The following is a 144,179-nucleotide window of genomic DNA, read 5'->3' as shown; positions in this document are numbered from 1 at the left end:
ACACTTCAGAAATAGGTATGGCGGTGGTGACGCCGGAGTAGTACCGCAAAAGGTGCTACCTTCAAACGCACTTTCTATATGTCATTATTAGAAAAACAATTACAAATTAACACAGCACCGTCAAAGCGAGTTATTTATTACTTCGGGACCCTTGCACGTATAGAAAATGAAAAGGTATCCACATAGCTTGAAAGTTGACACAATGAACTTTAATTACATGTAAGGTTGAGCCTTTTTAGGGGTTAACTTCACAAAGACCATCAAAAAGTTTTCGACCGCTTTGCGGAAATGTGCCTAACAGAAGGAAACTCCGCCTAATAACGGCCCGATTTTCAAGCAATATTTTACTTCAAATCAATAGTAAAGCAACTTTGAAAGTCTAATTTGTAAACGACGGAACGATTCGGCATTCAGTTAAACCACTCGAATAAATCTTTATTTCGAAGTGATTTTACGGGAAAGTGATTTAGTTAAAGTGCATAAATGGGTGAAACGGTACTGATTAAATAAGATTCGTACTGAATGGTAACTTGTTTGTGGATCTGGTAATTCTGATTTCAATGATTTTTAATTTACGTACCTTATAAAAGCAGGATCATATAAGGCAACCACTGGCTACTTTATTAATATAATTTGCAATCGCTCAAATATTCATGTCATTGTAAATATTTATTATGGTGCATTAAAAATTTCGTCGTTTATCTGTGTCAATTTATATGAAATTCTCGAAAGTACGTAGTATTATACTTTAATATTGAACTTAACAGTCTGAATTTACAATTTAAAAAAAATCCGCTTTTTCAATTTCTACGCACTTCGACTTGAAAACTCATCGTTACAATTCTTGCATACCTGCAATTCTGTAAATGATGTAGCGCTATATACTTAATAACCTTCTTGTCCCCTGAATCTTATTTCAATAGATAGTAGTGAAGAGGACTCTCACATTAGTCGTGTATAAGAGTTTATTTTAATCCTCAAAAGAAGCAACAAATTGTAATAGCTTGAAGTAAATTAAAATCCGCATAACTGCACGCAACACGTATCCCGCGACAAACAGCGGATCCCGCGGTTTCACACAGTGTTTGCTCATATTTGATATGCTCACGAAAGAAACTTTAGAGTTATTAACATAAAAGTCATTCATGCAGTGACGCTACATACAGAATGAAAGTCTAGGAATTTGTTTATCCCGCGCGGTCGGCCACTGGGCTTGCGAGTTAATTGCATTTTACTCCGGACCACCACCGCGCATACGCGAACAGGTAAAAACAATTAAGACTTATTATAAAAGATAGTAAGACAACCGACATCAGTGAAAAATAGCAAATAACTGTACTCATTTAAAGTAAATTAAATCCGCAGAACTGCACGCTGCACGCGTCCCCCGTGTACAAGCCGCGGATTCAGTGGTTTCACACAGTCTTTGCTCATATTTGATATGCGACTTCATAACACTTTCACTTTCAACTTATTATAAAAGATAATAGGGAAGACAACCGACATCAGTCAAAAATAGCAAAAAACCTGTAATAGCTCGAAGTAAATTAAAATCCGCAGTACTGCACGCTGCACGCGTCCCCCGTGTACAAGCCGCGGATTCCGCGGTTTCACACAGTCTTTGCTCATATTTGATATGCGACTTCATATCACTTTCAACACTTTCACTTTCAACTTATTATAAAAGATAATAGGGAAGACAACCGACATTAGTCAAAAATAGCAAAAAACCTGTAATATAGCTCGAAGTAAATTAAAATCCGCAGAACTGCACGCTGCACGCATTCCCCGACTAATAGCGGATTCCGCGGTTTCAGACAGTGTTTGCTCATATTTGATGTGCTCACGAAAGACTTTAGTTATTAACATAAAAGTCATTCATGCAGTGACGCTACATACAGAATGAAAGTCTAGGAATTTGTTTATCCTGCGCGGTCGGCCACTGGGCTTGCGAGTTAATTGCATTTCACTCCGGACCACCACCGCGCATACGCGAACAGGTAAAAAAGGCAAAAGTCGAATTTCACTTGGTTACTGTTTTATCATGGACTTTTTCGCCACTTTTTTCTGTTGAAAAATCAGCGCTTTTCAAAATATAGTTTTGTTTTCCCCTATCTACCTACATATATTTCAGGAAATGAAATGCAATGCAAAAGAGAATGCAGTCTCCTTATTAGTAGTCTCTTCCTAACAAAAGCACTGTAGTCTGACGTGCAAAGGGCCATGGATGGGTTGTTAGTTGGTACCACTTAAGACTAACTTTCTAATAACTAGTGATACATACTGCTGCAGAACTATTTAGACCAGCTTTTTCTTTTCAGAACTTGACTGTCATGCTACCGCGTGCATAGATTTAACGCCTTTGACGCTCTCATCATTATATGTTATCCTTCAATGTATCGTTATTTTCTTCTCTATGAATCGCTTATTTTGCATACGTTTCATATTAAACAATGGATATTATACAAACATAAATATTCCTAAAATTTACAATAATTTTGTACAGTCCTAATAAGTTCTCAAAATATTATAAACAAATATCAAGACAACAAATATAAGAACACCATCACCATCATCATCATCATCATCAACCCATTCCTGTCCCGGGTCACCGGTCTCCTCTCAGAGTGAGAATGATTTTTTTAAGATTTTACAGGTATGCTGGTTTCCTCAACTATGTTTCCCTTCAGCGTTGAAACAAGTGATAATTAATTTATAATACGCACACAATTTTGAATAATCAATAGTGCCTGGAATTTGAACCTCGGGTCTCTCGAGGGCCCTGCTTAAAATATATGTAATATAGGCCACATGACGAAAATAAACCCTACCAAACTTTTTGTTGTGAAGACAGAAGATCCATCATTTGCCTGAGTGTAGTTATCAATCATATAATCATTCAATCGACGTACAGTGTTTTCAAGCGTAAATTATTTTCGCTATATCGGAACTAACTAAAAACATTTTGAGAATAAGATCTTCAATATATTAAAACCATTTTAAATTATAATAATCTTGATATACCTATCTATTAGCTCGAAAAACTCGATGAACGGTGTTATTTTAACGTATTATGTATATTTACCTTTTTCGCAATCAAACTACGTATTATACATATTATCCATTATCCGTATTATACATATCCGTATTATACATATTATACAAAATATTGAACTACAGTACTTCAAATGCTTGGAATTTATGCCAAGAAATAAATTATTTATGAGTACACTTGCTATGGTTAAACCAATTTGGTACGAAACATACTAAACTTCGGTAAGCTTTCATATACTTATAAGTAACAAAATTTCGGTCCCGTGCCATAAAATCAGCTGAGTTATATTAAATTACTGACCTGAACATCTTTTCGTTATGGCGAAGGAAATGTTACGATGTTGTTGGAAAATTCTTCTTCTATGGTTCTATGGTGGACTATTTTCTACTTTGGTTCATTAAAAATATTAGTTCATAGTGCTAAATACGCTACTAATTAAATTTTGCTGTCTCTACTGACTGTTTAATATTGTTTTGCGTCCGCTATGTATGTATGTTCGTCGACTTCATGTCCGCGATCTTCTCAGAAACTACTGATCCAAGGTGGGTGAAGTTTTGGTTATTATTAAATAAGATAGAAATGGAAAACAAGCATGCATTTCACCTGATGGTAAGTGGCTACTGCCGTCTATGGACATCTGTAATCAATCCCCAGATAGGATTAGATATTCCTACCTGAGGCCGGGCACAGTTGCGCCGCTACCCTGAGGATTAAGCTGGAACGTCTCGGAAAAATCTGTCTCCCTTATCACACCCTTCAAACCGGAACACAGCAGCGCTTAACACTACTGTTACTGTAAAGAAATAGGTGTGGCGGTGGTGTCGCCGGAGTCGAACCACAAAGGGTTCTACCACCTTAACGAGGACCATACAAATACTGACAAACTAGAAATTAATAGCCAGGAAGAATAGCAAAAGCCGTAACTGCATCACTGTTCAGAATCGCAATTAGTCTTAAAATAACGGACAACACAAACTCCTAACCCAGGCATAATCAAAACCAACAAAGCGTTGCAATTCACCACATGAACAGTTCACACGGAATTTCGACGCATATACTGAACCGGACTAATGTTGACCGACTTTATGCATGAATATGAAATGCGTGGACGCCATTATGTGTATGAGTCCAATTTCGACACATGTCTTACTAGAGCACATAACACCAATACTCCTATACTAGAGACGAGGTCGTTGAAATGAAATGTTTGTAGCGTCTAACAAACTTTCTTTTGCGTGTAGTGGTCGGAATCAATGATCTGTTGTCAGCATCATGAGATTTTTTCAATTAGTAAGTAGTAAGAATTTAATTAAATTTAATAATATGACAATCTTAAAAATTTAGACAATCTTAAACTACAATTGTTACAACCCAAATTTTTTATGTTACTTGAGACTATAGATTAGTAAAGATACTTCGCCGCCTCAAATTGAATGAAGCCACAAACGGCTTATTTGTAAGTTCTTTTTTTGAATTTTTGACAAATAAAAACGTTTTTACAGAAAATTTACGAATAAATAACTAATACTGCGTAATTTACATAATAAATAAATAATTATTTTCAATACTTTAGGGACATTTCAGCATGGAGACGTGGCAAAACTTTTTTACGCAACTATTTCAATTCTCAAAACTGCTTACATTTTCTTGTTAGGAGTGAGTAATCTTTACTAATCTATGCTTGAGACTATGACTATACCTACATAGTCGGCCAATCTCACCTTTGAGTTGGTTACTAGGAATCTGGTAGGATAATTAGTAAGGTTCAAAGGAAGGCCTGTGCTGTGATCAATGGCCGTCTTCTTGTTTCTGACAATGAGACAAAGCACCTGCATATGAATGCATGCACGCAATTATGTGTGAATGGGTCCAATTTAGTGATTTCCATGAGTACGTCAGTCGAGGGTGTGTTTGCCCCGAGATAATGACGGCTCCATCCTGGCCGAATCAATAGACGATACAAGACTATTCAGAACAGATATCGCTAAACTAATCAAGCCTGTTCACAGATAACAAAACAATACGGGTATTTTGACATTTAACAAAGGCAAACCCATTGTTTATTTGTAATACAAATTTTGTATATACGTATCTTGTAGCTAAAGCATATATTTTAATATCACTTCATTACGGCCCCATTTGACACGGGTTTCCGCTCAAAATGAAAAGGATTAAGGTACAGTAAGCTGGGGATGATCAGATTGGTAGACTTCACACGAATTCGATAACTTTATGAAGATTACTCAGGTATATATGTATATTACATTGTGATATATTTTAATTAGGGCATCTAATGTACCTAGTCAGGCCGGCCGTTAGCTGGGCGACACGCAGACAAAGCTAACGGCATCATCTGTAAAAGTTTCAAAGATTAAGTTATGATTTTGATGTGAAACATCTATAGCCGCACGTAAAACCGATTTCTGGCGTGGCGACGCATGCCGTGGCGCATATCGCGTCGCCACGCTATACGATGGTATATAGGTATATACAGTCTATATGCAGTAGTGTGTACGGTGTGGCGACGCGTCGCCATGTCAATCGAATTCAATAAATAGTCATCGTTATCTGGAAAAAAATCGTAATATTTTATTTTATCATTATGACATATTTAGTTCCTATCACAATATGTTCTTTTCTGCATATTACTTTTACAAAATAATGTCGATGTTTCACATCTGCCAGGCGTCCCGTGACGGCTCACATTTTTTGTTTTAAAAGATCCAATTTCTTAATATTTTCCAGGAAAGGAAAGTATATGATACGTTCGAGATATACGAGTTCGCCAACGTACGAGATATACGGGTACATAAGTGTATGCGTAACTTGAAAAACATTACCCTCTGCGCTCGCATCGAAAATCTGTTGTGATTGATAGTAAATTAAACACTCGCCACCTATCAGTACGACACTCATCTTTAACACCCAACAATTGAGCGGAATGGGAAAGCTTAATTCATTTCTCATGTTGAGCTGAGCTAAATTACTGATTTCAATCCGCTTGTCAGTCAGTCGATTGTTTGCGCCACGGGAAAATGAATTGACTTCCAACAGCGCTTACACGTGACACTAACGTCGATTTGTGGTGACACGCTTCCGTGACATCGCTGTAGGACGTTCGGAATGCACTGACGTTCTGATTAACGTACACGTCAAAGCTATGAAAAGGATTATTAAATCGTCAATTTTTTAAAGTGTGAAGTAGATTGAAGGTAATGGATTCTCGTGTTGAGTTGAATCACTGATTTCAATCTGCTTGTCAGCCAACTGATTGTTTGCGCTACGGGAAAATGAATTGACTTCGAAAAGCGCCTATACGTGACACTAACGTCGATCGGTGACACGTTTCCGTGACATCGCTGTAGGACATTCGGAATGTACTGACATTCTGATCAATGTATATGTCAAAGCTGTGGAAATTATTTTTAAACGGCCTTTTTTATAAGAGTGAAATTACAAGCGAGTATGCAGTTCATCGTGGCAGTGATAGCCTAGTGGTTAAGAAACGCGGCCGCTCGATCGAGGGGTCCGAGGTTCAAATCCCAGGCACGCACCTCTGATTTTCAAATTTATGTGCGTATTAGAAATTAATTATCATTTGCTTAAACGGTGAAGGAAAACATCGTGAGGAAACCTGCATACCTGAGAGATAAAAATCTTAAAGGTATGTGAAGTCTACCAATACGCACTTGGCCAGCGCAGTGGACTATGGCCTAATCCTTCTCATTCTGAGAGGAGACCCGTGCCCAGCAGTGGGACAGTAATGGGTTGATGATGATGATGATGATGATGATGATGATGATGGATGCAGTTCATCTGATATTATGGTCGCTGCTGTCTGTGGTAGATTCTCTGTTTTATACGGTATTGTTTACAGGTGTAAATAACTTCATGTAGAACAAAGTTTCTACCTAAAGCTTATCACAAATGCAATGCCACTCTTGAAAAGTAAGATGATCACCTAATACGTAAGTCAGCCGGAATCTATACATGGCAAACGCTCTCAATCGACTAAATAAACAAATTAACATCTAAATTCGCTAAGGCTTTGGCAAAAGGCACGATAAATGAAACACATTTCAAGGTCTTACGTTATAGCAAAGTTTCGTTGGTATTGACAATAGGTATGGTACAGGGAACCGTGGCTCAGTTCAATAAAGTAGATTCAGATAAGTATTACTTGTGCTAGGCATGCATTCTCTTTTTCACGATATCAGTTATGGTAATTTGTGCTATTATGTCCTGGATCATGATGGTCGCGATTTACATAATAATTTCGAATGCAATTCGCTGATAGTAATAATGCAAAAATATTGATTTTAACTATGCCATTGCAGGTTAATGAGATATGTAGCTCCAATCTGATCTACCAATAATAAAAGAAACTGATTTCAGCATCAACCTATTAATGTCCCACTACTGGGCACGGATTTTCTAAGTGAGAGGGATTTAGGCAGTAGTTCACCATGGTGGCCAAGTGCGAATTGATGTATCTCACATATATTTGACATTTTTTACGAATAGATTTCCTCACGAGCTCTTCCTTAGCGTGAAAAGAAGTAAAATATAACAATCAAATTATATGTCCATCGAGGCAGCTTAAACCGGTGTATGAATATAAAATTAGAAGCTCAAACGTGATCTTGGATAGGTGACTGCTGGTGATTAAATTGAGTTATGATACTTGAGTATAATACTTTGGATTTATTAAAATCCACGACGTTAAAAGAAATCCTGAATCAAACGTTAATTCCTTAAACAACAATAGCTACCAACTTGTAAGTTATATTAAAAGGGAGCTTCAGCTCTATTGATAGAGGCATTATCTACGGTCCGCCACCCGACTTTAAATCTTATTGATGAGGCAACTATTCTTAGCACAAACCGAAGATTGGTTGAGGATCAAGAACTAAAAATTCTCTTCCGTGGAGTTCAAATGGCGTAACAAACAATGATGTATAAAGTTCTATAGTTTCTCAATGAGGTAATAAAGCTTTGATAACTAAAAATGAGCATACAGTCAAATTGAAGTCAAAATATGATGGATTATACAAGTAAATATTATAATGGGTCTAATACTTCTCTGCCTCTCATCCGGGAGGTCAGGGGTTCAATCCTTGGATTTTTCAAAATTATGTGCGTAAAAATTAATTATCACTTGTTTAAACGGTAATGGAAACCAGGTACGTAAAAGGATGGGCTAAAGTCCAATCATTCGCGCTGGGCCAACGTATTGGACTATGGCCTAAGCTTTCCTCAGTCTGATACCAGTACCTAGCAATGGAGCATTAATGGACGAAATAGATTGATGATTTCTCATTTTAACTGTGAGAAGTGTAAACAAAATTTTGAATAAATAAATATTCATTTCATTTGCTTTTAAATTGACAATTTGGAATTCTAGAATCCAATTTACACTTGCCCAGAGATCAAAGTCTTCCCATTAAAGTAGTTGATACAAATGCAAATCAGCGTGAAGTTAGGAGCAAGTTGTGTGGTGGCCACGATTGGAGTGTCGCCTAGGCTAGCCTTTGCACATCTCGCAATCTGTGGGGTAACAAAGCCACCATTTGCATTTTATTACCAAAGTCTGACCAAAGAAACAAACTAGGGAAAACTTTTTTTAATTACAAATAATGTTAAACAGATTTGTGTGCTACAAAAAAAAAAAAAAACAAAAGAAATAATTTATTCAACAAAATACATAATAAAACACAATCTATATATATATATATATATATATATATATATAAGCGAAAGTGACATATAAAATAACAAGAAATAATGTAACTATAATAATGCTATTCTATACCAAATATCTAAACATATTATACAACTCAAAGGTGACTGACTGTCATAGTGATCTATCAACGCACAACCCAAACCATTGGACGGATCCGGCTGAAATTTGGCATGCAGGTACATGTTATGACGTAGGCATCCGTAAGAAAGGATTTTGATCAATTCTACCCCCAAGGGGATAAAATAGGGCATGAAAATATAACTTCGTAACGCGAGCGAAGCCGCGGGCAAAAGCTCGTTTATTAATAAAATAATAATATCTAATAGCAAAGCAAAAGTGCACGCAGTCCACCTGAAGGAAAGTGGGCACTGCCCATGGACATCTGTAACCAACTTCGTATATAACAGGGGTTCTACCTGACGGCGATCACAGATGCATTGAAGGTGGTAGAACCCTTTGTGGTCCACACCTATTTCTACCTAATAATAGCAGTGTTCCGGTTTGAAGGGTGTGGTAAGGGAGACAGACTTTTCGAGGCGTTCCAGCTTAGTCCTCAGGGGTAGCGGCGCGTCTGTGGCCGACCTCAGGTAGGTATATCTAATCCTATCTGGAGTCGATTACAGATGTCCATGGGCGGCAGTAGCCACTTACCATCAGGTGGACTGCATGCTCGTCTGCTACTCTTATATTATAAAAAAAAAGATTTCTGACTAAGATGGTCACTCATGTATTCACTTCCACTGAAAGGCAAAAACTGCGTTTCGCTAGAAATAATTCTAAGTATTTCACAGGTACACACTACCTTTAAATCCTAATGCATTTTAAATTTAATATTCCATTTTAATCCTCCATAATGACATTATGAAGCTTTTACCTGTCCCTACTTTTATGTTAAAATTAAGTTATTCTTGCTATTTTATTCTGTACTAGTAAAGGCCGCGGCTTCGCTTACGTTTTAAAAAAATAACATGACATACATGTAACTGATTGTACCTTCATTGGAATGACAGTGGTGCCATCTGTCGAAAATTGATCATACCAACTCAGAAAGCTTCGTGCGCTCATGCACAACTTTGCTAAAGATCATCCCATAATCAAATGCATTATCCATTGTTTATTGTCTATAAAGGACATACATTCATTTATTTAGATTATATGAGTAAATTAATTAATCCTCGGTATAAAGATAGTGAACACTCTGTACTGTCGCAACAGGCACAGAAAAAGAAATAAAGTTACAAGCGCCATTATAATTGTCATATTTTAATTAATTTTCTTTATTTCTTATCTACGAGTAAAGCTCGTTTATTACTTAGATGTAAATGTGAGTTATAGTAAAATGAATCGGGAAAGAAATTGGGTCTAATGTTTAAAGACAAAAAACTCATTTTTCATAAATAAAATTATTTTAAGATAAAAACTGTGAAAGCCTTTTTATAAATTCGCCTTTGATTCTAAGGGTTCGAGATTTGAACCCCAAGGGCGTAAGTCTGATTTTTCAGTTATTTGCGTATTAACTATCACTTTCTTTAAACCTAAATACCTGAGAGTTCTTTGAAAAAATGACTTCGTGATGAGGAGATCTCTTGCCAGCAATGTAATCGGCAAAATGTATTAACATGTATAAAAATGTATAAAAATGTATTAACGGCAAAAATACATCCACATAAAAAATAGATGGCATAAAATACGTACTTCAGCTTATAAATTTGGTACATTCAGTGCATTAGCAGTGCTATTTACTACGAGTACTTACACGTTAACATAAACAAATTATGCAAACAAAAACATATATATCTATATATTACACTAACATATGCCGTTTGTTATACGAGCTTGAATACATGAAATATTTTTTATCGAAATGTTTCCATTCTTTACAAAGAGACTTCCACTTGTGACCCGTCATAAACCTGCAGGGAATACACGAGTGCGTGATGCGTCGAGCGCCATTGACACGCGCCTGTGAACCGTTTCAAAATTTAACTCGGGATTACCGACAACAAAGCGACTCCTCAGTGTCAGTCTCGCTGCATATAAGTGTGTTATGACGCAGGTGTTTTAAATTCGGCCACTCAATCTGTTGGGTCGAGGTTTGAGTCCGATTCACGCGAGGTGAATTTACTGAGGTTATGTACGTATGAGAAATTAAGCATAAATTGCTTTCACTGTGAAGAAATACATTATGAACAAACCTATACGCAGGAGAGACATTAGAAAGAAAAAACCCCAAAGGTGTGAAATCAACAAATACCCACACGGACAGTAGCAACACTTTATCGAAATGTTTCCATTCTTTACAAAGGGACTTCCACTTGTGACCCGTCATAAACCTGCAGGGAATACACGAGTGCGTGATGCGTCGAGCACCATTGACACGCGCCTGTGAACCGTTTCAAAATTTAACTCGGGATTACGGACAACAAAGCGTCTCCTCAGTGCCAGTCTCGCTCGTAACACATGCGTATTTACACATGTGTTTCGAGCGAGACGAGATTGTTTCGAGGTAATCTTAGTTATGTGACACGTTTTTAATTCAACTTACGATATTTTTGTCACTCCACGCCAGCAATATGCGATATCTTTCATAGTCTTTAAAAGACTGGTTTTATATGAATAATCTATGGTACAGCAAATTATACTATGAATGAAACTTTAATTTCAATGGGCTTTTAAAGAAAAGCCAATTGAAACGCTAATCTGAAAGTACTAAGTACTTGTGCGTAAAATTACATAATTAAGATTTAAATTTTACAGGACAGGGATGTTAAATATATTTTTATTACATACGCTTTTGACGAGTTATAAATCAGATTTTTTACGATCATCTTTTTTTTTATAATATAGGAGTAGCAGACGAGCATGCAGTCCACCTGATGGTAAGTGGCTACTGCCGCCCATGGACATCTGTAATCAACCCCAGATGGGATAAGATATTCTTACCAGAGGTCACAGATGCGCCGCTACCCCTGAGGACTAAGCTGGAACGCCTCGGAAAAGTCTGTCTCCCTTACCACACCCTTCAAACGGAACACAGCAGCGCCTAACACTGCTGTTATTAGGTAGAAATAGGTGTGGTCTGATGGTTACGGCAGCACCAAATATGTAGATTAAAAGCTACGAATATCAACGTACCCGATTAAGTTGCGGTGGCATCCGATTTCATCGCAGAGGCAGTAACGCAAACATGACGTCAAACAGGTTCATAGAGGTACGCCGTAGTACCGCTCGGTATTCGCAGACTCAGTGCCTGCCGTGCCAAGCTACCCCTTTGCCCGATTTATGACGACGCCGCGGATTTGAATAAGTTTGCCATAAAAATAGGCGTTTTGCGGCCAGAAACTTTACCAATAAAATGCAAATGGCGGCTTCGGTGACGCCTCGAGATTACAAAGCCGTTACGTAGAATATGGATCCTCACCTAGACAATAGTGGGGCTCCAGCCGCGCAATACCTCGCCAACTTTAAATATTATTGGTTCTTATTTATTCTGCAACCAGATTGTCCTCGAACTCACGATCGTGTTCGTGCAAATATTTGAAGCGGCTTTAGATTTTCTATCGTTTCCTTTCCTCATTTTCCGCCATGCTTTACTGTTCTACTGGAAGTTTATTTTACGGTTTTTGCAAATAATGTTACATGTGTATACGTTGTACGAGCCATTCGTATTCAATCTTCTTTATACAAGGTACGAAAGTGGATGCGTATTTATAACTACGCGTTTAAATTGTACTTGTCCGGGGTAAAAACAATTGAGGCTGCTAGAACCAGAGTGGTCTAACTGCATTTTAATGATTTTTGACCTATCTGTATTTTCGTAATTAATAAACCGCGTAAAACTGCTAGTCCGCTCTGAATATAGAAATGAATCGCGTCGCCATAGTAAATTGTATGACTACATCTCCTCGCAAGAACTTCAGAGCGGACTATACACTTTTACTTTTCTCCATATCCATTCCTCCAATCATGTTTTTGTAGTTAGGCTACTCTGGTTCTAACAACCTCAATTATCTATTAATACATAGACAAGAGACTCTAGACAAGCTTGGTTTGAGGCAAATATTAAAAAAATACTATATAGGAATATTTTAATCAATAGATATTGAATGTTTTGTGTAGCACTTAGCATTAGTATTACGAGTAGTACTAGCAATCAAAAATTGAGAATAACCGCCTACTAGAAATTGTTAAATTTCAATGTTTTATAGTCAATAATCAGAAATATTGATTATTCATAACTAGCGTAAGTCTTCTTGAAAAACTTCAAAAGAGTCGATCAAGTTGTCAACTACTGCAACTACGTAAAAATATCCCCGGCCTCACAGAAGAAGTATAACTCCAATAAAAGGTTAAGTATTTCTAACTACGGACTATATTTTCTCCGCGCAAACACTCATAAATCTCCTACAGCGTTACCAGTGTAAATGCAGGTTGCATTCTACACCAGTAATAATACGGAAATAGGTATTTTCATATTTATGCAACTGAATGTATTGTTTTATAAAATGGTATTTTACGAAATTTAAGAAACGAGGCATTCCGGCTTAGGGGTAGCAAGGTACCTGGGCCGACCTAAGGTATGACGATATCTTGGAATCATGTCCATCAAATGTGACCATACGAGATGTCCATTTGCACTTAAAATGTCAAATTATTACTCACTGAATTATTCCTCATTTATTTTTGCCATAAAATTCGAATACTTTTAGAAAATACAATAAAGTAAAGTTTTTATTATACTACAATTATTATAATATTAATTAGGAAAATATCATTCACATATCATAATATCCTATAGTAATAAACACTTCTCTTTTAAGATTATTATTGTACATATCTGCCATAATTAAGAATATACCATATATCATAGATATTTCTATAAAATCAAATTACCAAGAAATCAAGCAACATTTGATTAAACATTAAATGGTAGGAATCTAAAGCCTGACCAGTACGGCAATATTTCTTCAGAATCCACCAAAAGTACTTCGTTAAAGATAACGCGCTATTGAAAAAAGATATATCGTCTACCTGATGCTTTCTTTACGACAGTGCATACACTATTGATAAAAGTTTACCCTCCATCAATGGGACTTGTCAACGAGGGTCCCCATAAATAATGCGGAACACCGGGTTCCTAAATAAATTTCAATGTTTTATCTCTTCGCGCTTAATCACTTATTTTTATTCGATACCTCTATTTTTGAATGTATCATATTATTAAAGTTGCTAATATTTTAATGACACATTAATAAAAAAATGTATTTATAAATTAAGATATAATAAAAGTTAGTTACAGTTGGTTGGTGGGTTATAAAATGCACATACTCTTTTGACGACTAATTTGGCACCATACCAATTTCCAAGATTTATTCTAATGAGAAATTATGGATAATTATCGATTTTTGTGTTCTACTTTTTGATTTCATCATCGTCACGACACAAAACTACGAGTGGAAAATGCGTTTATTTATGTTTTTAAACAAAATGTCCTCTAGAAAGAACTATTAATAGTCTACTTATTTTGTTGAATGGCTAATACTACTAAGTGCAGTGTTTGTATTTCATGCATGTAGAGAAGTGCTGTTTGTGTAAATTAGAATTTGCGGTATTCATCAGATAAACGACAAATTGAAAATTTAAAAGGCCTTATTTCTATTTTTTTTTTTTATAATATAGGAGCGGCAGACGAGCATGCAGTCCACCTGATGGTAAGTGGCTACTACCGCCCATGGACATCTGTAATCAACCCAAGATAGGATTAGATATTCCTACCTAAGGTCGGCCACAGAAGCGCCGCTACCCCTGAGAACTAAGCTGGAACGCCTCGGAAAAGTCTGTCTCCCTTACCACACTCTATAAACCGCAACACAGCAGTGCCTAACACTGCTGTTATTAGGTAGAAATAGGTGTGGCGGTGGTGTCGCCGGAGTCGAACGACAAAGGGTTCTACCACCTTAAAAATAAAATTTTAAATAGAATGTCCTATAAAAAAAAAATTCAAATAAAATGTTCCTTAAAGAGAACTAATAATAATACACTTAGTTCGTTGAACGGCTACTACCAAGTGCAGTGTTTGTATTTCCTGCATATAGAGAAGTGCCGTTTGTGTAAATCGGAATTTGCGGTAGTCATCAAATTAACGCAGATACTCGAGAATAACCAACTGTGTTGCTTTCAGTTTGCTATTTTGAAATTCGTTTCACAAAGTATTCAAGAACTACAATTGTGACTACTTTTGTATTAAAACAGTTATTTGTTAGTTTAAAACTAACAATTCGTTTTTATCTACTTTTCTATCTACGCTAGAACACTGGAGTATTTTGTATCCTCCTCTGACAATAAAATAATCAAGCTCTTAAATAAATCATTAACAATTAGTTAAATATATCAAAGCATATAAAAACGCTAGTCACAACACTGCCTTAATATTCGGTAGACTAGATACATTTTCCGTTTAAAAGGACTTCCAGTATTTCGGACCAGTTAACAGAGCACGAGGCTATGTTTACTAACCGGTTGTTTGTTTAGTTCTCGCCCGGTTAAAGGCAACGGTTTTATTAGCCGGCTCAAAGTTCCAGATTTGACTATGCGTACGTGTTCAGGCTAATCCATATTCATACCACAGTATAAGGATCTATACTATATAGATACTTATACTGTGTTCATACTTTTTCAGTCTATTCGAAGCCTGCGTTTGTTTGTCAATAACTAAGTTAAGCGGTATTAAAATAAATTTCATTATATTTTATCTTGACTCTACTACTATATTTTTTTTTTTATAATACAGGAGTAACAGACGCATGTAGTCCATCTGACTGTAAGTGGCTACTGCCACCCATGGACATCTGCAATCAACCCCAGATAAGATTAGATAGATGTGGCGGTGGTGTCGCCGGAGTCGAACCACAAAGAGTTCTACCATCATCAAAACTGCGAACAAATGGCAGTTTTCGAAACCGCCATACGTACTGTAAAGTTTGTCTGACTATAATTTCATCTATTGAAATTGTATTACAATAAAACAAGTAGACATAGAAATCACGGGGTCGCATCTCGTAATACTATTACACCGCAATATTAACCAGAACACAGCAATAGATAACAAAATTACTCATGCTTTCACTAGAAATACACGTTCAAATCTAACACCACTTTGCATTTGAAAAGTTTCGAGCATGATAGGCTAGCACTGGAAGCAGTGATAGCCTAGTGGTTAAGAAACTCGGCCTCTCGATCGAAGGGACCGAGGTTTAAATCCTAGGCACGCACCTCTGATTTTTCAACGTTATGTGCGTATTAGAAATTAATTATCACTTGCTAAACGGTGAAGGAAAACATCGTGAGGAAACCTGCATACTTGGGAGATTTATTAAAAAAAAAATCTCAAATGTATGTGAAGTCTACCAATACGCACTTGGCCAGCGCGGTGGACTATGGCCTAATCCTTCTCATTATGAGAGGAGACCCGTGCCCAGCAGTGGGACAGAAATGGGACAGAAATGATGATGATGATGATAAATGGACTGAAAAAGTATAAATATGGATTAGCCTGAATACGTACGCGTATAGTCAAATCTGGAACTTTGAGACGGCTAATAAAACCATTGCCTTTAAGCTATCAACAAAATTAAATGGCTGTTTTCAAAAACCGCCATACGTACAGAAAAGTTTGTCTACTGAAATTGACGTTCAGAAAAGTTTATTTCACTTTAATTTCCTCTATTGAAATCGTATTACAATTAAGAAGGTAGGCATAGAAATCACGAGGTCGCATCTCATAATACTATTACACCGCAATATTAACCAGAACACAGCAATAGATAACAAAATTACTCATGCTTTCACTAGAAATACACGTTCAAATCTAACAGCACTTTGCATTTGAAAAGTTTCGAGCATGTTAAGTGACACGGCAATGTATCGCGAACGGACCTGAAGTGTCAAACTTTTGTTAACCGCCAACTCGCGCCGGCGAACTAAACACCGCGAAAGGTTATAACTGTCAAAGTTATTATTGTTCGCCGAGGCCGTTAGACAATGCCCCTACTGATACCTACATCCCAAGCAATTATTCAACAACATACTCCATTCAATTAAATTTCACGGTCGATTACTTTCGCCGTCAAGGATATTGCACGTCTATTTCTGTATTACTAAATACCTCGTTCAATGATATTGCGCGATAAATCCATTTATATTTAGACGATCTGCAGATAGCTTTCATGGAAAATTAAAATCTTTTTAATTTGCTCGATTCAATAAATTTATCCGCGCTACTTGGCGCGAGATTGTGAAGCGAATGTTATTCCGGCAAATATTTCTTTGATTTACTTAAAAAGTGTTCGTCTTCGCCCCTTTTAACGAGTGATTTCCCAACGCGTCCAACATTTCTTCCTCTACGCCATCCATCTGTAACTCTTGAGAGGCGAAAAATAAAACGAAGAGGGGCTTGGGAACATTATCGAAGTGGATCGGAACTGGGGAGGCTTTCAGTCCTGCTCCCACGGGACTTCCGTAAATATATTCGTTTCTAGCTGGAACGTTAGTATTCGTTTGTCTTTGATCTATGTTCTAGATGAATATCATTACGAAAAACTACCGGACTAGAAGTATATCTACGTAACTAACACAAATAGAGAGTTACCGCATTATAAGCGGACTGGGTGAGCTACAAGAATTTATATAAATAGGGAGTAACCGCGTAATAAACCGGGTATATTAGACATTATGCAAAGCTGCATTATAATTAACATACTTGATGCCTTTTTGGATTTAAACTTGTAATTAATACAAAAACAAAAGAATACCGACGTCTTTAGTTTTTAATCCAACTTTTTAATTTGAGTTGTTTAATCCAACGATACCTCATAAGTATGTTAAAATCCATCTAGTCGTTACCGCTGTCGACTAAAAATTGTTCTTATAATAAAAAAACTTTAAAATAAATCCAACAGTTTGTCTTCATGTAGCTAGAACGTAAAACTTTTATGTACTAAACCGGTGTAAAGAAATTATGGTAGAAAAGGTAATTCTTTTCAAGTTAAGCTTTCATATTCACAAAGGAAGTGGAACAAAATGAGCCATCAACCGTAAAAATGCTCGAACAATATAAAAAATAAATCCTTCTATGGAACTGAATTCGCGAATGAGTCGGCTCAAGTCGTTCAAACTTCCAACTCGGAGCCGTTTTTGATTTGAGAAAGTTTGATTCGTCTTATAAAGCGATGTGAGATCTTAATACATAAAGACAAGGGTCCCCACTTTGAGCCACTTATTCATCAATGATCAATACCGTGAAATGTATAAAGGGTGAATTTACGTATATTCAAATAAAAAGCGGAATTATTTCGGAATTATAATTATATTGATAATCAATATCTGATAATCAGATAAGGTTTCATAAGGGATAGGTATCCAAAGCATTCCGTCGTAGTCCTTAGGGTTTCGTACCCAAAGGGTATAAACGAAAACCTCTAAGTACTAAGTACTAAGTAAGTAAGTACTAAGCCTCCGCTGTCTGTCTACAGAATATATCTCTTGAACCGTAATATGCAGACACTTATAATTTTTACAGATTATACATAACACTCGCCGCTATAACAACAGGTACCAAAAATATGGAGCTAGAAAATAAATGGGGATCATGATATTAAAACCCGTTATTTTTTCGCATTTCTTTGCTTTATCTATTAAACTGTAATAGGTAGATAGTTCAAATTTTCACAATGCATTTACTTCTATGGCTACTATCATTGACGCCATACCAAAAAAATCTAGTACGGAACCCTCCGTGAGCGAGGTTCACTCACACTTAGCAAATACCTACAAGATATTCTGCTGAAAATATGTTTTAAGTATTCTCAATACATTATTAATAATAATATAGTGAAGGACATGCGTCTAATATTATTCACTGTCCGTACCTATCAGCAAAGGAAAAAGGTGCCCTTCGAAATAATTCCCTCAAACTTTACCCTACACAAAAATGCTTTCAAACAATAGATCTTGATAGAATTATTGATAGAACGTCGATTCACATACGGCGAGAGGTCTCCGTGTATACTTTGAATGAGTTTTTACGTTTTGACAAAAATGACTGTTTTTGTTTATGTTTACGTATTTCCCATACATTTCCAATCAGTTCTGATACAAACCGCTAGGGGCGCTGATTGGAAATATATGGGCAAATACGTAAACAAATACCAAAACCGTCATGTTTGTCCAAAACGTATAAACTCATACTAAGGGTACAGATCAATAAGATACGACATATTTGGACCCGACCGTATGTGTTAACGTTTTACAAAGGTACACAGTGTACGAGTAATTTGATAAATGGCCTGATAACAGATTTAACAACTAACATTACTTCGTGTGCTTTGTTCGATGGGTAAATAATTAATGAAGTGTCGATTTTAGTATATAGTAACACTATTGTTAATTTTGTTCTATTTCCAAATATTTTTGATCTTGAAAAAGTATCTTAATCTAGAAGACATAGAAAGTATAGATTAAATATATAATAAGATATTTAAAGATCGGGATAGGACATTATAACTTTGCAAAATGAAAGGGTTTAAATCGTAAACATTTATTTACACTATCTTCCTATTTCCAAAGTAATTATTTTGCTCCACGTTATTTTAAAAATTAGCCTGGTATAAGAAACAGATAGCTGACTTCTATATAAGTGTAATCTTAATCCTCAAAATTGACAATCCATATGTGATGATGAGCTTCAAATAGAATCTGCCATAAAGATGTGTGGGCGGCGCTAACCACTTAATATCAGGTGGACTGCAAGCTCACTTGCCACTTCAATCCCATAAAAACATCATCAGACATTTAAGACATTTTGCAACTATCTGTTCCACTTATTATATTAATCACATTTTTAGAATTTTTAATTACCATTGCATCAAAACCAACCCCTACGCTTAAGACTAGAACATATCATCCGAACATAATATAAAAAGGCAAAAGGGAACCTTCCCCTATGCGGTGTAACACAGATGTAACAGCGGGAACAGTTACAATAAGGTCCATCGAATCGCAGACCCTTTTTAAAAGACAATCTTCGTGTTATGTCTGTAACATTTTCCTGGTCCTTGGGTATGACATGATGTAATTTATGCCACAATTACGTAGAAAAGGTTGCTAAGAGATGCGAATCTTTTGATCGTTAGGTTGTTATGTGAAAACTTCACTCGATAAATTCACAACGAGAACTACACTTCAAGTGTGCTCTAATGCTTGTTACACTTAGCGCTTACCTTGAGCTTGGCGACAAGCCGTGCGACAAGCGACGCGACAAACTGTCGCGGAAGACATAATTATAGCGACAATCGGCAACCGTGAATAACGTTTATTGACTAAACTGCACATAGATACTTCCCCGATAGAACTATATTATCCTACCATCTTTCACTTTGAACTGTGGAAAGAGTAGAAAATTATGGAAATTATTGTGTTGGTTTCTTTAACTACATAATAATATACATATTTAAACGAAAATTTGATTACTTTCCGTCCTCATATTATTTTATTTACACGTAACATTTATCAGATATCAACATTACCAGTGACTAATAGGTAGCTAATTAATAATCATAAGTCGACATATAAATGTATGAGTAACATTACAAATCCCGAGTATTATAATAATGAAAAAGAAAATATATTAGAACAGAAAAATTGATTCTCGTAATAATTTCGTAATATACTTAATTCATTTAAACATATGCTTTATCGTTAATTTTGGTTTCAGGCACAATGGGGAAAATATCGCCACTAGTAATATGGCTGCTGGCCCTATTACTGGTGGCGCTGGTCCTGGCGGACCCCGTCCCCAGCGATAGCACGTCAGTCATCCAGGCACCGGGTCGCAACAGACCACTCCGGCCCACAGCGCCGGGTCCCCGCAACAAGGAGCGTCGCCAGAGGAACCGTCGCCGCACCACCACGACCACGACCACGACCACTCCTACACCGGACGACAAAGATGACATTCTTATTAAAACAACAGTTGATCCTCGCAGCTTCGATCACAGTAAGTAGAGTAGATTTTGATTCTTATCTATTGTAAAGTACCGGCTTGACGCTTTAGCCTTGGTCTCTAGTGGCCCCGGCGCCGACGCTCGCTACGAAGTTCCGTCCGACCAAGCCGTTGCGAACAAAGAAGCGGGGCCAACGCAGGCGGCGTCGGACCACTACCACGACGACCACGACCACGGCCGACCCGGACTATGACTACGATTACGACACCACCATCAAGACCACGACGGTGGACCCCAGAACCTACGACCACAGTAAGCATTTTAGCCCCACTCATCCATCCCTCCGTGCATCCGTCCATCTGGTTGTTGTATGCTTTATTTACTTTTGGTAAGTTACCTGGATGCATTGTAAAAGGTTGAGTATTATTTGTGCATTGTTTCTATGTGCTTTCTATCGTTTAAGACCTTCTCTTTAGGAATCAGTTTCGCACCGCGCCGTGTAAGAGAGCTCCTAAACGTACCGAAAATCTTACAAAAGCTTACCTTTCGAAGCTGAATCCAAATAAAAAGGCGAAATAGGGAAAAACCAGGTCTGTAGCATAAATCACGGTATAATTAAGCGCTCGTTAACTCCTACATGCCTGCCTCATTAACTGATTATCCACGGCCACGGGTGTCCTTGCGCGAAGAAAAAATCTAATTATTTCTAAGGCGCGGCGATAATGGCCGCCTAAGCCGAGATCGTTAAAGAAATAACATATTATTTATATACGAATGCGAAATACGTGTACAAGAAAGACATTAATCTATGTTATACACAGTAGTTACGTGTTCGCATTCGCTACGTATGTTCCGGAGGTTGATTACGAAGAGTATTATACGCAAATTATAGTAAAACCTCAACGTTAGCACTGTTATAATAAAGAAATAAATTTTGTATTTTTTTATTACTTAATTACAAGTAGGAAAAAAGCATGGAGTCTACCCCAGATAAAATTAAATTTCTACCTGAGGTCAACCACAAATGCGTTGCTCAGGACTAAGTTGGAACGCCTCGGAAAATTGTCTCCTACACGGTAGTGCCTTACCTTTCAACCTTACCTTTCAAAACACGGTAGTGCTTAACACAGCTGTGATTAGGTAGAACCAGGTATGGCGGTGGTGACCCTGGAGTCGAACCGTAAAGGGTTCTAGGGTAATATAAAAAAGATAATCAATATTTATAATAAAAAATGTACGGTTAATCAATTCTGTAAAACAGTGTAATGTGTTGATTAACATACTTAAAAGAGAAGACATAGGTACCTGAATAAGGTAATCATAGGTGCAGATACGGAACCGTCTCCTTCATCACATCTGCATTCACAAGTGGCTGCCATTAACATTCAAGTACCTCGAGTACATTATGGTAGAACACATTTGAGAATTGGTAAATTATCAATTCAGTAATTCAGATGTGTAAAATTAGCAAATTAAATCTTATTTGAACAAAGCAGATTTCCAATGATTGAGAAGTAATATCTTCGCTTGGCGTAGTGTCATTGTGTACACATTTTAGTCCAGATCTTCAGATAGGCAATGAAATAAATCCCATAATATTGCTGTTGTAATAAGCTTTCAAATAAATAAAAGAAAATTTAAGTTGGTCTACAAACATTCCAACCATTCAAGTTTATATTGAAGAATGTTTTTCTAGCTAGCGACGAAAGCTGTTTAGATATTCCTAATGTATTGTGTACAAAAAATGAAAGTTAGGTACTTTAAATATATTTTCAAATAACTAAAACCCATCCAAATTGCATCAGTGTTTTTGAGAAAATCGCAGTCATACAAACTTACATACATATTTACGTACATAGCGGTCGAACACAGAACCTCATTTTTAAGCCTTTTAAAAATATATATGAGTTCGATTAAATTGATGAAACTATTAAAATAAACTAAGTTTATCGACATTTGACAGTCAAAAATCCATAATTTAAACCACCCATAAAATTAAGAGCTTAATAATCGACAAATGAAGTTTATGTAACTACTGGGCCTCTAATTATTAGTGATTATGCAATCCATTCTCAAGTCTTATGTAACTTCGGAACAATTCTATGACGGGGACCGTCCGCGTCAGTTAGGCGCATAGTTTTCAAGGGGCTTCTTAAGGAATGCCTACTAACGTGAAAACATCCAAATTGTTTGTTGTTACATACGAACACAAATACTGCCGTAATTCCGAAAAGTAACGGTTGTAATTTGCTGTGTTGAACGAAAATTATTTTAAACCTTATAAAGAATATCGTAATGAACATGTGGGCAAAATTTATTTTTACGACAATTATCGCTCAAGTTAGAAGGTGGTAGAACCTTTTGTGGTTCGGCTCCGGTGGCACCACCGCCACATCTATTTCTGCCTCATAACAGCAGTAATAAGCGCTGCTGTGTTCTGGTTTGGTAAGTGGGAGACTTACTTTTCCGAGGCGTTCTAGCTTAGTCTTCAGGGGTAGCGGCGCATCAGTGGCCGACCTTTGGTACAAATATCAAATCCTATGGCTCCTAGGATTGATTACAGATGTCCATGGGCGACAGTAGCCACTTACCATCAAGTGGACTGTATGCTCGTCTGCTCCTCCTACGTTATAAAAAAAGTTTAACGCTAGAATATATTACGAAATACTTAATAAATATTGACGTTACAGTTGTATTACATTTTCTTTGCAAACGTAGTTTAACATAATTTCCATTTCTAAACCGTTTTGTTATAAAAATAGATTAAGCCGGTATTGAGTTCTTTGCTAATTGAGTTATCACGTTCCAGAAGGAAAGTGATATTTCAGTGAAGAAATAGTCCAATAAAAATTAGCTAATTTAATCGAGTTTTAATTGCATGCTATAACCATGTGCAATGCCATACCAGTGAAAATAGATCCGTGCTACTCGTAGCAAAGTGTGTTTGATTCTTTCATTTCCTATGACAGATTGAACCAGAGAGGTCCAGCTAAACTGGTGTGTTTGTCCCTATCGGGTAAGAAGAGGGGCATCATTTCACGCCTCTTGAGCGAAAATCGAACCATATTAGGTTTATTAGATGTATGGCCCGCCGTAAAATATGTGGTTTTCATTTCTTACGCCCACCCTACAGTTTTTATTTATAAGATGAAATGAATAGAAGGTTTTGGAATCCTAGGAATCACTCATCTGATATCTATTTTCAAATAGATTTTTTTTTTATTATTAAACTAAAAAATCGCGTGCAGACATCTCTAATCAACCCGATATAAGATTAGAGATCTGAAATCGGACTCAAATGTGTTGCTAATTTTGAGGACTAAATTTTAACGCCTGGGACTACTATCTACTACTACTACTATCTCCACCAAACCCTTTAAACACAAAAACGATAGACGACTGGTATTATGAGGCAGAAATAGGTGTGACGATGCTGCCAGAAATAGGTGTGACGATGCTGCCAGAAATAGGTGTGACGATGCTGCCAGAAATAGGTGTGACGATGCTGCCAGAAATAGGTGTGACGATGCTGCCAGAAATAGGTGTGACGATGCTGCCTCTGGACTCTGGACGAAGGGTTCTACTATCTTCAAAACGCTAGTTTCGTTTATGACATGGTTGGCAGGTCATTCAACATCAAAACCGCTCATTCTCTACTTTTTGTGAAAAAAACAGTAAAATCCTCTCGCTAATGTAATTTTCTCGCGTCATGCGAATTTCATTTGACGTACTTTCATTTATCTTCTTGGGACCCTATTAATTGTCTACAAAGTTTGTTCTATGTCATCTGTTTATTAATAGTGGAACTGTAGACGACTTATGTACAGTCGCAATTAATATTTTCGTACAAATTTACATTAATTTAAATACTGGTTTTATGTGTGAAATAGTGTCTTATTTTGTCTGTAAAAAGTAAAGTGAAAGTATTTATTATATAAAATCCCAATTTGAAATTCGATGGGAAGGTAAACGCTTGATCAACATTACACCCGCAGTCGACTAAAACAGTGTTAATAAAAAGTAGATAGCATAGTAGTTAGAAACTAGCCCTCAATCACGGCGTCCTGAGTTCAAAACCCCGGCACACATGAAAATTTTCAAAGTTATTTACATATTAAAAAATATCATTTGCTTAAACGGTGCCGAAAATCATTGTGAAAAATCTTGCGCGCCGACTACTGTAAAAAGGGACAAGATATTGAAAATTCAATCTTAAAACAAATTATACAATTCGATTTTAAAATGTATGGCGAATAAGAAAATATCCACGCATTACCATAGGAAACTTGCCTGCTTGCGGATGACGTCGTAATCGGAATAAACGTCAAAGGCTTCTAACCTAAATCTCGAGAATGTTGACAAACGGACACCTTTTCTTACGTTAGGAAACTTGCAAGTAGAAATTTTATATACCTATTATCATTTCCACAGCTCGACTTGGCGCGACGCCATGTTTTGAACTGCGATGGATGTTATACGCGAAAACGGCGATGGCGTTTACATTTGGCAAAACTATCATAAGGAAATATCATAATAATATGGCCAGTAAATGATAATGTTGCGGGCAACGAATGTTAGTAACGGACTGGGGGAATGGAGAATATCAAGATTGTCACTAAAATAAGTAGTTTTCTTGTCACTTAAAGATATTTTACGTAACATACAAAGTTACATAGTCAGCGTGCTTTTATTGACGTCTAACTACAAGTTCTTCTTTTTAGAATGTGCTTTCGATGGCATCTGACACCAAGTCCTCTCTTTTTACGATGTTACACAGGCATGTGCTTTTCATGACTTCTGACTGGAAATGCTCTCTTTTTACAATGTTATACAATCATTGTGCTTTCGATCACATCTGACACCAAGTCCTCTCTTTTTACGATGTTACACAGTCACTGTGCTTTTCATGACTTCTGACTGGAAATTCTCTCTTTTTACAATGTTGTACAGTCATTGTGCTTTCAATCACGTCTGACTCCAAGTTCTCTCTTTTTGCAATGTTACACAGTCACTGTGCTTTTGACGACGTCTTACTCCAAGTTCTCTCTTTTTGCAATGTTACACAGTCACTGTGCTTTTGACGACGTCTGACTCCAAGTTCTCTCTTTTTGCAATGTTACACAGTCACTGTGCTTTTGACGACGTCTGACTCCAAGTTCTCTCTTTTTGCAATGTTACACAGTCACTGTGCTTTTGACGACGTCTGACTCCAAGTTCTCTCTTTTTGCAATGTTACACAGTCACTGTGCTTTTGACGACGTCTGACTCCAAGTTCTCTCTTTTTGCAATGTTACATAGTCACTGTGCTTTTCATGATATTCTCTGACTTGGAATCTTCCTATCTACACGACAGAGTTTTTGAAGCTCTCTGTCACCGAGTGCTCCTAGTATTTTACAATGTTACACAGCTTACTGTACTTTCTATGACGTCTGACTCCAAGTCCACCTCATTACAATATTACGCAGTCAACGTGATTTTAATAACGTGTAAACTAATATCAGCAGCGATAAGCGCTGCTGTGTTCGGGTTTGTATAGTGTGGGAGATATACTTTTCCGAAGCATTCTACCTTCTTCTTCAGCGGTAGTGACCGACCTCAGGTAGGAATCTAATCTTTCATGGGGTTGATTACAGATGTCCATGAGCGGTAGTACCCACTTTCCATAACGTGGACGGCATGCTCATCTTCTACTCTTACAGAAAAAGAAAAGAACAAAACATCGAAGAATGAAAACACAGCCGTTGTTTTTGAGTTTTTAATTTTTATTTCCCGCAAGTCCTAATTCGAATTCGTTTCAGGCGAATTCAGATTTAATGGAATGTCACTTCCAGGGGAATTGTTTACAAAGAACATATTTTGTTTTGAAAAGGACATCAGCGGTGGAGGCAAGTGGCGTGAAATAAACTTCAGGCTATTTCTCACGCACGCACGACGGGCCACATTCTTATAAGTCCCTAACTTGATAACGGTTGGCTACGTAACCAATATAACCATTGAACTGGGTCAATACAAACGGTTCACAAAGGTTTCTGATTGAAATGGGATTGTGATGTACTTCGCTCATGTAGTGTTTTGTTTCTTAATTGCATATTTTTTGTTTGTTTCGTCGTAGTTCTGTGGTACTACGGTCACACCTATTTCAAGATTTTATGTTTCTAATCAGTGTAGCGCTGTCGCTGTTCTGGGTTGAGAAGTTTGTCAACTAGCGACAGTTATAGGCATTCTATTTTAGTCCTCAGGGGTAGCAACTAATCTGTGGTTGATATCAAATGGGATTATAGTCTTATCAGGAAGTCTGCATACTTGGTTGCTACTTCCATGCACCTTATTAAGCGTTTCTAGTAAGCACAGTAAGTCAATAAATATCCAAAGCTAAAAAACATTACACGCAAAAATAGATAACAATATAAAGTTCCTTTGTAACTGAAAATTCAAAACAGCAGGTGAATTTAGTAAGAAATTCTCATAAAGAACTAAATGTAGACCAGCGAGTGAATCCGAAACTGGAATTGCTACAAAAAGAAAAGAACAATTCCAGACGATTTCAAAGACAATGTTTACTCGTCGCAATAAAATACTTAAGTCGGTGGACTGCCAACATCATCTGATAAATTGTCATAGAGAAATCATACAAAAGAGAATAAAATAAAAAGTTAGTTTGAAGCGGTTGTAGCCGACTAGTGTAGCCGGCTACAACCGCTTCAAACTGGTTCAACAAAGAGCTGAAATTAAATTTACGCGGCGCAAAGAAAAAAGTAGTTACGAGAGGAAATTGGCGGAGACAGTGACAAATTGTGCCCGCAAGAGGTGGGTGCTCGGTCTCCCTCTAACGCATGTATACACGTATTTTTTGTTTCGGCACCGCGGTGCATGCACGGGTCCCGTAACATTTCGGTACAAGTTGTATAATTGTCGCTGAATTATTAAGTGTACACCACATTTTCGGCCTACTCCTCTTTCGTGCGATCGACATCTACGTAACGTATACGTTCTGCATTTACGAGCTCAATTCACAGCATAATATTCATATTCATTTCTTTGTAATTATTGTAACGGACCGTACAATGTATTTATAATATACTTACATTAGGAAGACAATATTCGTACATTACATTGTAACAACAACACTCATCATTTTCACTAAACTGCAGGTATGCATTTGTTTTGTATTCCTCAAATATCTCTTTAAATGTAAGTACTTCATGAGTCCTCGTCATTAACTCTTTGCTGTCCCATTGCTGGACAGCGTCTCCTTTCAAAGTAGAAGAGATTTTGGTCATAGTCCCCTCCGCCCAGTACAGATTAGTGGAATCCACAAATCCTTAAATAAACCTTTTCCTTAAATAAACTCCAAGAATGAATCGTATACAATTTACTTCTATTTCATACTCTAATTTCTAAACTGGATACAAGTGTTGCTCCCTGGAACTTTAGTTAGCCTGGAGCACTGTGGTCTAATATGGGTTAGAGGAAATACGGTTAATGGCCCATCCGTCGGCTGAAAGTTTTAAAACCGCCTGAAGTCTCAAACAAAGTCCGACAAGATACGAGACAAACTATGTTCACGAAAAAGTGCTATTAGCGGTCACTCATATAATCTGTGATAACCTAATGTTTAAAAATAGGCCTCCCGATGGGGTCCGAGGTTCAAATCCTAGACCTCTGAATTTTCAAAGTTATGTGCGTATTAGAAATTAATTATTACTTGCGCTGAAGGAAAACATCGTAAAGAAACCTACATATCCAAGAGACCTTTAAAAAAATGTTAAAGTTATGTAAAGTCTATACGCACTTGGCCAGCTCTGTCGACAATGGCCAAACCCTTCTCAGTCTGCGAAGATATTCGCACAAAAAACATCAAATGTAAACAACATGGAGGCAATAATATGTTAAAATTATCAATTTCATTCGAAACTACTACTACCAACTATGTAGTATGCGACTGGCGTTCCAATCGCAACGTGCAGTTCAACTTTTTGATCAACTCTAATTATTCCAATTTATACCACCAAGACTAAATAAGACCATCTAAGTACATCTTAAAACTTTCTCAGAGCGGGTCGATAATAATATAAATAAACAATGTGGCTGTAACTAACTGTAAAGCTCAGGGGAGCGAAACTAAAATTAATGGAGCAGAATAACTTACGACGGCCGCTGCACGGCGAACGTTATTTTGGTAATAAATTAATAGTCTTCGATTCAATTAGGACGCTATTAACGCTAGACGGTGGTTGCAAAAAATCTAAATGGCAGTTTATGAGGCAAAAGATCAAATTCACTTTCTGTTTTTGATTTCCTATACTAATGTTATAAAGAGGAAAACTTTGTTTGTTTGTTTGATTGTAATGAATAGCCTCAAAAACTACTGGACCGATTTTAAAAATTCTTTCACCATTCGAAAGCTACATTATCAACGTGTAGCATAGGCTATAGGTGAACAACTCTTATCACTTGGGGGTATGATAAATAGATAGTAGCCGATTCTAAGACCTATTGAATACGCATATAAAATTTGGTGAAAATCGGTAAAGCCGTTTCGGAGGAGTACGGTAACTAACTTTGTGACACGAGAACTTTATATATAAGATATTAAAGTAGCCAGCGAGCAAATATACATGATGGTGAGTGTCAACCCCAGATAAGATTAGATTACTTAACACAGGTACTTAGATATAATAGAATAGATTGTAATAGAATATGCATAAAATTCGTTACTTATGAACTCTATATTTTTTGTATTGGTACTTCATATAAACCGTTTTCTATGTCAAATATTCTATTATCGCCATGAAAACCAAATTTAAAAACCAGTCAGTTGCCAAATAGCATTAGGAGTAAAATTTAAATGTATTTTTTATTAAAAACATAGCAAGCTTCACTAAAAATCTCGCTAAGTATTTTATATTTTTCTTTAACATCTTTATCGTTTCAAACGAGGAGCAAACGAACATAAACATTGTGTTATCAACCATCCCAGGCCCATATCATGACTGAAATTAAATTAAATAGGTATTTTAAAAACGGTTCCATTTCCTTCCCGCTTTATTGAAATACTGAAAGTATAAAAGCACCACAAATGCTGCGGACTTGTGTTCAATCGTGATTTATGGGTTCTTACGTACGTTGTTACAATATAATTTTCTACCTATTTACAGGTACCGTTCCTTAGAAAATAGACTGGGCGCATGACTTTCAATTTAACAAGAAATCCTCATGCATTTTTCAAGTAAAATATAAAATCATCGCAGATTTCTTATGGCTTTAGCGGACTTGCTTTTAACATCAGCGATTTGCGTTTTGGCGACTATATCATTGCTCAGTGACGTTTTGACGACTTGCTGCGTTTAATCGCAGTACCAACAACGGACATTTTAGTGCCTGCATTAATACTGCACGGCGTGTCTATGAAAAATTTTGATGAGAAAATCATATTATTTCAAGCACGGCTTCTGGCTGGCTATGTTACTATCAATACACATTGTGTAGGGGAATACTGTTTTGTACTACGGCACGTGTCTGACACGTTCTTTATCTGTAGATGTAAATTTAACGTATTATAAAAAAAAGTGTTAGAATTAAATATATTTACAATGTACGACGAGGTCCACAGTTTACACGTGGACATTGTGTAAGAATTTCTATAGGCTTTCCTTATTCGCAGCGGGCACCGAGAATAACGACAAAGTTGCCCACCGAAAAATGTTTTTTAATCATTCGGGAAAATTATGCTGCGCCCGAACTTCTCTATCGCCCTGATTTACGATAGCTTTTCATTTTATTTGCAAATCTCAATCGCTATAGCCTTTTGTAGCGCTTAGCCTTGTACCCATTTGTATTTTGCTAAGTAGATTTTGTTATTTGATGGTAATTGTTCCTTTTAAGAGATTGTTTTTTGTTTTTCTTTTAAAAATAGCAAATTGGTGTGAAGTACCTGTACCCTTGCCATGAGTTTTTACGTTTTGACAAATATTACTGTTTTGGTATTTGTTTACGTATTCGCCCATACAATTTCCAAGTTCTGATATAATCCGCTAGGGGCGCTGATTGGAAATTGTATGGGCAAATACGTAAACAAATACCAAAACAGTCATATTTGTCAAAACGTAAAAACTCATGGTAAGGGTACTGGTGACAGGCTAGAAGTAAACACGAAGTTATTTCCTCGCTTTCTTGAAAGCTGTTTTATTTTGAAAAATTAAAATGGTTTTGTTATGATATTTGAAGTCTGAGTGAATTAATTCGCACTGGGCGGGTGAACTGAGTAACCCTCTCTGAAGGAAGACCTACAATGTATAAGCACGAATCTTGTTCTAAAACACAACATTAACATTTTGCTTCAGCATCACAAACAAACACTTCAAACTGTTTGTACTCGACTCGAACGACCCTGGCAACTTAGCTTAAATAACGTGTACGCACTAGATTACATTAAAACCGTACAAAGGATATTAGCCTGCCGGCATCAAATGTTGCCATTAACAATTACAATTAAGTTTAATTCCATCGTGAACTCAAACAATGCGGACGGGAACCGTAAACAAAACAATTACAATCCTAGGAAGGGTAGTTGCGATTCCCCTTCAAAAGTTCCTTCCTCAAGTAATACGACGCTTAAACGATAAATTACCAGAACTTGTTCGTTCAGCGAAGGTGTCGGCCAAATCAAGCGACAAAACAAGTGACAACTTTTGGACGGTTATTATATAACCACTAGCTGACCCGGCAAACGTTGTGTTGCCATATAAATAAAAAAATGTTAAGGGTGAACAACCCTTATCACTTACGGGTTTGAAAAATAGATAGAATATTTGAAACTGCGATGGTAGCGAAGTCTGTCGAATCCAATGTGAAACATTCCAAAATCAAAAACTACTTACGAATTAAAAATTAATTAAAAAACTTTTTCCCACGGACTAAATTGTGAATCTAAACCATTCTCAACATAAGAAATATATATATAAAGATAGTCAGCGGTAGTTACGTTTTTACCAGTGTGAGGAGGGTAATGTTTTGAGAGCGTATGTATGTATATAGGTATAGGTATGTTATATTCTTTGGCACGACACCTCTAATGGCTTGTCGGATTTTACCATATGACGTCATTTAAATTGCCATTTTAGTCAATTATTATTAAGCAGTTAAAAAAAATTGCCGAGTGGTTAAAGAACTTATTAGCATAGGCGAAAACCAAATTTGAGGAGCTTTATCTCGCAGATTTTTAGAAAACATGTTCACCTTTTTTTTCGACCTGTACGGAACGGCACCATCCAGTCAGGATGACCCGAACCCAGTCTGCACCACTGGTACCTTACATTGGCCCCATAGCTTCTAACATGCTCCAGGGGGTCCAACTTTCTTCACAATTCGTAGCAGTAAGATATGGTCCTCCAATCAAACAATTGGTACTGAAGTATGTATATTCTTCGAAAGTTACACATAAGCAATTGTTACTATAACTGTAACTAACTCGTAGAAATCATGGTTGAAGTCGAAAATGCGACAACTAAATCTTGGCGCCTCATAATAACAAGAAAGTCTACCTCAGTCTCATACCAGAGAAAGGCAAGCACTAGTTTAATTCACTAACTTTCCTAATACAATCCTTTGACATGTTCAGTCAAATAACGCGTGGTTAAAATGACTAGCATTCACCCGCGGCTTCGCTCGGCTGTAGTAACAACTATAGATTAATGAGTGGAATATTACAAGGTTTTTTACCTTCCCTCAGGAACGGTATTTTCGTGATAATAGGTACTCTATGTCCTGTTCTGAACTTTTGACGATGTGTGTTCAAAATTTCTAGACAATCGGTCATAGAATTATGGCGTGAAAGTGGAACAAACTCACATTCGCATTAAAAATATTATAATGGCAGGACAGAGCTACGAACTTCGCTATCAGTACCCTTACCATGAGTTTTTACGTATTGCCCATACAATTTCCAATTAGTGTCCCTAGCAGATTGTCAGACCTATAGTGTCAGTAACGTAACATTAAATGTCTAAATTGACAAAATGAGGCTTTATGTTTTGTCTCTCTTTTTTGCGAACTTATTGTAACGTTTACTCAGTCTACTAAAGCAAACGGAACAGAATAATGGGTTGAGTAAACGTAACGTAAAATTGTGGGATGTTTTGAAAACTCATGGTAAGGGTACAGGTATCAATGGCCGCTCGCAGATTGCATAACTCGACACTAAAGTTGGCTAACTAATTTCAGCTCTGTCGACATCTTTGTTATATTGCCAATAGTTCATTAATACTGCAAGAGGCAAGGCAAGTAAAGTTTGTACTGGGGTGCTGCTAAGTATGTTTTTATTACAGTTTTATTGTATCCAAAACATTAATTGAAATAATTACTTGGTATAGTACACAATATTTAATGAAAACGAAAATAAAATTGGTATAGTGTACTACACTGTAATTGAACGATAAATAACGGTTTGTCTTAGAAGTGTTATTACAAAATCAAAGGTATTATATAAAATAACTTTAAAACATGTAACTTTGAAAGCCCATTATACTTGTACTCCGTAGATCTCAAAGTATTGAGACATAACAAGGAAACACAATGGAACATAACCTCTGCTTCCCCGCCAGTCTACAAGCAGTTATCCTATGGACTCTCTTAATTAGGACGATACGACACCGGCACGGCACCGGCACCGACGACAGCTTTTAAGCATGTTTGATTGACACCGACACGACGCGGTGTGAACGATATTTTGACTCTTCATAATTATAAAGAGAGGGATAATTAAATAATTTTAATATATTTATTAAGTTACGGATGATTTTTTATCAATTAACACCCTCACAACCATTTGTCCATCCTTATGCTTAAGTGAGTGCACATTTTTTATACAGGTACATGTCACTGACACGTTGTAGCCACCAATGACACGGCGCCTACAAAGTCTACAATTTCATAGAATTAGCGTCCTCTTATCGTCGCTGTTGTCGCGCCGGTGTCGTATCGTCAATTAAAAAGCGCCCTATAAGGCAAGGCGGTGTAATGAACCTCTAGCTACATGTCTGTCAGTCGCTCCGTGCCACATCATTAATTTCTGCCTAATGTCTGAAACGAGCGGGGCGACGTTACCAGCCACATTTTGTGTTCACAAGCGCAGTAATAAAATCTGTAAATGTTTCCTCATATACTGTTATGCGTTTCGCATATCATAAGTTGCGCGTAATTAGAAAACAGAGTTTTCTATGAAAAGCAAGGAATATTATAGATTGGAGTAAAATTTTAATACCCCTTCAGAAATATCTTCTTTGATGGAGAGGTAATAGGTAAAATTTTAAGACCCCTTCAGGAATATCCTCTTTGATGGAGAGGTAATAGACGTTTTGTTGAACTCAACTACAGAGTCACTTGAGGCAAAATACGCCCAGCACTATAGATTTTCATAATAAGATTGTAGCAGCAAAAGAGCTTACAGTCCGCCTACTACTGCTAAGTAAGTAGCTACTGCAGTCCAAGGGCACTTGTAGCCAACTCCATATCGAGTAGGGGCTTACATCGACACAAGAATTGCTTCGCGCTAAAATAGGTGGGGTTGAACTAACTCGTTATACCATCTTTTTTATAATATAGGTAGCAGGGAAGCATCAGTCAACCTGATGATAAGCGGCTTTCGCCGCCCATGGTCATCTGTAATCAACCCCAGATATGATTAGATTCATACCGGAGGTCGGCCACAGATGCGCCGCTACCTCTGAGACCTATGCTGGAATGCCTCGGGAAAGTATTTATGATACTTTGCCAAATTAATAACATATTAAAATATTCGCAATATTCATTTGGTTCGTATTAGCAGTACTGTAAAAACTTAACAATACTAGACATAATCCTTATTTGGATAAATAAAGCCCAACTTGAAAGACCATAAATAATTTTCATACCGAGTGACTAATTACAAGATTCAGTTTACGTTGTTCTCGCAGATCTGTATCTCGGCTTACAGCGCAAGCGAGTTGTTCCACACGCTAAACCCGACCGCGGGAGATCCCGAGTTCACTGCCAACTGCTAGTAATCTCCGGTCCCAACTCCGGAACAATGCTAAACAGTATTTATTATACTCCTAAGTCGCATTTGTCTTCGCTGTCCTTTTCGAGGTTTGACTTTAAATTACCTGAATATTCTTCACTGTGTAAACGTGTGTATTACTAATTAATACACAAAGTAATACACAAATAGTTTTATACTATAATTATGTCATTATATCTTATTACATGCCTTTATTTGAGCTTACGTAAAAAAGTGTAGCATGTATTGAACATTTTTACACATGTAAAAGTTACAAAATATGTAGCATATTTGATAATATGTTAGGATTAATATAATTTGGCATCACACCGACACACTGTTAGCACTTTATTGTAAAAGCGGAATTTGGTGAAATATAAAACCATTTACAATAACAGTTCCATGAAGATGATATTGAAAAGATAATGTAACTGATACCTAATCTTACGCTCCCCACGGCACCTTTAAGTGACGCTCGCTTAATTAATTCAATGTTTCCAAAGAGTAGAATCCTCCCGGCGTAACTTGTACGAAATACCACCTTTTTGGTGCTTAAAGGAATAATTGGCCAAGTGCGAGTCGCACCCGGAGGGTTCCGTGCCATTAAACGAACTCGCGACCCGAGGGTTCCGTGTCGTGAAATTTTCATATAATTTTTATTTTTCGTATTTGTTAACATAGCAGTCATAAAAGTAAATCCATTGTAAAATTTTGAACTTCCTACCTAATACTGTTAAATAGATAAAGCGAAAAATCCGAAACATAATCCTTTCTTTTATACCCCCATTTACTTTCAAGATTTTATGTTTTTAGTATTTCTTGTTATAGCGGTCACCGTTTAACATATTCTGTTAAACAAAATTAAGTGTCTATCTATCTATCTATTACGGTTTAAAAGATAGAGCCCTGTGACAGACAGACGGACAGACAGCGGAGACTTAGTAATAAGGTTCCGTTTTCACCCTTTGGGTACGGAACCCTAAAAAGGCATCTTTGAAGGCAATTTCAGTGAAGGGGTCGCAGAATATGTTTTTGCACGGTGGAAAAAATTTCATAGCTTGATTCTACAAAGAGAATCCCCATTCCCCGTTTTAAAAATATGTGAAACTGGGCACGGTCCTGAGATTTATTTTGGATTCTAACTACAAAAATGTCTTTGAACGAATATTGCAGGTCGATTACATTTTGCCAGATTGGAAACGTTTGTAAACGTAACAAACAAACAAACCAATCAAACGGATGAGATATTTTACAAATATTTTTATTTTATTTATTTAAATTTAACCATTTTAAATATTTTAAAAATATCTCATTGTGTACCTGAGTAGGAAAATTGTTTATTAAATACATAATGATTAATAAAACCACATATAATATATCAATAGCTATCTACTAATAAAATGAGGATAATCGGTTGACAAACTAAATAATATATATAGTTAATTGTTTTACCATAGTCTTTTTTTGTCTTGGATCTATTTTGCTCAAATTCTACGAAAGTATAGTCCGCGCCAAACTGCTAGTCCGCTCTGAAGTTGCGAGCAGGTGTAGTCATACAATTCGCTATGGCGCCGCGATTGCTTTCTATATTCAGAGCGGACTAACAGTTTGGCGCGGACCATACCAATTCAAAGAAACGAACGAACGAATTATAACAACAAAATCCTAATTGTTTAAAAATACGGTCTATGTTAACACGAATCAAACAACACCTCATATGTTAGAATTCGTCTATTTAGGCGTGCCAAATAATTAAAGACATACGGCTTGAAAAAATTGCCTTTGACAGTAGAATTTATTCTACATATAAAAAGAGCATTACCTATAGAAAATATCAATTCCCTGCAGCGGTTTTGTATATTAGTAGAACAAATTGCGTGCAAAAGGAGCTCAGTATTCAAGTTGGGGCTCTCCTAATTGCTCATTGTGTAGAACTCAAACACTCAGTAACGAACTGCTTTCGTGCGTGCTCGCCTGATAAAGTTTTAAGGCATTAAATTGATTTTAATTCCGTTGAATATATCTTCCAAATTTAAACGAGTAAGGCCAAGTTTATATCTAAACTTTTAACGTGTCACGCATAGGCGATGTTCAATAAAATCGTATTTTATATACAATATTTTGTGTGTTTGCACAATATAATTTTGTCTGCGTGGCCATGTTTCGGCAGATATGGATACGTCAATGCACATTACATACCTTTTTTATAATGTAAGAGTAGCAGACGAGCATGCTGTCCACCTGATGGTAAGTGGCTACTGCCGCCCATGGACATCTGTAATCAATCCCAGATAGGATTAGATATTCCTACCTGAGGTCGGCCACAGATGCGCCGCTACCCCTGAGGACTAAGCTGGAACGCCTCGGAAAAGTCTGTCTCCCTTACCACACCCTTCAAACCGGAACACAGCAGCGCCTAACACTGCTGTTATTAGGTAGAAATAGGTGTGGCGGTGGTCCTGCCGGAGTCGAACCACAAAGGGTTCTACAACCTTCAGACCACCTACTTTACGCCTGCCACAGCACGCGCCTCACACGCTTTATGACCGTAGAATAAAATTAAATGCATCTTAATTCGTGTATAGATAATGTTCTTAAATGATTTTTCGCATTGTTGTAGGACGAATTTATTAACGTCGGTACAAATGAAAACCAGGTAACTGACTGTATCTATTTAAAAACAAGGAAATATATTAGATTTGGTAATTTTAGTTACTTACGTTACATTACCGCAATTACGTTGAACAAACACGCCATTCAACTGTCGTTAGGTGCTAACAAAAACGCCACAGAGAACGTAAAATAAGGTTGCCATGGTTTTGGCTCGTATAAAATTTTCCTCTATTTTTTTTATTTCAATTGACGAAACAATTTTTTAAAATATTAATATCATGATAACATTACTTAATTATTTTACAACTAAAGATAGTTTTACAGCATAGAAATAGCACACGAGCAGCTATGCACCTGATGGTGAGTTGCCACTGCCACCAATAGGCACCTACTATCAATATAATTAGAGAACAGATTTCTGCCTGAGGTGAATAGAAGCTTTTCTAACCCTGAGGAAAAAAATTCAAACCACCTCTGATAAATATGTCTCTATTTTCATACTCTTCGAACCATGGCACCCACGGCACAGAAAAAAAAACTGTCGCCCATTGACATATTTTTTCTCTACCGATACCGGATGATCTTGACTTTATCAGTTTGTTTTGCCGTCTTACGAATTATCTATCAGGTCACGTGTCCTGGCGTGAGTTTAACATTTTTTACCCATCACAAAAAGTCCACAACACCGCGAAAGTTTTCAATTCAAAAATACAATTACGGGGATAGCCCCGAAGTGTAAAATTATTATTAGCGTTTTTCTTTTTAATAATAAATGTACTTGGAAAATATCTATAATTTAATTGAGAATCGAGCTTGCAAAATACTTAACTAGTCCTATTAAATAAACCAGTCTTACAAAGCGCTATCGACGTAGATAATTAATGGCATGTCTTAATCAATGAGTTTTATGAGGCCTAATTGAATGATTAATAGCCTTGTTAATGTTTATATAAATATGTATTTTCAACCTTATCAAAATTTGCGCGATTTCACAGAAAATTAAACGAAATGTAAATTACATTCTGATTAGTTTTGAATTTGCATCTAAAGTAATTCAAACTAGTCTAGCCGATATGATACGTCCTATTCATATTTACGTGCCATAACTGGCCACCAGATCCCATGGCTCCGATAAGACTAGGATTACCATGTAGCGGGTTTCCCCGGATTCGTCCTAGTTTAAATGGCGTCATAAGCCGACCATAAGCTTTAATAAAGCAACAATGAAAAAAGCAAATGTTTCGTGTACTCCTGTACTGTACACACATTAATTTTAAAAGTTGTAAGTAATAATTTTAATGAAATGAAAAATTAGAATGTTTGAAAAAACTCTACAGTCACACCCCCACACCAAGATTCCTTGTGTCATACCCAAACCTAGAACACAAATCGAAATTCATCTGTCTGGCCGAGGATCGAACCCAAAGCCCCCTGCACGTCAGACCGGCCACACAAGTCGTCAAAAAATCTCGATTTCACCCAAATGTCCAACTTTTTGTTAGTTTCGTCGTTAACACAAAGATAGCAGCCCTAGATAAGCAAAAAGTAATTCAATTTATTATCCATTTGTTTAAACAGAAAATTTGTATTGAAAATGATGTGATGCGCTAAAAGCTTTTCGAACCGCAATTCAAATTTCAAGGAATTTTGAAACATTATATCCTTACTGCCAAGTACGTACTATTCTTTGGGAAACACATAATTAAAACCCATTATAGCAACCCCGAAGGGGTGGTATAAATTAAATATGAGGTAAAAATTGAAAGGACAATCCTTAATTTGATAAATTGCTATTGCAAACACTTTCATTAAAGTCGCCCGTTAAAGAGGGAAACTTTATCAAGTTCTTTAATTACAGAATGAATTATTTATGGAGAACCAACGGTTATACGAGCACTCGCTGCTTCAGTAGAAATGGTAATAGTTTTGCCTTTATCCGGCATTTCGCATATCTAGGCTGTAATGTTTTTTGTTACAAACGAGGCGACTACCTAATCGTCATCAAGTATTGTCCCACTGTTGGGCACGGGTCTCCTCTCAGAATGAGAAGGATTAGGCCATAGTCCACCACGTTGACCAAGTGCGTATTGGTGGACTTCACATACCTTTGAGTTTTTTTTATAAATCTCTCTTTCAGGTTTCCTTACGATGTTTTCCTCCGCCGTTTTAAGCAAGTGATAATTAATTTCTAATACGCACATAACTTTGAAAAATCAGAGGTTCGTGCCTGGGATTTGAATTCGGTCCCCTCGTTCGAGAGGCCGAACTTTTTAACCATAAGGCTATCACTGTTTTTTGCTATCTAATGGTAAGTACTAAGTCATTGCCGCTCATGAATATTTGTAAAAAATCCATGTAAGGTTCTACCTGAAGCCTCATAAGGTAGTGATCGACACCTTTCCCCTAAGACCCTAGAATTTCGCACAAGTAGTAGGTGTGAAGAAAAGTTCACAGCCTTTGAGAATTGTTTTAAAGAATTAACATGCTTGTAGATTTTCTCACGACGGTTTCCTTCACCGTTATAGTAGGAGGTATTTAATTTCTAATACGCACATAACTTAAAATATCAGAGGTGCATGAATGGCTTACCTTTAGTTTGAGAAGAGATTCAAACTAAAAACTTTGAAATATTGGAGGTGCATTAATGGGAGCCTTACCTTTCGTTTGAGAGATTCAAACCAAAGGCATGCTTAAGTTCGAACTGCAGACACCCTTGATTGAGAAGTCTCTTTTCAACCCAACAATGTCTTGACCTTAGGTATATGGTAGCGACTTTTAATACCAATCTCTGACATTAACTTGTACAAAATGTACAATAAACGTATGTTAAGATGAACATAAGTTATGTTTTTGCTGTGTTCACTTTGAACAATGCGGTAATTAGCCAATCGACTTGATTTATGAGTCGGACCAACTAAGTCTTGAGGGTAGCATCTGTGATAGATTTTAGGTGGAATATAATATTCGGAGTTGGTCACAGATGCCTATAGATGGCAGTAATTACTCAATATAATTATATAGTAAACTAGCTGACCCAGCAAACGTTAGGTTGCCAAATAAATAAAAAAATGTTAATGATGTAAATCCCTCATCATTTAGGAGTATGAAAAATAGATAGTAGCCGATTCTCAGACCTACTGGATATGCATATAAAATTTAGTGAAAATCGGTAAAGCCGTTTCGTAGGAGTATGGTAATTAACATTGTGACACGAGAATTTTATATATAAGATAATACATATAATTGTCATTTTTTTTCTTAAACGTTTAGTGCTCTGTAAAAGTATCAAGTATCTATTTATTACGGTTCAAGAGATAGCGCTTTGTGACTGACAGACATGTCTTAGTAACGTTCCGACATTTGCCCTTTAGGTACGGAACCCTAAAAATATATCTTAAACACTAAAGAATATTGAATTTATAGGAAACGTCGATATTTCCCGGTCTACCTAATCAGATTGTAAATAACGTTGGGTAACCAATCCTTAAAGGAAATATCCGCATTGAATTTTGGGACCATCAATCGATGTAATTACTTGGTATTGGAAGTAATGTGTTTTGAATTGGGTATTTAGATAACGTAATTGAAATCGACGACATTAATTTAGCTAAGTACGGATTTATTGAGTTTAATTTGAATGAAAACCTTGTTTACCTGAAGGAACTGGGGCTTGTAATATTCAACGGAAGATCCGTTTAACATTTTATTTGGCATCGCAACACGTACGTGGCTTGTGGAGGTCGTTGTAGCTACTGCGGTTCCGATGCGGTACCAACGGAAAATTTATGTACCACTGAGCGTGCAAGTCTAGCTATCTACCCAGTAACGCCGACCGAAATCATACTTCTGTGCTGTTTTCGTTGAACGCGCTCTCCATTGCGGACGCGGTGGTAGCGCCCAAAACACCCGTCGTGGTCGCGACGCCTGCTAATGCAAACAGCTGCGAATTGCCAAAAATCGGAGGACGATATTAGTAGGCATAGGATCCTTAGGGGCTCGCCCGCTCAAATATTAAGTTTCGTAAGAATTTTAAATTAGAGCATTAGGCGCGGCGTCTCAGCAGAGTTAAATATTAATAATGCTCTCCAGACGAACTCAGTAGAAGACTGAAAACAATGAATTTTTAATAGTTATTCTCCTTTGCGACGGGCAATTAATGTAATGAGGTAGCAAGTTTTAGCCGCCCCGGGGGCTGGCTGCAAATTAGAGTTAATTCTCCCCTAGATTTCGTTGCGATTATTCTATTTGACTCGACTTAAAATTTCTGGTTAGCTGTTAATGATTAAGGCTAATGGAAATGATTAGATTATTTCAAACTTTTATTTGATACTTCGGCCGAACTTATTTGAACAAATATACTTCAAGGGAAGTAGTATAACATTTCAAACCAATTGTTATGAGAAATCAGTGTCGCAATTATTTATTACTTCGTTTAATACAACCAACGTGGGAGTTAACTACACAATAATCGAACATAGCCATTCCTTCATTTATTTTTTATATCATCAACAACCCATTCTGTCCCACTGCTGGGCACGGGTCTCCTCTCATAATGAGAAGGATTAGGCCATAGTCCACCGCGCTGGCCAAGTGCGTATTGGTAGACTTCACATACCTTTGAGATATTTTTTTTTATAAATCTCTCAGGTATGCAGGTTTCCACACGATGTTTTCCTTCACCGTTTAGCAAGTGATAATTAATTTCTAATACGCACATAACTTTGAAAAATCAGAGGTGCGTGCCTGGGATTTGAACCTCGGACCCTTCGATCGAGAGGCCGAGTTTCTTAACCACTAGGCTATCACTGCTTTTTTAATACCTACCCTACTACCCTACTACTAATATTTTTTATATACCTACCCAAAAATATTCCATCATTTCAATTGTTAATTGTAAAGACACGTGCATTATCGATATATGAAAAGCATCGCATTCCTGTCTACACAAGATATATGAGTACATTTCATACCAAAGTCCCCTCAGAAACTGGAACGAAACTTTTATTTACCTACGTTATAAAGTATAAAAAACAAAGCCGCGAAGCGTAGCAGGTTTCAGCTGATTATAATACAACAAAGTTGTCCATAACGGAATGGTAAACCCCTCAATCAAATGCTCTGATCTAATTTTCTGTAAAATTACTAGAATAGTCGTTATTAAGAAAAGAGATCCCCAATTTTTATCTCTTTTCAAAGTTATAAATCCAAAGTCGTATTTAACTTACAAATTGCAAAACGAATAGAATTTCGATTGCACAAACTTGACCCTCCTTGACACCCAAAAAATAAAATTGTGTCCTATGACTTTCGCAAAAATGTTACTTTTCAATGGACTATATTGATTGCCACACATATATATGATTGTGTGTAAATTACCAGTTATTAAACACTATTCCTTTTTAAGCATTATCTGTAGATAGACGTCTTGATATAGAAATATAAAGTTTTTGTAGCCTAAAATGTACCCGTTCTGACAGGGATTTCTTCGTTTTCAGATAAAAAGGATGATAAATTTTGCACGTAGCATGCGTGAAATTCATTTTCGTGAGCCTGAGATCAACTGTTTCTTACAACGAACGTAACTAACATATTTCATCATTAGAAACTTTTGTGCTTCAAACCGGAAAATGTTTTGAACTTGGATCTTGGATCGTTCTCTTCTGTTTTCCCCTGATAAGTATAGATAGCCCACCACCTTGTAATTGAAGGAAGCCAGTAAATGGCTTAAATGGCTGACAATGTGTCAGCCATTTAATAGCTGGCATGGTGTAATTTACGCGGAACAATGCCGCAGTTAAGTGGTGCAAAAACACGAAATCTAAGAAAAAGTGCGGAGAAATATCGTTTCATTCGTAAATAATCTAAAAATTAAATATTTTTAATATTTTTCAAACATGAAAATAGTTGATATTGACAATTTCAATTGTCAAAACTGGTTACATTTTCTTGTTAGGAGTGAGTAATCTTAACTAATCTATGTGTTTCCTATCAGTTTTTAATATAGAAGTAGCACACGAGCATGTAGTAGACCTGGTAGTTGACAACTGCTGCCATGCATGTCTGTGATCAACCCAAGATTAACTTCCTAGAGATTAGTCAGTGATGCGTTGCTACCTCTGAGGACTATCGCCCGTTATGATTAATCCATCCAATTATTACCAATGATCGAAGTTCGACAAACATCCTAGTACCCATTTACCATCAGGTAGACTGCATGCTGGTCTGATACTCCAGTATTATATTTAAAAAACCTATGTATTATCACATTCAAGCCAAAACACTTGTATAAAGTAGGCAGCAATACAAGCAAGTTTTCATTTGCTCACACATGATACGTAATCTGTAGATATCGGGATATATCACGCGTGTTTTCATGTTTCTCTTTTACGATACATGTCTGATTCCAAGTCTTGTTTGCAGATGAATTTAGCGACCCGTTCTCTCCTTACGTGCGTTGAATATTGTTTAGAACACACATCAATAAAAGCGTCTATCAAGTAAAAAAGTGTCTCGGTGATTTCAAAATAACTGCCATTCTGCCGCTGGAATTTTTATTTATACGGTACCAAAATGTGAATTTTTTCAGTTTTGGGATGTGGATTTCTGATCGGGTGTCGTGATAATGTCTTATACGATTTTGATGAGTCTTTACAATGACTTTAGAAAGATCAAGGTCATCTCTGTGCTGAAAAATTTAATGTTAAATACTAACAAGCCGAACTACAAAGTTGTTAGGGGTTAGCCAATTCACTCCGATTGAACTTGAATTATGACCAATCGCCTTGTACTGCAAGACGATGGTGTTCCCATCTCGTACCCAAATATCTATACTTTATAGTCATATCTCTATACTTTACAGTCACTCTAAAGTACTCTTACTCATAACAAAAAATAGACTCTTAACGCCTAACATTTCGAATATGAATATGTAAAATGTATCCTTAAAATATATGAAAATTATACCAAGTAATATACATAAAACCATAAAAAATTAAACTAAATTCAAACCAATTTAACCGAACTGTCCGCAGTCGGCCTGTATTCGTTAATACTTCGATAAACAACATACATACTACGATATCTTCGAAAACATAGAAATTTGTCGATTAATGTACCTGTACCGTTAGTATGCGTTGTTTTTATATTTGTTTACGTATTTGGCCATATATTTTCAATCAGCGCCCCTAGCGGGCTGTATCTGTGTGAAATACGTAAGCAAATACAAAAATAGACATTTGTGAAAACGTAAAAACTCATACTAGGGGTACTGGCCAGAAAGATCTAAGAAATGTAATAAACACGTCAGTACGTCAACGTACAATCGTGTTATAATTAAAATCACGTGACAGCGGTCTGACACACTTTGTCTACGTAATACAATATCAGTCGCGTATGTAATTTGTTCGTGCAATATGTCACTGGTCGCGACGGCGGATTAGGAGCGGATCGGTCTCTCTTTGTATGGAGACTCTCGGTTAACACGGTTTTATTGCTGTTGCAGTTTATTTATTTCTACACACTATTTTATTTTTATCTTATGTCTATTTTGTTAGTAATTATTGTACAACGATGATGAGACCTATTAATATCGTATGAGAAACTATACTCCACCTACTTTACTACCTCTACTCTATTGTACATTATTGGTCTCTTAGTTATTTATTTTATCGGGTAAAGTCTGACGGTAATTTTTGGTACAAGAAAATTTGATTGGTTACCTTTTTTTTTTTTTTCTTTTTTACGAGGGGGAAACCTTCAAAAGGTAGCACAGGATTCTTACCGCACTAAAACCCCCCCGGTGGCCGTCCTCTGCGCTGCGTAGAGGACTCCGGGATCTCCAGAGGAACGCAACCGGAGTCCTCTTAGCGCGTTGCCCCATCGGGATCCTCCCAGGTGAGCGTGACGCTCTCCACACCGTCTGGTGTGCACAACGGTATGCGACCACACATACCGCCGTCCTTCCCGGGGTCGCTGTCCGGGCGGTTCGAGCTCCCACTCTTACGACCCGCAACCCCGGAAGCCCCTTTTAGTCGCCTCTTACGACAGGCAGGAGATACCGTAGCCCTATTCTGGTCCCGGAACTACAGGGACCTTGATTGGCTACCTAGACTTCACTTGTCTTGACTAGGTAGTCACTCGGATAAGTATAGTGACTAGTATAAGTATAGTGACTAGTTAGTCACTCGGCTAAAGGTTTCAAATCATAATAGTCCCTCTTAACTTTAAAGTCTTAATAGATATTTTTGGAGATGTAGATATTATCGAAGAAATTTCGATTCATTTCTCATCATTCCTTCACATAAAACATTTCAAACCGTGTGTTAAGTGTACAAATCTTGTACATATTGTCAGTTATGAATTTTGTGCAAATATAACAGCAAACACTCATCAAGGAACGCGGTCCAATAATTTAAACGTGCTCATCGAGCAAATAACGCGAGTAAATAACGTTTTTACCTGCAAGAATCTCGAAATACGATTAGGGGGAGGAGGTAAAGAAACATAAACACACATATATGTTAAAATAATGCCCGCAAAACCGAATTTGAATTTTCCCTTTGTGCTTCACTGACGTCGTGTATTGTATTTTCGTTTCATTAAAACAGGAAAATAAACAAAAATTTCCTCTGCCTCTTACCTCCCCGAGTACGTAGTGTACGTACTGCGTACGTATCGAGCGGTAACTTGTTATAAAGTGTGTACTGCTTGTTTTACGCCCCGTGGTGTACGCGCCCTTATAAAATGGGAACAAAAGGAAAGAATTTAATAAAATTTAATTAAACGACCCACCTATCTCTAAAGAATGTTCGTCACTGTGTGATGTCTCGATTGTTTAAAAGTATACGTATAAATAAACCTTTTAAGTGTGTAGTGTTACAGATTTCGTGCATGTATTTCTTGGCAGTACCTTATAATTTATGTAAATGATCTTTTATTATATTGTGGCGGAATGTTATGTGGATTAATTTGCAATTTGTTTACGGTGTTATCGATATAATGCGATAAATATAGGATAGGTTCAGTTAAGTTTACAAGAAGGGGTGTTGGACTTTCCCACCATATTGGGATGTTGCCAGGAGGTTCCGGCAGCGTGTAGGAGAAATCATTAAAGGCATGGCATATTGACCTGGTATTACAGCCATAAATAAAAATGTAGAACGCAGCGCCGCCAATAAATACTAGTTTCTTACAAGTTACCAACTTTCGTATAGGGTAGCCAAATATGTTACGTAGTATTTAAAAGGAAAGCGCTCTAAGAATACTCAATTGTTTGTAACAACGATGTTAAGTTTAGTCTTTTGTTAAATTATAATATGTTTACTCTCGGTCTTTTTGTGAAATAAGATGGTATTTTCAACAAATGAGGCATTTGTGTGTGCTGATTTACTCATACATTCAACAATTATATGTCTGGGTGTGAAGGACCCAAGTGTAATGAAACACCAAATTACAAGCGGAATGTTTACAATCTAGTTTTTGCCGCCACCCGACGTTGATAAGCGTACGACATGTTCACTAATTAAAGAAAAACATTCCATGAAAAGGAGCTCTCGCAAAGCGCAAAACAATAAAATTTAAAATATCTCATTATAATTATGTAAGGTAATTAAGGTTTTCAGACAGCGTAAAATTGTGAGTTGTTTATTTTTATCTCCCTTTAAATGGACTTGCAAAACAAATATGTGCAGGAAATGAAAAGGTAATTCTCGGAGCGCACTGTTTCATGTCAACGTGGTAATGTCCTCATATAAAATGAATGATCGAAAAAGTTCACAGAGTGATAAATATGTTGACACGGTGAAGGAAAACGGCATCGTGAAGTTATAATTTTATTTTGATGATGTTGTAGTCAATTGAAAAGTTACGAGTGAGAAACTCTTTCGATTTCTTTATATTACTTCTGCTTTTCTGTATTCTGACTCTATTTAGGGCTGTCCATGCCAGAGCGCTTACGGGCTATTAGTACGCCTAATAGTCTAGAAATAGTAAAGAAATTAGATTATTGGCGTTAAATGAGAAATACAAAAAAATATATCGTAAGCGTATTTATATCTACAGATAATGATTTCGTGTTGGATAAAATAATATTTTTTTGTACAATATTTAGACAACCATGGCCCGTGCCTACGCAGTCATGTTACGGATTATCTAAATATGTTTATATACTTTTATATATGAATTTGTATGTCATGTACTTGACATGTATAGTACCTGTACATATAAATGCACTTTACATCCACAAAAACGTTTAAAATCTTATTGGACCTCACGGATTTTACTAGCGGGTCGCACGTGACCATGGTTAGGACAGCCCTGCTCTATGTGGACACCCTTCGCAGAAGTAATCGCTTGTATTTCTTTTAGCACTTACACTGCAGACTATACTGCATGTTTGTAATCAATGTCTCCCTCCCCTGTGATTTTAAATCTAAATGTTACTTAGTGTAAGTACCGACAGAGCATACAACGTAAAATATAATAAGATATTATATGAAATGGACGGCCAGTGCCAAATATTTGTATATATCCTTATTGAGGTTTCCAAAAGTGGTCCGTTTGCCTGCATTGCAACAAGCCATCGAAATGGTGTAGAAAGTACAAAGTGAAGTGCTTGCTAACGTTATATGCTTTGTCGGTTACATCAATACTAATGTTAAAGAGTATATTTTTCTCTTTAGCTGAAGTAGGACACTGCGAAGTACCTCTCGGCATGGAGAACGGGAAGATAACCAATGAGTCCCTCTCGGCCAGCTCCAGCTACGACCAGAGCGTCTCTCCTCTCAGCTCGCGGTACGTACAGTATTTTGTAGAACTTCAACTGGTGATCAAAATTCGACTACAACTATGATAGAGAATTTGATATTTTTAATTGATAAAACAAAATGTCGTCAACAGCTACCAAAAATAATATCGGTTAAAAAGAAAGACTAGTGAAATAATTCGACCGTAACTATACATATTTTATGCAAATGTAAATTACCGATTAATCTGATAATGCACAAGTGCAGGTATAATTTGGCTGTACACATAATTGTGACGGTCAATTTTGTCAATGATTGCATGAACAGGCTCTATTCAGGTTAAGCTTCAACACAAAATACAGAGAAAGAATCAAAAACTATCAGGTGCTCAAAAAGTTCGATTCCACAAAAATATTGTCTTCAAAAACATCACCTGGCACCGAGTTAACAACGATATCCACCGTAGCCAAACTGCCACGTACGGTCTCAAATTGGTTTGCATGACCGAAATTCAAAGCAAATTGCTACGCCATCGATATCGCATATTAAAATCACCCTGTTAGCCAACAATAAAGCGCTGCCATGCAACAGACTAACAATAACAGTAAATCCCACGACCGCAAAACGTTCATGCTTAGCTCAAACAATTAACATCGGATATCACATTCGAGACGTAAGCCCGCATCCCGGCGCAAGACAATAGAGCGTGCTCGACGCTCATTTGAGAAATTCAGTAACAGAAAATTAAATTTTCTATGAATTCGGAGCGGCTGTGATCCTACAAAAGCCTTTCGGGACTACACTCGCCGATAACAAGATAAGTGTAAGGAGCAGTTGCCGAAGCCTTATCATCCGAGTCACTTTACATAGGGTCAGAGGCGATTTAGCTAATGCCGCCTTAATTCACCGTTTAACGCGCCCTGTTTCCGCTGTACCTCTGACGAGATTGCACTAGAGATATTCAAATTAAACGGCAGCCACTCCGGATACCCACCTTTGTTGACAAACGAAGCACTGAAACGTTTACACTATTTGCTCAGTGTATAATGCTAATTTTATTTACTTATGCCCGGACATGTTTTGGTTTCATCTCAACACAATACATACGTAATACGGACTGCGTTTTACAGGAACGTTAGCTAATGTGCGTAACAAAACTTGCTGATGTGCGTATTTATGAAGTATTTTAATATTTGTATCTTCCATGTAGCGTTTGCGGTTGTGTATAAATAGATACTCTTTTTTATTTGAAGTAGTAAACGAATTTGTAAGTCTTCTGATGATAACATATTATTCCGAGACATTCCATCATAGTCCTCGGGGACAGCAGTGCATTTGTGGCGAACCTCAGATAGGAATCCAATGCTATCTGATGTTGATTACAGATGTCCGTGGGCGGTAGTAGGAACATACCATCAGGTGGACTGCGTGCTCGTCTGCTACTTCTTTATTATAAAAAATACTAGTTTCACCATCATTTTTTATTCAAAATATTGATTTTATAACATTCCCAACAGCATAAGGACGGAGTTACGAGGCGGCGCTTGGTGCCCCAACGGCCTGATCTCACCTAGGAGCCGTCAATATTTGGAAATTGACTTACATGCTGAATACCTGATCACTGCAACCGAATCACAAGGCAGATTCGCTAACTCCATTGGAGTTGAGTTTGTCGAATATTACACGATTGAATACTATCGGACTACCCTCAAACGATGGGTCAAATATAAGGATTTCAGCGGTGATAGAATAAGTGTAAGTAATGCAGATTTAAATATCACTCCACTAGTTCAGTAAGATTTCAAATTTAAATTTAATACGAAATATAAAAATAGTATTACGTATGCAAATATAAATATACTATCACCCATCAATCATGCAGGCAGCGTGCTCGAATTTAATCCAAATATTTGTCAGTCACGCAAACATTCTATATAATTAAATTAAACCTAAATTCTCGCGTTGCAAATAAATGCACCATTCACTTACATTAATATTTACTTCACAATCAAACAACATGAACTCAACCCGAGTGCCACGTTAACGCTTGAAAATTGCAATTAATGTTTACGAATTAAATAGAGCATCTTTAAATTCACTCAAAGTTTCCGAGCACATCCGAGCCTTAACGTAACACTCGAGTCGGAAAGGCTGATCAAACATGATTTCAAGATTGAAGGGTTGTAAAACACTTTACCAAATCAAAGATCAGTGAAACAAGCTTCCCTTTAATAATGTTAATACAAATATTTGACCACCACGCAAACTTACCACATAAATAAGATTAAATCTAAATTCTCGCTATGTGAATAAATGCACTATTCACTTACATTAATATTTACTTCACAATCAAACAACATGAGCTCAACCCGAGTGCCACGTAAACGCTTGAAAATTGCAATTAATGTTTACGGATTAAATAGAGCATCTTTAAATTCACTCAAAGTTTCCGAGCACGTCCGAGCCTTAACGTAACACTCGAGTGGGAAAGGCTGATCAAACATGATTTCAAGATTGAAGGGTTGTAAAACACTTTACCAAATCAAAGATCAGTGAAACAAGCTTCCCTTTAATAATGTTAATACAAATATTTGACCACCACGCAAACTTACCACATAAATAAGATTAAATCTAAATTCTCGCTATGTGAATAAATGCACCATTCACTTACATTAATATTTACTTCACAATCCAACAACATGAACCCAACCCGAGTGCCACGTTAACGCTTGAAAATTGCAATTAATGTTTACGAATTAAATAGAGCATCTTTAAATTCACTCAAAGTTTCCGAGCACATCCGAGCCTTAACGTAACACTCGAGTCGGAAAGGCTGATCAAACATGACTTCAAGATTAAACACGAGCGATTCACCGTTAAGTTTTAAAGGGTTGTAAAACGCCTTCCGAGGTATTTGACAAACAGACGCACTTGCCTAATCATTACCCTTAGTATGAGTTTTTACGTTTTTACAAAAATGACTGTTTTTGTATTTGTTCACGCATTTCCCATTTCCTATCAGTTTTGATACAGTCAGCTAGGGGCGCTGATTGGAAAAGTATGGGCAATATCAAGGAAACAAGGTTCCCTTCAATTATGCTTACATTTTGACACTTGATTAATTTCCAGCCATTTCGACAACTTTAGCACGGTAGGTACAGCTATCGAATAACAATATTTGCTTTGATCACTTTGAGGAAATTCAAACTTAAAGGTTTTTGTTATGAGAGTTAAACAGGTAGATATTTAATATTTTGATGTTATTGTTTGCCTTTAACATAACTTAAATAACTATGGTTTTTAAGCAGTTTAACTCTACTTTAGCAGATAATAAATATTGTGATTAAATAATTAACTAACAACTTGGTAATTGTGGAATAACTTATTTGTTATTATTTTTCTTATAAAAAGAGACTCATTTTACTGACTAGAAAACAATACGTTGACTGATTTTAACTAACTTACACTATAATTAATTTTAAACCAGTACAACATCTGGAGTACTTTCACAAGCGCTTTTAATTCCAATCACATTAATTGTGTATTTCAAGAGCTCGCTCATAAATAAATCAAACTATTAATAATTAAGTAGTAATTACCGGAGCTTTCAGGGCCTTCATTAATTCGTACCTATTTTCCTTTTAGCTAATCCCCGGTAACTCGGACACGTATACACCACGGAAGACTATTTTGGAAGCACCCTTCGTGGCTTCGAAGGTCCGCTTCTTTCCTTACGCTGAACACCCCAGGACTGCTTGCATGCGAGTCGAACTGTACGGCTGCCGCTGGAAACGTACGTACATCGGGTCATAAGTTATATGTCCGCTTGCGTTGTGTAGCTGCATTGCGATTATGCTCTAGCGATCTTCACATCACGAGGTTTTTTTGTGCGTTTACTTTGCGACGTAATGCCGTCTCTTGGCGGTGTCATCATATTCAATTTGTTCCACAGAAGGTATAATTGCATACTCCGCGCCGCAAGGCGGCGATATGCAGTCGATGACGGGCGGCGCCCGCTTCGAAGATCTAGCTTACGACGGCGTCGTGCGCGACGGGATGATGCGAGATGGCATGGGCCAAATCACTGACTCCCTGGTCGGGCCGAACGACTTCGAACTAGCTGATCCACTTGACACTAGCGGTATGAGTTCTATTTAACATGTAAACGGTTCGCGGCGGTAATCCAATGCTTTACATTTCGACCTAACGAGGAATTTCGGATGGAATCCCATACACGCGGTATTATCAAAGTTATACGCGTATACATATGGTCAGGCAAAACATCACTGAAACCCTGACATATCTTTATAAGGATAATTAAGAGCACCATAACGGGAAACTTTTATTCTCGACATTTATTCATAGATGAGAAAGATGCCGATGATGATAATTTTTAATTGATACATGAATATTTGTACATGTAAACATTTAGCAGCAGGATCTGATGGCATCAATTAAAATTCTTAGTGAAACGTACATTTTGGAAAGAACACATATAAAACAGATGTTTTTACAGGCACCCGCTGGGTTGGGTGGAACAAAACTATGCTCTCCCTGAACGAAGTGGACATCCTGTTCAACTTCAGCGACACGAGGATCTTCTTCTTCGTTGACATCCACACCAACAACATGTTCACCAAGGATGTCCAGGTATGGAATAGTCTTCTCATTAACGTTATCTTATGTATAAAATTCTCGTGTCACAATGTTAGTTACCGTACTCCTCCGAAACGGATATACCGATTTTCACCAAATTTTATATGCATATTCAGTAGGTCTGAGAATCGGCTACTATCTATTTTTCATACCCCTAAGTGATAAGATAAACATTCATTTTCACAGTAACACTACTTCTGATTAATTGACGTTTAATTTCAACGACTTACTAACAGGCCTTATTACCAATTAGTTATAACTCGTAGGGGACACTTTTCCTCCCCATAGTTGCAATACTAATATATCATAATTTTCGTGTAGCTCTTCCGTGAAGCGGAAGTATTCTTCTCCCTGGAAGGCGAGCGCTGGCAAGAAGATTACATCTCATACGAACCGAAGCAAGACAGGGTCTCCGAGCACGCAAGGACCGTCCACATAGACATGCAGAACCGCACAGCGAAGCACATCCTGGTGAAGCTGACGTTCCAGCACGAATGGATTCTAATCAGCGAAGTCACTTTTAAAACTGGTAAGTCATTTTATATGATTTTTTTTTTTGGAAAACTGTTTTTGATGATTAAATCCTTTGTGGTTCGACTTCGGATGTACCTTCGGCACACTTACTTGTACGTATCTTATAACAGCAGTGTTTAGCTCTTCTGTGTTCTAGTCTAGCTTGAAGGGTGTGATAGGGACGCACTGGGCTTTCCATCCAACTTTGTCACAAATTTTAAACACTGAGGCACTTAGAACATATCTTTAAAAAATCAGAGGTGCCTGGGATTCAGACCCCGAAAAAAAATGAGTGTCTTTTTCCGCTTTCTACTAGGCCATCGCTGCTTTTTGCAATCAGTAAACGTAAATTGTTTGCATGTACAACATTTTGGACACTTTTTGCGTGACTCCAATACGCGACCCACTTTCGCAAATACTGCGATATTACGATTCGAGCTAGTACAAATTACAATCGAATGTTTTATTCGTATCCTTCTGTTGGACGCATATTTTTAAGCTTGAGAATAAAAAAATAAAAACTTTCTACACTCAAAGTCCCACATTAGGATTCCCTGTCTGTCGGCGATGTGTACACACACAACACAAATACACCAACACACAGACGTAAAAAAAAGAAATCTAAATTCCTAATTAGATATGCCTGGTCGGGGATCGAACCCGGGACCCTCTACGCGTCACAACTATATGATGACGCTCAGCCTCGTAGGTCGTCAATAACAAAACACTTTCTACATTAATTTTGTCGGACAAGGACTATCACAGAAAACACAACACAAGCACCCAGACCCAGAAATGCAACCTAAATTCCTTTAGATATCTGTTTGGTCGACGATTGAACCTGGAACATAATACGTGCCAGTCCGGCATGACTACACTGGCCTTTTTGTTTTTTTTTACGAGGAGGGAACCTTCAAAAGGTACCCTATGCCATGGGAGCAACACGAGGTTATGTGGAATTCTTACCGCACTAAAACCCCGTCGGTTGCCGTCCTCGGCGCTGCGTAGAGGACTCCGGGAACTCCAAAGGAACGCAACCGGGGTCCTCTTAGCGCCTTGCCCCGTCGGGCTCCGCCCAGGTGAGCCTGACGCTCGCCACACCGTCTGGTGTGTACAACGGTATGCGACCACACATACAGCCGTCCTTCCCGGGGTCGCTGACGGGCGGTTCGAGCTCCCACTCTTGCCATCCGCAACCCTAGAAGCTCCCTTTTAGTCGCCTCTTACGACAGGCAGGAGATCCCGTAGTCCTATTCTACTCCCGGCACTGGCCTAGTGTGATGGTAAACTTCACACACCTTTAAGAACTTTTTTTTAAAGAAGACATGCCTTAATATTATTACGGGAAGAATGGTAAAGGAATCCTATGTAAGTTCCCTTTCGTCATGATTATCTCCCTTACAATTAAAGCGTAAAATTATAATTAACTAGAAGTGCCCGCGGGTTCACCCACGTTTAAAAAAAATAACTTGACTTACATACAACTGAAAATTTGTACCTTCATTGGAATAACAGTGGCGCCATCTGTAAAAAACTGGTCGTACAACAACTTTGCTAAAGATCATCACATGATCGAGTGCAAATGTATACGAATCTATGAAGGATATACCGACAAACATTATTTTTTTATATATTTAGTTTATTAATACACGCGTAACTTTTAATACACAGAGGAGGAGGAATTGAACTTCGCACCTCCGATCGAGAGACACAGTTCCAACTACTACACTATCACGGCTTATGTGCACTGAAAACTGCTATTTTTGAGAAAATTTTCACTTTCCTCTTGTTGGTTTCCATCACCATTAAAACAAGTGATTTTTATACACAGTCATGTACTTTAGAAAATGAGATTACGTGCCTTGAATTTGTTCCTTTCGGCGTAAAACACCAAATTTGTACCCTTGTGACTATTGCGTCACTTATAGACGAGCTTATGCTCACGGCTTCGCTCGCGTTACGAAGTAATATTTTCATCCCCTATTGTATCCTCTTGGGGGTAGAATTGATCAAAATCCTTTCTTAGCGGATGCCTACGTCATAACATTTACCTGCATGCCAAATTTCAGCCCGATCCGTCCAGTAGTTAGGGCTGTGCGTTGATAGATCACTATGTCAGTCAACCTTTTAGTTGTATATATTTAGATATAGACGCTTTCTGAGTAGAAAGTTCGCAGACCCACATTAGGATTCCCTGTGTCATGGGTGCCATGGACACACAAAGACAATACACTAATACCCAGATCCAGAACGGAAATCTAACTTCAACATTCAGATTTTTGACTCGCCAGGGATCAAACCTGGAACCCTCTGTACGTACGTATGACGTACGTCTACGTCTGATAGGTATGGTGACTGCTCCGGCACTCGTGTTTGACATAGATCCGCTAGACCTCATCGGCTCAGAGTGGTAAAGTCTTAATCAAAGAAATTTAATATATAGGACTGCAGAGTGGACATTGTCAAGAATTTCATACACTACCATTCATCCCTTCCACTGACACCATTTCGAATTGAATAATTGATATATATTTCAGAATAACCTATTACAAATCGGTAAAAAGTTGTGGATGTCACTTTCCTCCCCATGTGTGATCTATTGGTACTTAAGAGATGGATCTCTTTGATTTTAAGCCTCTCCTACATGTGTGAGAGATGGCCCAGTAGAAAAAAAGGGTAGCAAAGATTAAAATAGCTAAGCGAGCGAGTGAAAGCAACTTGCCAGGGAAAAAAAATATCAGGACAGATTCATAAGCACGATCGGGTGGTTTTTCGGAAACAAAACGTGAAGGTCCCGCAGGCCATAGACAGGCACCCTAATAGATCCATTACTCCTCATCGGGATTCCTTATCTGTTCAGAGCACTCGCAAGCCTCGGGCTATTTCACAAATTTTATCTTTCTCTAATTAATCCACAGCTCTTTTGAGGAAATCGCCTCTTAAGTGATAAATCGCCGACCGCTAAATGAAGAACTTGTAATTAAAGAAAATCTTTGATCTGGATTATTTCGTACCCCAATTATATTTGGGGAGAGACGCCGGGCGATATACGAAATTCCGTTTATTCCCCGCTTATAATACGCGAAACGAGCCGGCGGTGTTTTCAATTCATTTTCTTAATATTTTAGCAAATCAAGGAATCGAAGTATATAAAAATACTGTTTTAATGTTCTGTTATTGTAATTTGAATAAAATATAGAAAGTAACTTCGACGAATTGGAAAGACTTCTGTTATAATTTTTTTGTGTCGTATTGGTGATATGGTTCGCAATAATACAATTTTTGCCTACCTGAATTCTCGAATTTCGCTCTGCAAAAGTTTCACTATTGGTGGCATGTCACAAAAATGTGTGTAAAGTGGACCAAAGGCTTTAGTGTGTATACAGAAAATAAAATTGTAGAGCGAAAATAATAAAAAATCAAAAACATTTTGAAAAATGTTTATCCACATCAAATAAACGTCGCTCAAATTTCGCGTTCAATTAAATATATTCTACTAACGTTTAAAATATTGGTTTTAAGCATTTTAACACTTTTGGAATATCGTGTTCCAAAAGATCACGAAAGGAAGGGAGATTATTGACCATTATCTAATAAAGCTGCAAAACATCTTAAATCAATCATCCTTGCATAAGGCTACCTTTCCACCAAATATATGCAAGTTAATTAATCTATGGATATATGTGAAACATATCAATAGGATTGCCTTATCTTCATTTCTTCTGCTTAGGTTAGCTCAGGTTGCTAAGCTATGTTTCTTGTATGAGGGGACGCTTGCTAAGGATTTGAGCTAAGTATTTTTGTAGCTCATCTACTACTTGAACTGAGCTAAACTATTTAACAATTTCCAAGCTAAGCGACTAGCATATGCTATGAATACGCTACATCTGGCGAGAAAAGCGCCGTCCACCTTGCTCTGTTCACACCGATCGCCAATCTCCAGGTTTTATTGAATAAAAATCATATAAAACAGGGTGTCGCTCTCAAGGCATCTGGTACCTTTTGACAGTTTCCTCCTTAAAAAAAGGTCGAATCATTAGCTCACTACCCACCATACATGAAGTATATAACTTGTTGAGCCCGTTTTCACCCATCATTATCAACCCATTACTGTCCCACTGCTGGGCACGGGTTTCCTCTCAGAATGAGAATGATTAGGCCACAGTCCTCCGCGCTGGCCAAGTGTAAATTGGTAGACTTCACATACCTTCGGAAACATTTTTTTAAGATTTCTCAGGTATACAGGTTTCCTCACGATGTTTAAAAAATAATTATCACTTGCTTAAACGGTGAAGTTTAAGTGATAATTAATTTTTAAAACGCACATAACTTTGAAAAATCAGAGGTGAGTGCGTGAGATTTGAACCTCGGAGAGGCCGAGTTTCTTAACCACTATTCTCATTGCCAACAACACTAAGATAGTGGATTACAAACATCCATAGCTTACCACGTCTCTAGTGAAAAAGCACCTTAATATCCGTATAATTATTACCGCGTCGTTAATTCCAATTAAGAAACCATATTAACGGTAGAAGGAAACGAGTATTTAGTTACAAGTTAACTACGTAATAGGATTTAACTTAAACGGTAAAATATAAAACGATTTAGAATACATATGTTAGGTAAAATATAAGCTGTGAAGCGGAAAATTATGACTAATTTTCATACAAATACTTTCAAACCGGTTAACACTGATAACATCTCGAGTTGTAACGTTTGACGTAACTTTCAGAACAACTTATAACCAACTAGTTATTGCCCGCGGCTTCGCCCGCGTTTAAAAGAAAATAATATGACATACTAACATACATAAAACTGAAAATTTGTACCTTCATTGGAATGACAGTGGTGCCATCTGGTTAAAATTGGTCTTACCAACTCTGGAACCTTCGTGGGCTCATGGACAACAACTTTGCTAAAAATCATCACTTGATCAAATGCATAGTTTACGATTCAATCCTTGCTAATATCGATTAAAATAATCAATTTGGTCCAAAAGATCGATTCTCCGATTAATCGATCTTAGATCGCCATCCCTGGTTCCCGTGAGATTTCCGGGATAAAAACTATCCTTTGTCCTTTCACGGGTCTCAGACTATCATTGTACAAAATTTCATTAAAATCGGTTCAGTGGTTTAGGCGTGAAGAAGACAAACAGAAAGACAGACAGACAGACAGAGTTACTTTCGGATTTATAGTATTAGTAAGGATTACTAAGGATTGGTATTAACTCATGACACTTGTCCTCTCCATGTCTGGTTGTTTGCTACTAAATAGTAAAATATTTTATATCACGGCGTGCGTAAATTGACGTTTTACGCACGCTTTGCGTGCGCAAAACCCCCATTTCCGACCCCGTAATATAAAATTTTATACAACACGCGGACGAAAAATGTTTTTCTGACTCGTGTGATTGCAGTCCTCGCCTGCGGCTCGGCCTGCAAACTCACACTTTGCGGCTCGGCCTGCAAACTCACACTTGTCAGAAAAAAATTTTTCGTCCTCGTATTGTAATGTACTATTATAGCACTCTGTGACCTAAACCCGCATTTAAGCACGCATTTCTGTGTCCAAAGTAGCCGATTTTTACACCGTACGAATATTAATACACTACCCTCACAGTTATAACAAATAAACATGCTATGAACGTTTCATACTTTTAAATGCCATTTAAAAATTAAAAGTGAGTAATGAGTATTTTGTTTAAAGCTATAATTATGTTAATATTTTATTTTAACTATAAAATAGGCTACTTTGGCTATAAAATATATATTTATTTATAATCGATTTCACACCGATGTTCGCGAGGCGTGTCATATTAAGCTCACACTACTGACTTTGAAAAACAGTTAGGTCATGCAATCGACAAACACGATAGCCACCTACCTATTCCCGAAAATATTGGAGTTACAAATGAATTCATTTGTCAACAGTGAAACACATTTCCGTGTCAGAGTCATCAAAGAGTCACACTTTGAATACTGGCAGTAAATTTATCGCTTTAAAACAACGATTGTAATGCTATATTTAGATACTCGCGAACAATCGGAGTTACTCGTTGAACAAGGGCGAACATTGAAACGCAGCGCACGAGAATAGACGCGTAATCCTCTGATTCGCGCTAAAAACCTTTACCACACCGAAGATGAGTATCGTAGCCAGTGACACCTGAGTGAGCTATTCGCATACTCGTATCGCTCCTACTTGTCTCTACTCGGCGAGAATGTGAACCTGGCATAACGTCACATTTTTATTTGTTCCAGCCATACTTTTGGATGACGAGATTTTAATTAAAGTGTACAACTTTATTTCCACACACTTTGCCAAAGACTTTTATTTATTTTTTACGGTAACATTCAGTGAAACGTACTATCCTGGGCTCTTTGTTTCGTATTTTTCAGCCTTTTGTACAATCAATTAAATATTTACATTCACATTCGTGTTTCGTTTAAAGGTGGTTCAACTGTCAGTGGTTTTGCTACGGTGACAAACATGCACGTATTTTTGCTTTATACTAGCTGTTTTAGTTAGTGTGAAATAAAACGATATTTTATACTCGTACATGAAATGTTCTGAATAAGGTACTAATGGTGCTATGTACCTACGTATCTGCGATCGGCTGATGGCAAACCTGAACCACGTGGACTGCACGCTCGTATGCCACTCCAATTTAAAAAAATATACAGATAACCTTTCACTTGAGACAGGAGCGCATAAAAAGTGCATAAAAAATAATTGATCCTCTGTCTTAGAGTTTCTACTAAATTAGATTAAAATGACGTCACTAAACTTATGGTGCTTCGTAATCCAAACCAAAAGTGTATACAAAATTTCAACTCAAGTGTTTCGGATTAACTTGTAGAAAGATTCCACATCACACATATTATAAACTATAAAATCTTGTAACATGTGGGGCTTGAAGCTGAAATAAATTACTGAATAAATTCTAATAACTAACTATGTCTACTAAAATAGGCCAAAGGCGCTCTTGTAAGACACGGTGGTACCAACTTGCTACCTTACTTGGCCCGGAATCAAATACCTCGTTGCTGGCACCCGCTTCACTGATCGTAACACTAAACCTAATGGTTTTTATAACTCGTTAGAATTTTTTTATTAATCTTCACAAGATTGCTGAATAACCTAGGAATATTGAGGTCACGTGGATTTTTAAAATTTCCTTTTCTTTAAAATTTTCTTCAGAATTCTCACAATTCTTTACAAGGTCTTTTATGAAGAAGTTTTGATATGAACAAAACGAAATTGGAACAGACTATATGATTGTTAAAAATACCATGATTATCATCAAAATAATGCGTGGTAATAATGTTAATGTAGATCCTTACTGACAAACCACACATTCCAAATACAAGCCTCAAAGATACACGCCTTTACCTATGTCCTGAAATAGAACATAATTATTATAATATAAATAATAAATCTAAATATCATTTGTTCATGTGTAGGTGTCAGAGATTTCTCCATTTTGTAGCAACATAAACAGAGTTCATTCGGTTAGAAAACATTTGTTTTCTTAATAAGGGGAAGCACTTACGATATATAATGATTGATTTAATACTAGTTACTACAAGCATAATACCGTGCATTATGTTTATAATGACGCAGTGGTAGCCTAGTGGTTAAGAAACTCGGCCTCTTGATCGAGATCCGAGGTCCAAACCCCGGGCACCTCTGATCTTTCAGAGCTATGAACGTATTATCACTAGCTTAAACGGTGACGGAAAACATCGTGAGGAAAATCTTATAAAAAAAATGTTTTCAAAGCTATGTGAAGTCTACTAATTTGCACTTGGCCAGCGCCGTGGACTATGGCCTAATCCTTCTCATTCAGAGAGGAGCCCGTGCCCAGTAGGACAGAAATGGGTTGATAATGATGATGATAATAATAAGTAGTTTTCTAAGAAACGTCCTGATTTAAAAGATTCATTTACATCGTCAGGGCGTACATAGGGCGTGTCAGACTCGGATCATTGCAGAAAAAATATACCTACTCTAGAATTTGTATTAACATCAAAACATTATATAAAATTACTAGCTGACCCGGCAAACTTTGTACCGCCTCAAAATCTATTTATCAAATATATTTCATATAAAATATAGGCTATGTTACTCGTGGATAATGTAGCTTTCGAATGGTGAAAGAATATTAAAGTCGGTCCAGTAGTTTTTGAGTATATTCATGACAAACAAACAAACAAACAAAGTTTTTATAATATTAGTATAGATATCATTTAGTCTGGCAAGACCCTTACCTGACACGTTCAATGTCTGTAGATATAATCGTCAGATTTGTGTTACGATACGGTCAAACGTACCATTGTCCTAAGTTGTCAGAGGTCAAAACTATCTGCGGTTGGAAGATTAAATCATGGGGTGCGTCCGAACTCTAACCTTTGGGAGCCTTCGGCGAGGCTTTGTCGACCTCACCGGACTATTGTCGGTTTCCTTGTAATTTAAAAATGGTTTTACTTAAAGCTCTCGAATCATGTTTTAATGATTAATGTGCTCACACACACAACTAAAAAAAACAACAAAAATAGATTGTCATTTCTGTCAAATTTAACATAAAGGGTAACTTCGAATAACAATACATACATGAATGATGATGTCACAAAAATATTATTATGTTGAAACAATATGTCATTTACTTTTTTATCCTTATTCAAAGACCCAAGCACGATAAACATAACATTGTTTTGTCTTTCATAATATTATTCTGAGTCACTTCCTTATCCCAAAATGACTGAAATTTTCGTCGTTGGATTCTTCAATACTCAACCCATTCTCACTCCTCTCAACCAGGTCTCCTCTTAGAGGGCGAATTGGGCCATTGTCAATCGCACTTGCTAAGTCTAGATACTATACTTGACATATCCTTACCTTCACTTCCTTCACATCCTTCACACATCCTTGAAAACTTTTTTCAAGAACTCGTAGGCATGTCGATTTTTCTCGATGTTTGTGAATATGAAATAATTCGCCAAGTACGAGTCGAACTCGCACATGGAGGCTTCCGTACCACCAAATGTTAATTATTTTTTACCTATTTTATTTATTTATTATTTTCACAATACTTAGTTATATGACACAACAATAGATGGCGTTGGGTGATGAATGATACGTAAATTTTCTGGTATTTTGTATGGAGACCACCTTTAATATACAACTTTATTTTATTTTTAGTGTTTGTTGTTATAGCGGCCACTGCTATGCATCCTCTGTAAATGTAATTCATGTGTCTATCTATTACGGTTCCGGAGATATAGCCCTGTGACAGACGGACAGACGGACAGACAGCGAAGTCTTAGTAATAGGGTTCCGTTTTTACCCTTTGGGTATGGAAACCTAAAAATAATTGCGTGTAGGGATAATTTCTAATACGGACACAACTTCGACAAATCAGACGTCTGTGTCCAGGATTTAAACCTTACACCCTCCAAGTTTATAACCACTAGGCTATAAATGATTTAAGTATAATAAACTTTAACTTCAAAACTATTTTTGCCAGTCGTGTAAAATATGGGTTCATTTTCCTGCTTACTAACGGTCGACGTTATCGCTAAAGTGTAATTACTTCCCTTTCGGAAATCTCAACAGCTCGCAAGAATTCTTAGCGTTGCCTTCTGAAAACCTTTTGCTTTGAATAACTAGGTAATGGCTTTAATCTCATAATTGTAGTAAGAAACTAGCCCGTTTTAGAATCATGTTGTGTTTGTTTTAAATAATTACCCTTTATAATTATTAATGGTAATGGTTTTCTTTAGTAACTTATTAAATTTGTGAAGAGACTTATGTTACTAGTTTTTTAACTTACATAATCATCAGGTTATATGATGCTTTTTTATTCTAGCCCCAAACCTTCTTTATTTTTAACAGACTTCAAACGATCTGTTTTCGCTACTATGTATGTTTGTATGTATGTAAGTTTATACACGATTTTCTCAAAAACTGCTGATCCAATTTGGATGGGGTTTTGATTATTTGAAAGCATATTTTACAAGGAAGGTTTTAGTATATAATACATGATACATTTTTAAAACATCGTTTAAACCAGAACACAGCAGCGCTTAGACTCTCATCTAAGGCTCAAATACTATAACGGTCGGTTGATTAAAGTAGTTGAGCTTAGATGAGGTTTATTTTTAAAATTTCTAACTCCAAACACTGCCCCTCCCCTTCGCTTATACAACGTAGTGTTCCTAATCCGATAATTTCAAAGAAACAAGTCCGTTGAGCAATTAGTGACGCAGAATTAACCGGCTTTTGGCACCTGACGTCGAGCTCGTTGGCACTGCGCCATTCCCACTCATCTCAAGCAAGACCTACTTTTAAACTACTGCTGTGAAGGTACTCTTTGGTTCGACTCCGACGGCACCACCGTCACACCGATTTCTGCCTAGTAAAAGCAGTGTTAAGCGCTACTGTGTTCCACTTTGAAGGAAGTGTTTTTTTTTATAATATAGGAGTAGCAGACGAGCTTGCAGTCCACCTGATGGTAAGTGGCTACTACCGCCCATGGACATCTGTAATCAACCCCAGATAGGATTAGATATTCCTACCTGAGGTCGGCCACAGATGCGCCGCTACCCCTGAGGACTAAGCTGGAACACCTCGGAAAAGTCCGTCTCCCTTACCACACCCTTCGAAACGGAACACAGCAGCGCCTAACACTGCTGTTATTAAGTACAAATAGGTATCTCTTTTCCCAACTCAACTTTTCATCACCAATGATGATGACACTTTTCTTGTTAAAAAGTCTATATTTGAACGTATTGTAATTGGCATACGATACGACATGTAGTGTTTGTTTAAAGGAACGAACGGTAATTGTTGATAAATAAAAGTACAGTCAGACGCAAATACGTGGTCTGAAATAGTTGGCTTTATTTCTTTGGAGTAGTTATTATATTACATCAGTTTATGTGAGGGATGCAATGGCACGATTTTCAAATCAGGATTTTATCACCATTGTAGATGGTAGAAACCATTGTGGCACTAGTTAGTTATATACGAGTATATTGAAGTTTTTCTAATAAGCTTTCTTGATTTCGAAATCGGTAATCGGAAAAAAAAATTGAAAATCTAGTAATTTTAGTGATAAACTGTTTCAACCAGAAAATGGATACTGATTTTAAACTTATAAAGTCCAAAAACTAGCATTTCATTTGAAATACCTACATAGGTAAATTAAGAAGTTTTCACAATTATTGTACTTATCTGCTCAATACACACACACATATCTATTCAAATTAATTATGACTTGCTAAAACGGTGAAGGAAAGCATCGTGAGGAAACCTGAGAAATTTATTAAAAAAACAGGTTTACATGTTAAATGTAAAATATTTTTACACTATTAATCATTTAACCATAGATAAGTAAAGATTACTCACTCCTAACAAGAAAATGTGACCAGTTTTGACAATTGAAATTATCACTGTCATTTATTTTTTTGTTTGAAAAATTGTATTAAAAAATGTGGTTTTTAGATCATTTACGAATGAAACGATATTTCTCCGCACTTTTTTTCGGTTTCGTGTCTTAACTGCGCAAGTGCGCATGTCGATTGTTCCGCGTAAATTACACCATGACAGCCATTAAACAGTTGACAGAATTGTCAGCCGTTAAAGTCATTTAATGGCTTCCTTCAATTACAATGCGGTGAGATATCTATACTTATCTATGCATTTAACATATATTTTCTCGCGTTAAAATAGACAAATTTCAAGGTTCAGTAAGAACGTGAACACGGATTATCGTACCGTGGCACAAAATCTCAGGAAACTAGCAAAAACATCAAACCGCCGAAGGCAATCTGCCATGAGTCACGTCCAAGTGCCCCAAGTGCCTTTCGTCTGGCCCACTAAGCTCCACCCATTTATATACCCAACCATAAATTCACTATTATCTGTGTAAAGTTATATTGTAGCTACAAATATGTCTTATGCCTGTGTTGGCTTGTGTACAGGCTTGTTTCATTGTTCACAAGATTGAGCAGCAATATCAGAATTTTGCTTTTGATGCACCGTTATATGCAAAATTACAAGCGAAATTACATAGACTTATGGAGACATTTTGAGTCTTAGACTGTATCAAATCCCGGTCCTGTGAATAATACCATCCCCGCAGTGACGCAAATGAAACAAAACTTAAGAATCGATTTGTTTAAATTACAATATGTCGATATGATTGAGTCCATTGGAATGTTACAATTTTTAGTCCTTAGCGTTCAAAACTCAAAAGACGCATTTACTTTTTGCATGTCAAGGCGAGGTATGAGTCCTAAATCCAAGTTTGTGTGGTCGCAGCTCTTGTCCCTTGCCATCATAGAATAGACATTTTATTACTTATTATAATGAATTTATATACAAAACACAACAGCGCTTAACACTGTTATAAGGCAGATATATGTGAAGCGATGTTGCCTCCGGATCCTAACCAAGTTTCTATGATAAGTTTCTTCAAAACATATATAAAAACACTAATAATTTTAACGAAAATTTGAATTATTTCAACATTTATTAAACCGAGATCCTTTATCATACACTTGCCCCCATTGAAAACTAACTTGGAACCTCAACGCAATCATATAAACACGCCACCGCCGTGACGGCAATACTAAAGAAACCGCCCCAAGCATTCCATAAGTCGGTGTACGTCGGCTGGGTGCACAACCCTTCTATCCAGAGTCTCCATTAGGGATGTGAAAAAATAATCGATTAATCGAATTATTTTTTGCAAATCGATAATTTGGTAGGTTATTTTAAATGGGTGGTCGGAACCTTCGACCGCAACCTTAAGAACCAAGCCTAAGTTAAGAAATTTCGTGGCGACGTTTTCGCCGTCAAATGTCAGTAAGTATTTATGTGGACGCCCTTAACTAATGGACAATTTTAAATTTACTTTTAAAAAACCAAAATTTCTACAATAACAGATTTTTAAAAATCGATTAAAAAATAGATTATTATTTAATCGATTCTTATCACTCCTCACATCCCTAAGCCATTGTGAAGCGACAATTAGCTCTGCGCTCGACACCTATTCATTGCACCGCTTTGTCTTAGCCTCAGATAGAGCTATTTCCCTTCGCTCAATATCCGCAGTTAACCAAGCACTTAAAGCATTTAACTTCACTACAAACATTAAAGAAGAATCGTAGTTCAACGTGCAGAATTAATTGTTTAGAAGTCATAGATTAGTAAAGATTACTCACTCCTAACAAGAAAATGTACCCAGTTTTTAATTGAAATAGTTGCGTAAAAAACGTTTTGCCACGTCTCCGTGCTAAATGTCCCTAAAATATTTGAAATAATTATTTATTTATTATGTAAATTACGCAGTATTAGTTATTTATTCGTAAATTTTCTCTAAAAATGTGTTTATTTGTCAAGAATTCAAAAAAAGAACTTACTAATAAGCCGTTTGTGGCTTCATTCAATTTCAAGGCGGCGAAGTATATTTACTAATCTATGTTAGAAGTGTTAAACTTCCTCAAGTTCTACCATTGTTCATGTATAAGAACAACTAGAATATTTTTTAAAGTCTTAACTACAACACAGTTGATTTACGCTTATTTATGTATTGGGCAACGTAAGTATGACGATGAAGCTATCTTGGTCGAATCACAAGAAATTCTATCGATTTTACGCCCATTATTAATAATCAATCTATCCAATTTTATATCCATATCCAATGCGATCGAAGTTTGAAAATTACGAGGAGGCAGAAATTTTACAATTTCTAGTGGAAATTGATAGTGGAAGTAGACATTTCTAAACTTCGATCTTAAAAAGGAAAAACATTGAATAGATTGAATATTAATAAAGAGCGTAAAACTATTAAAATTAGAACCATTGCAAAAGATTAAAATTACGACGTCTAAAACTTATTTGCCATATTTTAAGGTTGCCAAATGTGACAAATACTTAATTAAAACATAATTTTTAACATTGCCAACAGTACCAACAGTCATTAACGCATCAAAAGAGTTTCTGGACGAATACTACAAGAGCGACGTGCCACCATCCTCGAGGAAGAAGAGAAACTCCTCCATGAAGGTCTCTGTGGGCTTGGCCTGCGGAGCCCTCATCATAGTTGGTGCTCTCCTCGCAACCATCGCCATCCTCGTGACCAAGAGGACCAGGAGACGGATCCCGCAGCTGCTGAAGAAGCCGTTCTGCCCCGCCATCAGAACTAACAATCGGAACAACCGACGAGCCCCAAGACTTGCACTGGCCTTGGCCAATTGTCCCCCTATACATATGTTACGGTAAGTTTTTTATGTGAAATTTCTTAACCAGCGTTGTGCACTTTTTGTGATGCGTAAAAATCATTAAAGTCGCGTCAGGATCACTTCTCCTGATCGAAAGTCGTAAGACGGTAAAGCGAACTGCAAAAATCAAGATGTCCTCCGGTGTCAGCATAGAAAAAAATATGGCAATGGGTGTCAGTTTCATTTTTTTATTTATTATATCTTATTATTCAGGTTAGGTTTCGAAAGTTTTCACGTCTGCCGGCACTCGCGGAGTGGAATCCGTTTATTTTTTTATATTACTATAGACTTGTGTTTAGCTGCATTCTTACCTGATGTTAAGTGAGATACAGTCTTGGACAAAACACGCTTGCCTAGAGGTAGCCTATTTACCCTTGACTTAAACAATACCAGGTCGTCTGTATTGTCAAATAACGAAGACGGGAGTGAGTTCCATTCTTTGGCTGTTCGCAGCAGGAATGAGTTGCTAAAACGCTTAGTCCACACAAGAGGAACATGAACCGAATATCGATGGAATATGTATAGGGTTAGAGTAGCTTACTACAGTAGTCTAACTTAGGGTAAGTGGTAATTGCAGTCGAGACGTCATGACCTATCTATCTGTCCTTAATATCATTGCCTGATTGATTATGAACCTCTCACGTGACTAACCGAATATCGATGGAATATCTATACGTAAGAGTAGGTGACTACTGGAGTCTAACTTAGGTTAAGTGGTAATTGCAGTCGAGACGTCATGATCTATCTATGCCCTGTCCTTAATATCACTGATTGATTATGAAACTATTCATTGTAACTTCTGAAACTATTCGTGCCTAATGTAACTATGATATAGAGGATTAGGTTCCTTAATTTTCTTAAATGTTCCTGCATTGACATGTACTAAAATAAATGGTACTTTAATCCTATCTTCAATTGCATTGTTTCATAAACTACATTGGATTAAGTATGGGCTACAGAGTGGACATTTGCAGGATTTTCATACAAATACTTCTCCACATACTGACACGATCTTGGTTTGATTGACAGATTGAGTTACCAATTGTTAATAACTCTTTGACGACTTTTCCTCCATGTCCGGTCTGTTGCTACAATATAATTTTTTTGTCCCTTAGACCGGCTATCGTGGACGAGGACTACAGGGAGCCCTATAACATCTGGAGAGAGACGCTTGGAAACCGTGACAAAATAGAATCCTATGATCAAAACGAGTATAATGGTTAGTATTATTATATGTTATTAATTTCAGGATTTATCGCTTTTTATATTTATGACACTAGACTCTACATTTCAACTCGTATTTATTAATTAGACGATTAAGAATAATCTTCAGATTTTAAGCCATGCCTTAAACATTATGTAAAATCACACAATCAAATGGTTTATTAATGTTGTTATGTATAAAATAATGATTATTTACATTACTATGGACTAAATCAGCAAAAAGTTGAAAAACATATTGCATGCAAACAGTAAAACATAATCAATACTTGCCTTGATTCTCCAATCAATAATCAATATATTATTACACAAAAGCACAATGAAACTCAATTATGTTATACACACTTTCCAACTACAATATCTCAATGCAAACACGCTTATGTTACACGGTTACTTATAAGCAGTGTTTGCTCAATGCACCCTCTACCGTATAAGCCATCTGCGTACTAACCAAACACCCTAAAGGTGGATCAAAAATACCAAATAACTAAAAGTTGAGTGAAATAACTTTATACGCACATATCAGAGGGATTGACCCTAATTGTAAACAGGTCTTCTTTGCAAATGAACAAAATGCAGGGGCATTTTTCAATTTGCGAAGGGTCTCACCCCTTGTTCTGTGGCGTTTGAACCTAAAATTGGATCGGATTGTTTTGTCCGTATTTAAACAATCCATAACATCTGCATGGAACGACAAAACAACAAAGGTTGTCAAAGGTATGTGATGTTTATCCACACTTGGCTATCGTTGTTCACTATGACCTCATCCTGCTTACAATGCCCATGCCCAGCAGAGGGACAATAATAGTTTTTACAATAATAAATTATAATGACTTACAAATTACTGGAATGGAAAACTAAGTAACATTTTGAAATAATCTCCTTTTATGTAATTATAGGTACACGTTTAATAAATAACTCAATATGCAAATTAATACTAATTCGCCATTGTTCGCACAGGTGTTATTGAACAGGTGATGTGCTTTCACGGATAGTAGACCGCACGTAGCCTTTTAACAACAAAATAACTAGAATGACTTACAAAATACTCGGAAGTGATACTAAGCAATCAATTTAAAAAACCTCTTTAAATTTTATTATACACACACAATTAAAAAGTAAATTAATATACAACTTAACACTTGTATGAATTGGTTTATTTAAAACACTTTAAGTCCAGCCCTATAAGTGTAAAGAATAAGCAAGATAGGGCCCGTTGCGGCAACCGGACGTACGCCGAAAGAGGCCATTGTTCGCCGCCATATTGAACAGATGATGCGCTTTCACGGGTAATAGGCCGCACGTAGCCTTTTAACAACAAGATAACTAGAATGACTTAAAAAACACTCGAAAGTGATACTAAGGAATCAATTGAAAAAAAGCTCTTTAAATTGTATTATACACACACAATTAAAAAGTAAATTAATATACAACTTAACACTTGTGTGATTTTTTTTATTTAAACACTAAGTCCAGCCCTAGAAGTGTATAGAATAAGCAAGATAGGGCCCGTTGCGGCAACCGGACGTACGCCGAAAGAGGCCATTGTTCGCCGCCATATTGAACAGATGATGCGCTTTCACGGGTAATAGGCCGCACGTAGCCTTTTAACAACAAAATCACTGGAAAATTATGCGACCTTTATACCTGCAGCTTTTCTTTCATGTAATTAATGATGCAAGTCTTAAAAGCTTCGGCTTAAGTGTAGAGTTGAATTATGTTGATAAGTATAAGTAGTAAGAGTCGTTCTACGATACTTTTAATAATATTTGTAAACTTTAGACAATAAATTTGAAAAAAATATCTAGATAATAGATTAGATAGATAGCTTGATTAGAATAGATAGCTTGATGATTACCAAATTTTTAAATCTAACAAAACTTTTATCAAAGATATCAATTATATTTACAAATTCTAACTATAAATTTATATACAAAAAATATAATTTAATCAAAAAAAGGTAATATAAAAAAATAAATATAAAACAATGAGTACAAATCACTGCCTCTCGATAGAGTCCCAGGAATGCTGGCTGCGTTGCCGTGTTGTATGACAAAACTTATTCTTTGGCCAAAATACACACCAGCTCTTGTGTCTCCAGAAACGTCAACCTTTATTACTCATATAGAAGCTACAAAACGAGATGTTTTATCAAAAATGTCTGTGATGGGGTGGTAACACTTTACATTTGTGTGACAGTGATAGTTATGGATTGAGCAGCAAAGACATTAGGGCAATCTCTATAAATACGAGTATGTAAATAAAATGTGTTACATACGAGTATAAGACTAATGTCATGTTTTACGTTAAGTATAACGATTAGTGTTGTCCTCAGAAATCTGTGAGGACACCGAGTTCCCGCGTCCCTACATGATGAAACGACCGGAACCCCACGAAACCTTCTACGCTGCCACCGATATTATTCACCATGTAAGTACTTAGTATTAATATTTATTGACTATTCCAGCTCTTCTACGAAGAAAGTTTATAAAGTGTATTAAATTAATTTTTTACCCGACATCGGAGAGTAATAGTTTTGGAGCATATGTGTTTATGTGTCAATCTTTGTCAGACCCTACATATCAGACTGCTTGGCGGATTTTAACTATATGAGGTATAGTTATTTGGTCTAAATCGTAGGAGTAACACATAGTGTATTTTGAATCAGTCGTGTTTGCTGAACTTATAAAATGCGACTTAAAATTATATTTGTACGCCATTTATGGCAGAATGAGCGAAAATTCTTGACTGTAACACCAATGTATACACCTTATACTACAAATAAAAACTTTGTATTTGTATTTGTATTTGCTTTTTTTATTTCAAAAAATATTCGTGAGTTAATTAAACTTGACGGAAATATCCTACAAAGGTAAGTACATGGAAGTATATTTCTCAAAAAAGATTCTTAAGGACAGAAGACTAGTGCTTTAGTTACGACAAGATAGATTGGTGCTACCGTAGCTTACAACTCTAGTAGTTTAGACGTGAAGATTCCCAGTCTAGACCAGTTCCAGACTTTACTACTTCTCTCCACATCATCGCTCTTTGTGACAAATTAGTTCTTGATTAAACTAATTGATTTGATATGGGATTATTAATTAGGTACAGAAATAAACGTATAAAACATTTACGAGAGAGGATCAAAAGAGCATTACCAAAAACCGATTAGTATTTCATTGGCGTTCATAATCCGTTTGTACCTATTTTCTATCGAATCATTACCAAATAACAAATCCAGATTATTAATGTTATAAACCGATTACAACTGGCAAAGCGTTACAGAAATTACAAATAGAATTCGTCAGTCCATCAGCCCTTCGAAATTCTCGCGTTAATTAATTACCTACGCGTCTAATCAAATTTCCAATTTGCAATTTAATAATGTGTCGTAATAGGGTGTCCGTAATGGCCGGTTTACACGTTGCGAGGGTCAGGTCAGCAAGTAGTGTTAAGCGCTGTTGTGTTCTGATTTGAAGGGTCTGGTAAGAGAGACATACTTTTTCGAGGCATTCCAGCTCGGTAGGAGCGCATCTGTGGCCCACCTCAGACAGGAATATATCTTATCTGGGGTTGATTACAGATATCCATATGCGGTAGTAACCACCTTCTATTAGATGGTCTGCATACACATCTATTATTACTTTTTTGTTTTTTTTAAATCCTGACGGTAGCTCACATAATGCACTTGCATGATAGTAGCTCGAGATTATCCAACTTACATGAGCGAGTAAAATAATAGGGTTCCGTTTTTAACCCTTGGGAATGGCACTCTAAAATATTGATGTCACTGAGATACGAGATTCAACTTGCAAGTGCGAATTGTACAAGTTGCTCGCACGTACGAGTCGTACAAGTTGCTCGCACGTGCGAGTCGCACGAGTTGCTCGCACGTGCGAGTCGCACGAGTTGCTCGCACGTGTGAATCGTACGGGTTGCTCGCACGCTAACTCGCAACGTGTAAACCGGCCATAACTCAAAAGCCGATAAAGAGATGCGTTTAGTGTTTGGTTAATAAATCGGACACTGACGTGATTTTAAATCATCGTTAACCTATATATTAAATTTAGTGGTAGAATTATAATTAAATTCTAATGTCCATGGGCGGCAGTAACCACTTACCATCAGGTGGACTACATGCTCGTCTGGTACTCCTATATAATAAAAAAATCGCATATATATTAGGTGAAAAATAGACTCCATATTGCTATTATAAATATTCGCGTCCTGTTAGACTAAGGCCAACACTACATCACTTGTTTTGTTAAGGCTGTGACCACACCATTTAATGAACTCGACACTATTAAGCGCATGGAAGTAAATAAAAGGCACTTTGGTTTAACTTACGAGTTTGCAAAATGTTGCAACACAGCCCCTTAAGACCCCTATTATAAGGCAGAAATAGCATGGCCACTTTTATACGATTTTTTAGACAAATACCGCTAAAATGGATTAGACTTGAAAACTCATCTTTATATCGTCGTCAACGTATTACTATCCCACTGCTGGGCACGTGTCTGATCTCAGAATCGGAAGGTTTAGATCATAGTATACCGCGCTGGCCAAGAACGTAATTGGTAGACTTCATATAACTTTGAGAACATTTTTAAGACTTCTCAATTATGCAGGTCTCCTCAATATAGTTTCCTTCGCCGTTAAAGCAAGTGTTAATCAATTTCTAATAGGCATATAATTTTGAAAAATGAGAGATGAGTGCTGGGATTTGGACTCCTCGATCCAGAGGCTGAATGTCAACCACTAGCTAACTACTTCGGTTTTCAATCCACATCATCATTATTAAAAGACACTTACTTTCCAATACCAATACGTAAGACCTAAATTACTTATACCTAGTTACCTATATTCAAAAATAGGTAGGATTGCCAATTTATAGTATCACGAGAAGTTACAATTTCAAAAACGAAAACAAATACACATAACAGTAGTCCCAAGCCATAATACAATAGTAATGCCCCGACACCTTCGCACTAAGTTCAGTTATAATAAAGAAAATATGAAGCACGTATAGTATGGGTAGTCTAATGCACTCCTGGGCGCTCGGCTGATTTCCCCGAGGCCTGAAAACCTGCCGATTGTTCGTTAATTCATAATAACATCCAATGTTTGCTGCGCCTAACGAAATTGGATTTTTTTCCTAATTGCTACAAAGAGGCACTACATCTCACAGGTCAGAAATAAACGGTTCATTCCCTTATGACTGTATGGAGTTGTCTAATTGATTTGCGGATTTGACTCCTTGTAATTCCTCCTCTTACTCCTTTGCCGATGAATGGATGGACAAATGTTTCTTGTCCTTGATGATAACCTTTTTAAAGAGATGAAGCTTATCCACAATAGGTTTTACTGTCAAGAGTTGAGCATGTGTAAATTGTCCACATCACGAAACCGAATTAATTTAGAACATTTTTGTAATGCACAAAAAAAATTGAAACATTTTAACTATTTATACATAAATAAAAAAAAATCAATAAAATATCAATGCTTTATCTTAAAAACATTCAATCATCTACGAGCATTATTATCGTTATTATAATTGTAAATATAAAAAAAAATCGTTAATAAACAAGGATCAGCTACTGTACTATGTCATCAACATCAGACCATTACCGTCCCACAGCTGGGCTCGGGTAAGGGATCCTCTAATAACGAAACGAAAAGGGCTTTAGCCACCGCGCTACCCACCGCGGGTAGGATTACATACACCTTTAGATCGTAATACGAAACTCGACGCATTTAGGTACAAAATTTCCTTGTTAAATTAATTAAGTCTAATTGAAGTTTTGAATTCATTAGAACTTCTCATGGTTCGACTCCTTCGTCTCTTATATCTGTATACACAGCAGTGTTAAGGTATAATCTTGTTTGACCAGGGTGGTGAAGAAGCAATTAAACAACGCATTCCAACATATTCCTCAAAAAAATAGCAAAAAAATTCGGTCGAGGTCGAGTCGTCTCAGTTAGGACTGCATTCGTAATTTTTGATGACTGTTATGGCACAGGACAGCATGACCACTGACCATTGGCCACATACCATCATATTTATATATTCTTACTCATTTATATTATTTTATCAAACAGTTTCTCCGTTTCAGTACCTTCTTAAAAGACCTTCTATCTAAATCTTGACTTGCACAATCCCCGTTTTCCTCACAGCTTGTTTTAGAAGCAAAAGGCTCTTTAGCTCTTAAACGAGGCTTTAATCTACCGATGTACGTTAAACGACACTAGCGAACAGCAAAGGAAGGCTAAGCTTTCCTTGTCAACGTGCTAGCCAGCACCGAGTAGGGTTGTGAAAAAATAATCGATTAATCAAATCATTTTTTACAAATCGATTATGTGGTAGATTATTTTTAAATGAGCGGTCGGAGACATATTATTATGGCCGCGATCTACAAATTTCGTGGCGACGTTTTTTTTTTGCTGTCAAAGTTCAGGGAGTATGGACGATTTTTTTTATGCTGGCCAATTCTAAATTCACTTAAAAACATAATTTCTACAATAATAGATGTTTAAGATTTTTTTTAGTAGTATCGATTATTAATTCATCGATTTTTTTCACTCCTCACATCTCTAGCACGGAGCATTTGTGTCAGTCTCATCTTCAGATCGGATCATTAGATCTGAGCACAACAGCTTATTGTCGCTAGCAACTGATTCTAACAAAGCTGGATAGACAATGGTGGTGTACTTTATACCCACTATCAGCTTTCAAAGCGGTCTGCTCGGTGGACTTCCCAGACGTTTTTGACGGTCTACTCAACATGATCGGGAGATGAAGAGCCTTTTGTGATTCGACTACAGCATCGCTACATCTGTTTCTACCTACCAAGTGTTAAGAGCTGCTGTGATGTGGTTTTAAATACATTAGGGATACAATGCGGATATTTTCTGATTGTCTGATTGGTTGGATTGTCTGATTGGTACTAATTGGTAATAACTCGTAGGTGACAATTTTCCTCACTTCAATATTTTTGGAGTTAAGTATTTGACATATTTTCAGACTGATATTATGTAGGAGTTGTAAAACACCATCATTATTTTTCCTGAAATACGAGTAGTATAGCGAAATTAGCAAGTTTTAGGGTCGCTAATATCAATTCACCGCCACTAAACTCAGGATATCAGCAAATCGCTTATCAACCTTAGATCTGTGTGTACTAATGGCGTTGAATTTGCATACATCACAAGTTGAGTAATATCAGCGTATCTCATAATCGCACAAATTGCGCGAATCATACAGGCACATGTCAAAGTGAATATTATGCCAATCTAAAACCGTCGACTTATACATAAATGATATCCGATTACGGTTCCAATTCCGCTCGCGACCTTTCAAACACACACACATAATACGCTTCCTCAGTCACACGGGCTTATGCCCACACGCGCGTCTCACGCATCGCTGCTTTGAATGTATAACCGCACAAATCGACATTTATTTTTCTGTTAATAGTATAGTTTCATTCAAAATAGTTCCTACTTTAGTGTGTGCAACTATACTGTGGGTATATATAATTATTTATAACTGTATTTTCCATTATTTTAACTTTCTAAATGTTTAATTTTAAAATGACTCTCCTGTAAAATTAACTTTTTTGTGCGGTTAGTCATGCAAGGCAGCGACATAAATTGCTGCATTCTACGCATCCGTTGTGCGTGTATGAAACTATATGATGCAAGTGACTCTCGTGCGGGTTAACACGCGTGCAAGCGTGAACACGCGCGACAGGAAATCGCACAGCGCCATCGCTAGATCGCTCATAAATACTGACATTCTATATGAACAACATGTAAACTTTCTTTAAATAATTTATACTTTTTTTTTATATAATATAAGAGTAGCAGACGAGCATGCAGTCCACCTGATGGTAAGTGGCTACTGCCGCCCATGGACATCTGTAATCAACCCCAGATAGGATTAGATATTCCTATCTGAGGTCGGCCACAGATGCGCCGCTACCCCTGAGGACTAAGCTGGAACGCCTCGGAAAAGTATGTCTCCTTTTATTTATTACCACACCCTTCAAACCGGAACACAGCAGCGCCTAACACTGCTGTTATTAGGTAGAAATAGGTGTGGCGGTGGTGCCGCCGGAGTCGAACCACAAAGGGTTCTACCACTTTCAAAAATAAAGCATTTTGTTAAATGTTAAATAACTTTGAAAGCGCTTTAAGTCGCCCAGTTACATGACAACCGGATGTTTGTCCTACTGTTCTTAGTCGGTCGTGGATTTTCATACAAAATGACTCAAGGCGAGAACATGCGGAAGCATTCCGCAGTACATACATTGACAGGTTGACAGCAACGCGATTTCCACGTGCCACGATTTTGTATGAAAAGCCACATTCATCCGTTTGCAATAGAACAACAATTTTGTTATCGAAATATAGCAGTCCGACTTAAACTTCACAACGCCTTAACGGATTTTCATTTATTTTTAGCACAGACCTATATCTAAAAAATACAGGTCTGTGATTTCTACTTTGAAAATATGCCCGAAGACGAAAGACTCAGCATCGTTACTGTTTAAGATATTGGCTGATTAATATATCTATAAAACACTCAAAAAATATTTTTGATAATTTTAATAATTAGCTTGATGGTTGCTTTGTAAATGGATCTGCAAATACAAAGATTGTAACATTTCTATTCCTAAGTATTTCTCCTATAGCATATTAAAGTTTTATATGTTACTGTGACGTAAACGTTTGATACCGAGACTCACGCGATGCTAATTAATAGAGTTAACGTTTCATAAGTGCGAGTAAGGACTTCAAAGGCTTTCAAAATAGATGGTTAGCGTGCACTCCTGCGGTCACTCGGACGGTTGTTGTACAGCACACACTTATTTTTCATACAAAAACGTGGCACATAGTAATGGCTATGCTCTCACCTTACGACAGGCAGAGGATACCGTAGCCCTATGCTGGTCCCGGAACTACAGGGACAATGTTCTCTCGCACCTGTACCCTTACCATGAGTTTTTACGTTTTGACAAATATGACTGTTTTGGTATTTGTTTACGTATTTGCCCATACAATTTCCAATCAGCGCCCCTAGCGGATTGTATCAGAACTATATTGTCAGTAACGTAACATTTAATGTCTAAATTGACAAAAAGGCGCTTTATGTTTCGTCTCTCTTTTTTACGAACATGTGAGGCAGACAAAAAGACTTGAGCACTTACTTATTGTTACGTTTACTCAGTCTACTGAAGCAAACGGAACAGAATAATGGATTGAGTAAACGTAACGTAAAATTGTGGGATATTTTGAAAACTCATGGTAAGGGTACTGATGACGTCAAATTATTTCGTATATAAAAACGTAATCACTATGTGCAGGCCGAAAGTCTTCCAGCTGTGATACATCAGCACTCAGACAATCGTCTAAATTTAAAACGCCCTACAAATCAGATTTCAAAATAAAAACATTACAAGATCTCGAATATTTCTAAAGCGTACTTACATATATGCTAAAATCTCCCATATATGAAATTCGTACAGATTTTTTATTTCCATGTGAAACATGAACGATATTAAATTCCTATACGAAACGGTTAGTGTACGTCGTAAGTAGATTATGGTAGGCGGATTCAATTTGAAATATTTTTAATTTTGGAAATATGAATATGTCGTGGATATTTCAACGTGCTCCAGTTTACAAGTCCGCATATTTTATTAAGTGGTTAAATGGGAAGTGAAATGTTATTTATTGCCAGAATACAGTGAGAAAGCGATTTTTATAAATACAATAACTCACATTCCACGTTTACAACTATGTCCAATGAAAATTCCATATTCATTTTAACATTTTATCCTATACATACAATGAATTAACATCTTTATATAAGCAATTAACGAGAAACTTATTGCAGGACATTAAACAGCTTTTTAGGCACTTTTTTAAAAATATTGATAACTTAGCAGTTTATGATCGCTTTACCTCTAAGAACCTAGTTTATAAAATAGTAATTTATGGTCTACTAAATCGAATGTTTTGTGTAGGACCATTTCTGTTAAAATTTCATTATTATATTCCACGTATATTTTTGAAAACAAGCTTTTAGGTTACGTCTTCAAAAAACTCTTCCGTTTAATACCCATTTCAAGAGGGTGCTTAAAAACCTATGATTAAAATCATTGGTCCTCCATAATGCGACGTCCGTTATATTATGTTAAGAATGCATTCTCATCAAAAATTAAGTTGTCAGCTGAAACGGTTGATGTATGTGTGTGTATAATTCATTGCATGGTCAGACCCTTAAATATATACGATATAATAAAGCATGGTAAATAAAGCCTTGTAGTAATCCAACAGATAACCACAAAACATACTTAACTATCCACATAACTTATCGTGAAGAAGAAGAAGTGATACCACAATGAAGTTAATTGATAGTAACATTAGCACACCCAATCAAACACTGATTCACTCCCTCACTACCATAGTGTTCTAGATTCAGAGTCACTGTAGCATAATAAATCCTAATTATTAGATTAGGTTACATTGATTAGCGTGCGTGTATTCCGAGGTCATGTCTGATAATGCAATGAACGTGTCGTGCATATGCAAACAGGTCATGATAATGCAAAGTTACACTACAAAGTATTGTGTCTACTCCGACCAGTACACTTACCATGAGTTTTTACAAACTTGACAAATATGACTGTTTTGGTATTTGTATGTATTGGCCCATACAATTTTCAAGTTCTGATATAATCCGCTAGGGCGCTGATTGGAATTTTGTATGGGCAAATACGTGAACAAATACCAAAACAGTCATATTTGTCAAAACGTAAAAACTCATGATAAGGATACATACAGTACGTTGCTGCGGTTTAGGATGTTTGAGCGCTTTACGAACGCGCGCGCTACATGCATTGAAATTAAAGAGAGGCTTACATGAGGCCCTCGTGCTCAGTCCTCAGAGGTACATATCTGTACTTAGGGCAGTATTTTCTGCTTTCCATACTGTTAGGGTCGACCTTCCGTATTTGAGAAAATAATGCATATTATTTTTTATTTTAATCGTCGTGTCTTCGACGGTCTCGTGTTGCCTTACTGGGCTCATGATTTTTAGACGATTAGCTTAGAAACAAAACTGTATCCTACTGACTCAATGTCGTAACCGGACATTATTTGACAATCATATCCAAACCAGACCCACCTCTCCCATACCGAAGGCGAGACCAATGAGTTCCGCACGAACTGTAGTTGATTGATCCGGAAGCAGTGCAATCAACGTTGCACTCTCACATCGACGTGTAGGTTTGATTGGCAGATGAGTAAGCCAAAGGACTGTAATGAAGATATGTTATCTACCTAACGGACAGATAGGATTAGCTCCGAGGTATTTGGCAATGTTTGGGCGCTTTCAGTTGGAAATTCGCTAATTATACAGCTTCAGCTCAGTGAAATGTGTTAGTTTACGTTGATAGTATAATAATTGAGTGGCAAACGGTTCAAAACATCGGTATTCGCATTAATGGGTAAATGTAACCTATTTTCGATGATTACGAAATAATGATATGCTTGCATTCAAATGTTCAGGCATTTTTCATTTTATAAACAAAAAGTTTTAAAATATTTTTACATGTTCTTATTTATTGTTTTACACTGCAAACGATAACATAGTTAATCAAACTAACCCGTTACTAAGTATAGAAGTATAAGATGTAGTAAGAGACTTACTTTATCGAAGCGTTTTTACTTAATCCCCAGGGGTAGTAAGGAATGTGTGGCCGACCTCAAGAAGGAATCTAATCTTATCTGGGGTTGTTTACAGATGTCTATGGGCGGCAGTAGTTACTTATCATCTGGTGATTGCATGCTTACTTACCTTTAAAAGCATTTATATGGAAATAAAACCTTATACTGTTTTGTGTCAGCAAACATAAGTCAGGTGTAGTACACGAAAGTCAACAGCCTATCCAACGGGTCATTGATAACTGGTAGAATCAACAATTACTTTAGATGACCGCTGAACCGTAAGCTAGCCGGCTACTAACTCAACACGCCTAATTCAATACAGTGAATACCGCTATATCGACAGTACACTTCAAACAAACTGTCATTATTGTTAAATAGCAATCACACAAACAACAGTCTTTTTGCTGAGAAGCGATTTCTTCCATCCTTTGAAATATAACTAAAAATGAAATGCCCTCTGCTGGGGACGGGTCCCCTTTTAGAGTGAGAAAGGCCTTAGATTACTGTATAGGCTAAATATTAATTGATAGACTTCACATACCTTCGAGAACTTCATAAACTTTTAGGCTAGTAGATTTCCTAGATATATTTTAATACTTCTACTATCATGGATCATACAAAAACGAACCGCGAATCGTATCCAACAATCTTAGAAACCCAATGAGCTAATAACGCCGTACCGTGGTATTGGAAATAACTACACCCATAATACTTTATACCCGTTATTTCATGTCCAATATGTGATTTACGGTGCCGCATAAAAACTCCGCCGTCAAAACAGAAAGAATAGAAAGGGAAGCGAGGCGTGGAGGCATTTTTCAATTCAAATAAAGCCAGCGCACGAATCGGTAATCGAAACATATTACGCTATTCCCCTTCCTTACTCAAAAAGATGAAAAAATGTACACGTGTCGCTTAGTCTCCGTCGCTAAGGGGTCAGTGGAGTTGGCACGAACGGATTAACATGAATAGGGGTACTTTCCAACTGTGCAAATATGTAAAATTTAATCGTCCGTCCGTTTTGTGGTTATTGATGAAAAATAAAAATACTTTTTTTTATAATATACGTAGTAGTAGACGAGCATGCAGTCCATCTGTAATCTGTAATCAACCCCAGATAGGATTAGATATTCCTACCTGAGGTAGGCCATAGACGCGTCGCTACCCCTAAGGACTAAGCTGGAATGCCTCGGAAATGTCTGTCTCCCTTACCACACCCTTCAAACCGGAACACAGCAGCGCCTAAAACTGCTGTTATTAGGTAGAAATAGGTGTGACGGTGATGCCGCTGGAGTGGAACCACAAAAGGTTCTACTACCTTCAGAAGGCTATATCTATTTAAAAAAGTAACTAGCTTGCATAGTTAAAGTATTAAATCGGTTTAAAATTTATCATCAACATTAAAAAATTTGTTGTATTTTGAAAATGTATGTGTAACTATTATTGAATTCTTACAGTAATTAAAACTGAACCATAATCATATTTTTATAAGTCCCAAAAAATATTACAACACTAAGCTTTTCAATACCAATCGAAAAACATCTACCAAAAGAAAAAAAACCGTTTTACATACAAAGTAGGAAACAGTACTAACAACTCTTTAACTCTTTACATAATAAGTACATAGAAAACACAAAATTACGTAAAATCAAAAAATCGTACAGGCCGGCGAAGCCGCGGGCGAAGTGATTTGTGAAAATAATATGAGCGTCGCTTAATGGACTGTCATTCGTGGAAATGTGAGTTCAATGTTCAGTCACATACCACGTTATTGTACGATTACTTTTGCTAGTCTTCTTTTCAATCGATCCACTTCATGAGGTGTACTTTACTCGTACATGTTCATTTTTATTGACCTACTGAGAATTCTCATTAGCATAATTCATAACAACTTCAAGTAATGAAAAATTTTGTTATGTCCGAAACAGACGCGCGTCTATTTCGGGTGACATGGAGTAGAGTGGGGGTGACGCGACAGCATCGTGACTTTATTGCGGTCCTCTTGCGGCTGTATACCTTTTTTTTTGTTTACGAGGGGGAAACCTTCAAAAGGTACCCTGTGCCGTGGGAGCGGCACGGGGTTATGTGGGATTCTTACCGCACTAAAACCCCCCCGGTGGCCGTCCTCGGCGCTGCGTAGAGGACTCCGGGATCTCCAGAGGAACGCAACCGGAATCCTCTTAGCGCGTTGTCCCATCGGGCTTCGCCCAGGTGAGCGTGACGCTCGCCACACCGTCTGGTGTGGACAACGGTATACGACCACACATACCGCCGTGCTTCCCGGGGTCGCTGTCCGGGCGGTTCGAGCTCCCACTCTTGCCACCCGCAACCCCGAAAGCACCTTTTAGTCGCCTCTCACGACAGGCAGGGGATACCGTAGCCTTATTCTGGTCCCGGAACTACAGGGACCACGGTGGTGGCGGACAGGTGGGCATTATGTACGCCCGCGGCGACGTCTCCACCGAGCGGGTTCAGTTGCGGTTGTATACCTAACGCTCCTAAAATTGCAGTGTAACCCGCTAAATTTATGGATTAAAAAGATGTTATGATGAAGTCTATATGTGCTGATTTCTCACAGTCTATAGCCTCTATTTAATTGTTGCCCTAAACACAGAAACACGAATATTTACACAAATATGCACACCAGTAATCGTACGTAAAATCGTTATGCAAATATTTGCTAGGTCGTGGATCGAACAGGGAGCCTTCAACGTCTCAGACCAATATGGAGACCACTTCATTACGCGGATCGTCATAATAAACAAAGAATTAAAATTCCTTAACTCCATACATAATCAAAGCATTATTTATTCATTTTCCTACAATCACACTGAGCAATCTCTGAAAGTTGCACGAGCGGGAGTTCATATCGTCTACCATCGGTTGTCGTTGCATGTTGTTAACGACTGACGACAAACTCGTTCGAGTTACTGACGTCAGGCAACGACAGTTGACGACAACCGTTTGCGGTTGATAACGACAGTTTGCAATAATCGGCAACCATGATCACCGATATAAGTCGCTAATATATTAGGTTGGATTAGGTTAGGTTTGACCCTGTAGTTCCGGGACTAGAATAGGGCTATGGTATCCCCTGCCTGTCGTAGGAGGCGACTAAAAGGGGGCTTCCGGGGTTGCGGACGGCAAGAGTGGGAGCTCGAACCGTCCAGGAAGCGACCCCGGCAAGGACGGCGGTATGTGTGGTCGCATACCGTCGTAAACACTACAGGTAAAAAAGGTTAGGTTAGGTTAGTTAGGTATTTTTGCCCTCCCTAACTTAGGCATTATGCGCAATAACGACGATCAATTCTGTATTAAAATCCAGGTTAATTTAGTTACTATTAATATATTTACGAGCGTAGAATACTCTATTACCAACATCTAACATATTCAGTATCTCCCGTAAGCGTAGAAGACGAGATTTACCTAATTGTTACAATTATGAAGGAATTAGATTGAATGTTTGATCCAAAGGAACTCAGATCTATTTGAGATGTCTTGTTAATTTAATTACAATACCATCTACGTGTACCAAATAACATAGATTAAGTACGAATACGTTGCGACTAAGATATTTAATGCTAGATATAATTTCTATACTCCTAAAGCTTTGTCGCATAAGTTCATAATCAGTGGTAGAGCCTAGTGGTTAAGAAACTCGCCACTTGATGGAGGAGTCCGAGGTTCTAATCCCAGACACGCACCTCTGATTTTTCTAAGTTATGTGCGTATTACAAATTAATTGTCACTTGCTTAAACAGTGAAGGAAAACATCGCAAGGAAACCTGCATATTTGAGAAATCTGAAAAAAAAAGTTTTCAAAGCTGTGTCAATTCTACCAATTCGTACTTGGCCAGTGCGGTGCACTATGGCCTAATCCTTCTCATTCTGAGAGGAGACCCCTATCCAACAGTGGAACGGTAATGGGTGGATGATGATGATAAAGTGCATAATCGTAATCATTATTCATATCTTAATCCACTTATAACACCCAAATGTTTTTTTTTTTTATTTTTAAAGAGATATTCAATATTTCCAATACACACTTGTCTCCGTGTGACTATGCATACGATTTTAATATTTACCCAAAAAATCTGTTTCGAAGATTAACCAAACCTAACAGAAAGAAAATACGAATTTTAATAGCGACTTCAATAAAAATCTGTTTTGTTATAAAATTTTTCATATTCAATTAGTTTTGAAATAATTTGATGCATCTTTTATGACCATCTTATTATTATTTATGACTGGCATGACAATGTGTGTCTTATGATAACAGTGGTAAGCACTTCAGCATCCAGGTTTGTAGGGTATAGCAAAGCAGAGACCCTTAAAGGCATTCTAAATTAGAGCTCAACTACCAACGCATCTGTATTCTATAACCAACCTCCAATAGGACTATAATTCTATCAGGGATTGATTATAGAAGTTCATGGGCCGTGACTTTAATTTACTACGAATTAAATTGCATGATCGTTTGCTTTTCCGAGGCGAAAAAAAACTATCAATACTTTGACGTCTACGGAAAAACTCGCATGTAAAAGCAAATTGTAGTAACATACTATGTAATCTATAAAACTTATTGTATAATATAGTACTAACAGATGAGCACGTCCAACTGATTGTAAGTTACTATTGCCGCCCATGGATATCTGTAATCATCCCCAGATAGAATTAAATTCCTACTTGAGGTCGGCCACAGATGCGCTGCCTTCAGGACTAAGCTGGAATGTCTCGGAAAAGTATGTTTTACGTACCACAACCTTCAAACCAGAACACAGCAGCGCTTAACGCTGCTGTTATAAGGCGGAAATAAGTGTGGCAGTGCCGCCGCCGGAGACGAACCACATAGGGATATGCCACCTACATATCGTGGTTTTCAAATTTTCATTATCCGTTATGTACCTCACTTGAGCCGAGATAATATAATATAACTTCAAACAACGCCAACTGTTTTAGAACGTATTTGCGTCTGACTGTACATTTATTTACCAACAATTACCGTTCGTCCCTTTAAACAAACACTAGATGTGTTACTGTTATTGATGCTCGTATGCCAAGTATAATACGTTCGAATATAGACTTGTTAATATTTGGTATATTTCATCATTTATGATGCAAAGGCGAGCACATATTTAAGCAAGTAGGTATATAATAAGATGTAGGCAGATTAACATCTAATTATTATTTTTGGGTAGGCATCAAATTTCAAAAAAACATCTGTGGTAAAAAATATTAAATAACGCTCATTATTATTAATCAATATTTACAAATATTTCCTGCCAAAAACCGAAACTTGCATTTTTTGCCTACTAGAAATACTTACATACATTATTAATTTATTATTAAAAGCGAACATTACACGTGATTCGTTTCGAGTTCTTTACTAAGAAGAATAGTTCTCAAAGGTGTAAGAAGTATATCCATACATTGGCAGCATGGTGAATAATGTCGTAAAATCCGTTCACTTGGGAGAAGCCCCGTAACCAATAGTGAGATAGTCAACAACTAGATATTGTATAAAGTTTGTACAACGGCAGCCAAGTTAAGTTTTTAATTATCTTTTACTCGGAATTCAATTTATTCCAGCAGTGATTTAGATAAAGGATTAAAACAGAAAACTGTGAGAGTAAAAAAGCCTTGAAGCTTATAGATATTATCTAAAACAGCTTCCGACCGACGATACTTTGTAATTAATAGTCTGGAGTTATTGAGTACTGGGACAAAAACGGTATTTTAGGGTTCCGTACCTCCAAAGGAAAAAGAAAATTTTATAAGATCGCTTTGTTGTCTACGGTCTTTTCAGCTATGAATAATCAAACTTGTAAGTCAAGGTGATCAAAAGATATAACTGCTTATGTCGCATATTTTACGATTTCACGAGGGAATAAGAAACTTACCGTCCAATCATGAAACTCAAAAAGCAATCTCTAATTTAAATAAAAATTGAAAACCCATTGAAATAGTTAAATAGGTACTTTAATAAAAATTAAAGCAAATTTCCTGTCCCAAACTAATCATTTTCGGTTGGTCTATTATTAACTTATTTAGTGTTTTACGAGCGAAATTATAATAGGTTTAATATTTATTTCATTTTTATATCGTCAGAATTATTTTTATTTTTGAAAAAAATATATTGATGTTTGTTTCGTTCATTATCTGTAGATATATGAGTAAATGGGGCCTCACTCGGAGAGATTTATGCCCGATTTGATATATGTACAATGTACATATTAGATACTTAGTTGGTAGATATGATAATTGCCTATTTTCCCATTTGTATTTCAATAAATAAATGATATTATATTTTAAACCATGCACTATGTAGTAAAATACATACCTATGCATATTGGTAGCGAATTGTTGCGAGGTAGTTTTAATTCTAACTTAATAGTATGGATTTCCGCAAAGTAACATCACAGTCTGATACAATGAGCAATAGTTAAATATGTATCATTAAAATCGAAATCAATTTAGACTTTTTGTAAGGATACCCAAATCCTTGACACAAACCAAAATGCCTGATGTTTACACGAGCCCGCTACATGTTTATCTCAATAACATGTCACGATCACCCCTTATCACAGATAAGACAACGTTGTGTTGTAGTTAACAATTAATAATGCTAATTAATTAATTCCAGGACATATCATATTACAAATCAAATTGTGACGTTTGATTAATTAATAAAATTAATTTAATACCATACCGTACAATAATGATATTATGTATTCCCAATTTGATACGTCAACATTATTGTTAATACACATATTTGAAATTTTAAGCGTAAATTGTTTTAAATATCTTTAATTAACCTTTCCTTTCACTGAATCGCATTAACTGCTTTACACTAAAAGCAAGTATTATTGCAAATAACAGCAGTGTTAATCGCTGCTGCGTTCTTGTTTGAAGGGTGTGGTAAGGGGTCTCCCTTACCACACCCTTCAAATAAGTGTTCACTTATCCGAAGCATTCCAGCTTAGTCCTCAGGGGTAACGACGCATCTGAGGTCCGCCTCGTTTCGGAATCTGTTCTTAACTGGGGTTGATCACAGACATCCACAGGGGGCAGTAGCCACTTACCACCAGGTGGACTGCATGCTGTTACTCTAATATTATTCAAAAAAACGTCTTGGTTCAAACCATCTTTCCGACTATTATCAGTTTAGATATCCTGATTTAGTATTATTTTGGCGAGTGAACCAAAACACTCTCCATAGCTAAGGCTTCCCGCGCCTAAAAGAAGCCCACTAATCGTAATTACGTTTATCACTGAAAAGCAATTTATTACCCCGTTAAATTATCATGTTTTCCCAATTATTAAATATTATTACCTGTCAAGTACAAACTAATAGTTCCAATCAATTAAAACATCAATCCATCATTTCGTGGAGGAAAATTTAATAGAAATTAAAGTTTCAAAAGGGATTCATTACGTAATGGGCTTTCTTCGAGCGCTGGATAAATATTCATTCAGGATATTGCCGGGAGCACCTGCGTCCTCCTGCGTCACCACGTTGCCAGACCACGTTGTCGTATATTCCATATCTTATATGTTTCGTGCATAGATTAGTAAAGATTACTCACTCCTAACAAGAAAATGTACCCAGTTTTGAGAATTGAAATAGCTGCGTAAAAAAGTTTTGCCACGTCTCCGTGCTAAAATGTCCCTAAAATATTGAAATAATTATTTATTTATTATGTAAATTGTACATTGTAATTGTAAATTACGCAGTATTAGTTTTTTATTCGTAAATTTTCTCTAAAAATGTTTTTATTTGTCAAGAATTCAAAAAAAGAACTTACTATAATAAGCCGTTTGTGGCTTCATACAATTTCAAGGCGCCGAAGTATCTTTACTAATCTATGGTTTCGTGTAATAAAAACAGTGATCTTCCAGTTTCAGGTCTGAATGTTCCATTACTTTACACTTGAAACAATTTACTTATTAGAAATAGAAGATAATAAATACATCTTAAATGGTAAATGGGCAAAATCAGTGACAGTTCGTAAAATCATATAAGTAACATTTGGTCGCACCAAATGTTACTTATATATTTGATAAGGGTTGATTAATTATCAGTTTCCATGTCAATGGCCAAGCTTCAATATTGTAAATAATTGGCCAAGTGCAAGTAGAACTCGCACCCGGAGGGTTCCGTGTCACTTACATTTTTATCTATTTTTACCCAATGGGAACGGAATCCTAAAACACTCACAGAGTCGGTGGTGTAAGAGAATATAAGGCACGTACCGTCTGTTATGATTGAATTTTAATCATATCCCTCTCAAGTTGTGGAGACGACGCCCACCAGATTCTAAGATATTAATTTCAGATCTTCATTTCATTCTGCTTGACTTTTCGGGACACAAATAATAGATGTGCTTTATAATATCATCATCATCATCATCATCATCAACCCATTATTGTCCCACTGCTGGGCACGGGTCTCCTCTCAAAATGAGAAGGATTAGGCCATAGTCCACCGCGCTGGTCAAGTGCGTATTGGTAGACTTCACATACCTTTAGGATTTTTTTTTAATATCAATCACAGCTTTATAATAAACTAGGGTATAATGAAAATAAGTTTAAGTGGCAATGCGGCCGCCACATCGCTCGTAGGACCGATAACCGATGGGGAAAAAAGGTTCTCGAGTGGCTACCACGTAGCAAAGACCGGTTGGAGCGGCGCTGATTAGGGAGACCTGCGTCCAGCAGTGGACCTCAAGATGCTGATGGATGAATAGATGGATGGAATCAAAATAAGATAAGTGTCCTAATTGAGGTCACCACATGATTTGCTACCCCTGAGGACTAAGTCGAAACGCCTCGAATAAGTCTGCCTTCCTTTCCATATCCCTTAAAGCGGAACGCAGCAGCACTCAACACTCCTGTTATAAAGAAGTCATGTAGGGTGGTGTCGACCTACAAAGGACTTTACCACCGTTAAAATCTTATATATAAAATTCTCGTGTCACAATGTTAGTTACCGTACTCTTCCGAAACGGCTTTACCGATTTTCACCAAATTTTATATGCTATTCAGCAGGTCTGAGAATCGGCTACTATCTATTTTTCATACCCCTAAGTGATAAGGGTTGTTCACCCTTAACATTTTTTTATTTATATGGCAACACAACGTTTGCCGGGTCAGCTAGTGTAATGTAAAATGTGCAAGTCGCTTTAGATCTTTAAGTTAAACCATTGGAATCGCCGCAACACTTCTTATTGGATTCAAATAATGTTCTATGTATGCCAATAAATACAACCACGAAACACATTTTAAAATGCACCATCGTATTGAAGTATTTATCATCCAAGCCAATTTTAGGTTTTTTGTTTATAATATAGGAGTAGCAGACGAACATGCAGTCCACCTTATAATAAGTGCCTACTGCCGCCCTGCCGAATTCAAAACCAGATTTTTTTTTTTCAATTCCAGCTTACTTAAAAATTGACAAATTAATTAATTTGTTTAGAAGGCGGTTGAAACCTTTGTGGTTCGACTCCGGCGGCACCATAGCCACACTTATTTGTGCCTTATAAGAGCAGCGTTAAGCGCTGCTGTCTCCCTTACCACACCCTCCAGGGTGTGGTAAGGGAGACATACTTTTCCGAGGCGTTCCAGCTTAGTCCTCAGAGGCAGCGGCGCATCTGTGGCCGACCTTAGGTAGGAATATCCAATCCTATCTGGGATTGATTACAAATGTCCATGGGCCGTAGTTGCCACTTACCATCAGGTGGACTGCATGCTCGTCTGCTACTCCTATATTATACAAAACACTGTATATATTAGGAGTACAGTGAGCAAAACTGTTACATAAAATGAAAATTGCAAATAATGAAATTATACCATGAAATAACTCTAGCGTGTAATTACTGTATGTAAGTACGTAGTCTTCCTCGTAGTTTAGGTTCCCTTAAATACGCTGCCTACGCAATGAGATATGCTTATAATAACACGAATACAAAATGTAAGCGAATCGCGATAGTGTGTCGTTAAAATACGAACTTATAAGCGAGCGATTAGCGTTTAAACAATACTCCATACACCCGTCTTGCCTTTAAAACAAGACTCTGATCACAATATAGAATGATATTAAAGTTAAACATAAAAAAGTTATACGTAATATATGTATACTAAAGTTGTTTGAAATATATTTTAATACAAGCTTTATCCGCGGCTTCGCTCGGAGTCAGAGGTCGATGTCAATACAATGATTTGATGGCATCGTCCTTAAGCTCATGTCATTACTTATTTTTACCTAAATTCCAAGAATAATACGCGTTATTTGCTAAAGCATAGGAAACAAGCTCAAATTCGCATTTATAATATAAGATAGGACTTTTTGAACGAGTTTACTAATAAATAAACGCAACGTCAGCAGGAAAACAAAATATTATTTACAGAATTAGGCAAATTTTTATTCGCTTCTCTTTTTCTCTTTTTCCAATCGGGTAATCGTGCGTTTCGTTCATAGCAAACAAGTCTTCCTAAAATTCCACGTAAACCGCATTTTACCGCTTTTTACTATATAAGAATTAGTTTGAACGTAGCCTCATTGTCATTGTTAGTGTAATAATTTTAGTATACTATATTATATTTCTAAATTATAGTCGCTTTTTAAAATATAAGATTCTAGTGTAATATACATATAATGTTTCGTAAATATTTTCCGCTTTTTACAATATAAGTATTAGTTTGAACGCAGGCTCACGGTACCCTATTGCAAATTCCGTAATGGCCGACGGGGCGAAGTTACCGCTGCGTGGACACCACCGCAGGGTAGAGCGTGTAATTAATAAAATTTAATCCCTTGCACGTAATTACCATTAATCCCACAAACTCATAAAGTGTGTCCAACAGTAACATAAATACCTGTAAGCCCAAAATGTACATACATCATGGGGTTGTGCCGTACGCTAGTAAAAACACCTTATTAAATAATTGGCCAAGTGCGTGTTGAAGTCGCAATCGAGAGGTTCCGTATCACCAAATTTTTATTTTAGTATTTGTTATCATAAAAGTCATTGAAGTATACGCATTGTGAAAATTTGAACTGTTTACCTATTATGGTCCAGTATAAGCGAAAAACGCCGAAATGCTCATTTATTTTCCATATTTTTTTATATTTATTGTATATATTGTGACCATCGTAATACATACTCTTAAAAAAATTAAAGTCAATCTATTATGGTTTAAGAAATAGAGCCTTGTGAGAGACAGTCAGACAGCGGAGTCTTAGTAACAGGGTTCCGCTTTACGCATTGGCTGCAGAACCCCAAAAACAAGTTAAGGACAAAACACGAATTAACACAGTGATTAATAGACACGCTTCAGGGCCTAAAAGTTTTTATTTTAATCCCTAAACATAAATAATAAATCTAGCTTAAATATAAATATTCCAATAATGAATTCCCTAATTCGGGGCCAACGTTTTCAATAATTTATTACTCGAACGTTTCGGTACCCAGGTACGGCTATTTATATTAAAGGAGCTAATTTCTAAATTAAGGGAGTAAGAAAACGTAGCTAAGAATTTATTATTATTGCAGTAAATGGTTTATGTCATATCATCGGCCTAGCTTAGTTTTGTTAAGACAAGTAAAGTAGTAAAAAAGCAGTGATAGCCTAGTGGTCAAAAACTGTTCCTCTCGATCGAGGGGTCCGAGGTTCAAATCCCAGGCATGCACCTCTGATTTTTCAAAGTTATGTGCGTATTAGAAATTAATTATCACTTGCTAAACGGTGAAGGAAAACATCGTGAGGAAACCGGCATACCTGAGAGATTTATAAAAAAAAATCTCAAAGGTATGTGAAGTCTACCAATACGCACTTGGCCAGCGCGGTGGACTATGGCCTAATCCTTCTCGTTATGAGAGGAGGCCCGTGCCCAGCAGTGGGACAGTAATGGGTTGTTGATGTATGTATGTAAGTAAAGTAGTGACATAACAAAGGTAGGTGAAATGAAAACCGGGCAAGTACAAGTTAATTCGCGTGTTGTGGGTTCAGTTCAAATTTAACACTGTAAATGTTATCCCATACGTAATGCATGGGAAAATATGTCTACCAACTAAAAATGTAAGTTTTTCTTTTAACACGTAGATTTGGATGAGTTAACAAGCAACATTAGAAAAAATGAATAGCTCTACACAAATGCTACAGTGTCCATGAATCTTCAAATAGAAAATTATTGCGATTGATCATAATCGAAAGACTCAAAGACTAAATTACTTTTAATATTCAACGCGGTACACACACAGACCTATTGGGTACAAAATACAGGTCTGTGGGTACACATTTAACACGTTACTGACTTACAAAGTACTTCACTACAAAAGAGTGTCTGTCCTTAACAAGAATACTTAGAAAATCCGTAAAATATACAGCTCATAGTTCGTAGCTCGATGACTCGGGCCCAGGTGGTCGCGAGGGCGGCCTCCATTTCTCAAAGTGAATCCACATTGTGGCTCGTATTTTATAATGACACCGGAGTTTGCTCAAACGACATGTGCTGCCCATTCAAGGATTACGTTTAGGGATGTGCCTTTGTCGGGCCTGTGTGAATACAATAAATTATTTTGGTAATTTCAAACGAATGCTATCTACGATCCCGAATGCTATTTTTCACCACGATCCGATTTTAATATATTTTTTGTGTCATAGTCATTATCAACCTAATAATGTCTCACAGCTGGGCACAGGTCTCCTCACAGAATGAGGGGTTTAGGCAAAGTGCGAATTGATAGACTTCACACATCCATGATTTTTTTGAAATCTCAAGCAATTATCAAGCAAATATGTTCTCTTTGACCGCTTAAGCAAGTGATAATTAACTTCTAATATTCACACAACTTTGCAAACTCGAACCCCGGACCCCTCGCTAGAGATGTCGAGCTTCATCTACTAGCTAACACTGCTGCTGAGAGATTGATAATAAATTACACTTTACGTTATGTAACTCTATTTACTACCCCTATAAGGTCATTTAGGACAAGATCCGCACGCGTTTCTTGTATAGCAACATATTTTTTAATGAGCTATGTTTAAAAACTAATTATTCTAAATAAACGCTGCTAGCTCTATTCTCTATGCAAGATAAATAAGTATTTATAGAAGTCTTGTCTATTATTCGAAGCATCTCTCAAAAACTTTTAAAGAACCCGAAAGGTGAAAGGGCTTTTAAAAGTTTCGTCTCTAAATATTTACATTTTAGTTTTGTATTTAATGAGCATTCTTTATAAATACAATGGACTCTACAAAATTCACATTATTTTTTGAATATAGAAATATCAAGTTGAAGGTAGAACCCTCTGTGGCTCCACTCCGACGGTACCAAACCTATTTTTGCTTAATAAACTCAATGTTTAGCGCTGCTATGTTCTGGTTTGAAAAGTGTGGTACGGCAGGCATATATGTCCGAAACTTTCCAGCTTAGTCTTCAAGGGTAGCAGCGCATCTGTGGCCGACGTCAGGTAAGAATCTAATCTTAATTGGGGTTGATGTGAACGGCAGTTACCATCAGGTCGCCTGCATGCTCGTCTGCTACTCCTATGTTATAAAAAGGGTCGTGTCAATTTTATTCCTCCACGTAGAGTTAAGTAGTGTGTAACTAGCACACGTAGCTTTGAGGCGACGAAAAAGTGACAGCAATGAATCTTCCGACTTGAAATAGATAAATCTTTTTGACGCCCAAGAGCAAAGCATCATCCAAAGATATTTAAACAGGGCTACTAGGGTGAACAATGTTACGATTTTCTTACAAACACTTGCGTCCGAACTCACATTGATTCGGCACCTTTACATTTTTTTTTATAATATACAAGCAACAAACGAGCATGGACTGCCCATGGGCATTTGTAATCGACCCCACATTAGAGTCTCCTGAGGTCGGCTACAGACGCTAGCCCTGAAGACTAAGTTGGAATGCTTTAGATAAATGTAGCTCTAATACCATATCCTTCAAACGGAACACAACAGCGCTTAACACTGATGTTATTAGGTAGAAATAGGTGCGATGGTGGTGTCCATAGGTGGCAGTAGCCACTTACCATAAGGTGGACTGCAAAAAAAATATAATTATATTAGAGTTAACCTGCCACTTAACCGTGTTTCACGGTTCAGGGCGCGTACCCTGTAACTTAACTGAGGCAATTAGTGCTCCACACCCTTGTTCAAGGTTTTTCCGGCTATCTTAATTAATGCATTTCGTTGAAGAACACCTGAGGCCCTGTTGCTTCATTTTTAATTATGCTGCAGCACGGTCCCTCATAATATTTGCTTATACATGGAACTTAGGTGAATTCTGTTCCATTAGTGAACACATAGTAAGTAGATTTTTTTAGATAAGCTGATTTTTGTTGGTGTAGAAATGTTTTAAATTCTAAATTTTAATTGAAAGTCTAGTACTAAGTTAAGTTTTAGTTATTAATTTTGAAATATCATTGTAAGTAATATACTGTACACGTATAGGGCATTAAATGTAATAAAGAACCTACAGGGACAACATGAATAAACCTAACACCCTTTTAACGAGGTCACATAGACCTCAATTCTCAGTATCTAAGGTTGCCTACATTTTTAACTATACAGAAAATGTTAATTTAAAATACGCACCCAAGATTCGAACGTCAGACTCCGAGCGTATGTGTTTCGTAGCATTGGGCTCTGCTGGCTTTCGACTGTCAAAATATCTCAGGGTGACATGCTTCTTAGAATCACTGCAGTGCGGTACGAATACCGCAGTCGTAATAAAATATCAGCTACACCATACCATGACTTCTAAAAATATATATCACAAATTTTGTAAATTTTGTAAATGTTGCAATAGTAAATTGAAATTGAGCAATTTATAAATAACGTTATATGTTATATATGACGATATTGTATATAGCCAGAAATATCGTACTACAGTAAATAAATAGTTATAAAATTATCATTGTCGTTGTCGCTACTTTAAATATAGTACGTCTTAATCTTAAATGAATCCAAAAACGTCCATCTATCGAAAAAGCCCAAAATTCATAAACTTCAAATAATCATTAATAGTATTTTGCTACTAGTCTTTGTGTGTGTGAATTATGATAAGATTTAAAAAATAATAACTTTAAAATGACTTCCTTCCCTTTCTCTGCTTCAAATTAAAAAATTAAGCCCGAACTCGTTTAAATATCACCTCCACAATGCCGTATTTAACACTTTCAAATTAGGGTAATTTATATTATCATATTGTGAGCAGAAATATGTATATAATTCAAAAACTCTTGAACTTACTAGAGTTCCCGAGAGGGGCATTAAAAACCTTAGGCGAGGGGAGACATATTACAAAAGGTATATTAGACTTGATTACATTACGTTGAGCTTGTTTCCATTGTGAAATGTTTATTTTACCGCTCTAAAAGTACTGCACTGTATTGACTTATATAATAATAATAATATTTTTTTATTCACGGAATACTATATAATAGCAGCACACATATGACTAAAAAAACAAGAATCAAAACAAAATATAAACATAAAAAAAACAAGTTCTTACTATTGTATAGAATGCCATGGTAGTGTAACCAAGGCGCTGATTTTCAGGGTACACCAAAATAAAGGAACAAACATGGACGGCTGTCTTTGTAACACAAAATATTGCATTAATCGTAGCTCATTACTGTCTACTGTATTTCATAGACGCATTACCGTCCACTCTGACCGTCTGACCCACTGGCTACTATAGCTCAAGCGATATTGAATAGTCTACCATTTTGCGGTTAAGCTGCTTAGGAGCTTAATATGCTACCGCTTCGTGGCCAATTAGTTGTTGAAGCGATGAGTGGTACGCGTTTGATTTTAGGTCTAGTCGTCTGCTAATCGGACGAATAAGGCAATGCTATTGTTTTTTTGTTTATTTCAATATTGTTTACTTTCAGCTGTATGAGTTAACGAAGTATCCATCCTTTTATGAAAGCCCCATCAAAATTCATTTTAAAATTGCGTATGCAGTACAGACGGCCCATTTTATAAAAACGAGTTTTAATGTCATAAGCACTGTAAGGTTAAAAGTTATTGTTTAAGTAATCAAACGCGCAATCCAATTACTAGTAGATTATGCCGTCACTGTTCATTATGCACTGCTGTGAACCCGCGTTTTTGAGCACATCATTAGAATTAATAATTTTAGGTAAGTACACATTGTTTCAATTATTTTTCGTGCAAGTCATCATTATCGCTAACCACACTAGTGCATACGCATTCAATTATACAGCGACCGCACATTGGCCAGCGGTCAGCCCCCAAACGTTCGCCCGCAAACATTCACGAATGTGCATGAAAAATTTAGGTCATTGGTGTCGACAGTTTTAGTGTTTTTATTTAGGAATTTGAACTGATCGGATGACTATCTATATCGATGGACGGCAACTGGCGATCTGAATTTAAAGTTACCGTTTGTTTAGTCTTGCGTGTGTTTGTCACTGCAACGCTTTGATATCTGTAATAAACACTAAATGGACTGAAGCGCTATCATAGGTCGGTTACACATTCGTTTATTTAGTTAACATACCTCTTTCGTATAAGTTTTACTACACATTTTAAAGTGCAACATATGCTATCACTTTTTTGTCGGTATAGTCGATACTTCGATGTCAGATTTTCAAAATGTTTTCAACATATTAAGACCATAATTCAAAGAGACGCCCACGCCCAGCACTGGAACAGTAACGAAAAAAGTTTACGAAGGCTACACAACTACCAGGAAAATTGGGCGGCTATATTTCAAAGGTTTTCAAGTATCAATTTGCAAGAGGCATGATACCTGCTCAATATTAATGAATCGTTTTCATAGTTGCTATCTCCTTACAATTCCTTCGCTGAAGTTATTCAATTATTCAGATCTTTGGTGCAAAAGCAACTACGTTTTCTAACAACCCTCTGTCTAACCTAGTTATGAAGTTTTTGTGTTCCATTATACAATCGCAGAGTAGCAGTTATGCGGTCAACAACCAAACGTTGCAGTTTGAACAGTTTGCGAATTATTTTGATTAATAACCTCGTCAGGAAATTATTTAAAAACCAACTTTTTATAAGAAGAAAACCTTAACTTTCTTAAATAAATTAACAGAAAAACGATTAAACGCAAATAAGTAACAAAACTGGCAGAGTAACGTTTTTTACAAAGATCGGAAAATAACTACCCAGTAGACGATCTACAGTGCCCTTTTATACGCCAACTTTTAGTTAACACCCCAATTTGACAGAAGGTAGAACCCCTTTGTGGTTCGACTCCGGCGGCACCACCGCCACACCTATTTCTACCTAATAACAGCAGTATTACGCGCTGCTGTGTTCCGGTTTGAAGGGTGTGGTAAGGGAGACAGACTTTTCCGAGGCGTTCCAGCTTAGTCCTCAGGGGTAGCGGCGCATCTGTTGCCGACTTCAGGTGGGAATATCTAATCCTATCTGGGGTTGATTACAGATGTCCATGGGCGGCAGTAGCCACTTACCATCAGGTGCACTGTATGCTCGTCTGCTACTCCAATATTATGAAAAAAGAAGTTAAATTTCTTACTTTTACCTTCGTACCTAACATTGGATTGTGATAATATTTTTAAGCAACTCCGCAAAGTAATGTTTAACGAGTGTATGTGTCATTCTTTGGCACACCTTGCAGCCCGAACGGCTTGATTTTAAACTATGAGGTGTTATTGGATTCGTCTAAATTGTGGAAGCGGTGTCGTCTATATTTTTAAGTAGTCGAGTTTGTTGTTTTTATAAGTTTCTAGTGGCTTATTTTCAGGTGTATAGGTTGCCTTATGTTTTTCTTTACCCTTGTAGCAATTGTAGCCCTTGTAGCTAACACTCTAACACTCTTTCTACACTCACAGCCCCACATTAGGATTCCCTGTGTCGTGGGTGCCATGGAAACACACATAGACAAATACACAAACACCCAGACCCAGAAACAGAAATCTAAATTCATCATTTAGATATCTGTCTGGCCGGGGATCGAACCCGGGACCCTTTGCGCGTCAGACCGGTATGGTGACCGCTCCGCCACGCGGGTCGTCACACATAATAATAGTCTGATTTTTCAGTTATGTGCGGCTATAATAATAGTCGCACATAACTGAAAAATCAGAGGTGCCTGAGATTTCTTTCTTGGATCCCTTATTGGGTTTAAACCACTAAACTTTCACAGCCTTTCTTCACTAGATTATATCAACTAGTAAACTAGATAATAAACCTACCTATCAATCAAGTTAACTACTGTAAAAAAGTTAAATCATTATAGTTCAAAGTTTTACCCACGTTTCATTGTTAGCAAAGCCAATATATCAAGCGCTGAATACGCTGTAAAACATGTGAGCCGTGATATACAGCTGTCTCTTTCACTCGCACTCGTAAAATATTCAGTACGCCTGAAACCGGGTTTATTGTTGTAAACTATTTCTTGCCAACCTCCCCCTAACTCCCCAACTTACTCACATAACCTTTTACTATTACTATTATTTTGTAATACATTTCAAATTAGTTTTACATAATGGAGATTTAGATTATAGAAGCAGGGGTGTTTTATTTATATGAATTTCAATATTTCCTAGTAGTTCTAAACGCAGTTATATTAAGTTTTTCAAAATTACAAGCATAATAAATATTAATTATATAATAAGTACCTACAATTACCTACATGCCTGTAAGTTCTTCAATTCCAAAATCGTAGTAGTCTTCCCTAGTCTGAAATACGAAACTGCTAGATGATTATGATAATAAAAATACTAAGAGCGGTTTTCTTGTCGCGCGTGATACACACGCACGCGTGACACTTGCAGTCTGATATTTTATACCCACATATATAAGTAGCGAAAAGAGACTAATGAAACAAACAAGGCAAAAAAAATACTCTGAATAAAAATACTGGTATACATGAATGCGTGAGAAAACAAGCGCGACAGGAAACAGGCCCTAACTCTTACTGATAATAACACAGCACTTAATCCGGCAGGTTTATAAGCATGAAATTTTACACAATTACCCTTTATTACGTAGACAAGCCCTAAGAAAGGCTTTTCCAAATCCCCGCTAAATAGGGAACGAAAGCTTCTACGAAATAAAATAAAAACATTTACAATAAAATAAAAAAGTTAGACACTCTATCATCTATCAAGTGCAGTCTAGCTTTAATCTGCTGCAGTGTAACTGATTCATCAATGTCAAGCCAGCACTACCATCCTTCCGAGGTACCTACATAAGTAAAAAAACTTTATAATATACAAACATATGAAAGTACGTATAACTTGATCATATACTTGGAAATTTCTCGCTACTATGAACCTAATTAAAGAATATTAAATGAATTAAAGTTATAATTTATTATAAAAAATTATACTATAAAAAAAATTGAATAAATCCATGAAAAAATAAATAAAAATATAATCAAAGCATTTACTAAAATTTAAAGCAAGCAGACTCAAGTTTTTAATCCAAACTTTCTTCCCGCGTCACATTAAGGAATTGATCGACGTTTGACATATACCTATTTCAGAACAACTAATTACCAATTGGTAAATAGTCCTATTTAACCGTTTTAAATCCAATATCCGATCTATTAATAATATAATTAAACATCATGAAAAAGTTTAACTAAACTGTCACATAGGATATTTGTCAACGCTATTTAAACAATTTGAGCTGAATAGGAAAATTTCATCACGCCTGTATACTGGTTATGTGGCATTTTAGCGCGCTTATGCCACCATCTTTTGCGGGCACTCCATTATGTGTAACATACGGTAGCATAGCCGCAACACTACCTAGTAAGTACACCCGAGTGGCGCGTGAATATGTCACTTGTACCGTTACGCCCGCCACCCTTCCACAAACAGGGGTGTGACACGGGAGCTGAATTAAATAATGGATCGGTTTTGCATAGCTACTACCTTATTCCGTTTGATCATAAATATGCCAACGATACCCAAGTTTCTAGTTGTGTACTTGAGGCGGAGGGCAGAATTGAGTGTATTACAACTATTCTTTTAAAGCGCTAGACAAGCTTAATTTAAATACTTGTTGCTTATATCAACAGATAGAGCAGTTTCAGTTAAGACGCGTTTTAAATAAACCCGCTTTAATTTCTCCGTTGGTAACTTGTTCATCGTTTATGTTATACATACAATATAAGCAGTGGTAGCTAGTGTCTCAAACTCATCCTCGATCCAAGGTTGGAATCACAGGCACCAATTATTTTTCAAAGTTATGTGCGTATGAAAAATTAATTAAGCTTGCTTTAGCGGTGAAGAATAATCATCCTTGACAGTAGGGTAAAAACATCGTGAGGAAACCTACTTGACCTGAGGAAACCTGAGGATTTATTGAAAAAGATTAACAAATCACACTTGATCAGCACAGTGGACCCCTCTCACTCTGAGAGGATTTCCTCTATGCTCAGATGCCCAGCAGTAGGACAAAATTGATGTCGATATAGTATACACTGCTAATTTCTAATATTATTCATATCATTTGAACTACATTGATAAAGTTGACCAAAATATAAGATTGACTAAACTATAAACGTAAAACTTGTCGTGACTAACCTAAGAATTCGTTTCCACCCTCTAAACAATTCAAATAACCTTCAAACTATAATATACGGTAGGTAGCGAGCATCTGTAAGGGGAGAGCCCGGGTTTGTAATATTAATGGTATTGACTAAGGTATGCTTGGATTTTACTCATTAGGGGTATTATGTGGCTGTTTGCGAAATGATAAATGAGGAAAGGACGGCATTATGAGGAGAGCGACTTGTGAACCCGTTGGCGTTTTGTTAATGTTTTACTACGGCTTTGTAGGGCTCAGGCTTAAGCCCGCTGAGCTACGATATTATATATAAACCATGTATTCAATTGTTACGTCCGTTATGTGAAACGGTAAACTTTTATGTAAACTTTCTAACAATTCGTATACAAAAGCCTACATAAGTATGCAGACATACATACATACATACATAAGTATACAGAAGTCCTGCCTTCAGAGAGCTACGCGAAAACTTGTTGAAATCTGATGATAGTTTATTATTAACTATTTAATTAATTAACCAATAATATAATATAATTAATTAACTAATTAATTGGTTAATTAATTAATTGGTTAATTAATTAAATAGTTAATACACTAAGCCGGCGATGCATTGGCGAGTCCTCTGGTGTTGCAAATGTCCATAGGCGACCTTAACTACTTTCCATCAGGTCGCACGTCTGCATTATCGTCAGATCCAAATATTAAAAAAAAAACTAATAAATACGTGCTACTCTAAAAACTACGTTTGAAGACCTCGAGCATATCACCCTTACCACCCTTCAAATCGGAACACAGCAGCGCTTAACACAGCTGTTATTAGTTCTGAAAATAGGAACACCGTTTTGTGGTTAGTAGTATTTATGGTTACTACCCATCCAACCCTCTGTTATTCTGATAAGCACATTTTTTTCAACTCATTTAATTAAACCCCGACTTTTATTTTAGCTGTAGGTATAATATAATTCACAATAACGCCGCCATCTCAGTTTTTGAAAGGGAAATTAAGAAAAGTAATAAACAGCCTTGTTAGCCTAGGCACGGGAGAAATGTAAGCAAAGTTCTTTATCAAACATTTTTTTAATAAAAATAGAAGATTTTTATGGTTATTCTAAACGGTAATATTTAAAAGTTTTACGTTACTTTAGAGCAGAGATCGAAATTCATACCGCTACATTATGTTGCCTCCCAGTCGTTCTCAGTAATGTGTGAGCGAGAAACATGTACAAAAGTTATTATTTTGGATCACAAATCATAGGTGTATTTTTATAGATTCAACTAGCAAATGGGAATCCACCTTTTTTATAATATAGGAGTACCAGACGAAGACCAGCATGCAGCTCCCCTAATGGTAAGTCGCTACTGCCACCCGTAGACATCTGTTATCAACGCCAAATATTAGAATCTCACCTAAAGTCCACAGATGCGTGGCCACCCTTGAGGACTAAGCTGGAATGCTTCAGAAAAGTATCTCTCCTTACCACACTTTTCAAAACAAAACACAGCAGATCTAATCTACGAATATACATCAATTATAAAAAAATATTTTTCAACGCTGTTGATACAAAAACCTATAAAATTTGAATACCTCCCCTAGAACTCTGGAATTCCAATGTATTAAAAGTAAAATCGACAGGATTACCAATCGTATAAGCGAAGTTCTGTACCTACTTACAGGTACAATAAGTCATCGTGTAACATAAATTATACGGCACAATCTTGGTAGGGGAATAGCAATTAAGCCGAGTACTTCAGGTTATTTACTGGCGCATATAAAACGAATATCGTTAATAACGCATAATAACGTAACGAAACTGATCAATAGAAAACAGAAATGGAGTTGTTGCGTATTAAAGAAGACGGTGGATTCCGATTTTTAATTTCAGTACCAATTACATGGATATTGGTACTAAAAATACAACTTGGTACACAATATACTTGATACATAGAAGACTTGCTGGATGAAAACTTGAAAAAATATGTCTGGATCGTATTAATCTCTTGAAGGAGCCGGCAAACGTTGTGTTGCCTTATAAATAAAAAAATGTTAAGGGTGAACAATCCTTATCACTTAGGGATATGAAAAATAAATAGTAGCCGATTCTCAGACCTACTGAATGACACATATAAAATTTAGTGAAAATCGGTAAAGCCGTTTCGAATAACATTGATTTCTAATACGCTAATTATTAATATGCTAATGAGATTCGTATCTGCGTACTCGGACACACACACACACAAACACAAAACACTATAAATATTGCAATTTCCTTCATCATCAACCGATAACTGTCCCAGTGCTGGGCACGGGTTTTCTCTCAGAATAAGAAGGATTAGGCCATAGTCCACCATGCTGGCCAAGTGCGAATTGGTAAACTTCACATATCTTTGATTTTTTTTTTAGATTTCGCAGGTATGCAGGTTTCCTCACTATGTTCTCCTTCACTGCATATTCAAGTGATAATAAATTTCTAATACAAGTTGCGTGCGTGGGATTTGAACCTCGGAGCATTTGATCAAAAGGCCGAGTTTCTTAACCACTAGTCTATCACTGCGTGCACATTTCCTACAAGAGCTTAAATACAATCAACACATATATAACTATATTTAAGATCATCCAGTCTCGTCCATCAAGCTTCAAATCCTGATCTCAGTAGACAAAGCATAGTTATTTGTTATGAAAGCCGGGATGAAATTTATCTTGAAACGTGCTAGAAACAGGCTATTTGGCGGAAACCTCAACGAAGAGAAATCGGGTGGGCCAAACAATCTCAACACCCTTTGAACTGGTTGGATAAAGTGACCTCAAAACTATCCTTATAACACCAGAAACACGAAGTTACTCATACAGTTTTGTAAGAAATCGTGTTTTTTCGAATTTCCAGAAAAGTGACAATAAATTCGTACTAATGTATTATAAAACGTGATTTCATAAAATAAATCTCCATCCAAATTGGATCAGTAGTTTTTGAAAATTGCGGACATACAAACTTACATGATTAATTTGAAAAAAAAATCATGCGTCCGGATTTCAATTTGAAATTTGTAAATTATTAATTAAGCTATTTAATTTAGTTATAAGGTGGTATAAAAATGTAAGCTATTGTTTTCTTTCGCATAAAGACTAAATTGTTTTACTATAAAATCTAAACCTTCGTAAACAGACAGATCACTAAAATGATTATGGAAACAAGAAACCCACGAAAGAAACCAGTTTAAATATAATATAACCTACGTCACACCCACAATTTAAACAATTATAATTAATATCTCATGTTAAAATCCGTCAAACCGTTTGGGCATTTCGAAAAATATGAACTATCCGCAGTCGGATAAAATATTAAACACTTTTATCATTTGTAATATTGATCGAATAGAATTATTTTTAAAACAAAGACCGATCAAATTATTTATTATCATACAACATATATACTATCATTATAAGATCCATCCACTTTCTACTTCAAATACATATACCATTAAAGTGTAACATCTAATTTCATTTCAAAAGCACTAACGCTGAATGCAGAAACCACGCAACAGTTTTATTTCTGTTAGATCTGTCGCCTTTCCATTCGAGCAACTCGGAAGTCTCTATCGTAAACTTCAAAGCGGAGGTCTGTGCAATAATCTTATTTCTCGATGACCACCCGCAATGTTGCCGTAAATCCATTAGTAACACTTCAGAAACCATAGCGAGTGGCGCGCGTTTATACATTTTTAATACGCTTTTTTCTTGTTTGGTTATGAACGTTTCAACGGCTTTAATCAAAGCGCCTACGTCTTGCGAGTTGCTTTGACGGTCTACTAGCGAATGGAGCGTGATTTGCTACGAACTAGGGTGAATTATTAATTTCGGGGAAATAAACACAGCAATAGCCTAGTAGTTGAAACTCGGCCTCTAAATCGAGAGGTGCGAGGTTCGAATTCCAGACACACAACTCTGATTTTTCAGTTATGTGCGTATTAAAAAATAATTTGCACTTGCTTTAACGGCGAAGGGAAACATTGTGAGTTTAAAAAAGTTTTCAAACACGTGTGAAGTCTACCAAAACACACTTGACCGCGGTAGGCTAAGGCTGGATCCTTCTCATTCTGAGAGGGACAACTGTACTCAGCAAGACAATAATGGTATATGAACACCCGCGATTAAACCAAATATGCACTCCCGTCTAATATTGTTGACACCGTGCTGGATCCTGCAACTTTGCGAATTTCATCCACATTTTTGTCCGTGTAAGCGGAAGTTGAACTCGATATGATACCATACATGATACGTAAATACCAGCAGTCTTAAGCGCTGCTATGTTCTGGTTTGAAGGGTGTGGTAAGGGAGACTTTTCCGAGGCGTTCCAGTTTAGTCCTCAGGGGTAGCGGCGCGTATGTGGCCGACCTCAAGGACGAATATCTAATCCTATCTGGGGTTAGTTACAGAAGTCCATGAGCGCCAGGAGCCACTTACCATCAGATGGACTGCATGCTCATCCACTACTCCTGTATTACGAGTAAACAAAAAACTCCGACACACCTTGACTTTGACATCATTGTCCACAGACGTACCCGGAAGAGCGCGTGCACCGCCGCGAACGCCCTGCCCCGGGGCTGTTCACCTCCATCAAACTCCCTGAAGCCGAGCCCCCAAACGGGGTGGCGCCCCTGCTGGATTTCCCGCGGGGGCGCATGCGACCTGTCTCTTTCCTTGGCGAGGGCCCTCATGGGAATGTAAGTACTTAGCTAACTGTTACCTTTATTTGCTATTTGACTAATGTTATAGTCTGCGCCAAACTTCTAGTCCGCGCTGAAGTTGTTGCGCCCAGGTTTAATTAGCACATAATTCGTAGCGTAAGGGCACACTAACGCACCTATGTACCCGTGGGCGAGAGCGGGCAGCGGACGGGAGCCGGGAAGGTCCTGCGCTGTCTTCGTCTAGCTAATAACTGCAATTTGCTATTGCGACGCGACTCGTCTCTATATTCGGAGCGGACTAGCAGTTTGGCGCGCATTCTATGAACCCTCATGGCAGACCTATGATTTTATTTTTTGTGAATTAACACAAATACTAATTTATATAATTAAGATGTTGCAAATTTAGTTGGGTTTCAAACGGAGTGGGACGAGGCTCAATTCCTAATCTCGCTCCTGAGATTTTCAAAGTTACGTGCCTAGTCATAGATTAGTAAAGATACTTCGCTGCCTTGAAATTGAATGAAGCCACAAACGGCTTATTTTAGTAAGTTCTTTTTTTGAATTCTTGAAAAATAAAAACATTTTTAGAGAAAATTTACGAATAAATAACTAATACTGCGTAATTTACGTAATAAATAAATAATTATTTCAAATATTTTAGGGATATTTTAGCACGGAGACGTGGCAAAACTTTTTTACGCAACTATTTCAATTCTCAAAACTGGGTACATTCGCTTGTTAGGAGTGAGTAATCTTTACTAATCTATGTGCCTAGTATACGTTATCACGCACTGCACACTGAAGGTAAAAGTAAGAACTCCTACATACTTAGTAGCTTGTTAAAAATTCACAAAGGTGTGTAAGTCTACTAATCCGAACTTGGCCAGCAGGGTTGTCGACAGCCTAAACTTCTTCCACCTTGAGAGAAAACCTGCGTCAAATATAAGACAAACATGGTATTGCGCGATGTAATTTAGTTCGGTTTAAAAATGAAAAACTTAATTGAAAAAAGGGAAGTAAGTTAAATAAAATTTATTGCATCAGTGTTTTACTGTAGGATTCAGTTATAAAAATTAATAATATCTTCATGTCTAGCCATTTCTTCTTCTTCGGTAAGTTCCGGTTGCTCTGTTGGTTTCTGAAGCACACTTATACTAGATTTGGCTGCTGAAATAACTTCTTCGGAGTGATTTTTCAGATCATCGATTGTCGCTTTAGACTGCTCGGCAATATCGCTGATCTTTGTGGTTAACTCTTCAACGTCAACTATATTGTTAGGGTCCATCTTTTGAAGGGTTTCGCGGACTTCCTCTTCTTTTAGCTTATTTTCGTCTATTAATTCAGCTGCGAAAAAATTGTACAAAATAAGAAATGTGAGAGAATCTATACTCCTGAGAGCGCTTCATTATATCACTTTGTTACGTAACCAGTTATCTAGTGACAGATTATCGACATAACCATTACATAGAACTAGACAGAAGAGTTTCGTAAATAAAAGCAGTTTTAAATAAATTATACCTGCATTTTTTTTCAAATCTAATGAAGTTTATTAAAACACTGTTGAGTGTGTATAAATTGCATTTTATTAGAAATATCTCGGATGTATTTTTGAAAAATTACCTTCTTTCATGAACTCCACGATATTATCAATAGACAGTTTCTTTTTGAGGTTCTGAAAAAAATCTTCCATGCTATACGAATACTATGAGTTTTAGATTTTTATAGATATGATAAGTATTTCCATTTTTCTTGAAGGGCCATTTTACCCACTCTTAGGATATTACATGGTTTTAAGGCCTGAAAATAGAGAAATATAATTTTTTCAACTATTTAAATCTCATAAGTGATTTTGGTCCGAAATAAACAATTGCCTGAAACTGTAAATTCCTTGTGACATATGTCATAGTAAGAAAAGTATAAATGTAAATGAGTATTATTTAAGTACAAAATGTAAACTAATTTGAAATAGAAACTTTTTGTTGAAACCGATAAAAAGTTAGGAAGACAAAAAGTTTTGTTGAAACCGATAAAAAGTTAGGAAGACATACTTAAGACGCTTTACATTAGTCCCCAGGAATAGCAACACATACAAATTCGTTGAATATGATTCTTAGGACCTCATATAGGATTTTGATCTAATCTGCGTTGATCATAGAATCTATGGGCGGCAGAAGCCCCTTACCATCAGGTGGTCTGCATGCTCGTCTACTACTCCTATATTATATATAAAAATATATCTCTACTGCAATCAATATTACCCTCTTAACAAATTTCTACGCTGTTTACTATTTATTCAATCTACACGTTTTACTTAACTATGAATTAAAGTCACGGTCGGTACGGTCAGGCAACCGACTTGTAAAGTACAAAGGTGTTGCATAAATGATGACAGAAATCCACGACAACGCCCTCAGGCGAGGGACGGCATCTTAAGCAACTGGATACATCAAAAAGGAAACATCGTAAAGCCGTATTTATGAGTCATTTCCAAAGGATAGCTACAGACAGACAAAGTAGACAAGGTAATGTGATCCGTATCTACACGACTTTGATCTCGACGATGAGGTACTGTTGTTTTTTATTAGGATTTTTAAATCAGTTATCTTGTTAGGGGATATAAATCTCGACACTGTTTATTCTATAAAACCGCCTATAAAGCCTATTTTTATGAAATTTTGTAAGTGTATGGTTCAATTATGTATTCTGTAAGTGTATTTTTTCAAATTCTTTCACTAAACTATAATCATGGGGATATAACCAATATAGCCAATTCACGGAAAATATGGGGATGCATAAAATATTGGTCCGTTTTATTGGGGCGTCTTCCATATTTAATTTATAATGACGTCACTAACCTAATCATGCGTTGTCATCCAAACCTAACATGTATGCAATATTTTAGCTCTTTTTGAGTTTACTACATAGTTTAAGATTAAAAAAAAACTGCGAGATTTTATCCACACATACATATATACAAATTCAAGGCAACAGAACAGGAACAAAAGGCAATTTTAATAAAAGCTTGCAAAATTAGGTTACTTTTAAACCCGATAGATGGCTCTGTTTTCTAGTTCGAGGTTATTTTTTACTGTCCACTACAACAATATATAAAATTAATTTCAAAGTTATTATGTAAGTAAGTAGTAAAAGGATTATCTATTCATCTTACTCTTTATATTTGTTACCTCGAGATGAAAAAATAATAAGGGCACGTGGCGTTGTTTGTACTCCGCCGCTACGAAGCCCAGCGGTACCACGGATAATACTTAAAGATATTTAATACAATTTGTAGTTATAGATTTTTATAAAGATAAAGCACTGAAATAAATTAAATAGTGTCAAATATCACAAAAAAAGAACACAGTTCAGAAATGCCTCTTTGTGGTTTAACTATGATACCGCTGTGTAAACCTGTGTGTGCTGTTTTATCTATTCTTACTTAAGAATTAAGTACATATAAAACTTTCAGACTTAGCCCTCATGACTAGCAACACGCTTAATCCTTTTTTATTTCGAATTGTTTATACATTTTCATGAATAGCCGTGACCAACAACCCACATAAAATAGAAATAATCTTCTAGTTTCAGAAACATAAGAAATGTAAAAAATCCACATTAAAATTTTTAAAGATCAACATTTTACTTCACTAATTTTCACCAATCAAAACTTCTTAGCTAAATGTCACGGTGCTTACTGTCAGCGCCGGTCGCCTGTCCCTCTATAAACGCACCCGCACGTGCGCAAGTACCTCTTGGGCGCCGCTTGCGGGCAAACGCACAAACAATAGGGACCCTTGTTGTATTTTCATTATGGAAGAACAAACACGAATTAGCGAGCGGCGGGCACCTGCATTTTATCAGACGCGTTTACTTTGTACTTATTTTTTAAATTGCACCTCTTTTTCTTACGAAATTTATTTGCTGGAGACTACAGTTCTTGTATTAGCAGAGATAGTGGTGGATACTCGGCCTTTCGTTCGAAGGGTCCGAGGTTCGAATCCCAGGTACACGTATGATATTTGAAAGTTATGTGCGTATTTATCACTTGCTTTAACAGTGAAGGAAAACATCGTAAGAAAACCTGCATACCTGATATATGAAACAAGTTCTCAAAGGTGCGTGAACTCTACGAATACGCACTTGGCCAGGCACAGGCCAGTACGGTAGACTACGGCCTAATACTTCTTATTCTGGGAGAAGACCCATGCCCATCAGTGGGATAGTAATGGGTCGACAATAGGGCGGACGTCCCAGTATCAATAGTTTTACTTTATGCTCCCCCACTTTATGGGGTTTTTGTAATGAAAAACAAAATGAAAACATTTGTCGTCTTCTGAGTTCCGCAATATTTATCTAAAATACACTAGTTTGACATGCGATGGCACAATCCAGCCATTCCAGAATAACATGGGATAACTTGAGGATCATTGATTTAAATTTTTTGTGAAAAAATCAACTATTTCCCGTTTAAGTCTAAACTTTTATTCGTCATTAAAACTGTTCATTTGAATTATGCCGTTTGCCGCTTCACATTTGGTGTCAAGTGGACACGAGCTGGAGTTGCAAACCATTAACACTTATAATTGTAGCATCTGACCAAATAATCACAAACTGAACGCAATTTGTACAACCGAATGTGTAGAGATGATAATTATTTTCAGTATCAATATCAGATGACATTGAAATACATTTTCGTAAAAGCAGTTTGGACAGTGATAGCCTAGGTCGATGCAATCAGGTCCTTCAATCGGGGTCCTAATTTCGAATCCTAGACTATTGATTTTTCAATGTTATGTGTGTTCTAGAAACTGAAGCAAGTGATATTTGCTATAAAGGCGAAGGAAAACTTTGTGAGGACACTTAAACTTAAACGCCTGACTTCATATAAACCTAAAGGCCTGAGTTCATAAATAATTGCCTGAGTTTATAAATAATTGGCAAAGTGCGAATCGAACTCGCACTCGGAGGGTTCTGTGCCAACAATTTTTCATTTTTTTATATTTACCATTTAATATTTGAAGTGTTTATTACGATTTCAAGAGATAGAGCTCTGTGTTAGACGGGCAGATAGTGTAAGCATAGTAATCCGTTTTACCCTTCTGGTACAGAACCCTAATAGTCAAAAACTTACATTTATACATCTTTCCCCTGGTTAGTGTAGTTCCCACGAGTTAATAATAATAATAATATAATTGTTTATTTAAAGTAACAAAGACTTATTTATTTAATTACAATTAATTTTTTTGGTACATTACAATTTTATATGTAGGAAACTGCAATGGGAAATAAATCTACAGTCTACTCTATTGCTTATCATCTTCAGGATGCTGTTGGTGCTATCCCGGACACGGTACATCAGGGAGCTGCATCTTTTTCTCATTATAGTGTAAAAACAGTTTACATGAGCTTCTGCAAACATCCCTGATGCACTACAGTACCTTGGTAGTCCCATCAGCATCCTGAAACCATTATTATATTGAACTCTAAGAGCATTGTAAGTTTTTTGGGTGTAATTGGTCCAAAGGCTGCTGGTATAAAAAGACGTGGAATAAGCGTTAAATAATGTAATTTTAACTTTAGGCGTGCAGCGAGCAAACCTTCGAACTAACATGTTGACCCTCACTGACAATGCTCTTCTTTCCCTTTCAATGTCTTGATCGTCTTTAAGGTCAGTGGTAACTATATGCCCTAAATATTTGAATTGGTTAACTAGTTTTAAAGGTGTCCCATTTAATTTAATTACAGGTACATTATTCGGATATTTACCGCTGGCCCCAAAAACCATGATTTCACTTTTTTTAGCATTATACATTAATCCATGAACTTTTGCATAATTCTCACAAATATTTAAAAGTTTTCTCAAACCACATATTGATGCACTCAGCAATACCATGTCGTCAGCATAACTTATATTGTTTACTGGGACACCATCAATATGACAACCAACATGACTCTTGCTGAGCTCAACAATAAGCGCATTTACGTACAGATTGAAAAGTGTAGGCGAGGTCAGGCCACCCTGTCTCACCCCACATTCCAATCTATACGTATCTGAGAAATATCCTGCCCACCGAATGGAGTTGATTTGATTACAATACCAAAATTTTAAAATATTAATAATTTCACAAGGAACATTCATTTCTTGCAGTTTTTTCCATAATATATCATAACAAACCAAATCGAAAGCTTTTGTTAAATCTAAAAAACAAGCATATATTGGCGTATTACGTTTAGTATAATAATTAACAGTATGTTTTAAAGACAAAATAGCTGTTTCAGTTGACAATTGAGGTCTAAAACCAAATTGATTATCATGTATACAGATGTTTTTGTTTATTTCTGTATGTAGTAAACTATCTAACACTTTTCCAATAATTGTCCCTAATGATATAGGTCTATAATTATTTTTATCTGTCAAATCTCCAGTTTTATTTTTTGCTATAGGTACTACAATTGTTCTTATCATTTCACATGGTAAGTAAGAATGACTTATACATAGATTAAATAATAATTTCAAGATCCTGGGTAAGTGGGGCCCTGCGTGTCGCAAATGTTCAATGCTAAGGCTGTCGTGCCCAGGAGACTTTCCTGGGGGCATGCATCTAATGACATCAATAACATTCTTTGTTGTGACTCTAGTCAACACTTTACTAAAATTGTAATCACTAATAATTTTGAAATTTGATGATCTTCGTGGCGATTTTACAATGAAATGGTCTTTAAAAACATTGGCAATATCCTTTCCATTAAAAAAGCCATTAATATTAACAGGACATACTGTTTTTTTATTACAATCAGCAGTATTTTTCCAAAATGATCGAAAATCCTTTTTTAAGTGATGTTCAGCTAAAATATCAATTTTTATTTTTTCCTGATTTTTTTGACACCATTTTAAACGAGATTTAAATATTTTTCTTGTCTCATACATTTCTGTAAAAATCATACCACTATTAGGTTTTCCGTTTAGTAACCACGTTTTAAGCTTACATCTGGCTTCTTTGTAAGCTACGCTTACATGCCTATTCCAGCCAATTACAGCTTTCTTTCTTTTTGTATGCATGTAATTTCGAGTGCCTTTTGCATATTTAGTTAAAATTGATACAACTTTATTATATAAATTATTAATTTCAAGTTTATGATCTAAAATATTACAATTTTTATCACAACAGAACCTAAATTTATCGGGAAAAGTAATTAATTTTAGTTCATGATGACATTCACTAGAATATAAATTAATTTGATCTTTATTTCTGTTGCCCCAAATAATATCATTATGTTTTTTATTTACTTTTTCAAGTTGAGAGTTAACTACACTTAAATTACATTCTATTATAAGTGGATAATGATCTGACCATAATACATCAAAGATAACATATACATCAATTATAGATCGTGTCGCGGATTCTGTAATTAAACAATGATCTAGCCATCTCTTTGAACCATGGGCCTCACTTACAAATGTAAATGTATTAGAATCGCGACCCAATTTATCAATATCAATACATGACCAGTGTTGCTCGGATACAAAATTGGACAACTCTTTATAAAATAGTTCTGTTGGATGAGCATTATAGTCTCCTAACATATAAGCACATTGTATACCTTCATTGTCAATAATAGCATTTATCGTTGATAGACAATCGGTAAATTCTGTCAAATTTTCAGGCATGTCTGTAGGCATATAAATACTGAAAACTAAAATAAGTTTTTCAGCCGAAAGTTTGACCTTAATGCAACATATACGAGGATTATTACAATTAATTACAGATACATGTGAAAATATACTTGTGCGCCACATTAATGCAACACCTCCAAAAGGTCTTCCACGTAATAATCCAGCTGTCGTATCGACTGCCGATGTGCCCGTACAATTAAAATTTCTATCGATATTATTCAGAAAGTCAAGTTCTTCTGGTAAGAGCCACGTCTCTTGCAGAGCTAACAAGTCACACGATTGACACAAATGCCGAACGTCATCAATCGATCGTTTAATACTTTTACAATTATAACTTCCGAATTGTCGAATTGTATGCATCATTATAATGATATTTATCGTTTATAATACGTCTTGGTTTAAAATGTACAAAATGTACAAAACGACGAAAAATTATACCCTGAGGCCATAAATTATCATTTAAAAACAAGGGTAACTTTTGACGGGGCACAAAAAATTTATATGCACTATGATTATTTTCTTTTTTAGTTATAATTTTTTCTAATTTTACTATCTCTTGAGTTTTATTAAAAATATATTTACAAATATCTTCTTCTTTTGTGTCATTATGTATATTAGTAATAAACATAGGAAGTTTATTATCAGCAGCTTTGAAATTTTTATCTTCTACTGCTATACCTATTTTTCCTACAAAACGTTTATTTAAGACAGAATTTTTATTACGAGCATATACAGTAGTCCATTTTTCATGTTTATCCTGAATGACTTGATCATGCCTTTTTTTACGTACAATATCTGAATACGTAGGCTTACAGTTCTTCTCATTAAGGACTGCCATAGATGGTACAGGTGTCAAAGGTGGTGTGGCTGATAATATAATCGAAGCCTGTGAAAACTCACGGTCTTTAATGTAATCATTCTTCTGTGCACTGCTCCATATTTCCGGACAAGCACTTAAGTTAGATCTAGGGGATAAAAATGCATTTAATTTATTATGTACTATGTCATTGCAAACATCTCTTCTCATATTTATATTGTTATTACTCAATGTGGGTGTAGTTTTTAAAAGACTCACGTCAGTTTCAATCTCCTTTAACTGCTGTAAAGTGGCGTAAGAAGATTTTATTGTATTAATCTCTGTTTGCATTAATGTAAGATCTTTCAGCAATTTAGTAACATCTAAATGATCAAATGTTATCGGTGGTAATTTTTCTAGATCTCGAGCCACAAATATTGGTAATACATCTGGATCTGTTACCTTAATAAGTCCAATAATATCGTTTAAAATGCGTTTTTCCTTTCCCGCACCTTTACGAGATATTTTCTTACGTTTGTTTGACGGAATGGAATCGAAAAGTAACTTCCATGATTGTTGTATTTGTTCATTTGTAAATGAAGATGAACAAATTTGCACTAAACTAATTTCATCAATTATCGATATTTTGTTCAATATATAAGCTAGTAATTCGTCAATTACTAAATTACATTCATTACATTTTAAAAATGACGACATTTTCTTTGACGTTCAGTTGACGTTTTAGAACAGTTTAATACAGTTAGAACGATTGCCCCTTCAGATTCAACAACACTTGTAAGTAGTTACAGCCTCGTAGGAAACCCAAGACACTTTAAGATCACTTCAACCTCCGCTACGTTGTTTATTCTCTTACATTTTTATTCTTTTAGATAGTATTATACACATTTAAGAAGTATGCTAAGGTTATGTTTAAAAATACTACATTTTAGAATTATTAAAGGTGGTAGGACCCCCTGTGGTCCTACCACCACCACCTGTTTCTGCCTAATAACAGCAATGTTAAGCACTGCTGTTGTGGTTTGAAGGGTGTGGTAAGGGAGATACTTTTCCGAGCCATTCCAGCTTAGTCCTCAGGGGTAGTGACGCGCATGTGGCTGTCTTCAGTTAAGAATCTAAACTTATCTATACAGTCAAAGAAGCATCGCTACTCCTAAGATATTTAAAGACCTCGTATAAATATGTGTTCCTAAGAGTGGTATTCCACTCGTCAAAACTTTGTCCAATTTCAATGTCCAACATTTGATCAAATTTCTTTGACAGATGCCCATTCAGATGATTTGCGTAATTGAGAAAATGGAAGAACGTGAAGCGACTGTTTTTGACGATTGTGTTTGGCCTGGACTTCTTCTAGCTGGAAAATTTTTGGTCAAATATCAGCTTTGCTAGTATTTAGTATTAGTTGGTTTGGATGACTTCATCCAATTTATTTGATCTAATTTACATTGGCAAAGTTATTTGTCGAGTGGAATACCATCCTAAGCAACTTTACAAAATAAAACACAGCACCCCTTAACATTTCTATTATAAGGCAGATAAATTTAGGTCCTTCCAGAGTTGAACCACGGCAGATACAAACCTTCTATATTTTGCACACTTTTAAGCATCCATTAGATTATAAACACTGCTATAAGATAAAATAACTGCGGTAACTGTTCAGAACTTATACTCATAAAGCAGTACGCGATGTGCTCATCTCGTGAAACCACTCAGAAAACACCCGCGGAGCAGGTGTGGCCGCAGCACAATAATGCCGTACAGCACATAAATCCTAACTTAGGTTTGTGCTTTGGATCAGGGGTTCTCAACCTTTTCTTGGTCAGACCGCATTTATATCATTCTTGTTAGCAAACCACTACGTAGGTAATAAAAATAAACTGTAATCAAACTGAAACTTCAATTTTAAAGTTTATTTAATTATCTCAATAGGAACGTATATAAAAATAAGTAATAATATTTTAGGTTAAACTTTTGTAATTTTGTATTAATGTGATTCAGAAATCACATTTCAGAATTCAGAAATCAAATCAGGATAACCGAACTTAGTCTAATATCCTAAGTCTAATATTGTTACTCGAAGCTACACGCAAATTACATTCAAACGGTAAATTTAATATCGTTCGCGGACCATTATTTGGGTTCTGTGGACTACTGGGGGTCCTCGGGTCACTGGTTGGGAACCCCTGCTTTAAATTAATTATAGGGAGGCATATCACGCTTCCTCACCGCATTGATGAGCAAAGAGCTGCATGAATCGTACGAAATTATATCGTGTCAAATAAGACGGGATTGGCTAATTTTAACGACATTCGGTCATTGTTAAGGATTTTCATTTGTTAGGAAAGTAATATTTTTTTACTATAATCTGTTAATAAGTACACGCACGTATATTTATAGATTTATTATAAGTTATATATTAAAATAATAAGGTTAATTTTCAACATCAACTGAACATTTTTATGTATATTCGGTCCGAAAGTCCCGTTTTAACCTTTTAGACATGGTGCCTTGATGCCCTAAAATCAGAGCTTGTCAAAGATTCAAACCCATTTTTTGACAGAGTAGTCTACGATTGTTGTCAAAACAAAACCATTGATGTAATTTAAGTTATATCCTACAGTTCCACGTTAAAGGCACTGATGGTGTAAGAAATATTTAATTTTCGTTAAAATACGACAATATAGTACGACAGCAGGAACGGAAGCTCAGGATGCAGCGCGAAACGTATTAGATTGCAGGTGCGACACCTGCAGAGCGACTTCGTGTCGCTACCTAAATAATAAGATACTGCTATAGCATGCCGTATGTAATGTATGTCAAAGATAGGTCAACACGTATAAAATTAATAAATTAAATTGCTTGTACAAAAAACGTTTCATATTTCTTTCAGTAAACCGTATTAAAAAAGGTTGACGTCATTACATCACCATTTAGGGAGGGAATATACGAGCGACAATAACTAACAAGTGACAGCCCTGACGATCGTCTACTATTGTCGCTAGTAGCTGACGATAGGCGGCGACAGTTGCTGGCAGTCGCTGACGACAGCTTAAGACTGTCTGCGACAGGCAGCGGCAGTTGTCCTCCGGGCAACCGCGGTTGCTTTTATGACGTAAACGCCTACTAAGAAAAGATGTCATATTCCACCGGTCAGTGGGTTAAATAGGAAGGAAAATTGTTGTTCTCAATATTATTTTATAGTACAATCTTCGCTTACAAAGTAGTGAGCAACAGCTAATATTCCAAAAATCTACGTATAGTGCATACGTTCGAACCTAAGATTTGATTTCAATCGATCGTTTTGATATCGGGTAATCAGTACCCTTAGTATGAGTTTTCACGTTTTCACAAAAATGACTGTTTTTTGTATTTGTTTACGTATTTGCTTATACATTTCCAAAACAGTCACTTTTGTAAAAACGTAAAAACTCATACTAAGAGTACCTACAGTTTCGTATCGCAACGCACATTACGGTATGTAACGCTACCAACTTTTTATAAACAACGCTCCAATTTATCACGGAATATCTGGTGACCCGAATGTGACCACAAAACAACTAATGTCGCTTTGCCTGCAGCCAGGACAAAACAATAAATAAATGGTATAATTGAACTCTGTACAATTACGATAATATGTGCGTACAAAGTTCTCGGATTCGGCTCCTGGACAGATAAATATCTAAATATATTAAGATCAATTTAAAGTATAGAAAACTTCAAAATAAATGGTTAGATCGTAAGTACCAAATTTTCGAATTTTTGGAACTATTGGGAGATTTTTCATTTATTTTAGGGAAATTTGACAGAGTTGGCAACACTGAGAAAATTTAATATTCGTATGAGTCTAAGAGGACGGAAGTTCAAAACTCATTAAGATTAATTATAATATATCTCCAAACAATTTTGAAGAGAAATTGTTTGCAAACTTTATTTATTACACCAAACAAAATTGATTAAAAAATATTAATTTAATTTCTCTTAACCGCTCATTCAAAATATAATTTATGTTAATCCGCTTAAGCGATAGAATTTTTAATATTCATAATCCATTTTTAATTAAAAAATAACCCATCGTGGTGTATTTCTCTTTTGATAATATCTCGGAAAATTAAATTTGATATATTATGTACCTCTGTTTTTACCTATATTATTGGATGTGCTCAGAAATCTTAGTCAGATTTTGTACTATAACTGTCATCTTGAGGATGACAGTAATGAAATAACTTCTTTATACTCGTAGATGCGGGAACAGCCTATAAACAGTTTCTCATTGGTTTAAACCAACAGCATTACTTATATCATTGGTTTAAACTACTCGTACAAAAGCAATTTAATATCGATCGTTTTTTCTTTAAATTTTTTTTTTTAAGAAACATCAAAATCCAGATAATATCCTATAGGTTCGGAAAATACCTCTAAAAAGTTTCTTACTATCTTAAACCAAAAACATTATTCATATCAATCATATCATTAGTTTAAACCTAAAAACATTTAATATCAATCGATTTCTTTTAAAAATATTTTTGTTGACATCAAAATCCCGATAATATCCCAATATCTTCTAGTAGGACGAGTAGTATAAGTATGGGCACAAGTTTGCACATTGGCCTTGCTTCGGAGGGGCCATCGAGCGCTGGTCTACAAAAATGCTCATAAAAATTGATTACTGGCCGTAGCAAGAAAATGCAATCTGCTCTCACCCCCGTGCCGCCCACACCTCCCCACAACACCGCGCCTTAATAGCTTGCGACGTTTATTTTATACTTTTATTAAATTTATTTACGATATATCCATGCTTCACAGACACCGCGAAATTAAACTTAACGAGGTTACTTCCACCTGCCTTTGTATATAAGAGAGAGTGTTTTTATTCTTAGACCGTTTTATGTCGATACTGGTCTACCATATACTTACGTGATATTTTAGATATTTGCTATGAGCGATATTGCGTATATCTCGACTTCCTTCTCTATACTTTATAACAAAAAAAAACATGTATAAGTTGAAAAAAGAACATAATTACGGTGAACACAGTACCGTTTTCTAAGTCGCTAGTAATACACCCAAAATACCAAGTGGGTAAGAATTACCAACTATGGTACGAGTACATACACATTTAGTCTGTAATATATGGAAACTCCATTCGGCCATTATGACTTCATTTCACATGAGCAAGACCTCCATTCTGGTTATTTCCTGCACCAGAATTAAAACTTTATCGCAATATTCTTAGAGAATTGCAAGTAGCGAGCTTACCCTGAGGTTAAGAGTTCTAATAGTGGCAATATAAGAAAGAATGTAAACTGAAATAAAATGGCGTTTCTATTTATTTTTCGTTCTCATAAAAATATGAGACATAAACACGAATATTATGATGATAATTCAAGATCATCAGCAACTAAAATAGATGGTTAACTCAAAGGCACGGTAGCCGAATGGTTTAGTATCCAGTCTTTCACACTGGAGGTTTGGGTTTGAATACCAGACAAACAAACCAGAAATGTTTAAAAGATAGCAGAGTCACTGTTTTTAAATTAGGTGTTACCACAGCCATAACCATTTTTAGTATGAAGCAGTTCTGCGTTTCAGGGTAAGGATGTGAAGCTTATTCACATATGAGTTCCCATCTTAGTCCTCAAGAGTGGCAAAGTATCTGTCATGGATTACACGTAAGAACCTGGACTTTTTTTATGATATAGAAGTAACAGATGAGCAAGCAGCCCACCTGATGATTAGTGGCTACTGCCGCCCATGAACATCTGTAATGAGGTCGGCCACAGATGCGCCGCTACCCCTGAGGACTAAGCTGGAACGCCTCGGAAAAGTCTGTCTCCCTTACCACACCCTTCAAAACGGAACACAGCAGTAACAGATGGACCACAGTGACCACTAACCATCAGGCGGAATGAAAGCTCCTCCACAGAATAGCTATTCCAATCTAATAACAATATGTATGCAATAAATTAATAATTATCCATTTTATGATTATCTAATAACCAAGTATATACAGAAATGTGATAAAAACGCGGCGTTGCGTGTTCTAATTGAATAAACTCTGTGGACATTTATCTCAATAAATATTTAGTCCATGCACATACTACTCGCAAAAGTACTTTTCCTCGCTGGCTTAATAGCGTCATTTCACGCCCATCCATTTTGGGGTTCCGTACTAAAAAGCATAAATTTGTTATGAAAATACTTCTGCCTAAATGTCGCGCTTTTTACGTTGTGTTTCACTTAAATATTTTTCTAATCTCGTTTCTCTGTTTCTCTTATGTTTGTTTTTCTTCTGATTGTACGTACTACATGAAAAATGTACAATATGGGTTTTTAGGAACATAATAAAATCATTATGTGTAAAAATAAGTTGTCACCGTCGCCTACCAACAGTTATTCCTCCTGAAATGTAAGCCTCGAATGTAATCAGAATCACCAATTACTCATACTCTCATACTCATACAAAGTACTCATACACTTCAGAAGCACCACTCAGATCATTCTATTTGGGCCCTCAATAGTAACCGTGAGTTCAGTTGGTGTAGATGGAAAACTTGCTTATTTTTTATGTATTATAAATAATTGTATTGTAAATATTATATTATTATTATTATAACCAAATATGCACATATATACTTACATAGTTACCAAAGTTACATTACGCTTTTGTCACGGAACCTTATACTTAGCCGTTGCCATTTTTATTAATATTAGGGTCTGTCCACGCAACCTGTCTGTCTAACAACTTTTCTGCGACCTTTAACTAAAATGCGCTATAGTCGCAATGCAGATGCGGACAATATAGGTACCACTACTTACTACCTGTAATTTTAAAAAGATTTTAAGATATAGACTCCATAATGTTTGTTATGTTTGACACATCACTACAATGACAAAAGGTTCGATGTCTCAGCACTAGCTGTCATGTTGACAAACAGATTACGCGCGCTTTTCGGTAATAAAAAATATGGATGAGAAATAGGGAAATTCACAAGTTCGAATCAGAAGTTTTAACTGTAATTATAAAGTCGTTTAATAATAGTTATATCTCGTTTATTATACTAAATTAAATACTCGTAAATGTGTCGGTTGTTATGCTTTATGAAAATCATCCGCGCGAAAAGAATCGTAATATACGTAGGCCCTTACTAAGAGGGAAAGGTGTTTTATATCTGTCCCTCTACAACTCTAAGGGAGCTTTTGCACTTGACCTCATCTAAACACGGTTCTCCACAAAAATTAGGGGAACCTTGCTTGATTACCCCTCCTCCGACCCCGTGTTTACTCTCCCAAAAAACTTCATTTTATTCTGTTTCACTTTTATGGGTACTCTCTGGGTGAATACGTAATTAAAAACGATAGATTTTTTGTTTTTTTTTTGCCTGTGGTCTGCTGCTATTATTATTGTTACGGACTGAGATATTGAATAAAATAATAGGTTGAATATTAAAACTAGTAGTTTAACTGTACGATGATTTACACTTTCGTATAATTATTATATATATGGTATTTAGTTTTAAAGGCTAAGATAAACTAATTATTATAAAAACAAATATAAAGCCAAACAAAAACCGATGTATGTATATTACTACTCCTACTATTTAAACGAATCCAACGACACCTTATATGTTTAAATTTGTCAGACCGTCTGGTTGTAAAATACCAGAGAATCACACATACATACATTTTTCATTCGATGAACATGACCCTCCACAGTTAGTAAATATTAAGTCAAATACCTAACTTTTAAAACTTAGAAATAGTCACCACATAATACATAGATTGGTAAAGTAAGTCACGAAGTCGCAATGCTTAAGCAGCTCCGGCTTAAAAGCTTAAAGTAAAATTTTCCAGCGTCGCGTTAAACAAACCTTGTACAAAAGTAATAAAGAAACCTGGAACTGCACCCGTACGGAGGACTCTCCTTCCATGTTTGTTTACTCACCTGACCAAACAAAGCTTTAATTCCATTAGTTACTTTGAAGGGACTTATTTTATTTCCGTTAAGGTTTAAACTTCGATATAATTAATTGATTCGTTTACTTACAATTAACTGGAAAAATCGTATGTTTCAAAAACGTTTTTAAAACTATCGTCAAATGAAATGTTTCAACGTAGTCAAATATTCCTTTGAATCATAACTTCTTCAGCCTTTTTTAAACACTATTTAAAAAATTAAGACAAAGTAGATACCACACATAATGATCTATTAAACTTGTTAACACGCGCTATCCAATAGTTAAGTAAAGAATACAAATATTTTTTTTTAAGTTAGACTTCATGGACGGCGGAGAGTTAAATTTTTTGTTACAAAAGTTTCTCAGCACTTTTAGAGATAACTTTCAAAGAAGTCATAATTTATAGAAACTTTGTTAAATATCTGGTAACAGCAAAATTGTAAACTGAGATAATTGGCCGCTGAAATATGTCAACTAGGTATGTAAGATTTTCTAAAAAAATTTACCTATTTACCAACATTTTTATTTATGTTCTTACCTTCTATTGCTGTAATAAAGTGCCCCATATTAGTTTTACTATAAGATTATGTATAATACTACTCTTATGTAGATCGTTATCGAGATCTCTTATAGAGACAACGTTTCAGTTAAAGAAAGGTATCTTAGCGATCGACAATATAGAAAGTTGCAGTTCGCGTTTATGCCTTTTTGTATACATTGTTACCTCGATTGTTATCTCGACACCGTCTTGCATATCCACCAACCTTAAAGTGGACTTTTTCTCAAGGTCTGTAAATCCGCTAGACGCAAAGCCATTTTCCACGCTCGGTAAACTCAGAAACTGGGCCAAAGTAGGCTTTCGCGAAATATACCTACAAGAAATTTCCCACCCCTCACTATTTACGTGCTTAAGAACTATTTCCTTGAAAAGTTTCCACGTGCCGCGGAATAAAAATGTAAATTCAGAAATCCTTTTCCTTTTTCAGTACTTTAAAACATTCCGCTTACGTCCGTTACGGCTAAGTTACTGTCTTTGATTAGTAGGTAGCGAGAATTCCAACAAACAATGCGAAACTTTTACCAGAATGCTTTGTGATTGTTGTAATAACTTTTTTGTTAATTGTTTATCGTTGTCGTTAACCGTTACTGGTGTACTCCGGGGCGCCGGGTATCTTCTTAAGGCGAAAAAGGTTTAGGCCATAGTCCACCGCGCTGGGCAAGTGCGGATTAGTAGACTTCACACACCTTTAATTTTTTTTAAGACGGCGTGTAGGTTTCTTCAAGATGTTTTCCTTCGCATTTATTTCTACATATACTACCTATACCTGGGGTTCAAACGGCAAACCCCCTGATTAAGATACCGAATTTTTAACCACCAGGCTTTCACTAATTGCGATTGCATACTCAATAGATACTTGAACATTTTAGTGAACTATCCACGTTTAAGAATTAATATGGATAATATAATAACATTGCTTCGACCAAGCACTATAAAAAACATTGCAGTGCAATATTTTCATGTGACTCAACTATCCTATATTTACATACAAATGTATATTTCTACACACAGCTACAGATTTGCGAGACGGATGGGATCGAAGGATTGACCGAGGAAGAAACATCGACTGGGAAGCGCCGCCGGCTCGTCGTCGTGAAGACCTTGTGGAAGGGGTGTCATAACGACATAAAGTTAGTCACACGTGTCACTTACCCTTATCCCACTCATATTTCATTGAGAAACTTCATACTAATGCTAGAGCAGTGATTCCCAACCGTGGACGAAGTTACTTCGCACGGACTAAGCTATCTAAAGAAATTAATTTTAAATTTTGAATTCAAGTATCAAAATTCGATTTAATGAATAATAATGGGACAATTCCCAGTTTGTTAGCCGTACGGACAAAATTACTTTAAGTCCCTTGAAACGGTTGGGAACCACACACACAATGTTTAGTATAACAATGTATCATCAGCCGCGAGCGAACGTGCCAGTAACAAGTCTTTACACATAATGTATTCAAAACCTAGGCTTAACAACTGAATGCGCAATATATTCTAATTGCCTAGATTGTTTAAAACTTCAGAGGCTGTTGCGCCGTTAGGGATATTTCACACACACAAACGGAAGCGGAACGAAGCGAAGAGCCAAATTCGTGCGAAAGCTACATTTGGGGTGGGTTGCATCATGTAACTTTAACATCTACAAAACACTAACCAACCGTCAAATCCATGGTTAAAAATGAATTAGTTGCACTATTTATAGTTGAGGTTAAATTACGTCATAAATAATTTTACCTTAACCGGTTAATTTTACTTTATTTGTCAACTTCCCTATTCGTCAACGTTGACTAAAAATAGCGACACAAATGACAATAATGACAAATAAATTGGTGCAACACAGTATTGCTACATTCCATCGCTACCGTCAAAGTTATTGTTATGTTACGCAAACTTTAAACGGGCTTTCGATGCAACCCACCCTTACTTAACTGATGACTAAGCTGTTGAACACGGATAGTTACACGGGCACTAAAATTTGTGCAATTTGCTAGCGAATTTACCGGACTCCTTGCTGTTTTGTTAGTTTCAGGCGGCTGGGAAATTATTAATTAGCGAAACTAAATGAGACCCTTGGTAGTTGCGCTTCTGTACAAACTTCAAATAATTCAGCTGAACGGAGTCTTGTGCTGCATTTATATTTACAGACATCGTATGTCAGACACGGCCCGTGGTAATACAAAATCATATCGTTCTGTGCAATGTATATGGACGTTATACCTTCAGACCTGTATCCTTACCAGGAGGCCCTTATTGGCCCCTAGTTTTTCCACAACTATACTAATACAATCCGCAAGGGGCGCTGATTGGAATTTGTATGGGCAAATACGTAAACAAATACCAAAACAGTCATACTTGTCAAAACGTAAAAACTCATGGTGAGGGTACAAACCTGTATTGGTTTTGTACCCAACTATCTTCCGTAACACGGGCTGTGCCTATCAAAATATTGTATGTAAACATGCTGCCAGACACTTTCAATGTCTGTAGATATAAATCGGGACTTATGTTAGTTAAGATAATATGTTCATTGAAATGTATTTAAAGTAAACAAGTTTTTATTTAAGTTAATATATTCAGTTAATATTCAACTTTTACCAAAGATAGAAATTCAACAGACAGGCAGAATTGTCAAATTTCGGCCTGTGGCCTAAGCTAGTAGACAGAAGTTGATAAATTTCGATCTTTACTTGCATAGATTAAAATTAAAATAAAATACAGGGAGTTTAAAACGAATATTAAGATAATACTCGCCATATCTCCAACGTGATGTAGAAGCCTTTATCCAATACCAGTTAGGAGTGTTGCTGGCGTACTGCAGTCGATTGATAGTTGATTGTCGTTTTGTGCCCACCGCCTCCAGACTAATTGGCTTACCCAATTAGACTGCCACTCGATTTTGTAACGTACCACTCATTTATGTTCCCGGCCAGGCTCAGGATTAGTCACAAATGGAATCTTGAACACTTAAACTATAGAATAAGTTTACAAGTTAATAAACAACGCAACTAAATTAAGTCGAAATATGGAAATAAGTTATAATAAGTAAAATACAGTCTATTAAAATATTAAAAGTATCTAAGTCGCTTAGTAAATTTAATATTATTTTTCTATATAAACCGTAATAATTTCTAAAGAGCCGCTAAAAGCATTTCAAGTGAGTTTAACGATCAATCCTAATCGGATATTCAATAAAACTCATCAAAGCCTTGTTTAAAATGCACGCTAGCTTTTAAATATTAATGGAGCTGCCGTATCCTTGCATATGCATTGATATGTATGCACGGGCGTGACGTGCACGGAGATGGATGATGGTAGAGCACCAGTTTTCCAGCAAAATAAACATATGCATGATTATGCAACTTAGCCAGAATTGCCTCGGCTCTAGAACGGCCATGAATCTTATTTAGTATGACGACAGAGAATTACGACGTTCCATTTTTGTAACGGTCATCTTTCATACTTGTGTTGATTTTAATTAACGTGGTAGAATTAAGAGACTAGTCTTATCGCTTATTGGCTGCGTTTGAGCTGTAGTTGTGTATCTTACAACGTAAGCTAATAAGCAAGTTCCTAGCTACTGACATTCGGGCGTTTGTTGTTCAAGCGATCGACAGGTTAACATTCGATTTTCGATGTATATGCTTCTAAATAAAGATACTTTTGAAAGTCGCATCGGTCAGTAAGATCGCCTAATGTTAATATTGATAAATTGTTTGGCCAGCCAATCATCAAAACAAAAAATAAAAGAACAGACTTATACAGAAAGAAAATAAAACAGAATAAAATAAAAAAATCTCATTGTATTGATGTGGAATAAGCAAAGATACGATATTGATGTCCTTTGTTAAAGTAAGAAACTAATTTCATTTGTTACACTTTGTTACATTTACAGATGTTCTATGCGCATTTCTAAGCGAGAGCGATTTACGGTTATAGGTTTAGGTTAAATGGTGTTGGATAGGTTTGGCAATGTCCTGTTTGTTGCAGAGCGGCATTTGCCCGCGAAGCTACTTGGGGGGCTGGCCTGAAGCACCCTCAACTAGCCAGGGTGCTCGGACTAAGTCTTCTAGAGCCTCCGTGCGCCGCGCTCGATCGGGGCAATGCCGCACCACTACCGTCACTATTGAGAAGCGACCGGAAATTGAAGTAAGTATACTCTACGTCATCAATCGTCCGTTATCAATAACTAATCTATCTGCTATACCTACCAAAGGTATTCAATCGATCTTTGGTAGGTAATAGGGATGGCGATCTGAGATTGATTAATCGAAGAAACGATCTTTTGGGCCAAAAAATCGATTATTTTAATCGATCCCCAGTAATGGATGGATTCAGTGAATCGATCATTTATCCTAGAAAATCGTAAGTCGATCTTTTCGAAGTTGTTTGAATATGTTATGGACTTTTTTTGCTGACGGATACGTATTTCAGTGCTTGTTTGTTCCTGATGAGATTTTTGTTTTCGCTATCTTCGAATCGAACATCGATTTTTGGAGAATCGATTTTTTGTTCCTCGATTTTTTTGTGAATCTATTTTTTGTTGCACTTCGATTCGAATCGATCTTTTTCAGAAAAATTCGCCATCCCTCGTAGGTATATATAGGATAGATTGAATATTAATACAGCGCATATAAATCAGCTTAAACAAAACGATTAACAGCATTTTCCTGTTTTGTTTGTCAAGCTATTTTCTTCCTTTAACCGACTGCGGACAGTAATGTTTTTTGAGTGTATGTATGTAAAAATATACATCATACACATATATACATCATCATATTTCTAATATTTTGCATCTGCACGCATACTTTGAGGGAGGGAGGGCGGTACATACTGCATGGTTTAAAATATATACCATCATACATATTTGTAGCGGATTGTTGCGAAGTAGTTTTAATCTTAACTGAATATGTAATATGTATGTCTCATTCTTTGGCATATCCTAGAGTACTAATTGCTTGACATATTTTACTAATATAGTAACCCTATATGTACAATACACCAGCGCTAATACTGCGGTGCCACTCGAACCATTATTCTACCTACTCTTTACTACTTGACTTTTAATTACATAGCTAACCATTGATAATATTTTTTTCAGCTACTCGAGCTTGATCCACATCTGCTGCCAAGTAGCAGCCGGGATGAAGTACCTAGAGTCTTTCGAACTCATTCACAGAGATCTGTCAGCGAGGTATACACATATTTAAGAATACTTAATCTGCCGATTTTTTACCTACTAAAGATCGAAATTTCTGATAGGCAGAAATTGTCAAATTTCGATTTGTCAAATAAAGTAATTTTTAATAGGCAGAATTGGTCGAAAACGGTAATTTCTAATGGGCAGAAATTGTCAAATTTCGATTTGTCAAGATAGTAATTTCTGATAGGCAAAAATTCCCAAATTTCCATCTGTGTGAGTCAATATTGGCTGTATTGATTTTATGTACCTTAATTAGCCTTAATAATATAAATTCTGAAAACAGTAGGTACTAATATAGTTATTATACAACAACTTAAGCACGCATAATACAACTTCAGCACGAGATTTAAAAAATAATACCACTTAACGATCACTAACGATAGTATAAGAAAACATAAACATGACTACCGTATTTTAACAATAAAAAACCTGTTTTTAAATAGGAACTGCACAACATAGGTTTATTATAATAAATACTTAATAATTAAGGGGACGGACCGCCCGAGCTGTTAGTGTTTTACACTACTATTGGTGACGACTTTTCATTCAATATTAAAATGTATCTTTTGAACCGTAATATAGAAACACGTGAAAGTATGTATAACAGTGACTGCTATAACATCAGATACTCGAAAATATAAAAACAAAAATCGAACTATAAAAAAGCAGTTCTCTGCAGAAATCGCCATATAATAATTTGCTATTTTTATATGGCGCTTTATCAAACGAACCATTAACTTCTATAATAATACTAAAAAAATGAAAATTTGATGATACGGAACCCACCGGCCCTCTTGGCCGATTCGGTCTTGAATGTAAACGTGTCAATGTAAACGTTTAATTGCAGAAACGTCACGGTGAGCGAAGAACTAAATGTTAAAGTATCGGACTACGCTATGTTCTGCGAGGAATTCATCGACGATTACCACATCATGATGGATGGCTCCCGCGTCCCGCTCCGCTGGATGGCCTGGGAGAGCCTGCTTATGGTAAGACCGAACTTTGATCAGTTCTGATACAGTCCGCTAGGGGCGCTGATTGGAAATGTATGGGAAATACGTAAACAAATACAAAGAGTCATTTTTGTAAAAACGTAAAACCTCCTAAGGGTATAGTACCCAATTGTTTTATTGCACCAATTAAAACCACATACAAAGTAACAATAATGTACATATATCGTAATATATAAGCAGTACCCAATAGTGTTATAGCACCAATTAAAACCCTGAAAACCCGCTAGTAACGGTCACGTTCTTAAAATTTATAGAGCGATATCGGCATCGCACTAACACCGAGCGAGTCTTTGTAATTGACTTGTGACCTAAAGCACTTCACGAGTTTTCCCTAATTGAAACTGCGTTCACAGTAACGTTCTGGTATAACTTTCTACTGCTGCTTCATGGTTTTATGCTGTAAAATTTCGTTGTTGGGACGATATAAGTATCGTTGGAGTAATGCATTTCATTGAATCAATTAGTTTCAAGGAACGATTAATTAATAATTAAAAGTAGGTCGATATATGTACTGCTCGCTCAATAATTTATTTAACTTGTTCTTTTTTTATTTAAATAATTTAAATTTATTGAATTTGACGACCAAGGTATAGAACGATTTTTTAAGTGGCCAGACACTAAACAATTAGAAATTGTGAAAAATCCTGAATGGAGTTACGAAGCTGATTTTGATAAAAACTAAAACTGCGCCATAAGATTTTTAAGAAACCAGTTTCCTGGCCTGGTATCAAATTACTTCAATTAAAACACCAACAAGCAGTAGTTACAAATGACGAAGTAAAATAAAAAGTTTAAATAAAACATTTTTCCAAAAAATCACCCTGTATATATCCTCCGATACATATCTCCAATCGTTCGGCAAACAATCAATCTACTCAGATCGCGTACGTGACTAATCAGTTAATCGGGCCAGCGGTACATTAACTGATTAATCTTTCTGTTAAACATACTTATTTTCTTATAGGGTATTTACTCCCCCGCGAGTGACGTTTGGTCCTTCGGCGTGACTATTTGGGAAGTTCTGACTTACTGCTCGACAAGGCCCTTCGATGAAATGAATGATGATCAGGTAAGTTGGTGATACTCCTATTATTATTATCTAATCTTTACAGGCTGTTCCTACATTGATTTTATCAGTAGGTCATTATAAACTGTCCAAAAACAAAATCACCGACTTGCATTCCGGGAGTGCCGACAGAAATGAAAACTTTCGAAACCCCAGATGAATAATAAAATATAATACATAAAAAATGAAACTGACACCCATTGACATATTTTTACTATGCTGACAACGGATGACATGTTGACTTTTGCAGTTTGTTGTGCCATCTTACGAATTTTCGATCAGGACACATGATCCTGTCGCGAGTTTAACATACCCATCACAAAAAGTTCACAAGGCCGCTAAAGTAGTCATTCAAAAATAAAACATAGGTTAGTTTAGGTTATAATTATTAGAAACAATACTTATGATTATGAATCTTTTACAAAAAATGTCGAAAACCTGGAGTTCAATAAATAAATAAACCGCTCGTAAATTAAATGTGTGCAATTGAACAGATGATTTGTCGCGAAACATAACAGACAGTTATTTCGCGCGAATATTTTTAACATGCATTAAAAAGTTTTGAAACAGCGAAGCGTCGAGTATAATCTAATTTAAACGTTTATGAAAATTGACATGGGCGAGTGGTAGGAATTTCGCCTCGTATTTATGTAGATCATGCTGATAAATTCTGGAAAGTATATGAATTTCTGACCAAAAATCGAAAAGATTTAATAGAAATAAAGTCGAACGTAAAAAGAAAACAAATTCAAGTTGTAAATGAGCATGGGTGAAAGACTCCTTACAATTGGTTAATGAAAAAACAAAGGTATCAAAATATAGTAAGATCATAAAGTTCTATGCTCTTATGCGATATAAGAAATAGCATTAGAGTATTAAGCAAATTTTTGTCTTTTGGTAAAAATATAGTAAAGTAGATGCCAGCTTAGTCCTTAGAAGTGGCGACCTACCCATGATCGCCTTTATATACAACCTCTAATCTACATAGAGCTAGTTAAAGATGACCACCACTACGACTCACCCCTTACCATAAAACCCTTAAATAGTGATCAATGACAAAACAATCATGTTAAACGGTTTTTTATGACGACTCGCGTGACGGAGCGGTCACCATGCCGGTCTAACGCGTAGAGGCTCCCAGATTCGATTCCTAGCCAGACAGATTTCTAATTAATGAATTTAGTCTTTTGTTTCTGAATCTAGGTATTTATGTATTTGTCTGTGTGTGTGTGTGTCGATAGCACCAACGATACATGGAATCCTAGTATGGGGCTGTGAGCGTAGAAGCGTCTAGAAAAAATAATTTTATTATTAAAATGGTTAAGAATCCTCGTGTTGGTGCAGGTGATGGCCAACGCAGGTGAGTGGCGCGCGGGTGGACGCCGCGCCCGCGTGCCGGCCGCGCCGCCGCCGCGCTGCCGCCGCGAGCTCTACGACCTCATGCACGAGTGCTGGCGCCGCGAGCCCATCCAACGCCCGCGCTTCTCCGACGTACACCGCTTCCTCAACCGCATGACCTACGGGTACAAGCCGCAACTACACCACCGCTAAACGACCAATTGACTTTACCTTGTTAAGATAATCCATTGATGTAATTTGCAACAACTTTAATAAGCCTAAGTAAGCTGTCTGACGCGATGTAATCAATTGTTAAGATAATCCAATGACCTAATTCGTTAACGTCGTACTTAATAATTTATAGCTAGCTAACATTATACATTCAATGTAAGAATATCAATTGAGAGGATTACGAACTAGACGAAAGCTTGAGTCGTGAAGAGATAAGGATCCAATTGGGAGAAAAATACGTTGAATGTGTGATGTTCTGCCGGCTATGCTGGATAAGGCATTGTGCCGAACACAATCCAATGAACGAAAATGGATATCAATCGGAGAATCAGTCAATTATTGCAAATATGAACACCTTAAAAGTATACTGAGTTAGGTTAATGGATTATCTTTACCGGACCTCATATAATACTTAAGATCTCTTGACGTCATATCACAAAATATGAACTGATTAGCAGTCGTGACTAATTAAGATCTATTAGCTATAACACATTGATTGTTTCAAGACGATCATAGACCAAATTCTACATCTGCTAATCGTTACGTGATAGTCCTGCAATGCGTTAATAATGCAATGAACTTATTCGAAAAACTTCGTATTGGGAATATGAACAACAACAACATTCCTAGGAACACTTAATGTTTCTAGCCTACTAATACTACTCAACGTAAGTCAGCTTCAAAAGTAGATGAAAAGATTAATGTTTCAAAAATACCTAACCACCCAAGCGTTCATAAATAGCTGAACACCCCTAGAATCATAATTAGGTGAACATCGTAAAAGCGGCAAAATTATATGAACACTAATGCTTCAAAAGTAGCTGAGCACCGTATGTGCAAAATGGCTAACATCACTAGTATGCTATTTAGTATGTTATGATAGTTCAGCTACTTTTGACGCATTACTGTTCATCTAATTTTGACGCTTTACGATGTTCATCTAATTATGATGATAGGGGTGTTCAGCTATTTATAAACGCTTGGGTATATGGGTATTTTTGAAGCCTTAATATGTTCATCTACTTTAGGAGCTGATTGTCCCTATTTCCTAGACTTTGTATTGTCACCAGGTCAAAGAGGCTCCGGGTATCCCAAATTTTGGGTGCCCAAACAAATAAATCCGTTTACACCAAAAACGGATTTCGATTTCAGATTACCATCTGAATCTACGCCCGTCGGCAACTCAAAAACGATGTCTACTAATTTTTGGTAGCTTACATAAGAAACTGTTTCGGAATACCACAATGACTGTCAATGTCATTTCAAAATGTATTTGCAACATAGACGTATGCCATTCCCGGTGTACCGATTTAAATGGACCTGCGTTTTCCGGATATAAACTGAACATTTGGTGTGATTACCTTTCGCTGTGATGGAGGTCGACTTTTTATGAGTTATCTTATATAGAACATTGAAGATGACTTGATCTCTATCGAAAGGTCTCGGATTTGACTCTAACCAGACACAGGCAACCGATTTTATGAATAAGCACTTTTTTGATGTGTATTCTCTATAATATCTAACCCACGTAATATGAATGTTGTAGAAAGCTGAGAAAACAGCTCCTTCTTGAAAGGTTTGTCGTTTTAGGAATAATAATATAAATGTAATGGAACTCTATCGGTTTGCCTGGATACTGGTACCCGCAACTAAGACTTGCCCGTTGGAAATGAACGCCACGGGTTATTTTTCTTCTTATTAATCGTAAGACACTAGTTGTAAGGTAGATAGTTGCCCGAGGGATCGCTGATTGTATTATTGGAAATATTTAACAGACTGTTTTTGACATGTGATATGGAACGGGGCAGTATTAGAGCCAGTATTAAGGCGTAGTTACTCATATATTATTAGGCTATCATTTTAGGGTTAAGGTATACCTCAAGGTATTGGTAGGTGGCGTGTTGTAGCCAGCGTGCCAATGTTTGTCTACTCGCTAACCTGTCACCATCTAGTCATCTCCAACGACAAAAAACGTTCGTGAGTACACAAATCTTGAAACATAGTGTAATCATTGTCAACTATTGATGTTAGCTCGTAGTCTAAAACGTCGATGTACTTAACAATGCATCGGTGTTTTCTAACCGACAGTGGATCTCTGAATTGCAGTTGTGAGGTAGGTAGCAACGATATCGCGTGTACATGTCGGGAATTTAGCTAGATAGAGTATCGAAATTAAGGATTCCAAGTGTGATTCAGAGATGCTCTCGAGGCCCTGATATCCATGGGACTGTCGATATATCGTTCTGTCGAACTATGTGGATAGAAACATCGATATCGCGTAAGTTTCTAAGCCTCTCCCCAGCGCCCTTCGCCTAGCGCTCCCACGATCTTCCACTATCACCGCCTCTACGGCAAACCCCTCACTAGGGTCACTACTTTAATATACAGTAGAATCGGGTCGGGTGCGGTAATATCCTTCCTCTTCGTATTTTTGTCTTTCTTACATGAGTTCTGATGTATATTTGAGTAGCGCTCCCCTAGTTCGTGGGCCGATCATATGTTGGACTTACGACGACGGAGAACTAGCTCGAACGAGATACCGATGAGCTTTATAGATGTTAATTCATTATATGATCGGAACGCGATCTATAGTATATCCAAATCTAACTCCTATTTTTTTATCCTGTTTTAAATGTTAAGGTTGTATATTTCGGAAGGTCATAAGGATCGTCCGGGCGATATTCGCCCCCTGTGCTTCTTGTTTTCTTCTACAGGGCACGTGTAAGGTTGCTAACGCGTTGTCTCCGAAAATATCGATGCGTGTAAGCTACTACGAATAACATGAGCTTTGTCAACACTCAAAGTTTCGAAGAGATATCCTTTTTGGTACACTATCAATGTTTTCGGATGCACCATATGATCTAACTACACAAGGTGGTTGAGAACCGAATTACTCGTGTAACTAGATGATTTTGAGTCATTCGTATTATGAAAATTTGTATATTGGAATTATACTTACTGTACAATAGGTTTACCTGGACTTCAATGCCGTTCCTCCCCCCACTATCGTAAGACCCACAATTTCCACTAAACCCCGAATTTCATCGAAAACCCGCACCTTTCTAAATTATTTTGTTTAGGCAGCAACGAGCTGTGCTAATTGAACTGACTCGCTTATACATTTCGCTTAACACCTTATACACGTGTTTGGATGAGAAATCACAATACTCTAGTTTTACGTAATTACTATTAAGTACGAGGCCTAAAAACCACAACTGAATTCAAAATTAGATCTGATCGTTTTCGGAACAGAACTGTCTATTTTCTACCTGTAAATCGATGAATCGGGGTGCTTGCTGTTCCTTCATACTGTTAAGGTATACTTATTATGTAATATTAATAATAGTGTGTCCCCTTATTATATCCCTGAGCTAGGGGCGAGACTAAGGAGATGTATATTGCGCAGACGCAAATGTTACAAGCCAAAGAGCATGCTTCCGTATTTCATAAATCAAATCCTTGCTGGGTATCTTGGTGCGGTATACAACTGCGACTCTTTCAATATCGAAGAATTATAGTACCTCTTGTAGCAATCTGTTGGAATATAATGAAAGAAATTGCCAATATCACATATTCACTATGGCAATGTAACATCAGTTAACTGGGAAATTGCGCGTCCTCTCCCAAAGCGCACTATCCAAACTTCAGCATTTCTCAATCTATTGCTCATTCACATTGCTACTATATACAACAGACTACGTATGTCGGTGAAATCCTTAGACATACATACCTACATACATATATACATACCTATTATAACAAGGTATCGTCGCAATTAGACGTAAATACTAATCCCCAGCCCATTTTTCAACGGGGAGCTGATGTTAAAAACGTATGGAATTAGGAATGCAATGGAAATAATACGGAGAGCTTAGCTTCCATCTTTCTAGTCAATCCGAACCTCAGCATGTAATTGTGCGCTTAAACGCTTATTAAATTATTAATTTACTATCATTAGTATAAGTTACCGAGTAAGTATTTTGTGTTTACATTAAATATAATTGTTTTCAAACCTACGTGGATATTCTTGTAGCAAGCAATATTATAGTACGTGCTACATACACAGTTATAAATACAGTAATATCACATCGAATGTTGCAATTTCTTTGCTTCATTTAAGATGTAGACTAATATTATTGGATGGTTACCAAAAATATTGAGAAATAGTCCTGAAACAACATTAATGTTACTTATTTATAATTGTGTTTATATTACTCATAAGTACCTAGTTTATAAAATCATCAGTAGTACCTACCTTCATTGGATTCTTAGTGCTAAGATCAACGAAATGCTGCACAACTAACACTAATGCATGCAGAAAGTCATAACTTCATGACTACAATATGTCAAAGAAACATCTTTGAATAAATTCATTTTGAGTTATAAAGAATCCAATTCACGGGAAATTTACCATTTGAAATCTACCACAGTTAGATTCGAGAGTAATCAATCGTTCGACCCGTTTCCCCATAACTGGGTAGGTACCTACTTAGAATAAGGTAGGCTAATACACTCTCATTATAGATCATTAAGCATGTATCCATTTAACTATATTCTTGTAGAGAAGTATTTAATCCGTAAGCAGTTACTCTCACTTAGCCGTAAGCAACATTACTAAGTTTTAGTTGTATCAATATAATTAGTGGGATGTTGGTTTAGATCATTCAGTTATAAGTGTATATTTCGTTAACTTAAGTAATAAGTTCATCGATCGTAATTAAATTGCGCTGATATTATATTATGTTAATAATATTTAAGTACCTAATGCTTATTGCTACTACGTACACATGCGTAGGTCGGATATAAACAAAATGAATCTATCTACCACCCCTAGCTCGTAAAACAGTCCCCCCTAATATAATCAATTATAACCACTTAATTATTAAAAGAAAACAGGTAAGCTAAGGAAACCTAGGTTAAGAGCTCCTGCAAGAATGCATTTCATTTTATAGAGTTAAGTTACTAATATTAATTATTGTATTTATTGTAACTTGAAGTTTTAATTGTGGGTTGTGTACAACGAATGTTTTAACAAGTTTTCGGAACATAAACTTGACTTTTTAAACTTGCTTATTAATATTATGATATTCGTCTAGTAGATATTTAGAAACTGGAATCTATGTAAGCTTTCCCCTAAGCTTCTTCATGTCTATACGTGTATATCAAGACGTAGTGTATTAACTCTACTATCCAGTTTTTAAATATCAATATTATAATCACGACGATTAATTAATTGTACTCAATGTTTGATGTTGTGTTACTCTATGATATAGATATGTACCGTATTGAGAATACGCCATTTCTTGACGGCTTGCGACGTGCAACTTTTACCTATTTATTCTTACGTTGACCTAAGTACTTAGTCAAAAACTATTTTTATTCAATTCTTTCTTTGAGTCGTAACTTCCTAACTTAATGTAGCATAATGAATCTTATGTCCTGAGCTAACTGTTTACTCGAATGTGCAATCAGTCACGCTATAGATAAATTCACCCTTACTTAACTTACAACTTAAAACTGTAAAAACATACGTTTTTCGAGTAAACTTCATAAGCTCGGATGTGTATCATGACATCATATCATCATAATTGTTCTGACGTGTCCATATTTCATATATAGGTACTCGTATGTACCATGTTAAAAGTTATTTACTCGTTGTAACTTATAATTCTCTGGTTTATCTGTTCGAATATTAGTAGACTAAATGGAGTCATTAATATAGGCGTATATTTCGAGTAGCAGTCGAAAAGTAAATTTCTGAAGTCGGTTTTCGACGATGAAGTTGCCTTCGACTCCATTGTAAAGTGGTGGGACCAATGATAGACGCGGACATTGTTAAACCTCGTGTTCACTGGACATTGACTGTTTAAGATTTTAATGTAAGTCCTACAATAACTGTTCAGTTATTGTAAACATCCGCCGCACACTACTTACTACAAGCGTGGAAGGCAGTCAATGTATACTATTCGTGTTGAGAAAATCGTGATGACAATATTCAAGTGTAATGATGCGTAGAGCGGCTTAGTCGGTCATACTTTTGTGACCGTTGATAAACGCCTCGAGACAAAGTTCTTAATCTTTGAAATCTGAATTAAATACTACGATTTAATCGTTTTAAATTGGAGCTCAATTTTAAATAAAATTAAGTAACAATCTATCTGATTGAAATTCAATTCTTAATCAATTTTAATGGATCAAACGTCATAACAATAAACAAAAATATATTTCGTAATGAAAGGCTACATCCTAAAAATTATTTCAATACTTTAGTAACCCGAACAAGAACTTGAGAATTGAGAATGAGCTGCTTATCTACTTACTATTAGAAGTTAAATATTTTACCCGATCTCTTAGTTAACTATAAGTACTATATTTTAACACAGGTCTTTTGTATTGTATCCTCTATGTTATTTGTATATTTAAGGTATTTATAGTTGTAAATGGAAAATTAGATCAAACTTTAAAAGGGGCCATCTGTAAAAGGAATATAAAAGAATTAATAACATCAACTATTAGGAAACAAAATTGAAAGAAATTTCTAATCTGCACCTTACTACATTTTATCGGAATGGTAATTTTGTGACGAGATCTTATGGATGGCCTCCAGATATCATTCCTTCAAAACATATCCTACTTCCCTTAGGTTCACTATTTCTTCCAATAGAGTTTTAAACATATATTTTTACTCTATCGTTTATTGATGAATACTTAGTATCAAATTCTATTAAATTGACATTTACGGACATTTTAATATTATTGATGTATGAATTTAATATTTATTTAGAACTTAAGTTATAATTTAAACAAGTGTCAAATGACGGTCCAGCATTGTAAATTCTTATTTTAGTTAAGTACCTACGCCAGTCTTATTGTAACACATGCTATCGATATTAAATATGATTTTCCCCGCTTGCTTCATGGTCAAAGAAATTACTAACAAACGTACCTACGTATCAATGTACGTAGGTACTACATCTTTGATCACTGAATTAATTTCGTGATATTTGTTGAAGTTCCCATATGCTTTGAATTTATATCGGCTCTTAATATGAAGGTATACGACTGCGAAAGTATGTTACCTAATAAAACATGGAACGCAAAAAACTGCGCGTACTATGCACATTATACCTTTGAATGAAGACCCAGATGTTTCAGAATACGTAAAATCGTATTCGACTTTAAAAATATAGATAGCATGTTTTCTCATAATTTATTCACTATTGTGTCGCTACTCTATAAATGAAATCAATTCTGTAGGTACATTATGAATAAATGTGAAAGACTTTTAGGCAAAATGCCTCCTTTTTATGTAATTTTAAATGTTAAATAAATGTTGATTAACATATCAAAAATATTGTTGTTTTATTTTAGAATAATCGACTCCATTAACCCCTTCCTAATATTCTTTCCACAAGATTCGCTTTAGTGATGCTGATAATAAAATAGATTTAAAAAAGTAAAATTTAACAATCTTATAGCCCGATTCATAATTAATTATAGTCCTCACATTCTAATAGGCCCATTTTAACACATGCCATCCTAATGTCATAAATTTTTTGAACTAACTTTGTATGAACGCATAACACGTAATTGGAAAGTCAAATACTTCTAGACATACAGTTACGAAATAATTTATTAACAAGAATAATTAGTAAAATTTATAAATTGTATTACACATTTTATTTCAATAAAAATGTGTCCAGAAACCAATTTATCCTACATCAAAAAGTATCATAGGGCGTCGTTGCAATGTTGTATCAGTCGGGTAATTTAGCAGTTTACGACAATTTACGGCTACAGCTTGCAGCTTCAAACCATTCGGAAGAAACCATAATGCATTCACTTTCAAATAATCGAAACTTAGAATTACCAATAATAATTTTTTTATCGCTTTTTCATCATAACAACAATTAAATAATCGAGACTTTGTTCCTTAGTGATTGTTAAAATAAAAAATATACAGGTTACAATAACACGGACATGCTTTATTTAATTTTTTAAATTAAGAAATAATTTATTTTCTTTTCTTTGTTTTATTCAATCTTAATATGATTTAGAATACTAAACAAATATTCTGTTTACAAAATATTAAGTAATATATACAGAAAGATATGGAGTTGTAATCGATTTGTAGTAAAAATCGGTTTCTTTGGTTATCGATTTGTGTGGCACATGCTTAGTGCCGTAGCGATGTCATGTGTCAAAATGGGCCTATTAAATTGTGACGACTATAGATGTCCAAAATGTAAACAAAGGAGATGCCCTATCAAAAAATATTTTCAAATGGTAGATTCTTATTTATTGACGATATTAAATAAATACAAAGATAATATAATAAAATTATAAAATAATCTAAATAAATTAAGATCTATTCACTGTTTCCAATATTTATATTACCTCAATTTAGTTCCATACAGTAATAATAATAAAAAACAAGGTTTACGGTAGAATAGAATAGAATAAAAATAGAATAGAAATAGAATAATAGAATTAAATGTGATTATGGTAACAAAATCAGGATCCGAAACATTTTTTGTGCCGCCATTTTTAAGTTTCGTATCTGATGTTATTCTTTTTGTGATCGTGACCGAACTCGATTGTTTTCTCGTTAACTTAGCGCATTGTCAAATTGTGTGTAGTTGTTAAAGTTTTTTGTTAAGTTTGTAAAAGTTTTTGTTTCTTGGTAATTTGTTAACGTTTACAATACCTGTAATCATATTTTTACAATGACATTTCTTTGTTTACGTTTTGGATACCTAATTATGAATCGAACAGAAATGAAACACATGTTATGCATTCACGAGTATATATTTATTTACTATTGTTTCATACATCAAACGTCATGTAAATTTTCGTTAGAAGTACAGGTACATAAAATAACAACTACTAAACTACATTACACGTTGTTTTTAAGCAATTTACGCTACGCTGTAATCATATTCAAATTAGGAAAATTGTCTACAATGCTATATGTATGAATTAGAGGTGAAAGTTCATCGGGACAATATCGGAGTTCAGAGCAAATTCAATCGACTCATTTCCATTATTTTCCAGACTTGGTGATAAAATGCACATTTAAAGAAATGAACAGTAATTAGTTACACACAGTAACGAGCAGTATTTGGTACACTTTCAATGATATGGATTTGCCCCGGCGCCGATATTACTCCAACTACCCTACTGGGTTATCAATAATCATATTTTGCATAAAGCCTCATACTGAGGCCTGAGCCTGAATATTGTCTATATTCAGCTTTGGATCTATTACGGACAATTTCCGACACCCGGAATATTTTTTATATGAACCGCAGATACATTATATTTGTCTGTTTTACATTCGTACACACCAATTACTTCTCATACATTGGAAAAGGATAGGTTTATATATTTACTAATAAACTGTTATAAAAATTAATGAACGTTGAATTAAATCTCTGGCTTAAAATAAAATGTTAACAAAACAATTTACAAGTAAATTAAAAGTAGGTATATAATAATTATATCAAAAATGGTTCTTTTTTTACAAGTGCAACACAAAGTAGGCCCGACGGCAGAAAATTTCGATAAAAAATATATATCTTTTTCGCCTTAAATACGTACATATATATACCTATACTAGTATTAAGCTGTAATAGGGTCTTTAAAAGATATTCTTAAACACCTCTTTGAGGTCGAGTGTTTAATGTTTTTATTCCAAGTTTTTTTTTTTAATTCCGTTGCGTCTGTTTGTTTCTTTGATTGTGCGAGCTTTTCATTTAATAAAAAATAATATGTCGACAGTTAGACGGATAATTAGACACTCAAAATATTTAAGGATTTAAAAAAGGGGGATTTATCTAAAGTGGAGCTCTATTTAATTGTGACCTATAACAGAGCACCTAGAAGTACAAATAAAGTTAGAAACTTTCTAACCCCAGTCACTAACCTAATAAGAAACGACAAATTTAAATAGGAATCCTGTATATTATATGATACTAGTATTCGTATATCATATTCATAATTGAGATTTCAGAATAAATGCAACAATAACATTTGCAACTACTCAGAATAATAACCAGTATTCTTCACAAGTAGTAAAATTCGAGCATAATCATACATTTTTTACTTTTTTAGTAATAACATCATCATATGTCATCAATAGATGCCAAATAAAAAAGAATATCTATTAACAAACAAAAGAGAACGAGAAGTAGTTTACATTATATTCACTGGAATTTTTGTTTTTTTGGATTCCGTAGCCGAAGAGTACAAACGGAACCTTATTACTCAGCGGAAACTAGGTATAATCCGCGAGGTCTAAGCTGAGCTAATGCAGAAAAATGGCGGATTTAAGTACTACAAAGTTTATTTTCGTTATTTTTTTAAGATATAGTCTGTCTTCACATATTTTATAAATTTCAATTTCATGAATTGCACCAAGTATTAACGTTTCATTTCTATATAATTAAAAAAATATTTGTGTTGTTTTAAATTACATTTCAACAAAAAAAATGATATTTTAAATTATTCGCCACATTCACGGTTATTTCTATACCAAATCGAATACAAAACAAAATATTAAAAATTAAACTATTCTGCTAACAGTACAAGTGAGGAAGATGCACGATTGCCTAAAGCAGTATAAATCGGTTCGAATCAATTAAAAGACGTAATCTGACTTCACACTTACACTATCCATGTGCACTCATACAAATGCAAAGCTGAGCTTAGACCTCGCGGATTATACTTTTCCAATTATTTGTTACTAATATATTATAGAAATTCTCTATCAATATATCCAGACAATAACTTAACTAAAATTATTTAGAGTATGGTACAAGTAGGATAATCTAAACTTAAATTTAAGTCATAATGGCATAAAAAATAAACTACCAGAATACAAGGTAATATAAAAAAAAATATCACTTATAGAGAATACGTAATAATCAATGAAAAATGTACAAAATATAAAAATATATCTTAAAAATATTTAAACTTATTGAAAAAATCACTGTTAATTACAGTATGTATACGCTACGTAAAATAACTGCTAACTTTATTGTCATTTTTAATATAACTTAGTCATTAATTCTTGTGATGCAAGTAGCAATAATGTTAATAGGCATATAATATTTTGGCACGACTTGCGTCAACACTTTTTAAATTATGAACATACGACACAACCAATACTTACACAAAATGTTTAAAAATTTTATAACACAAATAATATAGTTAATTAATTAATTACAAGTAAATAACGATTTTTTGCTGCATATAAACGCAAAGTCAATTTTCACAATTGTAAAGTGATTTTGCATTCAAAACAAATAGTATGTATACAAATACCACGTTTAAAACCCAGCGTATAAACCTTAATATTGAACCTCCTTATTTATAAACGCTTATAACAGTTTTTTATATATTTAATTCGTACTATTTAAATCAATTTTTATAATTTCAAATTACTCAGATGCGTCCGTTATAGATCGCATCGATCAATCCAATTTCTGAAAGACTTGATCGATTATGGTCCTTTAACAAAATTAAACACTAAATAAAAAATAATAATAACATACTTGGTAGGTTTGTAAAGTATTGAAAATATCTGCTGAACAAAATTGAAATGATAATGGAAGGAACTTTAAAAGTGAAGGGAAATGTAGTTTCTAATGAGCGTTTATATATAAGAGACGGTATGTGGACTGCATAATTCTATCTAATAATAATACATGTAGTGGTCGTGACAAGAGAATCACTAATTATTTATAATTTTTAAAATGTAATAAATTAACTAACAACTTAAAATTAAATTTTATGAGCAGAATTCAAATATTCATTAAATATTTACATAAATCACAACTGATTCACTACCAAAACAACATCTTCTAAGACTATATTTATAATAATACAACCCATGGTACTAGTGTCATTTTTGTTTTGGGAATGGTTTCCCGCAAGATGCGTGCGAATGTGCAGTAACAAGTGAACGCAGCGTCTACATTACGTAAACGCGACTATCTCGTTGCGCACGCGCACCGTCTAGCTGGAAACACGTCTACAAAACGCGATAATGACAAAACTGTATATCTAAATAATGTAATGTAACATAAACATAATATTATTTTGCTTACTTATAATAACATGTAATAAAATAAAATTACATATATCACTAACACTCGTTAAACTTGTGAACTTATTTACTTATGGTTGTATAAACAAAAAACCTTTAAAATATATCCCTAAACTTGAAATTACTCAAATAATTGGAATGTTCAATCAGGTACAACTCGTTTGCAATCATCAGAGTTTATAAGAATACGAAGTAATACACAAAATAATTGTGTTTGTGTACGGTACCGATATAGAATAATACTATCAAAAATAAATGTTGCGATAGAAATAAAAAAATACAAAACAAAAATATCTAACTATTTTTAAACGGGTTTAGACAAACCAATGCCACTAATATTCAATGTACCTTATAAACATATCGTATGTAACAT

The 144,179-nt window shown here is 36.1% G+C and overlaps 1 protein-coding gene and 1 long non-coding RNA gene across 2 annotated transcripts; one reads left to right on the top strand and one right to left on the bottom strand.

Annotated features, from left to right (window-relative positions):
- Window positions 1–47,745: 47,745 nt before the first annotated feature.
- On the top strand, window positions 47,746–131,679 carry LOC140743791 (discoidin domain-containing receptor 2). The gene is made up of 17 exons (XM_073075379.1): window positions 47,746–47,788; window positions 48,126–48,237; window positions 49,706–49,943; window positions 51,834–51,981; window positions 52,141–52,329; window positions 52,705–52,838; window positions 53,166–53,373; window positions 67,336–67,645; window positions 68,764–68,867; window positions 71,205–71,299; window positions 105,713–105,880; window positions 123,859–123,977; window positions 126,837–126,995; window positions 127,948–128,040; window positions 128,897–129,038; window positions 130,027–130,131; window positions 131,473–131,679. The coding sequence occupies exons 1-17, from the start codon at window positions 47,746–47,748 to the stop codon at window positions 131,677–131,679; spliced, it is 2,574 nt and encodes an 857-aa protein (XP_072931480.1).
- LOC140743128 (uncharacterized) lies at window positions 106,862–107,748 on the bottom strand. Its single transcript, XR_012102385.1, has 2 exons — window positions 107,465–107,748; window positions 106,862–107,188 (listed from the first exon to the last, which is right to left on the bottom strand). It is a non-coding gene; the product is annotated as an uncharacterized LOC140743128 (long non-coding RNA).
- Window positions 131,680–144,179: the final 12,500 nt, after the last annotated feature.

This window comes from Epargyreus clarus, unplaced genomic scaffold (genome assembly GCF_041222505.1).
Source record: "Epargyreus clarus isolate Ecla_fem2 unplaced genomic scaffold, WU_Ecla_fem_2.2 ptg000007l, whole genome shotgun sequence".
NCBI lineage: Eukaryota > Metazoa > Arthropoda > Insecta > Lepidoptera > Hesperiidae > Epargyreus > Epargyreus clarus.
Note: the sequence above shows the minus strand (reverse complement) of the source record. Positions and strands in the feature narration are given on the sequence as shown.

Excerpts from the sequence above, each read along its gene's own strand:
- LOC140743791 (XM_073075379.1), top strand. The coding sequence starts at position 47,746 with ATGGTTAGGACAGCCCTGCTCTATGTGGACACCCTTCGCAGAA. Across the intron at positions 49,944-51,833 it reads TCAGCGGTGATAGAATAAGT|CTAATCCCCGGTAACTCGGA; the intron begins GTAAGTAATGCA and ends TTTTCCTTTTAG. Across the intron at positions 51,982-52,140 it reads GTACGGCTGCCGCTGGAAAC|AAGGTATAATTGCATACTCC; the intron begins GTACGTACATCG and ends TTTGTTCCACAG.